Source organism: Oncorhynchus keta, chromosome 11 (assembly GCF_023373465.1).
Source record: "Oncorhynchus keta strain PuntledgeMale-10-30-2019 chromosome 11, Oket_V2, whole genome shotgun sequence".
Lineage (NCBI taxonomy): Eukaryota > Metazoa > Chordata > Actinopteri > Salmoniformes > Salmonidae > Oncorhynchus > Oncorhynchus keta.
In genome coordinates, this window is record NC_068431.1 from 44,912,985 (window position 1) to 45,057,163 (window position 144,179).

A 144,179-nucleotide genomic window follows, 5' to 3' on the forward strand; every position below is an offset into this window, starting at 1 on the left:
AGAGAACTGACTTGTTCCTGACAAAAATATTATAAATATACTCTGACAGAGGTAGTTCCTGCTTCCGAGCTGGCCTGACAGAGTAGAGACTGGACGTGGTTTAGACTCACCCAGCCTATCGTTGATTTTTGGCGCAGAGGCTGGTCCCAGCCCTCTAAGCGCTTCATCGGTCAGTCGTTGTAGCTGTGTAGAATATACAGTTATCAGGCACCTGGCTCCTGGTATCTAAGAAAAGACAGTTTGTTCTCGCGACACTACGTTCTGAATATGCCCCCCCAACTCATTGCACAGTTCCTGTCTTCATGTCATTCTGTATTTTTCCATCATGAGAAAGGCCCATGGCCCTGAAACTGTTAACAATGTTTCAAGTCAGCTATGTTGCATAACACATACATCCACACAAGCCAACAGCAGATAATATTCAATAATTCCTCATAGCTGCATGGCCTTCGTCAGGGAGTAACAATGTATTTGAGAGACAACAAGTGCTCATTGTGTAAATGTATTTATGTTTTCCCCCTAAATTTGGAGACATAACATAGTTTTTATGTTGTCAACAGTCTAAGCCAGCTCCATCTGCTTTGCCCCATAGTTGAACATGCGTTGGTAATTTGTAAGTCGCTCTGGATAAGAGCGTCTGCTAAATGACTTAAATGTAATGTAAATGTTTTGTTTCTAAACAACCACCCCCGTCTATGGATGTATCAATAATTGTAATTACACCGTTTTCATAATTGTGACCCTAAATTATTATGCTTCATACTGTATCATTGTGTGTGACTGGTTGAAACAGTAAAACATGGCACCTGGAAGTAAAATAACTAATTTATTTTAGTCAAATAAGATGTCCTTTACAGCTCAGAACTACCTTTGATGGTATCCATTTTACAGCCACTTTTGCCAAATGTGAGCCGATAACATCTCTCCGTGAATGGCTGACACACTGAACCATTGTGTCTGAATGTCACTGAGCTGTTTTATAAAGGGGCAGATCAATAAAGAATGCTACAAATACAGAGAATGGAGGAACAATTACACTACAAGGGAAGTCATTTGCAAAGCAGATCTTCGATAATGAAAGCTTTGCCAAAGCATCACAAGTACTATATAATTGTTATGTTAAAAATACATGCTTAATCATTATAATAAGCACATAATAGTAGATCTATGGAGATAGTTGTAAACCCTTGTGCACACAGAGTAGGCGTGTGTGAGCGTTGTTGAGGAGCTCTTATATGGTGCGGTGGAGATACAGAGGAAGAGGAGAGGGGGAGATGCAGTTGTCATAGGGGATCTGCAGATTCTGGTCCATGTCCATCCGGGTCTTCCGGGAAGTTCTCCAGGTTGTTCCGGCGGATCATGTTACCGGTGGTGGTCACCCCGGTGACGATGAAGGCGGTGAGGCGAACGCGTTGTTGAGGCGAACGCGGATGCGCTCCTCGTGCTCACGCCACGGCCCAATATTGAACTCCCTGATCTCTGGGACCACGTTAGTCAGGATGTAGGTGGCAGCACGGTCATATGGGTCAGACTGGTGCTGATCTGGGTTCAGGTGTCCTCGTTCATACAGGACTACGTCAGAGTAGTCGTCCAGCACTGCCTGGCTGTCCTCAAACTTCATGTGCAGGTAGGCGGTAAGGGAGGGTAGCATATTCCCATTCCCATCAACCTCTGCCAGCTGGAGTGAGCGGGGAGGAGGATCAGTGCATTGCTCACAGATTGTAGACACTACATTTACATTTTAGTCATTTAGCAAATGCTCTTCTCCAGAGCGACTTACATGAGCAATTAGAGCTAAGTGCCTTGTTCAAGGGCACAGATAGATTTTTCACCTAGTGGGCTCAGGGATTTGAACCAGCAATCTTTCGATTACTGGCCCAACGATCTTAACCACTGGGCTACCTTCCACCATACTACACAGTTATAAACATACACAACACTGGATTAAATGGAACAAATGTAAGCAATGTGTCAAAATAACTATATGGATAATACTGATGAGGCTGGACCAAAGTGTCACACCCTTATCTGTTTCACCTGTCTTTGTGCTTGTCTCCACCCCCCCTCCAGGTTTAGGCTCTTGGCTGGGCTACAGCAGTGTGGGAGCAACAATCCACCGTTTGTCTCAGTCTGGAGAAATTCGGTGCAGAGGTACGTAAAGTGTTAGATTCTCTGTAAGCTGCTCCAACTATGTCAGGATTCCCGTAGTGTGGCAGACTATGCAGTGGATTTTCGCACGTTGCCGGCTGAGAGTGCCTGGAACCCGGAAGCCCTGTTCGACACATTCCTTCGCGGATTATTGGAGGTGATTAAAGACGAGCTCGCAGTCCGGGAGCTGCCCCTGGACCTCGACTCCCTCATAGCCTTGACCATCCGGATCGATGGGCAGCTACGAGAACGTAGGAGGGAGAGGGAGTCTGTTCCCTGTTGCCGACGCTCATCCTCGATTTCCACCTCGCCTCCGAGGAATCCTGGAAATCCCCAAAGTCCACATTTCCGAGTGGATCAGATGTCACCCGAGTTCTCTCGGAAGTCAGCGAGGGCTGTCAAGTCATCTCCTCCGGAGCCCTTGCAACTGGACAGGGCTAGATTGTCTCCTGCTGAGTGCTAATGCAGACTAAACACCCAGACCTGTCTGTATTGTGGAGCTATGGGACATGTCTTATCTACCTGCCCATTTAAAGCCCAAGCTTATCAAGTAGGTACGAGTACGCTGGTGAGCCATATGGGGAGTTTCCCATCTTCCATTTCTCGTACCCCAATCCATGCTATCCTGTTGTGGGGTGACCAGCCTAAATCTCTTCGGGTGTTAATTTACTCTGGGGCTGACGAAAGCTTTATGAACGCTACCCTGGTGTCGGAGCTGGGAATCCCCACACAACCCTTCTCTATTCCTATGGACGTCAGAGCGCTGGATGGGCGCTCTATTGGCAGAGTCACCCACACAATGTTTCCCAATTAACCTGAGAGTGTCGGTTAATCACAGTGAGTCTATGCAGTTCCTGCCCATTAAATCCCCTCATGCACCCGTGGTTTTGGGATTTTCCTGGATCCAGAGGCATAATCCTCTGATCGACTGGGCATTTTGCCATGCGCATTGCCTGGACCTCTCCGCCGTTTCTGCCGAATACCAGGACCTCCGGGAGGTTTTCAGCAAAGCCCGTGCCACCGCATCGGCCCTATGACTGCACCATCGACCTTCTCCTAGCCACTACACCGCCTCGGGGGCGGCTTTATTCCCTGTCAGGTAAGAGACCAAGGCGATGGAGAGGTATATTGAGGACTCCCTGGCTGTAGGGGGTATCCGTCCTTCAGACTCTGCCACTCGTATATCGACTGCCGGGGCCTGAACGGCATCACGGTTAAAAACTGTTACCCGCTTCCAATCACTGCCTCGACTTTTGAGCCTTTCCAGGGGTGCTACTATCTTCTCCAAGTTGGACCTCCAGAAGGCCTACCATCTGGTATGGATACGGGAAGGGGACAAGTGGAAGACCGCCTTTAATGATGCCATTTGGACTGACCAATGATTCTGCTGTGTTCCAGGCTCTGGTTAACAACGTTCTCCGTGACATGTTGAACCGGTTCGTGTTCATCTACTTTAATTACATTTTCGTTTTTTCCCGCTCGTTTCAAGAACATGTCCTCCATGTCAGACAAGTCCTCCAGCATCTTCTAGAGAACCAGCTGTTCGTCAAAGTGGAGAAATGTGAATTCCATGGCTCCACCATCTCCTTCCTTGGATACATCATAGCTGCAGGCAACATACAGATGGATCCTGGAAAGGTGAGAGCGTTGGTGGATTGGCCGCAACCCACACTCCTGAGAGCAGCTGCAACGCTTCCTGGGGTTCGTCCATTTCTACCGCCGGTTAATCCGGGGCTACAGAATCCTGGATCCCCCCCTTTCAGCACTCACCTCTCCCAAGGTCCCGTTTAAGTGGTCTCCAGTTGCAGAACAGGTGTTCTTGGACCTCAAGATAAATTCACTACTGCCCCTATCCTAATCCACCCGGATCCGTCCTGGCGGTTTGTGGTGGAGGTCGACGCTTCAGATGTCGAAGTGGGGTCTGTCCTGTCCTCTCCCATTGTCTCAACATCATGGAAAGGAATTACGACGTGGGTAACCAAGAGCTACTTGCTGTGAATATGTCATTAGAGGAGTGGAGGCACTGGTTAGAGGGGGCGGAACACCCATTCATGGTGTGGACAGATCAAAAGAACCTAGAATATCTCCACACCGCCAAGCGCCTGAACTCCAGGCAAACTCGATGGGCCCTGTTATTCACCCATTTCAACTTCACCATCTCCTACCGCCCGAGTTCCAAGAATGTGAAGCCGGACGCACTGACATGCCTCTATAGCCCCGTTGCTACACCATCGGACACCGAGACCACACTCCCTATCTCTTGTCTCACGGCTGCACTCATCTGGGGTATAGAGAACCAGGTTTGTGAAGCACAGCGTTCCCGGCGGGGGGGTTCCGGTTCTGGAAGGCCAGCCTGTCCTCCGGGTCTAATGGCCAGTCGGAGCGAGCCAATCAGGACCTGGAGATGACTCTTCGCTGCCTTGTCTCTGCCAACCCCACCACCTGGAGCCAGCAGCTCATGTGGGTAGAGTACGCCCGCAACACCCTCCCCTGCTCAGCCGCTGGTCACACGCCTTTTGTGTGTTCCCTGGTATATCAGCCCCCGCTCTTCCCGGAGCAAGAGGTCAGCATGCCCTCGGCCCAGATGTTAGTTCGCCGCTGTTGCATATCTGGAAGAGAGCCCGGTCGGCTCTTCTCAAGACCATCTCCAGGTATTGACTACAGACGGACTGCCACCGGACCTCGGCTCCCCGTTATCGTCTCGGGCAGAGGGTATGGCTGTCCACTTAGGACCTGCCCCTCCGGGTGGAGTGCCGCAAACTTTCCCCCCGTTTTATCGGCCCTTTCCCCATCTCCAAGATTCTTAGCCCTTCTGATGTTTGTCTTCTGTTGCCCCGTACCCACTTTTCGTCTGCTTAGGATTAAACCTATGTCCCACAGACCTTGTTTCCAATCTGTCTGCATCTGCGTCTTATCCTGAGTTCTGATACAAAGGGAAAGAAGCTACAGTGTTCATTTAACCGGTGTAACAGCTCAACTCCGGTCTCTGCAGAATAGGGACTTGAAATTACACACATTTTCCGATAGGAAAGGTTTTTTGCTACCTGACAACTTTACGGTTTTTACTTTTTAATTACCGTTTATATATATATATATATATTTTCCCTCAACTTTTTCACTCCGGACACTTTATCTGGACACGATTCGTCAGGACCTCTAACAGCCAAAGCTAAGTAGTAACATTAACATGATGCCTTCTAATTGCAGTCGCTGTACTCGCCTTACGGCGAGGATAGCTGTGCTACTAGCCCAGCTTCAGACGCAATCGTTAGGCAAGGGTAATTTCAGTGTAGGAAAGGATGAAACAGCGTCTGTGCCACCAGTAAGTACAGATAGTCGTATAAATCCCCTGGCACAGTCCCCGCAGCCGGACAACTTTCTCGTGGTTTCTGGAAGGAAATGCTGTAGGAACGCTCAACCGGTGTCGCTCATTCAGCCGACAGAAATTTTCAACCGAGTCGGAGTCAGAGGCCGAGTCTTCTCTGGTCTCTACTCCTCTCGTTACGGGGTCTGAGACGCCAAAGCTTCCCACCATTAGCTCTGATAAATTGAAAACTCTAGTCATTGGCGACTCCATTACCTGCAGTATTAGACTTAAAACGAATCATCCAGCGATCATACACTGTTTACCAGGGGGCAGGGCTACCGACGTTAAGGCTAATCTGAAGATGGTGCTGGCTAAAGCTAAAACTGGTGATTGTAGAGAGTATAGAGATATTGTTATCCACGTCGGCACCAACGATGTTAGGATGAAACAGTCAGAGATCACCAAACGCAACATAGCTTCTGCGTGTAAATCATCTAGAAAGATGTGTCGGCATCGACTAATTGTCTCTGGCCCCCTCCCAGTTAGGGGGAGTGATGAGCTCTACAGCAGAGTCTCACAACTCAGCGGTTGAAAACTGTTTTCTGCCCCTCCCAAAAGATAGAATTTGTAGATAATTGGCCCTCTTTCTGGGACTCACCCACAAACAGGACCAAGCCTGACCTGCTGAGGAGTGACGGACTCCATCCTAGCTGGAGGGGTGCTCTCATCTTATCCACAATGAAATAGGGTGCAGGCCAGGCAGCAAGCTGTTAGCCAGCCTGCCAGCATAGTGGAGTCTGCCACTAGCACAATCAGTGTAGTCAGCATTGAGACCGTGTCTGTGCCTCGACCTAGGTTGGGCAAAACTAAACATGGCAGTGTTTGCTTTAGCAATCTCACTAGGATAAAGACCACCTCCATTACTGTCATTATTGAAAGAAATCATAATACCTCACATCTCAAAATAGGGCTACTTAATGTTAGATCCCTTACTTCAAAGGCAATTATAGTCAATGAACTAATCACTGATCATAATCTTGATGTGATTGGCCTGACTGAAACATGGCTTAAGCCTGATGAATTTACTGTGTTAAATGAGGCCTCACCTCCTGGCTACACTAGTGACCATATCCCCCGTGCATCCCGCAAAGGCAGAGATGTTGCTAACATTTACAATAGCAAATTTCAATTTACAACAAAAAAATGATGTTTTTGTCTTTTGAGCTTCTAGTCATGAAATCTACGCAGCCTACTCATTCACTTTTTCTAGCTACTGTTTACAGGCCTCCTGGGCCATATACAGTGTTCCTCACTGAGTTCCCTGAATTCCTATCGGACCTTGTAGTCATAGCAGATAATATTCTAATCTTTGGTGACTTTAATATTCACATGGAAAAGTCCACAGACCCCTCCAAAAGGCTTTCGGGGGCCATCATCAACTCAGTGGGTTTTGTCCAACATGTCTCTGGACCCACTCACTGTCACAGTCATACGCTGGACCTAGTTTTGTCCCATGGGAATAAATGTTGTGGATCTTAATGTTTTTCCTCATAATCCTGGACTATCGGACCACTATTTTATTACGTTTGCAATTGTAACAAATAATCTGCTCAGACCCCAACCAAGGAACATCAAAAGTCGTGCTATAAATTCACAGACAACACAAAGATTCCTTGATGTCCTTCCAGATTCCCTCTGTCTACCCAAGGACGCCAGAGGACAAAAATCAGTTAACCACCAAACTGAGGAACTCAATTTAACCTTGCACAATACCCTAGATGCAGTTGCACCCCTAAAAACTAAAAACATTTCTCATAAGAAACTAGCTCCCTGGTACACAGAAAATAACCGAGCTCTGAAGCAAGCTTCCAGAAAATTGGAACGGAAATGGCGCCACACCAGACTGGAAGTCTTCCGACTAGCTTGGAAAGACAGTACCGTGCAGTACCAAAGAGCCCTTACTGCTGCTCGATCATCCTATTTTTTAAACTTAATTGAGGAAAATAAGAACAATCCGAAATTCCTTTTTGATACTGTCGCAAAGCTAACTAAAAAGCAGCATTCCCCAAGAGAGGATGACTTTCACTTTAGCAGTGATAAATTCATTAACTTCTTTGAGGAAAAGATTATGATTATTAGAAAGCAAATTACGGACTCCTCTTTAAATCTGCGTATTCCTTCAAAGCTCAGTTGTCCTGAGTCTGCACAACTCTCCCAGGACCTAGGATCAAGAGAGACGCTCAAGTGTTTTAGTACTATATCTCTTGACACAATGATGAAAATAATCATGGCCTCTAAAACTTCAAGCTGCATACTGGACCCTATTCCAACTAAACTTCTGAAAGAGCTGTTTCCTGTGCTTGGCCCTCCTATGTTGAACATAATGAACGGCTCTCTATCCACCGGATGTGTACCAAACTCACTAAAAGTGGCAGTAATAAAGCCTCTCTTGAAAAAGCCAAACCTTGACCCAGAAAATATAAAAAACTATCGGCCTATATCGAATCTTCCATTCCTCTCAAATTTTTTTGAAAAGGCTGTTGCGCAGCAACTCACTGCCTTCCTGAAGACAAACAATGTATATGAAATGCTTCAGTCTGGTTTTAGGCCCCATCATAGCACTGAGACGGCACTTGTGAAGGTGGGAAATGACATTTTAATGGCATCGGACCGAGGCTCTGCATCTGTCCTCGTGCTCCTAGACCTTAGTGCTGCTTTTGATACCATCGATCACCACATTCTTTTGGAGAGATTGGAAACCCAAATTGGTCTACACGGACAAGTTCTGGCCTGGTTTAGATCTTATCTGTCGGAAAGATATCAGTTTGTCTCTGTGAATGGTTTGTCCTCTGTCAAATCAACTGTAAATTTCGGTGTTCCTCAAGGTTCCGTTTTAGGACCACTATTGTTTTCACTATATATTTTACCTCTTGGGGATGTTATTCGAAAACATAATGTTAACTTTCACTGCTATGCGGATGACACACAGCTGTACATTTCAATGAAACATGGTGAAGCCCCAAAATTGCCCTTGCTAGAAGCATGTTTCAGACATAAGGAAGTGGATGGCTGCAAACTTTCTACTTTAAAACTCGGACAAAACAGAGATGCTTGTTCTAGGTCCCAAGAAACAAAGAGATCTTCTGTTGAATCTGACAATTAATCTTAATGGTTGTACAGTCGTCTCAAATAAAACTGTGAAGGACCTCGGCGTTACTCTGGACCCTGATCTCTCTTTTGACCATTTCAAGGACAGCTTTTTTCCCATCTACGTAACATTGCAAAAATCAGAAACTTTCTGTCCAGAAATGATGCAGAAAAATTAATCCATGCTTTTGTCACTTCTAGGTTAGACTACTGCAATGCTCTACTTTCCGGCTACCCGGATAAAGCACTAAATAAACTTCAGTTGGTGCTAAATACGGCTGCTAGAATCCTGTCTAGAACCAAAAATTGGATCATATTACTCCAGTGCTAGCCTCTCTATACTGGCTTCCTGTCAAAGCAAGGGCTGATTTCAAGGTTTTACTGCTAACCTACAAAGCATTACATGGGCTTGCTCCTTACCTATCTCTCCGATTTGGTCCTGCCGTACATACCTACACGTACGCTACGGTCACAAGACGCAGGCCTCCTAATTGTCTCTAGAATTTCTAAGCAAACAGCTGGAGGCAGGGCTTTCTCCTATAGAGCTCCATTTTTATGGAACGGTCTGCCTACCCATGTCAGAGACGCAAACTCGGCCTCAACCTTTAAGTCCTTACTGAAGACTCATCTCTTCAGTGGGTCATATGATTGAGTGTAGTCTGGCCCAGGAGTGGGAAGGTGAACGGAAAGGCTCTGGAGCAACGAACCGCCCTTGCTGTCTCTGCCTGGCCGGTTCCCCTCTTTCCACTGGGATTCTCTGCCTCTAACCTTATTACAGGGGCTGAGTCACTGGCTTTACTGGGGCTCTCATGCTGTCCCTGGAAGGGGTGCGTCACCTGAGTGGGTTGATTCACTGATGTGGTCATCCTGTCTGGGTTGGCGCCCCCCCCTTGGGTTGTGCCATGGCGGAGATCTTTGTGGGCTATACTCAGCCTTGTCTCAGGATGGTAAATTGGTGGTTGAAGATATCCATCTAGTTGTGTGGGGGCTGTGGGTGGGGTTATATCCTTCCTGTTTGGCCCTGTCCGGGGGTGTCCTCGGATGGGGCCACAGTGTCTCCTGACCCCTCCTGTCTCAGCCTCCAGTATTTATGCTGCAGGAGTTTATGTGTCGGAGGGCTAGGGTCAGTTTGTTATATCTGGAGTACTTCTCCTGTCCTATTCGGTGTCCTGTGTGAATCTAAGTGTGCGTTCTCTAATTCTCTCCTTCTCTCTTTCTTTCTCTCTCTCTGAGGACCTGAGCCCTAGGACCATGCCCCAGGACTACCTGACATGATGACTCCTTGCTGTCCCCAGTCCACCTGGCCGTGCTGCTGCTCCAGTTTTAACTGACCTGAGCCCCCGGACCATGCCCCAGGACTACCTGACATGATGACTCCTTGTTGTCCTCAGTCCACCTGACTGTGCTGCTGCTCCAGTTTCAACAGTTCTGCCTTATTATTATATGACCATGCTGGTCATTTATGAACATTTGAACATCTTGGCCATGTTCTGTTATAATCTCCACCCGGCACAGCCAGAAGAGGACTGGCCACCCCACATAGCCTGGTTCCTCTCTAGGTTTCTTCCTAGGTTTTGGCCTTTCCAGGGAGTTTTTTTTAGCCACCATGCTTCTACACCTGCATTGCTTGCTGTTTGGGGTTTTAGGCTGGGTTTCTGTACAGCACTTTGAGATATCAGCTGATGTACGAAGGGCTATATAAATACATTTGATTTGATTTTGATTTGATTTGAGGAGTAAACTTACAAAAACAGCAATAAACAGTTTGACCGACCTGTGTTTCATACATCCAGGAGTGGTCCACACGCTGCTCTCCCTCTGTCTTCTTGAAGGAGTACGCTGAGTAGACAGGGATGCGTTTCTGGGGGTCGTACAAGGTCACAAAGCGTGGCTTGTCGGCATTGCGCTGACAGATCTTCTTCAGTTTGTCATTAATGATTCCCCGTGGTGGGGTTCCCATATATAAGGAGTTCTTGCATCGCTCTACATGGTTGAAGTCCTCGACCACAGTGGCTTGAGGTGCACTATGGAAAAGGGCGAACGCCAACACCAAACAGCCTGCCGATAATTGCATGGCTCTTACCAGCATGACTGCAGGAGAGTGAAATGAAAGACAAGGTAAGGTGTGCAGTTAGAATTTAAATGCCAAAGCCCAGATATGCAAAGTGAGTAAATAATGTGATAGAGGGATCCAACCATTTTTTTGTGGAGTGAATGACAAGAACACGTATTGGCTTGTTCTCTATTATCCAATCAGCATAGTCTTATGTGAACTTATGTGAATTTACTGTAACTGGTGGGGGAATAATAGAATATAACAATTGTACCCTAACTTACAAGGACTCCATTCCACACTTTACCATCTATCTAGAAGTGGCCTGCGCACAAACCCCAAAGCAGCCAGGGACACAGTAACAAATATCAGCCTGAGAGACTATCCCATTTCTACCATTAATCTAGAAATTTAGGGTGAACTTCAGGGCGAACAGCATGAGCAGGAACTTGACCAAGCATAAATGCCATGAAGACCCTGTCATCGTGGCAGAGGAGGTAGTACATTCACTAGGGAGGCTATAGACCCCTCAAAGTTAACTCCAGTTCCACAGTGTTTTTTCATTGTGCCCTTTTAATCAGGGACTGATTTAATGGGTGCAATTAATTAACAGGTAGAACAGAAAACCAGCAGGCTCCAGACCTCATAGGCTAAGAGTTGAATATCCCTGTTATAGGCTATAGGCCAGGGATTTCCAACCCTGTTCCTGGTGAGCTACCACCCTATAGGTTTTCACTCCAACCCTAATCCAACACACCTGATTCTAATAATTAGCTGGTTGATAAACTGAACCAGGTTAGTTATAACTGGGGTTAAAGCGAAAACCTACAGGAAGGTAGCTCTCCAAGAACAGGGTTGGAGACCCCTGCTATAGGCTAAAGGATTACATCAAATTCTTAGGTGGTATATCACATCTTCTGCTATTTTTGAATGCTCCCTTTCATTCAACTCCTTAAAATGTCTAATCAGAGTATGACAGGCCTTTCATTGGCTATCACCTATCATAACCCCACTTTCATGAAATGAACTTAGAGGACTCATTTTACTGAGCACCCTCTGTAGTATGGAACACTCATGTTGTCACACCCTGACCTTAGAGAGCTTTTTATGTCTCTACTTTGGTTTGGTCAGGGTGTGATTTGGGTGGGCATTCTATGTTCATTTTTCTATGTTTTGTATTTCTTTGTTTTGGCCGGGTATGGTTCTCAATCAGGGACAGCCGTCTATCGTTGTCTCTGATTGGGAACCATACTTAAGTAGCCTTTCCCACCTGTGTTTTGTGGGTAGTTATTTTCTGTTTAGTGTTTTCTGCACCTGACAGAACTGTTCGTTGTAGTTTCTAACGTTGTTATTTTGTTCTAGTGTTCAGTGTTAATAAAAATCATGAACACTTACCACCCTGCGCTTTGGTCCAATCCTTCTTCATCAGACGACCATTACACATATGCTAAGCATTCTGCCAACAAGCCTCTTTTGTCTTGTCATTTCAGTCTTTCCTCTCTCCTCCATGTAGACAGACGTGTGTCTTGACGTGGTTGGCAGACTGTAAAATGTAAAAACCTGCTCTCTAATCTATCTCTGCGGAGAACAAATGTGGCCTTCAGTGTCAGGTGAGGTTAAGTAGCAAGGCAGTGGTAATGGTAGATTAGCACAATACCACAGGCAGATAAAGCACACAGGAGATTCCATGTGGACTTTGACCAAAGACGAAGGAGAGTGAGTGATACATGAGTGAGTGCAATTAAGGGACATTCATCAGATAGTTAGTGTTACCTGCAATATGTGTGTTTTTGCTATTGAACCAAACATATTTCTAATGATTGCAAAATAAGACTTATCTTACTAGTTGAAGAAAAGAGACAAAAAAGGAAATTGAAAGTCTTTATTCATCAAGAAACAAGGGGCTTGTGCACATGATTGAACGTCATTGGAGAAAGTAGAGTTTTAAAAAGCTGAGGAAGCTTTACATACAAAAACATGTCAGAACTGGGATCTTGAAAAAAATATATATAAATCTGCCACGTAAAACCTTACTGGTTTATATGATTCACTGGTTTAGAAAGGGTTTATAAGTAGGCAAACGGATTGTCAATTACAATTTCTTGGATTGCTTTAATGTATTTGTAAAATATGTTTCTTGCAGGCTACATATTCGATATATGAGGCGGGCGATCATGTAGGTTACTGTGATATGTGCGTGCTGAGAGAAAATAATTGAAGAAGGGTGAAGCAAACCGTAAGCATTCACCTCCTTTTTGATTACATTATAGTTTAAGTAAATTACGCTACACATAATTGTTTGTATAGTGTCAAGTCATGTGCAGGCCATTATCAGGGGATACACAGTTATCATAGAAGATCTGAAAGGTCTTGTCCACAAAGGTGACACTCTTGAGGAAGTTCTCCAGCTGTTGAACAGACATCTCCAGCACCTCAGGCCTCTCTTTCTCATTGAGACCGTGGGCCGCGTAGGCTGGGAACTTGGTGCGCTCCTCAAAGGGCGTGTTGCGGTCGTAGTCGATGCAGCAGTAAGCTGACCACAGGTAGGTGGGAACGGCCACACGGTCAATGTTGTGGCGGCGGATCATGTTCCCTGAGGTGGTGACACCAGTGACCATGTAGGCGGTGCCGCGGCAGTAGTTGTTGAGGCGGCGGCGTATGGTGTGCTCGTGGGTCTTCCAGGGGCCGATGTTGAACTCCCGGGCCTGAGGGACCACGTTGGTCAGGGTGTATGTGGCTGCCTTGTCGTTGGGGTCAGACTGGTGCTCGTCAGGGTTTAGGTGGCCACGCTCAAAGTTCACTGTGTTGGAGTAGTCTTCCAGCACCGCTTGGGCATCCTCAAAACTGCGATGGAGGTCGCCTTGAGGAAAGGGCTGCATCTCCCCAAAATCAGACACTGTGGCGAGCTGACAGAGAGCAGAGGGTTAGTGCTCCTAGCAGAACTGGGTTCTTACAGCTCCTAGCATAACTGGGTTCTTAGAGCTCCTAGCATAACTGGGTTCTTAGAGCTCCTAGCAGTACTGGGTTCTTAGAGCTCCTAGCATAACTGGGTTCTTAGAGCTCCTAGCAGTACTGGGTTCTTAGAGCTCCTTGCAGAACCGGGTTCTTCGAGCTCCTAGCAGAACTGGGTTCTTAGAGCTCCTAGCAGAACTGGGTTCTTAGAGCTCCTAGTAGTACTGGGTTCTTAGAGCTCCTAGCAGAACTGGGTTCTTAGTGTTCCTAGCAGAACTGGGTTCTTAGTGTTCCTAGCAGAACTGGGTTCTTAGTGCTCCGAGCAGAACTGGGTTCTTAGTGTTCCTAGCAGAACTGGGTTCTTAGTGCTCCTAGCAGAACTGGGTTCTTAGAGCTCCTAGCAGAACTGGGTTCTTAGTGCTCCGAGCAGAACTGGGTTCTTAGAGCTCCTAGCAGAACTGGGTTCTTAGCGCTCCTAGCAGTTCTGGGTTCTTAGAGCTCCTAGCTGACCTGGGTTCTTAGTGTTCCTAGCAGACCTGGGTTCTTAGTGTTCCTAGCAGAACTGGGTTCTTAGAGCTCCGAGCAGACCTGGGTTCTTAGTGTTCCTAGCAGAACTGGGTTCTTAGAGCTCCTAGCAGACCTGGGTTCTTAGTGTTCCTAGCAGAACTCGGCTAGACGAAAGCGAATGTCTGTCCTTGCATACTTACTTCAAAGACCTTCGCTTGAAAAACAAGAAAAAATAAACAATATTACGGTTTTATACGCCGCAGCAACAACATAGCCAGAATAAATCTAAAATAAATCAATACATCTGTAATTCATTTAGAAGTTTTTGCCAAGGAGTTCTTAGTTTTTTATTTTACATCTAACTAAGATGTTTGGTGCAGTGTTTCTCAAGATTAAAAATATGCATTAAAACAAATCCTTTCTCGTTGAACGACAGCAAACACTTAATTGAAGAATAGGGTCCATAGTTCCCAATCCTACTAGGAGTAGTACTGTAGAGCAATCACCGATGAAGGGGCATAGACTTCAACTACCAAACTTAGACCTATCTCAAGAAAATAACCTGCCGAAAAAAAACCTGCCGAAGACCAAAACATCACAAAATGTTGTCATGATGAGCAATCTGTTTCTACTGGGAAGCATACGGTAAACTGTATGGTAAACTTTACCATATGCTTCCCAGTAGAAACAGTTTGCGCAGTAAAATTGCCGCTTTTTTCTCATTTTTCAAGCATAGGTCTTTGGGGAGTATGCGAGCACAGACGTTCACTTTGCCTAGCGGAGTTCTGTTAGAAGCAAACCGAACCCATGTATGCGGACACCTTTAGCTTTAATAAGATAAAGAAAAGTGGTACTAAAGAAATCTCAGTCAGTGAACCCTCATGGACTCTTTCTCCTGGACTCTTTCACAACAGTATATTGCTCACTATTCGTTATATTTGCACAGAGACCATCGACATCTTATTGTTGCCAATAACACAAAAAAAATATTCATCTGTAGACACAAGCACAAGGAAATGTTGCAGAGATAATGTAAGATACAGGAGTCTGTCAAAATACCTGTGGCTCGTACATCCAGGGCACATCAACCTTTTTGGTGCCGTCAGAGCGCTTGAATGTGTAGGCAGAGTAGACGGGGATGTGATCAAAGGTGTCATACAGGGTGACAAAACGTGGCTTGCCGTTGTAGCGCTGGCAAATCTTCTTTAGTGCTTTGTTCTCAAGTCCCAGTGGTGGTGTGCCCATGTACATGAACTCGCGGCACGCAGGTGAGTAGTTCTCCTGTACCTCTGCCTCCACCATCACCAGAACTAACACCCAGGCCAACGCCTGAGCTCGCGCTATGATGCAAGAAACCATGGAGAAGAGTGCTCACGAAGTGGTGCAGTAGAAGCTGTCAGTATACTTGTCTCTGAAATTGAAAGTCTCTCTATCTCTGTTCATAGGTAGGCTTGGCTATGCAAATCCCCTGTATTGGAGTGCATATAGGCCCCACATAATAGTGATTATACTGTGTGTGTGTGTGTGAGAGAGAGAGAGAGAGAGAGAGAGAGAGAGAGAGAGAGAGAGAGAGAGAGAGAGAGAGAGAGAATACAGGCTATGTGCATACTGCCCACAAAATGAGGTGGAAACTGAGATGCACTTCCTAAACTTCTGCCAAATGTATAACCCTATTAGAGACACATATTTCCCTCAGGTTACACGACTCCACAAAGAATTCAAAAAAACAAACCCGATTTTGATAAACTCCCATATCTATTGGGTGAAATAATACAGTGTGCCATCACAGCAGCCATATTTGTGACCTGTTGACACAAGAAAAGGGCAAAACCAGTGAAGAACAAACACCGCTGTAAATACATCCCATATTTATGATGATTTATTTTCCCTTTTGTGCTTTAACTACTTGCACATGGTTACATGTATATAGACATAATATGACATTTGAAATGTCCATATTCCTTTGGAACCTTTGTGAGTGTAATATTTATTTTTTACTTAATATTTATTTTACTTTTGACTATAATTTATTTCACTTGCTCTGGCACTGTAAACATATGTTTCCCATGCCAATAAAGCCATTTGAACTGAATTGATAGAGGCATGTTCATCCCGCTCCAGCCCGAGATGTGGCGGTAATCCACCAATAACTAGTTTGTCCATCGCGCGAATTCTTGACAAAAGAAAAAACACAGCTGTCAAATGAAGCAAAGAGTGCGGCCATTTTTCTAAAACACAAACAAGAAGAGAAAGCGAGTTGTGAAAATATTCGCAGCGAATGTTGGTCAGAGGAAAGTATAGCTAATTAATCAAACGTTCAACAAATAGTTGAAAGGAAGTAACATTAAGATATATAGATCGTTGCGAAATACACGTATATGTTAACTGGATTTAACTAGCTACATTTCAATTTCGTAAAATTTGCAGCTACCAGCTAGCTAGGTTGTAGCTGGCTAGCTGGCTACTTGGCTGGCTAGCTAGTGCGACCAGCTTCCAACGAAAGGTGAGTGTCGAATTTGAAACAATTATGTACGAAACGTGTTCTTCTGCTGTGGAATATATTGCAATGTTTACTGCTTGGAATAATCTAACGTTCTCATTTGTTCATGCTGGATTGTGTCAAGATAGTTGACATTGTCCGCACACTGTGCAGCAATGTTAGCTAGTGAGGCATTCGTTAGCTTGTTTACTAACGTTAGCTAGGAAAAGGTACAGGCCAAAGCCGCGGGCTAAAGTTGAGATGTAGCCTGGGCGAGACGAGTGGGCGGAGTGGGAGAAGTGCTTAAAATAGGCCAATAAACGTATAAAAAGGGGTTCAAGAACCCCCACGTGCAGGAACGCCCTGACTTGCGGGCCGCAATCACTATACTCAGTGGAGTTGAGTGGTGAGACGACTACATCGACTCGGTATCAGTCCATACTTGCAAAAATGTCAATTCTACCTATGTTCGTCCTGTTTTCTTTCGGTTATGCAATCCGTCGTTTTTGATAACTTAATTATGTGATCTGTGTCAAATTGCACCGTGCAATGACGGGGCTGATCCTTTGGCGTTAACAATGGCTCCCTTGCCGGAGTTTGTCTAAAATGCTAATTTAAAAAAATCTAACTACAGATTGCAGCATCCGAAGAAAAGTTACAAAACAAATATAGGTACACATGAAAGAATGGGTTTTTGTATTTACACGTATCAACTGATAGGAGGTAGGCTTCACTCCGCCAAAACTCATCGCCTCTCCACTCAACTCCATTGAGCATCGCGTAGTATGGGATGCGCATTTGAAGTAATTTCCCTATTCAAATAATATCAGGAAATTGCTTAGTCGAAAAACACGATAAAAAAAATAAAATCAACTCTATTTAAACTTGTTTGCTGCATAGCAGCGGAGAGGTGGGTATAATTTGTGGAACGTTTCAACAGGAGTCTGTTCCAAAATCTTTGTAAATAACACTGTTGCCAACAGACGCATACAAAGTTGTATAGCGGCAGAATATGATGCCAGGTAGGGAGTGGGCAATTTTGTTTAGTTTTTCACTCACCACATCTATTCCGAAAATGTCTGTCATCACTTAAGAATAAGCTACGTGGTGAGTTGATGCCTATTCGACAGATAGTTAGCTAGGTTAATTGATCATGCTACTTTGTATGCATTGTTTGTTGGCATCCTTGTTATTTACAATGTTTTTGGAACAGATTCCTATTGGAACGTACCACAAATTATACCTACCCAGCAGCGGGAATTGGCAGGGACCTGCCTGTGGTGTGTGCATGGGAGAGAGGAAAAGTAGCCACTGACTCGAGCTAGTTAGACAAACTTGAAAATGTCATAGGTTGTCTATCATCCCACCTGGCAGTGCCTGTCTTTAATGTATCAAATCTAAATAAAAAAATTCTTTAAAATAGCCAGGTGTTAGCTAGTTGAGGATTCTTTGCTGAACACCCCTGTCCTTATTGACAACAACTCCATTCAGATTAAACGCATGTTGGTTACTGGTTGTAGCCTACTTGTTCTTATTTAGCTGACTTAATTCCATAATTTACAGTACATTTAAAATTGATTAGTTATCTCACACTTTACATTGCTACACGTGGAGCCGCTGGCTGTGGTGTCAACATCACGCTACATGGGTGAAACCTGTGTAGGCTCTACGGTATGTCTTTTTATGGGGCGCAGGTCACAACTAACTGCGTTGTTGCTAGTCTTTATATAAGCAAGGAGAAATGTACTGCACATTTGTGGTCACATTGTACGAACGGTCAATGAAATGTATGTGACGGACGTGAAAACCCTTCTCAGTTAGAATAATCCTCTCTACCTTTCTGCAGATTTGGGCAGTATTCTTTGGATGCTGAATGCTCCATTTGCCATTTGTGAACACTGAATTGAATATCTTGTTCTCTCTGTCGCTCGCTCTCTGTTTCCCCAGGTGTTTGGAGGAAAGGGAGGGTTAATAGACCCTGAGGAAATAATCAAGCAGTAGGACAGTGAGAAGTGGAAGGAATAATACATGCCGGTGAAGATGACACTTGTCTCTCCCTGTGCAGCTGCTATTCTTCACAATATTGCTTCATAGTCATTATTATTATCAACTTCAATGTTGATGTTAATTACTGGTGCTGTTTGTCCATGAATTTAGTTTTTGTTTATTTTTCATAGCTGTCACGTTTGGCCTCCTCCGTCACCTCACCCAACTCCTTTCCCTGAGCCTGGCAGCTATTTGCTCAGCATATCAGATTTGTGTGGTCTGAACAATCCCACTCTAAACCACTGCACACTGAAGAACCAAGTAGCCTTTAGCTCCCTCATCGAATCTGGACGAAACTGGTCCAGTCCTCGGGACAAGGTTGGAGCGCTACTCACTCTGTAAAATTGCCCAGACACATTGTGAGAACATTGTCATTGATGTGGATGTTGGTGATGTGTGTTATTTGGGACAAATCTTTGAACTTTGTAGTACAAGATATATAGTATTTTATTACTCCTGAAGTGGACAGTTGATTGTATGATTATGATGTGGCTCAGTGTCATGATATGGTCTGACTGACACCCATGTTGTGCCAACAGAAGCCTTGAGCTCCGATTGAAGAGAGGAGTATGACTGCTGAAACACTTAACTTCGGCCCAGAATGGTGACGCATCTCTTCCTTCTCTAACGTAGTCATTCTTTTTTCCTCCCTGCTTACCTTCCTAGCCCATAAATAACTCTTGTTTTTCATTGACTTGATCTTATGTCAGTAAATTAAAGCGCATCTTCACTATTTTAGGCCCCCCCTTACTCCCTGTCTTTCACATCTCTCCTCCCTGCTACTCCCCGTCCTTCACGTCTGTCCTCCCTGCTACTCCCCGTCTTTCACGTCTGTCCTCCCTGCTACTCCCCGTCTTTCACGTCTGTCCTCGCCGTTACTCCCCGTCCTTCACGTCTGTCCTCCCCGTTACTCCCCGTCTTTCACGTCTGTCCTCCCCGTTACTCCCCGTCTTTCACGTCTGTCCTCCCCCGTTACTCCCCGTCCTTCACGTCTGTCCTCCCCGTTACTCCCCGTCTTTCACGTCTGTCCTCCCCGTTACTCCCCGTCTTTCACGTCTGTCCTCCCCGTTACTCCCCGTCCTTCACGTCTGTACTCCCCGTCCTTCACGTCTGTACTCCCCGTCTTTCACGTCTGTCCTCCCTGCTACTCCCCGTCTTTCACGTCTGCCCTCCCCATCTTTCACGTCTGCCCTCCCCGTCTTTCACGTCTGCCCTCCCCGTCTTTCACGTCTGCCCTCCCGTCTTTCACGTCTGCCCTCCCGTCTTTCACGTCTGCCCTCCCCGTCTTTCACGTCTGCCCTCCCCGTCTTTCACGTCTGCCCTCCCCGTCTTTCACGTCTGCCCTCCCCGTCTTTCACGTCTGCCCTCCCCGTCTTTCACGTCTGCCCTCCCGTCTTTCACGTCTGCCCTCCCCCGTCTTTCACGTCTGCCCTCCCGTCTTTCACGTCTGCCCTCCCCGTCTTTCACGTCTGCCCTCCCGTCTTTCACGTCTGCCCTCCCGTCTTTCACGTCTGCCCTTCACGTCTGCCCTCCCCGTCTTTCACGTCTGCCCTCCCCGTCTTTCACGTCTGCCCTCCCCGTCTTTCACGTCTGCCCTCCCGTCTTTCACGTCTGCCCTCCCGTCTTTCACGTCTGCCCTCCCCGTCTTTCACGTCTGCCCTCCCCGTCTTTCACGTCTGCCCTCCCCGTCTTTCACGTCTGCCCTCCCCGTCTTTCACGTCTGCCCTCCCCGTCTTTCACGTCTGCCCTCCCCGTCTTTCACGTCTGCCCTCCCCGTCTTTCACGTCTGCCCTCCCCGTCTTTCACGTCTGCCCTCCCCGTCTTTCACGTCTGCCCTCCCTTTCTTCCTCATTTACTCCTTCTCAACACCAGTGAACACACTGCATTTTTTCCTTCCACATTTTCTCCTTCCCCATTGTCTTGTTTTCAGAGTGAGTGCATGACCTGTCATTTTAAATTTTAGAATGTAAAGAAAAGAGATCCATTTTGTTTTCAACTTGTATATATTGAACTAAAATAATAGGATGCCTCCAGTTCTCCTTGAGAAATGCCTCACTCGGGATGTTTTTGCAACTTGGACTTCTCATCCCTCCAATCTTTCAATAGAACACCACAAACATACATTCTTGCTATGTTGCCAACAACTCGACATATCCAGATTGTACTAAAAGCTAATCCTCACCCGTGGTGTATTGTGTACTGTATTTTCATTTTGCTCCTGCTTGTTGCCCTTAGTTGTCTAGGGGAAGATAATGGGCGATGCATATCCAACCTAAACTTGAGGTGAAGATAAATAAATGGATATGCTCATACACATGGCCCAGTACTATTATGTCAGTAATAATGATTGCATTTGAAGTGTTATTGATGCATGGATTGTACTTATGGTGATTTCTTGTCCCCAGGCTCCGTGCACTATCCAGAGGGGGGAGTGTGACGTCCCCCCCTCCTTCTCCAGCCATGCCAAAGTCCAAGCTGGCTGATTACCGCTATGGCCGCGAGGAGATGCTAGCACTTTATATAAAAGATAACAAGGTGAGCTTATGTACAGTAATGTGTGATTCACTCTTTTTATAATGAAGATTCCAATACAGGTGTTTATATTAAAGTTTGCTGGCTGGCTATGACTAATGGACATGAAGTAGTGCTGCGACGATGCCAGTATTCCAATATTTTTTTCCATGGCAAAAAGGACAACACGAAGCAGACAACTTTTTGGTCTTTTAAAAACCTGCTCTATGCAAAATATTGTGCTTGAACTTGGAAAATATGCCTCTGGATGACCACGTCTGTTTCCCACAATAGGGCTGTTTTCTTGAAGTTAAGTCCGCTTCGTGTTTTGTTTCCTTGCCACGATGCTAACGAGTGACTAACGTGACTAACGAGTCACAAATCTGGTATCGTCCCAGCCCTATTATGAAGTAAAGCATACTGTGTTGTCAGCCCCCAGAGGACATGCAGGATAAGGAGTTTGCTGCTATCATGCAGGATGAGCCTGTGCAGCCTTTGGCCCTGGAGCCTCTAACTGAGGAGGAGCAGGTGAGACTGCAGGAGATATAGGAGCTGTTAGTGAGTCAGAGGTTCACTGCTTTGATGCACTGAATCATTTGGCCAGGATCAACTCTCTCAAATCTCAGCTCTTAGATGCTACTTTTACCCACAATATGCTGATCAGATCCTGCTTCACTGTAGGTTGACAAAACGTCATTCAGCGTTAACGTCATCGACCCTCCTGCCTTTTGTCCTGCAGAGAAACTTCTCCATGTCTGTGAACAGTGTGGCTGTGCTGAGGCTGATGGGAAAGGGAGGCGGGGCTGCCCCTGTAGGTGTGTCTAGGGGCCGTGGAGGATGCATCAGAGGAGGTAGAGGTCAGTCACCACCTGGAATGATCAGGACGGTGCAACTCTACATATAGAAATGTATTCACTAACCAGCAGATCAGACCCGCTTACTTACAGCTGCACTAGGGTTGGACAGGCTTCTTGTGTAGAATTAAACACTGTGGCGCCGGTGTGAGATATGGCTCGGAAAACGCACCTCGATCCAGGGATGAGAAATGCATTGTATTGTGAATTGTCCCGTTAACCTCTACGGGATCAAGGCGACTTGTTAGACCCATTCACCTCAGAAGGTAAATGATGTACTTCAATAATCTTGCTCTGATTTGTCATCCAGAGGGTCCCGGAGATAAATTGTATGCTAAAATTGTGTTTTATCAAACAAAACTATGTTCAAATGTAGGAACTGGGGTCTCCAGTTTGACCCCACGGCCGTCTTTGGCTCCACATCCACCCTCCCGGCCATCTAGATGTGTATAAACTAATGATCCATCATGTATGACATTCCTGGGAGTGTGTAAACTTAAATGTTTTATTACCATAGCGTTTTTGTATGTTCTCTATACTTATGTACTTACAAATGTATCAATTGACCAATTCGGCACATTTGGGGAAAACTCCTGGCAGACTTGGTACAAAGTATCGTCTAGTAATGTAATCTGGATCAGTCTGACACTTTGCACACACACTGCTGTCTGCAGGCCAACATCTAAATGACACCTCTTGCATTTCAATGATTAAAAAAACAAATATGCATGTTTTTTGTTTTGTAATATATTTGACCAGATCTGTTATATTCTCCTACATTAATTTCACATTGCCACAAGCTTCTGTGTTTCCTTTCAAATGGTATCAAGAAATCAAATAAAATTGTATTTGTCACATACACATGGTTAGCAATGTTAATGCGAGTGCAGCGAAATGCTTGTGCTTCTAGTTCCGACAATGCAGTAATAACAAACGAGTAATCTAACCTAACAATTCCACAACTACTACCTTATACACACAAGTGTAAAGGGATAAAGAATATGTACATAAAGATATATGAATGAGTGATGGTACAGAACAGCATAGGCGAGATGCTGTTGATGGTATAGAGTACAGTATATACATATGAGATGAGTAATGTAGGGTATGTAAACATAAGTTGCATAGTTTAGTGGCTAGTGATACATCTATTACATAAAGATGGCAAGATACAGTAGGTTATTCAGAGTACAGTATATACATATGAGATGAGTAATGTAGGGTCTGTAAACATATTAAGTGGCATTGTTTAAAGTGGCTAGTGATACAGTTTTTCCATCCATTTCCATTATTAAAGTGAGCTGGAGTTGAGTCAGTATGTTGGCAGCAGCCACTCAATGTTAGTGGTGGCTGTTTAAACAGTCTGATGGCCTTGAACATGCATGTCCTTGCTACAGGCAGTTAGATTTGGGTATGTAATTTTAGGCAAAAATTGAAAAAAGGGGTACGAATCTCTTGCACCGAGATTGAACGACTGCTTGTTTATTTGGAAAATTGCCCTTTTCGTTCTAATGCTTGGAAGCAGAAGCCACAGCAGTCATTTTGGAAAAGACAGTGTCAGCCAATCATCTCCTTTGTTGTTCAATGCGACATGGCATTCCATAATGGCTGCTGTGGCTATTGCTAACTAGCATGAGTATGAAAAGGGCAGTTCGATCTCCTCAGTGTAACAGTTGGGATAATAGGCAACTTGGAGTACAGCGCATTTCTCATTCTTGGATTGAGATATGTTTTCTGCGCCATATCTCACGCCAGCTCTGCGGTTTCTTTATCTATACAGGAACCCCGTCTGACCCTAGTGGAGCTGTAAGCAAGCAGGTCAGATCTGCTGGCTATGTATTCTCCTGCTGAATGTGCCCTAGAATGTATTTATGTGTTTGGGTAGGGAGAGGGAGAGGTGAAGGTGCGTTCTACCAAAGAGTTCCTGGAGGTCCTGATGAAGGCGAGGTGGGCTTCGGTCGTGGCCGGGAAATGCTCCGCAGTCAAAGCTGGGATGACCGGTAGGCTCACTGTCCATGTTGCTCTCATTGTCCTAAACTACACTGCCCTCACCCCCAGATGGGTAGCATTCAATCATATTGATGGCTATTGTGTATGTTTAGTTTTCCATATTCTACACTCAAGGTGTTAAACTATCCCGTAAACTAGTCTTTCCTTCTGTCAGAGCTGAGAGGCCAAGGTTTGAGAAGCCAATCAGGTGTGCTGAAGTAGTGCGTCCAGGGTTCGAAGAGGCGGGGCCTCCAGGCAGGAAGGACTCCTGGCGTGCTGACAGCGACAACTGGCGTACCCTCCGAGAGGAGGAGGAAGAGGCAGCAGCAGCAGGAGAGCAGCCAGCTTGGAGAGTTGCAGGATCCCGCCGGGATGGTATAACCACTCATACACCCTCTACCCAGAATGCATTTGTACATGTTTCCCTATGTCTGATGGAGACTCCCTCAACAACACAGATGGAGGTCCTCGTTCTGCAGGCTGGCGTGATCGTGGTGGCCGGAGGAAGTTTGAGTTTGAATTCCGTGACGGCGAGGGCCCCCGCAAGGAATCCGACAGGGACGGCCTTCCTGAGTGGTGCACCGACGAGGAGGATGGAGAGATGGGAACCTTTGACTCCTCTGGGGCCTTCATGTGCATCAAGGTGCGTGTCTGTTGGCCTGCTGTCATATCTGTCAGTGTTTGTCCGTGTGTGTATTTGCATGTTATTTGTACGTCTATTCTGAGCCTCGTGCTTGTCTTAGCAGAAAGACTGTAAGGACACCATCACTGAAGAGGATCTAGAGTTTGAAGCTCTGGAGGAAGAGGAGGAGAATGATCAGGGAGGCAAGGACAACGCTGACAGAGGTTAGACTGGATGCTTTCCCTGGCTTTAGTATAACAATTAACAGAAGATATTTTATGCATTTATAGAAGACCTCTTGTCCTTCTACTCCTTTCATCTAGATGAATGTGAAGCAGCAGGTGAGGGAGAAGATGAGTACAAGACTCCTTCTCCTCCTGCCATCTCTGGCTCTCCACCCTCAGACCCTCTTCCTGCCCCCTGCGCCACACAGGCACCCATCTCCCATCCCACCAAAACGAACTATGTGCTGCCCGCTGAAGGTAAATATTGAATTACTGATGTTGTGAAGCATCTTCACTGTTGTGTGTGCATCAGTTGGTATCTGCTCCAGAAGATGTTTCACCTGTATGATCAGTCGTGGCCCTATTACAGTAGTACATGTCTCATCCTCTCTACCCCTGTTCTCTCTGGTCTCATAGGCTGCCTACTTCCAGGGAGTGGTGCCCAGCTCAGTCCAGACCCCCCCTCCACCACCACTTCCAGCCCGATGCCTCCTCCCTCCGGATCTCTTCTCCCCTCGTCAGGGGGAGAAGCAGAGGAGGACGAGGGCATGAAGCACCTTCAACAGGTACGAGGCGGGCTGCAGTACCCTATACATTTAATTGGACGTTCAATACCGGATCTATTGTCAGGCGTATGATTACGCTTGTATACTGAGGGAATGTGTGACATAAATGTTAATATTTATTTACTCCCTTGTAGGAGGCTGAAAAGATGGTGGCCTCACTGCAGGACACATCCCTTGAGGAGGAGTGTTTCACTCAAGCACTACAGGAGAGCCACACAATCACTTCTCACTCTCACACACACCCAGCCCCACACTCTCACACGCACACCGCTGGACACACACACTCGACCCATAGGGACTGTGCCCTGCCCCTCTCCCACGAGGCAGCCATGAAGTGGTTCTACAAGGATCCCCAGGGAGAGATCCAAGGTAGACACATACATTTGTAGATATACAGTGGGGCAAAAAAATATTTAGTCAGCCATCAATTGAGTAAGTTTTCCCACTTAAAAAGATGAGAGGCCTGTAATTTTCATCATAGGTACACTTCAACTATGACAGACAAAATTAGAAAAAAAATCCAGAAAATCATATTGTAGATTGTTAATGAATTTATTTGCAAATTATGGTGGAAAATAAGTATTTGGTCAATAACAAAAGTTTATCTCAATACTTTGTTATATATCCTTTGTTGGCAATGAGAGGACTTTCAACTCCCTCCAAAGATTTTCTATGGGGTTGAGATCTGGAGACTGGCTAGGCCACTACAGGACCTTGAAATGCTTCTTACGAAGCCACTCCTTCGTTGCCCGGGCGGTATGTTTGGGATCATTGTCATGCTGGAAGACCAAGCCACGTTTCATCTTCAATGCCCTTGCTGATGGAAGGAGGTTTTCACTCAATCTCACAATACATGGCCCCATTCATTCTTTCCTTTACACGGATCAGTTGTCCTGGTCCCTTTGCAGAAAAACAGCCCCAAAGCATGATGTTTCCACCCCCATGCTTCACAGTAGGTATGGTGTTTTTTGGATGCAACTCTGCATTCTTTGTCCTCCAAACACGACGAGTTGAGTTTTTACCAAAAAGTTATATTTTGGTTTCATCTGACCATATGACATTCTCCCAATCTTCTTCTGGAACATCCAAATGCTTTCTATCAAACTTCAGATGGACATGTACTGGCTTAAGCAGGGGGACACGTCTGGCACTGCAGGATTTGAGTCCCTGGCGGCGTAGTGTGTTACTGATGGTAGGCTTTGTTACTTTGGTCCCAGCTCTCTGCAGGTCATTCACTAGGCCCCCCTGTGTGGTTCTAGGATTTTTGCTCACCATTCTTGTGATCATTTTGACCCCACGGGGTGAGATCTTGCGTGGAGCCCCAGATCGAGGGAGATTATCAGTGGTCTTGTATGTCTTCCATTTCCTAATAATTGCTCCCACAGTTGATTTCTTCAAACCAAGCTGCTTACCTATTGCAGATTCAGTCTTCCCAGCCTGGTGCAGGTCTACAATTTTGTTTCTGGTGTCCTTTGACAGCTCTTTGGTCTTGGCCATAGTGGAGTTTGGAGTGTGACTGTTTGAGGTTGTGGACAGGTGTCTTTTATACTGATAACAAGTTCAAACAGGTGCCATTAATGCAGGTAACGAGTGGAGGACTTCTTGAAGAAGTTGTTACAGGTCTGTGAGAGCCAGAAATCTTGCTTGTTTGTAGGTGACCAAATACTTATTTTCCACCATAATTTGCAAATAAATTCATATAAAATCCAGATTTTCTGGATTCTTTTCCTAATTTTGTCTGTCATAGTTGAAGTGTACCTATGATGAAAATTACAGGCCTCATCTTTTTATGTGGGAGAACTTGCACACCTGGTGGCTGACTGAATACTTTTATGCCCTACTGTATATGTGCGCGCGTACACATTCAGTGATTTAAATGAAAAAATATTTTAAAAATCACTACTTGTTGCTTATAATATCTTAGTGTCTTTATCACATTGTGATCTTGTTTTGTCATAACCATGTCTTCCCTCCCCCGGTCCAGGTCCCTTCTCCACGGTGGAGATGTGTGAGTGGTTCCAGGCCGGCTACTTCACCATGACCCTGCTGGTAAAGAGGGGTTGTGATGAGGGCTTCCAACCCCTGGGTGACGTCATCAAAATGTGGGGCCGCGTGCCCTTCTCCCCCGGCCCCTCCCCCCCGCCCCTCCTGGTGAGACAGCCCCCACCATCTCGGGGGTCCTCTGTGAGTCAACGAGCACATGTCTGTCTGGGTGTTTCTTGTTTCTGTTCACTGGTTGGTTGGCTAATCCAAGTACTGCAAAGGCACAGATACTTGACTGTGGTAAACTTATTTTCTGTGAGGAATTTATAGCAGGGTACGTCAGTGGCCGAGGCAAAATCTACTGAAGAGCTCCTGTAGCTCTAACATGTCTATCAGAGCAGATAATCAGTAGCATAGTGGTGTGCTTGGGTGTTGTCTGGATCTGTGGTATGGTAACCCTGGTCATGTTATTCTCTAGGGCAATATGGACCAGGAGCTGCTTAAGAAACATTTGGAGCAGGCAGCCACTGCAGCTTTATACCAGCAACTACAGATGAGGTTCCAGCACATGAACAGGTACACACACACACACACACACACACACACACACACACACACACACACACACACACACACACACACACACACAATGTATGTGAGTGTACTAATGTGTGTATTTGCAGGAGTGGAGATTCTAGCATGATGCCCTCTATGAACAGGTCCATGTCAGTACCTGATAATGGGTCCATGTGGGACATGCATACCTCGGCCTCCCAGCAGTCAGGTACTGAAGAGGAACACTATGCATCTTCCCTGCTTCACATACACCTTTATATAAGCACACTTTATGCAGATGCGGTCAAGTATATATTGGAACCCACACATGATTAGCTTTTTCCTCTAGAATAAGTTTGAATTAAACTTTTTTGTGTTCAAGCATATTTGATTTACAAATGCACAGGACAAAAACAAAAATCGAGTCTCACGTGACGATTTTGAACTTAATTAAAGTGGCCTGGGTAAAATGCTAACTTGTAATTAATTTTGTTGGAGGCAAGTGATTCTCAGCAGGTGTAGTTTATCCTACTTGTAGTAATTGGCAGGTGCCTACATGGTAAAAAATATAGCCATTCAACCAGTTTTGAAGAGAATATTCTGCTCAACGCACTCAATATTTCATATCCCCCCACACTGATGCACCTCAGCTATAAATATATTTATTCACACAGATGTCCTTCTACATATTGTCATTGTATGGCAGTAATGTGTTTGTGGCACTTTCTAGGTGGTGAGGCCAACCTATGGGACTTAACCATGAGTCATTCCACTCAGGGGCCATCTCTGGAGCAGCTGCAGAAGGTACCATCTTCGTTTCATTTTCTCTCAGTCTCCCTGTCTCTCCCTGTCTCTCCCTGTCTCTCCCTGTCTCTCCCTGTCTCTCCCTGTCTCTCTGTCTCTCTGTCTCTCTCTGTCTCCCTCTGTCTCCCCCTGTCTCCCCCTGTCTCCCCCTGTCTCCCCCTGTCTCCCCCTGTCTCTCTCTGTCTCCCCCTGTCTCCCCCTGTCTCCCCCTGTCTCCCCCTGTCTCCCCCTGTCCCCCTGTCTCCCCCTGTCTCTCTCTGTCTCTCTCTGTCTCCCCCTTTCTCACTCGCTCTCTCTGTCTCTGTCTGACTCTCTTTCTCACTCGCTCTCTCTCTGTCTCTGTCTGACTCTCTTTCTCACTCGCTCTCTCTCTCTCTGTGTGTGTGTGTGTTCATCTGCTGTACTGCAGCTCCAGGACCGGCGTGAGGCTGAACTCAGGGCCAAGCGAGAGGAGGAGGAGCGCAAGCGGCAGGTCGAGAAGAGGAGGCAGCAGGAGGAACAGAAGAGGCGTGATGAGGAGGAGCTGTACAGGCGTAAGCAGCAGTGTCGGCAGCAGCAGGAACTGATCATGAAGCTGCTGCAGCAGGCCCAGCCCGGGGCACCAGGGTGTGTCTCTGGGTCAGGGTGGAGCGGCTCCCAGGCCTCAGCCCTCTCCAAACAAGGCAAGAGCCTCGGCCTGCTGGAGCTGGAGACCGAAAGGCTGCTCAAACAGCAGGCCCAGCACCAGAGGGCCCAGCATCAGAGAGACAGGGTGAGGAGACTCACACAACCCCAAAACCTTTACACGGGCTGTCCTGTCAAGTCTATTCCATTTCAAAGTAGGGATTAATTGACACACTAGTAGTTTCCTGAGAAGAAATGTGTAATCTGAGGATTAATCCCATAATCCCATCCCTTATGGGATTAATTGACACAAACAAACGTAACAATAATTCACTGATCTTTCAGTCATAATTCTTGTGGTGCTCTCTGCAGTGTGAACACAGATGTTCCTCTGTTCTCTCTACCCCAGCATGGAGGCATGTCTATGGGCCAGTGGGGTGAGGGGTCTGTGGGCATGTGGTCTGGTGGGGGCATGGAGCCCAAAGGCAGCTCTGGAGGGATGGGTGTCTGGGAGGAGGCTGTGAAGAACCAAAACAGCCTCCGCAATATGGGCATGAAGAACAGCCGCAGCAGCCCATCTCTCAGGTACTCCTCCCTGTGTGCATGCGTCTGTTCAAAGCCTCGCGTTAGCATTTTGTGTGCATGTAAACTGTTCGAAGGCCTGCGTTTCTGTATGTGTGTAATGGTTGCTTCCGTGTCCCCCTGCAGTGAGCAGTACATGCTGAGGAAGAAGCGTACAGAGGAGGAGGACAAGCTGCTGAAACTGCTGCAGGGCATGAAGCCCCAGGATGGCTTCACCACCTGGTGTGAACAGATGCTGCACGCACTCAACACCTCCGCTAACAACTCCTCCTCCTCACTGGATGGTAACGAACGCACTCCTTTCCTACATCACTGGATCTGTCAAATGTCTTCACTGACCTTCACCTACACAAACATCTCCTTAGTTGCCTGACTCCAGCACTTGGCCTTTCTCTTTCCCCCTGGGGTTAAGTGTAAATGTCTGTCGTCCTCTGAGCAGTGGCAACCATCGTGGCCTACCTGAAGGAGGTGGAGTCTCCCTACGAGGTCCATGACTTTATCCGCTCCTACCTGGGCGACACCATGGAAGCCAAAGAGTTCGCCAAGCAGTTCCTGGAGCGCCGAGCCAAACAGAAAGCCAACCACCAGAGACAACAGCAGCAACAACAGGTGTGTGTTGTATGTATTCTGAACAACAATATAAAGTGTTGGTTTCACAAATAAACTTTGATTTGAAAGTCCAACATTGGTTCTCAAGTAACACGAGGCTGAAAAGACCTGGCATGGACTCTCAGATCCTCAAAATGTTCTGCAGCTGCACCATTGAGAGCATTTTGACTGGCTGCATCTGCACTTGGTATGACAACTTGGCAAGGTGCTACCCAGTACATCACTGTAGCTGAGCTCCATGCTGAGCTCCATGCCATCCAGACCCACTGGTATAGAGGTCATCATAGGCTGTTCTCTTTGCGATCACACGACAAGCGGTAGAGATGCACCAAGTCTGGAACCAACAGGACCCTAAACAGCATCTACCCCCAAGCCATACGACTGCATTGACCCCTTTTCGAACAACCTTTTTTGACTCATCACATATACTGCTGCTACTGTTTACTATCTGTCACTTTATTCCTAGTTATACTGAACACAAATATAAAACGCAACATGTAAAGTGTTGGCCCCATGTTTTATGTGATGAAATAAAAGATCCCAAAAATGTTCCATATACACAATAAGCTTGTTTCTCTCAAATGTTGTGAACAAATGTTTACATCCCTGTTAGTAAGCATTTTGCCTTTGCCACGATAATCCACCTACAAGACAGGTGTGGCATATCAAGAAGTTGATTAAACAGCATGATCAGTACACAGAGCTGTGGCCAGATAATGTAATGTTCATTTTTCTACCATAAGCCACCTTTGGCAGTATGTCCAACTGGCCTCACAACCACAGACCGTGTGTAACCATGCCAGCCCAGGACCGCCACATCCGGATTCATCACCTGCAGGATCATCTGAGACCAGCCACACAGCTGATGAAACTGTGGGTTTGCGCATGCAAAGAATTTCTGCACAAACTGTCAGAAACCATCTCAAGGAATGTCATCTGTGTGCTTGTCGTCCTCACCAGTGTCTTGACCTGACTGCAGTTCTGTGTTGCAACTGGCTTCAGAGGACAAATACTCACCTACAATGACCACTGGCATGCTGGAGAAGTGTGTTCTTCACAGATGAATCCCGGTTTCAACTGTACCGGGCAGATGGCGTTGTGTGGGCGACCGGGTTTGCTGATGTCAACATTGTAAACGCAGTGCCCCATGTTGGGGTTATGGTATGTGCCGGCATAAGCTATGGACAACGAAAACGATTGCATTTTATAAATGGACATTTTAATGCAGAGATACCGTGACGAGATCCCTTAGGCCCATTCATCCACCGCCATCACCTCATGTTTGGGACAACGGTCCACAGGCCACAATCAACAGCCTGATCAACTATGCGAAGGAGATGTTGTGCTGCATGAGGCAAATGGTGGTCACACCAGACACCTTAAAAATATATATCTATCTGTTGGTCAGATGCATATGTTTATTCCCATTCATGTGAAATCCATAGATTATGGCCTAATTTCAATTGACTGATTTCCTTATATGAACTGTAAATTGTTGCATTTCTATTTTGTTCTGTGGTTGTGTATGCGTAGAAGAGCTTATCAGTAACCACCATCCCTTTCCCTCACCAGCTATCAAAGGAAGTTTCAGGGCTGTCCATGAACAACTTTCCTATCCAGGTAGGCTCTGTCCAGGTAGGCTCTGTCCAGGTAGGCTCTGTCCTCAGTTCAGGACCATTTGGTCATCACCATGCATTTGTTTTCTTGATGTAATCACATCTATACTCTTCTCATGCTCTACACCACTTATTTGATTGAGCAAAACCCCTGTTATCTCCTCTCCCTATGTAGTCCATGTTCCAGGCAGCCCAGATGGGAAAGGGAGGAATGTATGACAGTCAGGCTGCAAAGATTAAGAAGAAACAGACCATGATGCTTCACTCTGACCCTAGCATCTTAGGTATTCAGACACTCAGTCTAATAATAATAATAATAATACCCACAGTACATTTATTAAATGTCTCAGCACAGTAAAAAGTAAACTCTGCATGGAGTTGAAGTATTGTGTATTTGTGTGTGTGTGTGTATACCGGTAACCTGGGAGAGGGTAACTTTCCAACTGAAAAGTAGTAGATTCCATATTAGTTGTGGATATAGAGATGAACTGTTGTGTTTTGTCCTGCAGGATATTCATTCCTGAGCGCTGGGGACAGGATGAACCTGGGTGAGATGGAAACAGTGGAGGATTATTGATCCACAGCATCTACCTGAATCCACCTGAGGCCTTACACCTGGATTAAAACACACACTGACACACACAAACACTCACCTACACCCACACAGACCATGACGAATGTGCACTGCTGAGCTACTTTGCCCCCTCATAGATGAGGACCTGGTAAAGTAGTGTTTTCTCTCTCATCTCTGTGTGAGGGGGGGGTGCAGAGGAGTACCCTCCTGCACTTCTTACAGTTAAGCACCTTAAACTAAACTAATGCACTTTATCACGGGGTTTCAATATTTGAAATGAAGTTTTGCCAGTTTGTTTTCTTGTTTTTAGGATGCAAAATGTGCATATTGTGTTTACAATATGAATACACACATGTGGATGTGTGTGTGCAAACATACCTAAGTAAGGAACTGGAGGTTACATCTCCAATAATAATGTCGGCTGATAAGGATTTCTTTTGGAAAGTATATACTTTTTTTTCTTTAAGTTTTTATATAAAATGTAAAGCTATAACAAATTGCATTTTATTAAGAAAAAAACTTGAAGGTTTGCACTTGGATAAACAAAACTAGTTGTGGATAAGTAGTGGAAGGAAACGTTTCTTTGAATGCTGGTGGGTTTGTGTGGTAGACTTACAGCCTGCACAATTTTTATTGCTTACAGAGATGCATAAAAAGGCCATGTTTTTACTTTGTTCCATGAAACCGTTTTACTTTGAAGAATGTATGCAATGTGTGCCCATGTCAGATGTATATGAGTGATTGGTAGCCAATGAATGTGTATATTTTGTACATGGAATCTCTAAGCGAGAGTGGAGAGGGCTCTTTTCAACCAATCTTTCACCAGCTCCTCATCCCCTAAATGACTTCATGAAGGTCTTTTGCTTTGGTGTCCAGTTACCCGACTGGCCGTCTGTGTTTTGTCATTGGTGCATTGCTGCCCTCATTCTCCATGGTGAGTCACGACGGTCCATGGGCTCTGATTCGCTGATACAACTGTGAAAACAGATCTTATGATTCAAGGCAGATTTCCGAGGTGTATTTTACTGCAGTTAAGTCACTCTCTCTCGTTTAAAGAACCATAAAGTTCTGTTTAATCATTCTCTTCCTTGTGGTTATGAGAGTTGGTAAGACCAGAGAAGTCCCTTGCATTTCCAAGGGGATCTATTGCCTTTAACGACATGTCAGTGTTGAGGTCTTGCTTTCCTGCTTCCAGGCAGTTTTGCAGACGATTGCCACTGCGTATGTTAACCCTAGTATTGATAGCTAGAGTCCTGTCTTTTTGTTGCTTTTTGAATAGAATGTCAGTTTTTAAACAAAGTGAAAGTATTTGGACTTGATATGGAGCACTTTTGAAGCTGCTACACTATTGTATTTTTATATTGTTGTTTTAGTTATTTGTTTTGCCTCTATGGTAATTATTTTTACTTAAAAAAAAAAAATCTGGGTGTGGAAATGAATGTATTCCAAAAAACTGAAATGTACAACAGTGCATTGAGATGAAGCCAGACTTTAAACAAATCTTTTTGAGCTAATGAGTAGAGTTGTGCTGAAGAAGTATTAGAATCCCAGAAGATGAGCTACTGTAAATGAAACCAAGGTGGACACGGCTGAACACTGCCTTCTCTTACTGCTCTCTGAGAAACACATCCTAATAAGATGAAGACATCTGTCCACCGCCATGTTGTCGTCCTCGATACAACACACACGAGGAACTAGCATGGGAAATGTAGCAGTTTTTAAAAAAAGAAATTGGTCTCCTTTTTATCTTTGCATTTTCTGGGTTGTTACTATTCATGAATGATCTCTTGCTTTTCCTCATTGCCTAAATCTTGTGACAATTGGGTTTCTGAAGATGTGGGCAGAGGAATGATCGGTACGTCATCAGCAAAATGAAACGGTCTTCGCTTTAACCGGTCTGGATTATATTTTTAATGGAAAAGTATCAAGGAGAATGGATATTATTTTTGGGGGGCTGTGATAATGTAATATGTGGCTATCATTTGATGCCATGGGTTGGAGTGAGATGGAGAGAACCTGAGATGGGCAGAGGAGTCAAAAATCAGACTCCTTTCGCTCTCTCTCCTTGTACCTCCAACAGAGACTTGTTCATCAGGCCGGCCTCCTGCGTCCTTGCCCTAGCTGATTTTTCCCCCCCCTTTTACAAAATGCTGTGCTACGTGTCTCATGGGGTTTGGCATGCTGGGACCATGTGACTGGAGGCCTCCTGATGTTAAATGGACATCTAACGAGAATTATTGAATGTTCTAGAAAATAAACTACTAAAATGGGGAGAACATTTTTTTTTTTTTTTTACACAGGCCTACAATTGGATCCATTGAAATCCAAAACTACTGGACAATGGACTCATTGGTACGGGTGGGGTCAGTCGTGAAGCTTGTTCATCTTGTGCTTTTGTCGGGTCTAGTTGAACATTTATCAAATCACAGAGCCGAGTGTTGGGAGATGGACAGGTTTGTTGACTGAGTATGCCCCGTCTCGTATTTACTCTCTTACTGGACAGTATTCCTCAAGGATTGCCTTTCCCTGGGCATTCGCCACAAGAAAAGACAACATTGATGATGACCTTGACACAGAAGACCAGATTCTTCAGTGTTGCAGAATGATACTGCGCTGACCACCAGAGATTCACAGAAGGAAGGCAAGTTAATGATGTGACCATCTGTTTTTAGAAAGGGGCTCACTGGGGAAAATGTATGTTCTTTGTTACAGGTGTACTTTTTCTCGACTTTCTAGGTTACTATCTACCTGAAGTCCCACGTAGGACAGATTGCGACACGGGGGAACTACATAAATTATTTGACTAGAGATCCTATTTAATAGGTTTGCTGTACCAATTGTCGTGATAAGTATTCAGTGGAGAGTTGGGTAATTAATAGGTTCTTCAGGATATGTGTCCGTTTTTAATGAGTTTGGACATCTAGGTATGTCTGGACAGCCCCTCGGTTCCTCATGCTGTACCCAGGGGTTCTGGGATGTAATAGTTTATGAATCTATTATGATCAGGGTTATAGTGTTTAATCATCCTCGTCTTAATAGTGTTGTTTCTGCAGGATACCTCATGGACACCACCACCTCATTGCTCTGTCCATGTAGCGGCCTCTCTGCTGGACGACTGTCTGCGGTGTATTGGCGGCCGAGGCCTGTTGGACTGGATCACAGCTGGACATGGGATGGTCTCAGAGGGGAGCAGACGGTAGAGGAGAGCCTCCCAGAAACCAGCTTTGTCCCTGGGCTGAGGGTGAGATGTAACCCAGCTGACTAAGGTCTCAACCAGGAGTTAAAACACACCTTGTGAACATGGACTCTCAAAATGACTGAACATATACAACTATGCTCATGGACTGTTACATTCACACACACACACACACACACACACACATCTGGTTGGCAAGTTTCAACTCCTGGATATAAATAGTCAACGATTAATTCCTCTTTACTCATTTTTGTTTGGTTATTTGAACCTTTTTGGTTTTACTTGCCTTAAATGTACAGATTTAAATTGCCCATGTGTGATGTCCCCTTCCCCACCATCCCTAAGTAAATGCTTGACCTGGTGAAGTGTATCCAATGATGTCTGGCGTTGGGTTGGTTTGGGACAACATTTGCCCTTCTAACAGAGCAGTAAAATTGCAGTAATGGGGATTAAACTGAGTGCTGTAAAAATTAAAATATAATGTTAAAGCTATTAGAGGAATGTCTGTCATGCAGAATTGGTTAATTCGTTTTGGGGGAAATGTTATGGGATTTGACTCTTTTGCTACTCCACCACAGCAGCATTTGAGATGGGGAGGGGGGGCATTGTGTATATAGTTTTCCTTTTGAATAGACGTGTTACAGAATAAATAAACTGTGGAATGCAATATGAATGTGTTGTCATAACTTCGCTATTACATATTGTTTAAAATGGAAGACCGACTAACAGGACGTCCTTTACCGACGATTCCTCAAGTTGAATTGCCACTTCGTCGACGCTCAGCTGTGATCTACTGCGCACGTCCGACGTTCTTGGTGGTCGGTCTTACCTCTTTTACGTATTACCAAAGACGGTACAATATGTGATATTACACTGCCTGCGGTTTTACATGTTGCCCACGTGGGGGCATGGTAGGTTCAGTTTTGTTGTCCTATACTCTGCAATTTACTCCGCTCTCTTTTCTGATTTTACAATCATGAAACTACTGGAAATGAGTTGCTGAATTGTTATATTATAAATGAATAGCATCTGTTACCGAATAACGGCTGGGGGAGCTACAAGCTTGTTACTGCACATCTGGCATTTCTTAACCAACATTTGACACGGCATCTGCGGGGCAAAATATGTTTGTTATAGGCTACATGCCCTTTCACTATGTTCCTTGGCCACTGTCGGCATTAGACAATCCGAAGTCGACCCGTCGCTGCCATAATGGCGAAAGGACGATATACATGTGTGAAGTTGTTCCGATTCGTGTGTTATACTGATTAGAGGGCATGTTTCATTTGGGTATGTCATCAGTTTGGGTGGTGATAATAGTAAGGGGGTCTCCCAGAGCTACACTCTGGGACACAAGTAGTCTTGCATAGCATGGGCTACTGCACTCCATCTCTATACCTAGCTACTCTATCAGTGTGCAGCATAGTACGAGGTTGAGAGAGGATGCAACGAACATAAAGCAGTATAGTGAACATTAAAGCCCTCTCAGGAAACTGGCTTTGATCAAAACGAGTTAATCGAGGTGCATTATGTTTAATATGGCAATATTCAGTGACTGCCTGTCCTTTTTGAAGTTTGACCTAAGTTTCACTTGATATTTTGCCAAGGTTGTGCCATAATAGCGGAAAGGATAAATGACGGATAGAATGGGCATTTTTTTTGTGTGCGCTAAGACGCAGAAGGCATAACAATGGAGAAAGCGGGAAAATCCTTAATGCGTTAAGCATTCAAGTGCTGCAACAAGAGCACAGCGTATAGGCGATCAACTTGGGTCAGCGAATGTTTTCTTATACACATTGGACTAGGCTGTATGAGTCAGGGACATTTGAGCAAGCAAACCAGTGCATCTGCGTGGCAAGGTAGGCAATGCACTTTGCCAATGAAGATAAACGCCCGCTATCCAAAATTACGCTTCCAAAGTGGTAGAATGCGGTTACTCCGATATTCGCGACCTTCAACGCATTTGCATTTGTCTGGAGAGATGATAGATATAAGCTTTGTCATGCAATAATGTCCATAATTGCTGGACACATTTTAAACCAGAAAGCTGAATATTGCCACTAATGCACTTTAACCTCAAGAGGTTGACACATTATCTCTCACCACATTCCAACTACTCTGAATGTTGTTGTCTGATTGATTTTTGGGACGTTTTTTTCTTATGCGGTTTCCGAAGTCGCACAATAGCTGTGCGCTTCCAGGGATTTCGTGAACTTCGTTCGCAGTCTCCAAACGATTCTTTGTCTGAATCGATTCCCCGTCACTTTTTGGGGTAAAATGGCAGGAGAGAGCCGAGGAGCAGGGATGGCTTTGGCGTTTTGGGACGGCTGTAATGGCTTGGGATTTATTTTAATCTTTCTTGTGGATCTACTGGGAATAGCTGCAGGTAACATGGAACCTATTTACTGGAATACGTTGAACAAGAGGTACGTGGTTAAACACTGTCATATAGACTAGTTTAGATGTATTTATTACATTTACATTTAAGTCATTTAGCAGAAGTAGTCGTCGTCTATCCCCCCCAAAAAAACTGTCTGATTATGACTGACTGAATACATGTCACTGGTGTAAACCGTGTCTTTACAGGCTGTCAACGCGAATAACTGTGCGTTATTTAGGTGACATTGCAGTCCGGCCTTTGGAGAAACATACTGAACGCAACAATACAACTACCAACTCATGGGGATCATGCGCACCTTGGGGACACCGATTATTTTGTAAGCTTCGATATCAGGTCTAATGACATGAGTTCACTCAATATCCAACTCTACACTGGGCTAAGATACTTGTTGCTGGTGGAGGTGAATAGTGGTGGTGGGGATACTGACTTCATTGGAGAGGAAGACTGGAGTCTCCTGGCACATAATGTCCAGCGAAGTCGGACACGGGTTCTATTCAACAGATGTGTGTCCTGCAGGGTTGGGCTTAATTTAGAATATATGAAATTTCAATTCTTGAATTTTCATTGAAATAGTAAACGGGATACAGAATTCAAATTTGAACAAAGGAAATATAATTTAATTCAAATGTCACTTCAAGGCCTAGTCTTTACAAATATAAATATTGTACATAAAACATGCATATCAAATATTAAATGTGAATTTTCTAAGATATTATATTTCATTAATCACTTACATTTGAATTATTATATATATATATTATTTACCAGAATGCATTAGTTCAACCCTCAAGTTTACCCCGTGGCTTTCAAAAAGAAGCCAAACAAATTCAATTGTGCTGGAAATATAATGGTCTATTCTAAGCAATTAGTTAAAAGATTATATGAACATTTGTTTCCAGAGAAAAGTGATACTTTTGGTCATGTAGTGTATGTGGACACCTGCCTGTTGAACATCTCTTCCCAAAATCATGGGCATTAATATGGTGTTGCCCCCCTTGCTGCTATACCAGCCTCCACTCTTCTGGGGGAGGCTTTTCTCTAGATGTTGGAACATTGCTGCAGGGACTTGCTTCCATTCAGACAAGAGCATTAGTGAGGTCCGGCAAGGATGTTGGGTGATTAGGCCTGGCTCGCAGTCGGCGTTCCAATTCATCCCAAAGGTTTTTGATGGGGTTGAAGTCAGGGCTCTGTGCAGGCCAGTTAAGTTCTTCCACACCAATCTTGACAATTTCTTTATGGACCTCGCTTTTTCCATGGGGGCATTGTCATGCTGAAACAGGAAAGGGCCTTCCCTAAATTGTTATCACAAAGTTGGAAGCACAGAATCGTCTAGAATGCAACTGCAACTAATTGGCTTAGTCCAAACCATGAAAAACAGCCCCAAACCATTGTTCCTCCTTCACCAAACTTTACAGTTGACACTGCATTTGGGCAGGTAGCGTTCTCCTGGCATCCCCCAAAGCCACATTCATATATCAGACTGCCAGACGGTGAAGTGTGATTCATCACTCCAAAGAATGCGTTTCCACTGCTCCAGAGTCCAATTGCAGTGAGCTTTACACCACCCCAGCAGACTCTTGGATTTGCGCATGATGATCTTCGGCTTGTGTGTGGCTGCTCGGCCATGGAAACCCATTTCATGAAGCTTCCGACAAAGTTATTGTACTGATGTTGCTTCCAGAGGCAGTTTGGAACTCCGTAGTGAGTGTTGCAACCGATGACAGACGACTTTTACGTGCTTCAGCAATCATCTGTCCTGTTCTGTGAGGTTGTGTGGCCAACCACTTCACGGCTGAGCCGTTGTTGCGCCGAGATTTTTCCACTTCACAATAACAGCACTTACAGTTGACCAGGGAAGCTCTAGCAAGGCAGAAATTTGACAAACTGACTTGTTGGAAAGGTGGCATCCTATGACAGTGCCACATTGAAAGTCACTGAGCTATTCAGTAAGGACATTCCACTGTCAATGTTAGTCTATTGAGATTGCATGGCTGTGTGCTTGAATTTATACACCTGTCAGCAACGGGTGTGGCTGAAATAGCCAAATCCACTCATTTGAAGGTGTCCACATACTTCTGTAAATATATACTGTATATTCTTGGGTATCTGGAAGTGTGACCTGTCAGATTGAATTAAACTCATGTTCTATTAGCGCATTCATGTGCTGGTCGGAACCAGGAAACTCTGAAATGTCCGCCGTGTTTACTTGTCAAACAAGGCACCTGTATTACTACACGAAGTTGGACATTTCAGAGTTTCCTAGTTCTGACTAGCACGTGAAAACTATATGACTCAGTGGAATTTATTTAAATTGTATTGAATTAAATTCTACTTCCTGTGGGATGTGGCCAATTCTAATTTCAACTCATGAGTTGAATGGGGGTCAATTCCAAGATTCTGAAATGAGCCCCCAACCCTGGTGTCCTGTGCCTATAGTTCCATATAGACTAGTGTAAAACTATAGTCTACCTTTCTGGCTGTAGAGAGAGCAAGCAGACTGCACTTGGGTTTGTAAGCATGGGAATGCCTGTTTATGGCAGATGCTTGTGTGAGAGAAGGGGTGGTCTTCATGCATGATTGCACCCTCATAAAGGGTCGCGTGCGTGCCCTCCGTGATTTCGACCCTCCCCTCCCGCCTGCGTGGATTCATGCTGAGTTTGCGAATGGGGAATTATGAAAGCCAGTGAGAACTTGGCCTGGATTTGTCCAACGCTGTTCAAGCAAGCTCCTCTTTTGTCAAAGCCCAGACTCACCTATTGGCAAGCATGCAGTAATTGTGCATCAATTCATAAGCTAGGCCTTAATTTCTCTCTCGTGTGAGGACAGACACAGATACACAGTTGAACAATCAAAGAAGGTTTGATTAAATAGGCCTACACGACTTTCGCTACCCAAATCACCTTGTAGGTGTTAGGTTACGTTTCCATAGACAGAATAGATACATGAACAAACTGCCCAAATGTCACTAATTAATTATTAATGTATTCATGAGAGGGTTTTGTTTAGTGAGTTGCAATAAGGGGGTACAATTATCGAGAAGAGTCGATGTTGAGAGTGGCCGGTGAAAGGAGGGGAATATGAAGAGATGGAAAGATGCAACCACGAGATGGAGAGACGAAAAATAACCTAGAGTTGGGTCTGATGAGTCTTTTTAAGTGGGCCCAGATAGAGGGACACACTGAGTGTGAGCTCTGTGCTACTGCTGAGAATCTCTCATCCGTATGGAATCTAATGTTCCTCCGATATATGAAAAGGTCAATGGGTTTACTCATGGCCTGTTAGACAGCTCTTCCTCAGACTCCTGATGGCCAAGACGACCAACACACACAACAGACAGACACAGGCAATGAATACAGAAACCTGTTCAGTACAGATATAGAAAATCACACACTCTAAACATGGATATAAGATGAGTGAGTGGAGTTAGGGAGTGCAGGGGCCCCCCCAGGTGGTGAGGGTAGGTAGCAACACATCTGCCACACTGATCCTTAACACTGGAGTCCCTCAGGGGTGCGTGCTCAGTCCCTTCCTGTACTCCCTGTCCACCCAAGACTGCATGGCCAGGCATGACTCCAACACCAACACCAAGTTTGCAGACGACACAACAGCCTGATCACCGACAACGACGAGACCGCCTATATTGAGGAGGTCAGACACCTGGCCGGGTGGTGCCAGAATAACAACCTATCCCTGATTGTAACCAAGACTAAGGAGATGATTGTGGACTACAGGAAAAGGAGGACCGAGCACGCCCCCATTCTCATCGATGGGGCTGTAGTGGAGCAGGTTGAGAGCTTCAAGTTCCTTAGTGTCCACATCACCAACAAACTAGTATGACCCAAACACACCAAGACAGTCGCGAAGAGGGCACGACAAAGCCTATTAACCCTCAGGAAACTAAAAAGTTTTGGTATGGGACCTGAGATCCTCAAAAGGTTCTACAGCTGCAATATCGAGAGCATCCTGACTGGTTGCATCACTGCCTGGTCATTGCTCTGCCTCTGACCACAAGGCACTACAGAGGGTAGTGCGTACAGCCCAGTACATCACTTGGGCTAAGCTTCCTGCATTCCAGGACCTCTACACCAGGCGGTGTCAGAGGAAGGCTCTAAAAATGGTCAAAGACCCCAGCCACCCCAGTTCTTTCTACTACCGCATGGCAAGGCTTCTCAACAGTTTTTACCCCCAAGCCATAAGACTCCTGAACAGGTGATCAAATGGCTACCTGGACGAGTAAGCATTTAACTGTAATACAACACCTGTTGTATTCGGAGCACGTGACAAACTTTGATTTGATTTGGATTTGACATCTGAGGCAGAGTCGTACAGCCACTTCGCCTTACACATCTCTTCCCCCTTAAGTGGGCATTCAAAATGAATACTTCACAGGCTGCTCAATATTTAATGAATCACGTGCTAATTGGATGAGGATAAAAAGCCTGGTTAGCTGGGCTAAGCGTTTCAGATTAAAACCTTTCGAAAGATTGGGAAAAGAAAGGAACCCGAAACAGTGTCAGGAGACTGAGGAGCGGGTAGCCTGAGTTTAAGGATGAGGTCCCTGCGTCTTCACATGTGTTCAGCCTCATTACCCCCCTTACACTGCCACATACAGCCAGAGTGTTACACCCTCATAGTTGGAGTGAGTGTGATGTCTGTGTCAGAAAGGAGTGTGTGTGTGTGTTTACTTGCCTGAGTGTGTTTGTGTTTGTGCATGTTGTTCCTAGGGGTGTGGGTATCATTGTTGTTGGGTGTGTGGGGGTGTATTCCCAGTCAGTCACTCAGCGGCTGTCTCAGTCAGAGTGTTTAGACTCGCCTTGTTTACTCATCCAGTGAGGAACAAAATCCACCCCTGTCCTCCTGTGACACCTCCTGCTCAGACAGCCGTGTGCAATGGATGGAGGAGGAGGAGGGGGGGGGGTTTACTATGAATGCCTAGGCGTGTCTGTGTTAAACCTGTGTATTTTCCAGTCTAAATATTTAACAGTCTAGATTGAACTGTGGAGAATAAACAGTGTCAAATGAAGAAGGGCAAAGGAAAGTGCTCTGGGATGTGTATGAATAGGCGAGCTGTCTGTATATGAGCAAGCTTGTGTGAAATGTATGCATGCTTGCAGTGAAGTACTGAATGTGCGACCAAACAAAAGTTTTCCATAGACTTGTGAAGGTGACTTTGGTAACAGCACCAAATTAGCTGTACCACTTGACCTCTGATTAGGGGTGTGAGAGTAAGGGAGGGTAATCCTCCTACTCAACACACACCCAGCCGTCCCCTCTTGTGGAGTGCACCACTGTCAGTCAGACAACAAAGCAGTATGTGAGGGGGGTTTTTTTTCTCTCTAGCTCACTCGCTTTCTCTGCTGGTAGTCTAGTGGTAAGAGCGTTGGGCCAGTAACCGAAGGGTCACTGGTTCGAATACCTGAGCTGGCAAGGTGGAAAATCTGTCGACGTGTCCTTGAGCAAGGCACTTAAAGGAGCAGTTCACTATTTACAGCTAGCAATCAATGGAAGTGCTGGGGGCATGTAAACAAAGCAACAAAAAAAATGTTGCATGACTTCCATTGGTAGTTTATGGTGGCTGAAGTTTGTAAAGGCTGCTTTAAGGAAAACTGAACCAGGGATTACAGTTTCTCCTGGCCCATAGACTACTTTCGTGTTGAGGAACCATCTAACATCAAGTATTTTTTTAGATTTTTTTATCACTTACTCAGTAGCTCCATCTCTCCATGTGCCCTCTTTTACCTGAGATTGTTACCATAATGAATAGCCACAGAGCTATCTGGAGCTAATTTATTAAATAAAACATAACCAGTGAGAATGTTACCAGTCATAAACTACTGGATGTCAGAATACAGGCTAGTGGTGGAAGCTGCATTTGCGGCATTGCTTGGGATTCTTGGCAGAAGACTAATCTGATGGAATCTCTTCAGTAATCCAATGGTTTCATCAACTCTTGCCCAGGGATATGGGCAGGATTCAAGAGTGATGAGTAAATCAGTTAAAGGGTGCATGACAAAGAACTTTCCTCCCTTTCACATGTTTTGTAGTAGGTGTATGGCTTAAGGCGTCAGCATGCTTCAGTTCGGCTGGCGGCTAGACGAACCGAACGAGTGTGCTCCCTTTAGACTTTCGCTTGAAAAGAACGATAAAAAAGCGGCAATAGGACTGTTTCTCCTATTGAAGATGCCGTAGGCAGTATACACTTCCTCAAAATAGCCAGAATTAATCTAAGATAACTCAAGAAATCTGTCATTAATTTTTATGTTTTTGCCAAGGAGCTCTTAGTCGCGCAAAATACATTTTGGTGCAGTATTTCTGAAAGAAAAAATGTGCAACAAGTCGTCTCTTGTTGAATGACAACAGACTTTTTCGAAGAATCCCTACTGTTTCCTCAATCACGGACGAAGGGGCGTAGCATTCGGCTCCCGAAATTCGGCTGGCCTCGAGAAAAAGTGACGTGTGCCTAAACAACTGAAAAACCCCTTACCCGAAGTCTAAAATTAACACAAATTTTGTCATAATATATGCACGGACTCTTGCGAACTGTTTCGGCTGGGAATCACGTGGACGCCTTTCCACTCCATCGATCTCTCACAGCCTCACGTCAGAATTAGACGGTCATCCATGTTTCTCAACCTTCATTTTAGGCAGTAACTCCAAATGGTTAAGGTACAAGGGTTAAGGTTTGGGATAATAAAAAGTCATTTTTGTTTTATCTTCAAACCTTTGGAATCGAGGCAGATGCTTAAATCCATCCGCATCCCCATCCACAATGCCCTAGCAAAACCAAAACCTACCTGAAGGTAACAGCGCTCACTGTTGCCCCTAGTGGCTGGTTTCCACTTCATCTCTCTGATGTCCTCAGACATGGATGGATGTCGAAGACAGACCTGTATCACGGACCTGGGTGTTCACCCACACACTAACATTTTACCCACCCTAGTAGCTACCTGCCAGTATCATTTGCAGATTCCCTTTCACCGCCTTCCTTGTTTTTAATGTTCTGTTTCAAAGGTGCTTCCCTGGCATACCTTCAAAGTCTTGGCAGAGCATGAGAGCATGTGGCGAATAATGGAGTAATTGCAGTCTTAAGATTGCGCTGATGAGGGTTTCACTGTGAGGTGGGGGGGTGATGATGTATGTTCCCTCCAATATGAAATGGATTCTCAGAACAGTGCATCACTATAATAAAAAACGCTTGCTTTAACCTTGTTTTTGTGCTTGTTTGATCTATATCCCCTTTCGATTTTTTAAAAATCTCATTTCCCTCCCTTCTCTCCATGTGCCTCTCCCTCATATCTCCTTGTTTCTCTCTATTCCTGCATCCTGTTTCTTTCTCCATCTACTCCTCAGTCTCTCTTCCGTAAAGGTTAAGTGGCGTGAATAATATTTTCTGTATGCCTTGTTTTGTGTAATTGGGGGACCATCGAATGGAGAACAGGGTCCAAGAGCCATGTCAGTAAGAAGAAGGACATGTAGTTGTTTTAACAAACCAGACTAATGTTTCCCCTTCAACATTCTCCTAATTGAACCCCACTCGCTCTTTACCCAGCCTCGCTTTGTTTTGCTCTCTCTCTCTCTCGTTCTTTGTCTCTGAAGTTGCATATTCAGTATGTCTTTCTGCTTCAAATGCACACACTTCTCTCGTATAAAACGCTTTATTCAAAAATATTATTACAAAGAATGGGAAACCTAGACATTCCCTGGTGTGCTAGTACACAAGGAAGACAGGAATGAAGAAGACAAAGGGAAAAGGAGGGAGAGAAGGGACCAGGGAGTTGTTCTCTCTGACTGACTTTCTGCTTCACTCATCCTCCAAACAAAAGGAAGTGCTATTTTAAGTCTTCTCATCTTTAATCAGCCCTGTGATTTGGGTTTTATGAGCCTTTTCACGTGTGGTTAAGAGTCCTGGGCATTTGGGTGCATGTATCCCTCTCATAGCCTGATACATACTGAGTCAGACAAACACGGTTCCACTTGGTGACACTTTACTTGATACCTACCGTCATAACACGGTCATAACCATGTCATGTCAACAGCTGACATAACTGTTCATGATATCGTCATAACATAGGACATGTTACGTCAGCTGTTGTGACATGTTCGGACCTTGTCATAAAGTGTTATGACGCTAGGTGTAAAGTGAAGTGTCACACGAAAACTTCATTCAACGTTCCGAACTACTTGATCCCACTTGTAACGAACCTACCTTAAGGGCTCCACACAGTCCGCAAACGGATCCGATGGAGCTTTTTTGCGTACCTCTCTACTTTCGTGAGGCTGAATCTTCTTTTGGAACGCCTCGCAAACTGAGCTCCCGTTTGCGTAAACTGTGAAAACACCGGAGAGCCCTTTAGAGGGGAGTGCCTGCGTCTGAGCTCCGCTTGTGTCAAGGTTGGCCTATGTTAAAGCCGGAGTCTGATGGGGACTGAGTCATGGCGTAGGAATGTGGCTTTTATCTCTTAGTACTTAACTAATTAAATAAAGGCTCTAAACAACACTCTGAAAGCACTTCAGATAAAGCAGGACCCACTTAGCAGTTCTGGGGGAAGGGTCCTAGAAGGGCATGGTATCAGCAATTCACCAAACAGTGCTGTGTTATGGGACAAAATTGATATTTACACATTTCTAGACACTAAATTACAGTGTTGTACAGTTTATTGGCATGTAATGATCTATGGTATGAAACCCTGAGAGCTCTGTGTAAAATTGAGAAAGCAGCTTTGTTTTCTTCTGGCTGGCTTGTAAACAATTCAAGTCGATGGAAAACCACGTTCCACCTCATGCCAATGAAAGCTCTGGTCTAATGAACCAGGCCATCTCCCAATGTGTTCACCCTGGGTGGGCGACTGGGCTGAGGTGGTGCTGGACTGCCCTGGTCCCTGGCTGGCTTATTGGACTGCGGGCTCTGGTGCATCCTGGTACAGTCCTCCCCTATACAGGACCTCCAGACTGGGGCAGCAGCAGGCGGGATTACGGGGGAAGTTTGCCTGAAATCATCTTCAACAGAGCAGTGAGGCAGAATGGTGTGAGCAAACATGAAGCTGGAAGTGTATTCACAAGAGGTGGGGTTACAGCTAGAACCACAGCCAGTGCAAGTCAAATAGGATGAGAGGGCACAGGGCAGGCAATGAAGCAAATACCCACATTCCCATAAACACTGGGCCATGAAGGTGGCCAAGGGCCATTCCAATCTGTCCACTGCAGTGATAAGGCCATGGGATTCAGCAACACACTGAACCCCGGGTAGCCTCACACAGACCACAAGTAGAGACTGTCAAGACATGATCAAAAGTCAAGTAAGCTTTGGTTTCCCTTCCTTTGACCTGTGTGTCATCTGGTATAAGCAGTTCATATTATGTATGCAATCCTGATCCATCATTTAAGGCACGGTTTTAAAACTCGACCATTGAATAATGCATCAGAATCCGTTTCATCTGCAGCTCTGACGAAGGCACTATTTTAGCATTGTTTTAAAAAGAGTTGGAGAAAATGCAATATTCATGTAGTTCGCTTCAGCGTCAATGTGAGATCAGATTAAAGTTTCTCCAGATGAGCATCAATCAGCTGCTTGAGCTAACTGTTCTCGATAAGGCCCACAACTATGTTGAATATGGCCATGGTCCATGCTTCATAGCTACGTCCAATCATTTACATTTACATTTAAGTCATTTAGCAGACGCTCTTCTCCAGAGCGACTTACAAATGGGTGCATTCACCTTATGACATCCAGTGGAACAGTCACTTTACAATAGAATGTAGTAGGGGAGGCAGGTAGTCTAGTGGTTAGAGTGTAGAATCATGCTTTCTCTCTCAATACTAATATCTGTAGGACCTTCAACAGTCACCGTGATATTAGTATTAAGAGAGAAAGCATGATTGGACATAGAGTTGAAATCGGAAGTATACATACACCTTAGCCAAAAACATTTAAACTCGTTTTTTTTTTTTTTTACAATTCCTGACATTTAATCCTAGTAAAAAGGCAGCGTCTTAGGTCAGTTAGGATCACCACTTTATTTTAAGAATGTGAAATGTCAGAATAATAGTGGAGAGAATGATTAATTTCAACTTTTTTTTCTTTCATCACATTCCCAGTGGGTCAGAAGTTTACATACACTCAATTAGTATTTGGTAGCATTGCCTTTCAATTGTTTAACTTGGGTCAAACGTTTCAGGTAGCCTTCCACAAGCTTCCCACAATAAGTTGGGTGAATTTTGGACCATTTCTCCAGTTTGCAGTTGCAAACCGTAGTCTGGCTTTTTTTATGGCTGTTTTGGAGCAGTGGCTTCTTCCTTGCTGAGCGGCCTTTCAGGTTATGTCGATATAAGACTTGTTTTACTGTGAATATAGATACTTTTGTACCTGTTTCCTCCAGCATCTTCACAAGGCCCTTTGCTGTTGTTCTGGGATTGATTTGCACTTTTCACACCAAAGTATATTCATCTCTAGGAGACAGAACGTGTCTCCTTCCTGGGCGGTATGATGGCTGCGTGGTCCCATGGTGTTTATACTTGCGTATTATTGTTTGTACAGATGAACGCGGTACCTTCAGGGGTTTGGAAATTGCTCCCAAGGATGAACCAGACTTGTGGAGGTTTACACATTTTTATTTCTGAGATCTTGGCTGATTGATTTTCCCATGATGTCAAGCAAACAAGCACTGAGTTTGAAGGTAGGCCTTGAAACACATCCACAGGTACACTTCCAATTGACTCAAATTATGTTAATTAGCGTATCAGAAGCTTCTAAAGCCATGACATAATTTTCTGGAATTTTCCAAGCTGTTTAAAGGCACAGTCAACTTAGTGTATGTAAACCTCTGATCCACTGGAATTGTGATACAGTGAATTATAAGTGAAGTAATCGGTCTGTAAACAATTGTTGGAAAAATGACATGTGTCATGCACAAAGTAGATGTCCTAACCGACTTGCCAAAACTATAGTTTGTTAACAAGAAATTTGTGGAGTGGTTGAAAAACAAATTTGAATGACTACATATGCATCATTTTACAATTAAGTCATTTAGCAGACGCTCTTATCCAGAGCGACTTACAAATTGGTGCATTCACCTTATGACATCCAGTGGAACAGCCACTTTACAATAGTGCATCTAAATCTTTTAAGGGGGGGGGGTTTGTGATGCAAACTAAGTGTATGCAAACTTCCGACTTCAACTGTAGCTATGAAGCATGGACCATAGCTATACTCACCATAGTTGTGGGCTTCGTTCCCAGCATTAAACTTTGAACCCACTTATCAGCAAGGTCAACGGCGTGTAGCCTTGAATTGCGTCAGGCCTGTAGTGTACAGGATGTGACCTCAGCCTACGGGTTATGACAGCAGAGTAATCACTGATGTCACATACGCACTTGACTGGCAACTTGAATATAGCCGAGTATGATGGGGATGTTGAGTCATGGGAGGATAGACAGAAATGGTACACTTAGAAATGTCCCAATAAGGAGACTTAAATAGCACACATATGCTCTGTATCAAAGCATTACCATATGCCTAAACAGCACATGTGGCTCTGCAGAAGTGAAAAGGTACACTGTGACAGACATGATTTGATTTCTTAACTCGGGGTCATAGAGAGGAGACCGCTCACACACCTGGCTCAAAGGCCTGCACAGTAATTCTCTACTTACATTGCTAACTGTGTGTGTAGAATAACGAGTGCACGAGAGCATATATGTGATGCGTGTGCTGAGCAGAAGGTGCACGATGTCTCCGGACAAATGAAAAGGTCACTGTCTCTCACTATCTGTTCCATCTGTGCAGATCACCGTGAACCTCAAGCCTCTCTAAATGTGGTCATAGCAGGAACAGGACCTCGTTGTAATAGAGCCCAGGTTAAAGCCACTACATGGTACATACTGCATCATTCGTACTGTAGCCTATGTCACAGCAGAAACCTCAAGGGGAAAGTAACAGCCAATGATTTATTATCATGCTCTGTCAAACGCCCCAAAACCTTGTTTCCCTCTCTTCCAAAACACCTTGATCTGAGAGAAGGAAGGAGAGGGATGAAGGAGCCTGGAGCTCCCTGGTTGATTTGTCTGCTTGTCCCTCTCTGTGTTGAAATGTCACCAGGCTCTCAGGGCAGTAAGCGCTTAATGGAGAGCCAGGGAGCTGATGCTCTCTGTACCTTCATCTGCTCAAGGGTTATTCTAAGCAGAGCTATAGTCATCTGGTGGTGTAATCTACTCTCTGTTACGTTGAGCTTGTGACTGGAGGTCTGTGAGAGACTCAAGGTGGGGAGTTTAGCATGGTTGCACCGTGAAATGACAGCGAAATCACATGGAATTAAATGTGTCCTCAGACTGTTAACTGCTGTTGGATTTAGCAAGAATCATGGGAAGTTCACATTGGAATGCCAGACGACAAAAACCACTGCGAAATCCCACAATTCTAAGAAGTTGTATTAAAAGCGGAAACCATGGCAGCATAATTTACTCTAGGATTATTAGGGAGGAACCATTTGTGGATTAGAGTAACAATTAGAGAGCTTAGTTGTCAATGATTATTATTTTAAAAATTACATTTTACTCCAGCTTGCTGGCTAACATTGTGAAAGCACGCAGAATAACACAGACAGAGGACTATAAAAACCCAGACAGAGGACTCATCCAAGCGTGTAGCCTCCATTCCCTCACTGAAGCTGCTCTGTACTGCAGTGTTCACTCTGTTTGACTATGGTCGGTGGCAAATTGCAGTCCTGTCGAAAGTCTTGGTAGTGTTAATGACAGGGTAATGTGTGTTGTGCCTGAGATCGGCCACGCAACACAGTCACACACACGGCACTCCCTCTCTCTCTCTCTCCCTCTCTCTGATGGAGCACCGCTGTTTTCTCTTCCTCTTTGCCTGTCTGACAATGTGTCTGCATGTGTTTCCTCATCCTGTGTGTTATCTCCACCAGCGCCTTATCTCTCCCTATCCCCACTGGAGCTGACAGGACCATGACCCAGAAAACCCTTTCAGATTTCAGCCTCTGATACACTCTCTCTGTCCCTGTTTCTCTCTTCATTAGTTGAGTTCGCCCTTTTCTTTTTAAGGGTGGCAAGTAGCCTAGCGTTTAGAGCACTGGGCCTCTAACAGAAAGGTCACTGGTTTGAATGTCCAAGGTGAAAAATCTGTAGTTCACTATTTACAACTTAATCTTAGATGGTTCCTTAACCTGAAAGTACACTCTTAGAAAAGTGTTCTGCGGCTGTCCCTATAGGAGAAAGGGTGAAACCCAAAAGGGTTCTACAAGGAACCAAATGGGGTTCTTCAAAGGGTTCTCCTACGGGGACAGCCGAAGAACCCTCTTTGGTGCTAGATAGCACCTTTTTTTGAATCCATGGATCAGTTTTCTTTAAACAGTCACTAGAAACATCAGCTAACCTTAGACACCACAGCTAACAGTCACTAGAAACATCAGCTAACCTTAGACACCACAGCTAACAGTCACTAGAAACATCAGCTAACCTTAGACACCACAGCTAACAGTCACTAGAAACATCAGCTAACCTTAGACACCACAGCTAACAGTCACTAGAAACATCAGCTAACCTTAGACACCACAGCTAACAGTCACTAGAAACATCAGCTAACCTTAGACACCACAGCTAACAGTCACTAGAAACATCAGCTAACCTTAGACACCACAGCTAACAGTCACTAGAAACATCAGCTAACCTTAGACACCACAGCTAACAGTCACTAGAAACATCATCTAACCTTAGACACCACAGCTAACAGTCACTAGAAACATCAGCTAACCTTAGACACCACAGCTAACAGTCACTAGAAACATCATCTAACCTTAGACACCACAGCTAACAGTCACTAGAAACATCATCTAACCTTAGACACCACAGCTAACAGTCACTAGAAACATCAGCTAACCTTAGACACCACAGCTAACAGTCACTAGAAACATCAGCTAACCTTAGACACCACAGCTAACAGTCACTAGAAACATCAGCTAACCTTAGACACCACAGCTAACAGTCACTAGAAACATCAGCTAACCTTAGACACCACAGCTAACAAACAATGGACGTGATGGGGGCATGTACATTCAGAAGAAAATCTAAATCTGTTCAAATCAATGTAGTTTGATGTTACTTAAAGGTGATTTGGCAATAGGAAATAAAAACTTTCATCAGTTATTAGCTTATTTTGGCTGGCTAATAGCTTATTTTGGTTCCTCCTGGTCGATAGCCTACTTTCAGGGTGAGGAACCATCTAACATCAAGTTGTAAAATAGCAAACTACTCTATTTAACCCTAATATGCTCCAGGGGGCCTACTACTATGACTGACCGTGTAAAACAACACATTTCACTGCACCTATCATACTACTATGACTGACCGTGTAAAACAACACATTTCACTGCACCTATCATACTACTATGACTGACCGTGTAAAACAACACATTTCACTGCTCCTATCATACTACTATGGCTGACCGTGTGTAACGGATGTGAAACGGCTAGCTTAGTTAGCGGTGTGCGCTAAATAGCGTTTCAATCGGTTACGTCACTTGCTCTGAGACCTTGAAGTACTAGTTCCCCTTGCTCTGCAAGGGCCGCGGCTTTTGTGGAGCGATGGGTAACGATGCTTCGAGGGTGACTGTTGTCGTTGTGTGCAGAAGGTCCCTGGTTTGCGCCCGGGTATGGGCGAGGGGACGGTTTAAAATTATACTGTTACACGTGTAAAACAACACATTTCACTGCTCCTATCATACTACTATGGCTGACCGTGTAAAACAACACATTTCACTGCACCTATTATACTACTATGGCTGACCGTTAAAACAACACATTTCACTGCTCTGAGATTATACTACTATGGCTTGCTCTGTAAAACAACACATTTGGAGCTGCACCTATCATACTACTATGGCTGACCTTATAAAAACAACACATTTCACTGCACCTATCATACGGTTTACTATACTGACCGTGTAAAACAACACATTTCACTGCTCCTATCATACTACTATGGCTGACCGTGTAAAACAACACATTTCACTGCACCTATCATACTACTATGGCTGACCTTATAAAAACAACACATTTCACTGCACCTATCATACTACTATGGCTGACCGTGTAAAACAACACATTTCACTGCACCTATCAAGTGTATGTGACAATACAACTCTGTCTCTCCTCTTGTTTTGTCCTTTCGACCACTTTCTCATCTCATTTATAAATGAAACATAACCAGTGAGAATGTTACTAGTCATGAGCTACTGGTTACCAGAATACAGGCTAGTGGTTGATTGGGATTCTTGGCAGAAGACTAATCTGATTCTCTCTCTCTCGCTCTCTCTCTCTCTCTCCGTTCTCTCTCTCTCTCTCTCCTTTCTCTCTCTCTCCTTTTTCTCTCTCTCTTTCTCTCTCTCTTTCTCTCTCTCTCCTTTCTCTCTCTCTCTCCTTTCTCTCTCTCTCTCTCTCTCTCCTTTCTCTCTCTCTCTCTCTCCTTTCTCTCTCTCTCTCTCTCTATCTCTCTCTCTCCTTTCTCTCTCTCTCTCTCTCTCTCTCTCTCTCTCTCTCTCTCTCTCTCTCTCTCTCTCTCTCTCTCTCTCTCTCTCTCTCTCTCTCTCTCTCTCTCTCTCTCTCTCTCTCCTCTCTCTCTCTCTCTCACACACACACATTCATCCACAGAAAGAAACACACATACCACAGCCATGCATGTACCCGCACACCCAGTGCTCCCACAGGCACTCGTCTGTGCCTCCAAACTGTGCCATGAATAGATGAGAGGCCTCCTCTCCAAACACAAGCTGTCAGACACAGAGATGGGTAAATATCACACTGTCAATCATTTGTTGCCATGGATACCATTCTCACCTCTCTCTGTCTCCCTCTGCAGGTTCCAGGATGACAGGGGGTATGTGTTGTACCCCCAGATAGGAGATCGTCTGGACCTGATCTGCCCAGCCTCCAACCCCCCAGGCCCCCGCTCCCCCAGTGAGTATGAGTACTACAAGCTGTACCTGGTGTCCATGCGCGAGCAGGCCGACCGCTGTGAGGTGATGGGCGCGCCCAACCTGCTGCTCACCTGTGACAAGCCCAACAGTGACATGCGCTTCACCATCAAGTTCCAGGAGTTCTCCCCCAACCTGTGGGGACACGAGTTCAAGACCCTGACGGACTACTACATCATAGGTGAGGGGACCTGTGTGTGCGTGTGTGTAAGAGAGAGAGAGATATGTGAGGGGGGGGGAAGGGAAACATTTTAGAAATGTGTGGTATGCACTATGGAAGCACTATCATTCCAGAACTTTCCAGTTTGTGATGTATTTCTGTGTCTCCATGAGAAAGTATTTCCATATGTCTCTCACAATGAGTGACACAGATAGAGCAGTGTTGAGCAGTGCCACTTTACCTCTGTTTTCTAGCCTCTCTCCTAGCTCTGTAGTAGACAGTGTGTGTTTGTGTGTATGAGAGGCCTGGGGCTCAGCAGTGTGTGTACTCCCCTGCATGACAGGGGCAGATCAGCAGACTGAGCTCTACATGCTCTGATCCAGTCATGACAGTCAGACTGAGCTCTACATGCTCTGATCCAGCCATGACAGTCAGACTGAGCTCTACATGCTCTGATCCAGCCATGACAGTCAGACTGAGCTCTACATGCTCTGATCCAGCCATGACAGTCAGACTGAGCTCTACATGCTCTGATCCAGCCATGACAGTCAGACTGAGCTCTACATGCTCTGATCCCGCCATGACAGTCAGACTGAGCTCTACATGCTCTGATCCAGCCATGACAGTCAGACTGAGTGCCACTCATCACACTCACTCCCCACACTGAGGAGATATGGAAAGGAATGATGACACACTCTTGTATTGCAAATCCTAACAAGAGTACTTGGAAAATATGTCTCACCTCACTGCATATAGACAATATATATTTTTTAAATTAAGTTTTTAAATTGTCAAATGTTTGTGTTTTTTGATGAGAGCGTTCTGGCTTTGTTTTTACATCTGTGTGTGTGTGTGTGTGTGGGGGGTAATCTAACCATGGGGAAATTACATCTAGTTAACCTATATTGATTGGCATTTGTTAATTTTTCCAATATGGCAGTAATGAGTTGGAGTACTGAGAGACAAAGAAAGCTGGGTGAGGAGAGGGAGTTCATTCACCGGCCTGCTGTTTTACATATTTGCATCAACATGTTGATGTCGTTTGAGCACTGGTGTTTAATTGGCAGTGATGCATGGTGGAGAGCTCAAGGGCACAGTGGGCAATGGGGGAATGGCCCAGTTGACTGGGTCTCCAGCCCACAGCTCAGTCAAGCAGCCAGACATAGGCCACCACTGCCCACACCAAACCAGCCTAGCCAGCCAGACATAGGCCACCACTGCCCACACCAAACCAGCCTAGCCAGCCAGACATAGACCACCACTGCCCACACCAAACCAGCCTAGCCAGCCAGCCAGACCACTGCCCACACCAAACCAGAGCCACCAGACTTGCCCACACCAAACCAGCCTAGCCAGCCAGACATAGACCACCACTGCCCACACCAAACCAGCCTAGCCAGCCAGACATAGACCACCACTGCCCACACCAAACCAGCCTAGCCAGCCAGACATAGACCACCACTGCCCACACCAAACCAGCCTAGCCAGCCAGACATAGACCACCACTGCCCACACCAAACCAGCCTAGCCAGCCAGACATAGACCACCACTGCCCACACCAAACCAGCCTAGCCAGCCAGACATAGACCACCACTACCCACACCAAACCAGCCTAGCCAGCCAGACATAGACCACCACTTCCCACACCAAACCAGCCTAGCCAGCCAGACATGGACTATACAAAAAAACAAGTTGTTTCAACTTATTATTATTAAGTAACTGGTTCCACAGCCTTTTGTTTTTCCGTTTACTAAACTTTTCGTTCCAAGCGTTACCTGAACGAAAAATGTTGGCCAAAACTTAGCTCCAACTTGAGAAAACCTAGTCAATTTAAAATTGTGTATTTTCTCAACTCTAAATGATAATTTGGGGAATCTTAACTAAAGAAAGCTGGTTACACACACAAACAGTGCTTTTAACTTACATGATTACATTGTGCGTGTTAATTTATACAGTAGTTATTATTCAACATGTCCTCACCTGGGATTTGAACTCACAACCTCTTGGTTTATGGCATTCTGATCTTCCTGCTACTCCACCATGTCGGTGCCAATTATCAGATAATCTGACTGTTCTCTCATCATTGATTTGATTGACTTATTTCAGCAATTTGAGGTTTTTCTGTATAGTTGTCTAATAAAGTTAGTGGGGAATATTATTCTGCTTTCATGTTACTCCTAAATCACTATGATTAATACAATTAGTTTTTCTTGAGTGTACTTTTAACAAGAGTTTAGATTTACTTTGAAGTGGAAAGTGTAGCAATACAGGTGAAATCGGTCATTGACCTGGACATGGTGGTGTAGCAGGAAGCTCAGCATGCTGTGAACCAATAGGTTGAGTGTTCAAATCCCAGGTGGAAACATGGTGAATATATTTTTTTACAGTGTGGAACTTAGGGCCAAAGCTGCAGGTGTGTGTGGGTATGGTAACTTTTCTCACTTCTGGGTTTTAACTGGTGTGTGTAGGTACAGTTGTGTGTCTATCTTTGTGAAGCATTGTGCTCACAAGTTATTTTCATTAGACGTAGTCAGACAAGTGGATGCAGGTATGTTGTAAAAATATTAGATTGCATAGAGGTGTTTTACTGTCCGAGCATTTAGTGAGCGTTCTCCTGCTCTGTTGTCTTCGTGTACGGCTGTTATAGGAGCTCCGTCGACTAGGTTTGATCCCTCAGCAGTCATACGGCTCCCGTGGGAGCACTTCAGCCACAGCCATCCCAAAAAACAACATGAGAGAGGCAGTCAAACAATGCTGCACCATGATCACATCAAGCCAAACGCTCACTCTAAATGACTTGCCTCACAGTGGAGGGCGTCTGTCTGTGTGTGGCATTTTATCAAGCTGATGCTCCAAGTGTGACTGTCTGTGCTTGTGTGCATGTCTGTACATGCCTGCATGGGTGGGTGTGTTTTGACTGACTGCCTGACACACACTGGGTACGAGTGTGTTGGCTGCTGGCAGGTTGGCTATTGACCGTGTGTTTTATGGTGTCATAATGCATCAGTGTGTGCTGTGTAGAGAGGTTAATAATTGAGGAGCGAGTTGGATTATTTATCAGTGTTAAGCTGAAATAGCGAAAAGGAGCAGACCGTTTGCTCGCTCTGTGTGTGTCTCCGCATGTGTGTATGCCTGCATGTAAAATATATATACATTGGGGCAAAAAAAGTAAATCCAGAAAATCACATTGTAGGATTTTTAATGAATTTATTTGCAAATTATGGTGGAAAATAAGTATTTGGTCCATAACAAAAGTTTATCTCAATACTTTTTTATATACCCTTTGTTGGCAATGACAGAGGTCAAACGTTTTCTGTAAGTCTTCACAAGGTTTTCACACACTGTTGCTGGTATTTTGGCCGATTCCTCCATGCAGATCTCCTCTAGAGCAGTGATGTTTTGGGGCTGTTGCTGGGCAACACGGACTTTCAACTCCCTCCAAAGATTTTCTATGGGGTTGAGATCTGGAGACTGGCTAGGCCACTCCAGGACCTTGAACTGCTTCTTACGAAGCCACTCCTTCGTTGGCCAGGCGGTGTGTTTGGGATCATTGTCATGCTGAAAGACCCAGCCACGTTTCATCTTCAATGCCCTTGCTGATGGATGGAGGTTTTCACTCAAAATCTCACGATACATGGCCCCATTCATTCTTTCCTTTATACAGATCAGCCGTCCTGGTCCCTTTGCAGAAAAACAGCCCCAAAGCATGATGTTTCCACCCCCATGCTTCACAGTAGGTATGGTGTTCTTTGGATGCAACTCAGCATTCTTTGTCCTCCAAACACGTCGAGTTGAGTTTTTACCAAAAAGTTATATTTTGGTTTCATCTGACCATATGACATTCTCCCAATCTTCTTCTGGATCATCCAAATGATCTCTAGCAAACTTCAGACGGGCCTGGACATGTACTGGCTAAAGCAGGGGGACACGTCTGGCACTGCAGGATTTGAGTCCCTGGCGGCGTAGTGTGTTACTGATGGTAGGCTTTGTTACTTTGGTCCCAGCTCTCTGCAGGTCATTCACTAGGTCCCCCCGTGTGGTTCTGGGATTTTTGCTCACCACTCTTGTAATCATTTTGACCCCACGGGGTGAGATCTTGCGTGGAGCCCCAGATCGAGGGAGATTATCAGTGGTCTTGTATGTCTTCCATTTCCTATTAATTGCTCCCACAGCTGATTTCTTCAAACCAAGCTGCTTACCTATTGCAGATTCAGTCTTCCCAGCCTGGTGCAGGTCTACAATTGTGTTTCTGGTGTCCTTTGACAGCTCTTTGGTCTTGGCCATAGTGGAGTTTGGGGTGTGACTGTTTGAGGTTGTGGACAGGTGTCTTTTATACTGATAACAAGTTCAAACAGGTGCTATTAATACAGGTAACGAGTGGAGGACAGAGGAGCCTCTTAAAAAAGAAGTTGCAGGTCTGTGAGAGCCAGAAATCTTGCATGTTTGTAGGTGACCAAATACTTATTTTCCACCATAATTTGCAAATAAAATCATAAAAAATCCTACAATGTGATTTTCTGGATTTTTTCTTCTCATTTTCTGTCATAGTCGAAGTGTACCTATCATGAAAATTACAGGCCTCTCATCTTTTTCAGTGGGAGAACTTGCACAATTGGTGGCAGACTAAATACTTTTTTGCCCCACTGTATATAAATATATATATATATATGTATATGTGTGAGAGGAGAGAAGAGACTGTGAGAGGAGAGGAGAGAAGAGACTGGGAGAGGAGAGGAGAGAAGAGACTGGGAGAGGAGAGGAGAGAAGAGACTGGGAGAGGAGAGGAGAGAAGAGACTGGGAGAGGAGAGGAGAGAAGAGACTGAGAGGAGAGGAGAGACTGTGAGAGGAGAGGAGAGAAGAGACTGTGAGAGGAGAGGAGATAAGAGACTGTGAGAGGAGAGAAGAGACTGTGAGAGGAGAGGAGAGGAGAGAAGAGACTGTGAGAGGAGAGAAGAGACTGTGAGAGGAGAGAAGAGACTGTGAGAGGAGAGAAGAGACTGTGAGAGGAGAGGAGAGAAGAGACTGTGAGAGGAGAGGAGAGAAGAGACTGAGATGAGAGGAGAGAAGAGACTGTGAGAGGAGAGGAGAGAAGAGACTGAGATGAGAGGAGAGAAGAGACTGTGAGAGGAGAGGAGAGACTGGGAGAGGAGAGGAGAGAAGAGACTGGGAGAGGAGAGGAGAGAAGAGACTGTGAGAGGAGAGAAGAGACTGGGAGAGGAGAGGAGAGAAGAGACTGTGAGAGGAGAGAAGAGACTGGGAGAGGAGAGGAGAGAAGAGACTGTGAGAGGAGAGGAGAGAAGAGACTGTGAGAGGAGAGGAGAGAAGAGACTGTGAGAAGAGAGGAGAGACTGGGAGAGGAGAGGAGAGAAAAGACTGTGAGAGGAGAGGAGAGAAGAGACTGTGAGAGAACATGGAACACTCGCTAGTAACAGTCCAGTGACTGTTCCGTGTGTGATCCTGTTTGTGTGTAAGGGAGGGGCTGGGTGATGACTGTGAATAACACAAAGTGACACCTCGCTTCCCCGATCTAGGTCAACAATCAGAACCGTACCACGCTGTAGTTGTGAGTGTTTGTATGTAGAGATAGAGTGCAACAGAAATGAGAGATGGCCTTTGTATCTGCTTGTTCATGCTTGTCTATTCAAGCATCCATCTCTGTTTTTCTGCATGTGCTTTACCGAACATCATGTGTGTACTGTGTGTGTGTTTTCTTCGCTGATGAATGTCCTTCTGTACAATTCTCCAAAAAAAATGGATTGAAAAGGTTTAACACAGTGATTCAATAACCTTCTGGTTGTGCCAGCAACTCACATTAACACAGACGTTCACACACTTTTTAAACACGGCGGCAGGAAATCTGCAGGGACTCTCTCTCTGTCACACACACACACACACACACACACACAGGGACATTGTTTTTACAGACATTCGTGTGAGCAGAGAGAGAGATTACAGTGGTCAGGGGATTGGGGGAATTCACTCCACCAGCTGTTCACTAGGGACAAGGACAGACAGACAGACAGACAGACAGACAGACAGACAGACAGACAGACAGACAGACAGACGATACCAGGGTAATATAGAGTTGATCTCTGTAACTGCGGTATTAACTATAACATGGTGGAGCTCATGCTTGAACAGGCACTTGTAGATCTGCGTAACACACACACACACACACACACACACACACACACACACACACACACACACACACACACACACACACACACACACACACACACACACACACACACACACACACACACACACATTCTGCTACCACCCCTAAGGCTATGGGATTTGCTGTCATGCCAGAGGCTTAATTCTCGGTATGGTGTACAGTCCCCCAGGCAAGTCTTTAATAGACGTAGAAAAGGCCAAATAATCTGCCTATGTGGAGCGTGAGGGTGATGATGTAATGGCTCCAGGAAGAGGATCTCTTCAGCATCCTTAATCTGACTGTGCCTCTTCTCTTCAGGTACTAGAGACAGACTGAGACCTCTCAGGTGCCAGTCAGTCCACCTCGTGTGCCTCTGAGGCCTGACAGAGAGAGAGGTACTTAGTTGACATGGTCTGTGAGAAAGCACGTGTTATAACATGCCTACAACCAGGAAATACCATTTCAACATTAGCGTGTCTGGGGGGGAAAAATGTATTTTTTTTATTACTTAGATGTTGACCTTGATACTCATATCTGACATGAGGAACATATGGAAGATATAGAACAGATGTGTTTTCCTACACACGCTGTAGATGTATATCTATTCCTTTCTTTTCTCCCATCTGTCCTGCTACCCTCCTCCAACCAGTGACATACTTTTAATGTATGCCATTAAGAAACTAATTAGGATAATGAACAGAGAGAGGGGGGAGGCCCATCTCCTTTTCCCAGGCTCTAACGTAACAGACTGTATCCTCTCGCCTCACACACACACACACACACACACACACACACACACACACACACACACACACACACACACACACACACACACACACACACACACACACACACACACACACACACACACACACACACACACAGCTAACACATGGGCCTAGCATTGGCATAAGTAACACAGCTAACGTGACTACACTGAGACAGTCGGCGGAGACGCCGATTTAAAAAGAGATTTGATCCTATCTCTATCCCTCTCTCCCCCTCTCTCCCCCTCTATCCCTCTCTCCCCCTCTCTCCCCCTCTATCCCTCTCTCACTTTCTCTCTTTCTCTGCTCCTCTACCCCCTTGGCTGTGATCTGACTCAGTTGTCAGACTGGGTTAGTTCGGCTGGATGGCTCTCTATAATGTCTCTTTTTATTGTGTATTTGTTCTCCTCTTTGTGAGGTTGCAGTGTGGGGGCGGGCAGGCTTTTTTGATTGTACTCGAGGGGAAAGAGCCTTAAATGATATAGCGCAATCTCAGATCTCCAATCCCCTTTACATGTTCAACATTTCACCCTGCCCCTCTGTCAATAATACAACTCTGCCGGGCAGGAACAACGATTCGCCTCGCATAATGAACAAACATGATTAACGTCACCATATACTCAATTGGATGAAACATGAATGAAAAGAGACCCTTATTAAGGACATGGCAGTGTCGGCATTGGAGAAGGTCTTTGTGTACTGTGCGTAGGTGTATGTATGGTTATGTTTTGTCTTTGTCTTACAGGTTTTGGAGGGTGTGTGTATGTGTGTGTGACAGTTGGGTAAGGATGTATGTGTTTGGTAATGCGTCCTGGGCAGTATGGGCCTGTCCGAGGGGTCCAGGCAGAGCATAATCAGCCATTACACAGCTGATGGAGCACCTCTGTTTTCTCTTCCTCTTTGCCTGTCTGACAATGTGTCTGCATGTGTTTCCTCATCCTGTGTGTTATCTCCACCAGCGCCTTATCTCTCCCTATCCCCACTGGAGCTGACAGGACCATGACCCAGAAAACCCTTTCAGATTTCAGCCTCCGATAGAGCCTCTACGTCTCCTCATCTCTGTCTCTCTCTAACTCTCTCTCTCTCACTCAATCTCTCTCTCTCCACATTCCCTGTTTCTTCATTTAGTCATCCCTTCCCATCTCTCTCTCCCTCCCACTCCCCTCTCTCCCTCCCACTCCCCCTGTTTGTGCTCTCAGCCTCTCTCCCTTCCTCCCTCCTTCTCTTCTTCCATCTCCCCTGCTCTCTCTCACCTCTGTCTTATTTCTGCCATCGATTCACCTTTTCCAACCCTATTTTGGTCCGTCTTTCTTTTACTCTATTGGAAATCAGCTCGCTGTGTTTTGGGCTTTGCTCTGCAATGTAATGATGTAAATGTTGTACCTGAGGTACAATGCTGATGAGGGAGAGGTTTCTGTGATGAAGATGTAGACGGAGACACAGATGGCCTGCAGAGACAGAAAGCGTTGATAGCCAGTGTGGAACAGCGAAAGAGAGAAGACAAGGAAGGACAGGTGATGCTGAGTCACAGGTGTGAATCTGTCTATTTAGCTAAGCTGAACCCTGACCCTAAATCTGAGTACCTGCTTCAACTGCCAAGCCTTCTATTGCCTAATAACCACAGTTAGTATTCAGTGAACGGCCTCATCCAATCAAAGAGAGGTGAAGCGTCATCTGTTTCAATTTGTGTCCAATCAGGCGGTGTCCTCAGTGACTCCACGAATTCCAGATTAGTGCACTGAGGCAGGGCTACTGCTATTTGGCTCCGGAGACACTGCTGCCCACACAGATTGGGGAAAATGGTTTCGGCCCAAGTTACAACCTACAAAAAAAAACACAAATTCAATTTGAAAGAGGGTGTGTTAACCTATAAACCAATTATTTGAAGCTTGCATGGACAGGGATGTAAGGGAGAATAGAGAGGGAAGAATCTGAGTGTTTAAAGCGGCAATCAGCAATTCAAACGATAAGAGTGTTCTCTGCCCCTGTTTGGGTAAAAAGCTGAGCGATGGGACTGGAGAAATGTAACCACTCTTAAAATCATAGACAGAGCTATGGATGCAAGGACTGACCATCAATAATATCATTCCAAAAAATGTGACCATGTTTTGAGTCTTTATGGTGTTTTACATTTACTTTGTTTACAAACATTTGGTTCTGATGGCATGGTTGAACTAAGCTCATGAGGCATTTAGAAGTTATATTCTTCAACAATCAATGAGTACATTTCAGTCATAAGTTTTAAAAAATATATACATTAAAACAAAAATGGATGTAGCAAATGCAGAAGGGCCCTTTATCAATACAAGGAACCCTATTCAATCAAACCCAGTCACCAGATTCCTAAGATAAGTATATTTGTGCCTTGTTGGAAGCAGGTTTAAATCAATACGCCGGGGAATTTCTTGCAGTGCACATGGTTTGGGTGAGTGCATGTGAATGTAAACGTGCGCTCATGCAGCACAATACAAAACGTGTTTTAGACCATACAGTATATCTGTTTACTATGATAAGATGGAATAGGAGCCAATGTCTTGCACACAGTAAAAAGTATGTTACGATCAATACATCACCGCAAATGGTTTATTGTCAATCCTAAATTCATACCTTTTAGCATCCTTCCACCTACTGTAACAGCCAGCCGAGTGTAAAGCTTCATCTCTGTGAGCTGAGCAGAGTTTGTTTTAATGGATGTTAAAGCCTGCCACTTTTTATGTGCCCCTCAGCCACAACATAACCTTATCTGAGTCAGACATCAGAGTCCAACCTCACTATACCAACCAGGGATAGAGCAGCACTGCACTGCACTGTACTGCATGCAGCTTGGCTGAGTCATGTTTAGAACATAGCCTACACACAGACCACACCTCATTTAGAACACCAGATAACTGTACTGCATGGAGCTTGGCTGAGTCATGTTTAGAACATAGCCTACACACAGACCACACCTCATTTAGAACACCAGATAACTGTACTGCATGGAGCTTGGCTGAGTCATGTTTAGAACATAGCCTACACACAGACCACACCTCATTTAGAACACCAGATAACTGTACTGCATGGAGCTTGGCTGAGTCATGTTTAGAACATAGCCTACACACAGACCACACCTCATTTAGAACACCAGATAACAGGCTTGTTAACAATGGGCTGATATTAGGCTACTGTACTTTACAACATACAGATTGCAGTCTAGATTTCCAACCATGTCTAGCCAAAGCTATCCATTTCCCTGTAAGGGAAGGTTGACTGCACGTTTACTGCTATGTCATTACGTTGACTGTTATGGCATTACGTTGACTGCACGTTGACTGCTATGGTGTTACATTGAACGAACGTTGACTGCTATGGCGTTACATTGACTGCACGTTGACTGCTATGGCGTTACATTGAATGCACGTTGACTGCTATGTCATTACGTTGACTGCACGCTGACTGCTATGGCGTTACGTTGAATGCACGTTGACTGCTATGTCATTACGTTGACTGCACGCTGACTGCTATGGCGTTACGTTGAATGCACGTTGACTGCTATGTCATTACGTTGACTGCGCGCTGACTGCTATGGCGTTACATTGAATGCACGTTGACTGCTATGTCATTACGTTGACTGCGCGCTGACTGCTATGGCGTTACGTTGAATGCACGTTGACTGCTATGTCATTACGTTGACTGCGCGCTGACTGCTATGGCGTTACATTGAATGCACGTTGACTGCTATGTCATTACGTTGACTGCACGCTGACTGCTATGGCGTTACATTGAATGCACGTTGACTGCTATGTCATTACGTTGACTGCACGCTGACTGCTATGGCTTTACATTGAATGCACGTTGACTGCTATGTCATTACGTTGACTGCGCGCTGACTGCTATGGCGTTACATTGAATGCACGTTGACTGCTATGTCATTACGTTGACTGCGCGCTGACTGCTATGGCGTTACGTTGAATGCACGTTGACTGCTATGTCATTACGTTGACTGCGCGCTGACTGCTATGGCGTTACATTGAATGCACGTTGACTGCTATGTCATTACGTTGACTGCGCGCTGACTGCTATGGCTTTACATTGAATGCACGTTGACTGCTATGGCTTTACATTGAATGCACGTTGACTGCTATGTCATTACGTTGACTGCGCGCTGACTGCTATGGCTTTACATTGAATGCACGTTGACTGCTATGTCATTACGTTGACTGCACGCTGACTGCTATGGCTTTACATTGAATGCACGTTGACTGCTATGTCATTACGTTGACTGCGCGCTGACTGCTATGGCGTTACATTGAATGCACGTTGACTGCTATGTCATTACGTTGACTGCGCGCTGACTGCTATGGCGTTACGTTGAATGCACGTTGACTGCTATGTCATTACGTTGACTGCGCGCTGACTGCTATGACGTTACATTGAATGCACGTTGACTGCTATGTCATTACGTTGACTGCGCGCTGACTGCTATGGCGTTACATTGAATGCACGTTGACTGCTATGTCATTACGTTGACTGCGCGCTGACTGCTATGGCGTTACATTGAATGCACGTTGACTGCTATGTCATTACGTTGACTGCGCGCTGACTGCTATGGCGTTACATTGAATGCACGTTGACTGCTATGTCATTACGTTGACTGCGCGCTGACTGCTATGTCATTACGTTGACTGCACGCTGACTGCTATGTCATTACGTTGACTGCGCGCTGACTGCTATGTCATTACGTTGACTGGATGTTGCAAGGCGCATGCCGGCAAAAAAATGCAGCAGGATATTTGAGTTCAGTGACCTCCCGTAGGACAGTGTCCCTGTTTTAACACCCTGGTGGACAGAGTGGGCGAGAGAGAGACTGCCTGCCCTGTTTACCAACTTGGCCCTAATGTAGCTTCCCAATGTGTCTGTATGTGCTTCTACTGCTGATGGAGACTGGCCAATTGTGCAGAGTGACAGCTGACGTGAGCATAACTAAAGCCTGAATCTGCTGAATTGAATTAAAATGATGTTTTCAGATTCAGAGTGTGTAATAAGAATGTCCATAGGGGGAGCATCAGGTAAGGTAAGTGTACTGCCCGCGTCTGAGTGGTTGAAGCGGGGAAAACAGGTAGTGGCTTGGGTGGCTGGGGTCCCTGATGATCTACTTGGCCTTCCTGCGACACCTGGTGTAGGGCACTATGGTATTGAAGGCCGAGCTGTAGTCAATGAACAGCATCCTAACATATGCATTCCTTCTGTCCAGGTGGGTTGTTGTGTGGGGAAAAGGGTTTATACAAGGCACAGAGATTTCTTTAATTTCACATGGGATGGGTTAAACGGGTCACGATTTAGCCCGGTTAAATGCGGGGTAAACCCATCTTTTGGAGTTACACTCCTTGGTCAACACAGGTCAATCCCTTAGCTGCTCTCTCACTTAGAAGAGAGGGAGAGGTTTGGCAAGGGGAGGAGGGGGGGTGGGGTTGGGCTAAGTTGGTTACTCGCTGGGTCAATTTAGGATATGCCAGAGGCGAAAATACCCCCCCCCCCTCCTCCTGTCGCTTGTCTGTGTATAAATCCTCCTCTGTTACAGAGTGGGTGTGCTCGTGTGTTAATGGGTCAGTCTTGTTTTATTTAAATGTATTAACAACTTTCCCTTTTGTCTTGTGTTGGGGGGTTTTCCGATCAACTTCCGCCTGTTTAGGTCCGTGGCTGTACATCACGCCCTCTCTCTCTCTTTCTCTCCTTCACCACAGGTCATCATCTCCATTACGAGCTCCTCTTTTTCTCCTTTGCTCTTTCTCTCTGCTCTTCTTCTATGTCTCGCCCCAAACTTGGTCATCATCTCCATTACTCACTCCTCCTTGGTCATCATCTCCATTACTCACTCCTCCTTGGTCATCATCTCTATTACTCACTCCTCCTTGGTCATCATCTCCATTACTCACTCCTCCTTGGTCATCATCTCCATTACTCACTCCTCCTTGGTCATCTCACTCCTCCTTGGTCATCATCTCCATTACTCACTCCTCCTTGGTCATCATCTCCATTACTCACTCCTCCTTGGTCATCATCTCCATTACTCACTCCTCCTTGGTCATCATCTCAATTACTCACTCCTCCTTGGTCATCATCTCCATTACTCACTCCTCCTTGGTCATCATCTCCATTACTCACTCCTCCTTGGTCATCATCTCCATTACTCACTCCTCCATGGTCATCATCTCCATTACTCACTCCTCCTTGGTCATCATCTCCATTACTCACTCCTCCTTGGTCATCATCTCCATTACTCACTCCTCCTTGGTCATCATCTCCATGACTCACTCCTCCTTGCGTCTCTCTTCTTTCTGCTTCTCATTTAATTAACCTAACATGCTTTCTGTTCTCTATCATTCCATGATTTATTGCTCTTCTGTTCTATCACTCTTTCATTTATGGTTTTTACACCTAATTGGAAGAGAAGGAGGGAGGGAGACAGGGGAGAGAGAGAGATACCTTTCCTTACAGCTATACTTTACCTACTGTTGTAATCTAAAGCCTCAAGTGGTAAATAGGAGGTAGAGGCTGTAGGGGGGTGTCATGTGGTGTGATTATGGCTGATGAGGGTTTAAATGGCCACTGTTCTTGGTTTGGATTAATATGACTGGGTTTGGGTTTAAAAGGTCAGGGGATGTGGCTGGGATGTGGTGGTCAGTGTGTCTGGGGTATTGTGTGCGTGTTATGGCTGTGGCTTTGGGTTCACAGTGTGTCTGATAGAACATGGCTGTGGCTTTGGGTTCACAGTGTGTCTGATAGAACATGGCTGTGTCTTTGGGTTCACAGTGTGTCTGATAGAACATGGCTGTGGCTTTGGGTTCACAGTGTGTCTGATAGAACATGGCTGTGTCTTTGGGTTCACAGTGTGTCTGATAGAACATGGCTTTGGGTTCACAGTGTGTCTCTTAGAACATGGCTTCTGGCTTCCTGCTTAGACGTTGTCCCCCTGACCAGAAGGCCCAGCTGTGACATGGTTTTGTGTGTGTGTGTGTGTGTGTGTGTGTGTGTGTGTGTGTGTGTGTGTGTGTGTGTGTGTGTGTGTGTGTGTGTGTGTGTGTGTGTGTGTGTGTGTGTGTGTGTGTGTGTGTGTGTGTGTGTGTGTGTGTGTGTGTGAGCTTGCCTGATGTTACTTGTTGAAATGTGTCACGTTACAGAGTGTGTGAGTGTGGTTTCAGAATATATGTATGAATGTATGTATTACCATGTGTGAAAAAAGATGGGAATAATTTGAGGGCTTTTGACTCCATGTAGTTTGCTGCTGAGGTAATCCAACCTGACAATATTTACTTCAACTGCATAGTTTGACATGTGTGTGGGATAGTGTTAGGTATCTCTCTAACGGTAGTCTTCCACTCCTCCTCTTCCTCTCTTAGCTACCTCTGATGGGACGAGGCAGGGGCTGGACAGCACGAGAGGAGGAGTGTGTGTGACACGAGGGATGAAGGTGATTCTCAAAGTGGGACAGAGTGAGTATCATCACCATCCTTACTGTTAAATATATATATTCTCTTTGATTTGCTGTAATTAGTCTTTCAATAGTAATCATCCTCATATAAATTCATCTGCATGGGGTCTGGCATATACTTGTACATATTTTGTAACAATATTCATGAAACTGTGCTATGTAATGTTGTTCACAACCCTAAAGAAACTGTGTGATTTCCCATAGATGCATATGGCCTCCCACCCAAACCCAAACCAGACTCAAACCGCTTCCACCCCATAGGTACAGTACTCTCCTCATTGGTTTAATGATACAGTATCTACAGTATTAGTCATTGATCCTAACCCCTCTTCCCTAACAGGGAACGGTACCACGCCCAAGGCTGGTGGAGAGGGCGAGGGGAACAACCCTTTACCTTCCTCTAACGTGGCGGTGATCACTGGAGCGGCAGGGGGCGGAGCCTTCCTCCTCATCGTGACGTCTGTCGTCTGTGTGGTGTGTTACCGCTGGCGACAGAACAAGCACTCTGAGACCCATCACCCCACCCTGACCCTGGCCACCCTGACCCCCAAGAGGGGCAGCAACAACGGGGCCGGCTCCTCCGCCGGAGGAAACAACGGCTCGGAGCCCAGTGACATCATCATCCCGCTGCGGACTTCAGACCAGGCTTACTGCCCGCATTACGAGAAGGTGAGCGGAGACTACGGTCACCCCGTCTACATCGTCCAGGAGATGCCCCCACAGAGCCCAGCCAACATCTACTACAAAGTATGAGGGAGACATCTAGACGGCCCAGCTGGCATAGACGCAGTATCCACAAATAGACTGCTGTTTTCAACGTAGAAATCCAACTGTCCCTCTAGCTCCCTCCACACCCTTATCCTTCCACCTCCCTCTCTATGACTGACTGTCGGGATGGCTGCCCTCACCCTCCTGCCCTATGGACTGTACTGTACAGTGGCCTGCCACTGTGGATGGATGGATGGGGGGTGGTTGTGTATTGGTTGGGGTAGAACCTCTTCCCTGCTTTGCACCCTATGATTGGGTCCATGAGGCCTGGACATGAGGGCCGTTAAACTGATGGACTCACAGTGGCAGCGGCTCAGTGTCGCCTCTCACTCAAAGTGAGAGCTGACACTAGATATGAAATGTCAAAACTTTTCAAATGGTTAGTCTGTGTGTGTGTGTGTGTATATTTGCGTGAGTGAACGTGTTTTTGTGTGTGCGCGCATGTACGCACAAGCAGTACATCTGCTCGTGTGTGGTGCGTGATAACTTTTGTTTTCGGGGTATGTCAGTCTTAAAACCAAAACCACACGAGCAAGATTTCTACCCACGGTCATCCTTTACAGATGACATAATATAATGATTTCTTAACTCGTTTGTAGATATTTCAGTTCAGATTTCTGTTAGGCACTGTTTTCTTGTCAGTGTTGTATGTTCTCTGTTTTGGAGTCTAGATGAGATCTAGGTACTGGTATTTAGGATTGTGTTTTGTGTTTGTCTTCGAAATGAAGGATCTACTCTTCCTTTATCCCATCCTCTCACTCTACAATGCCTTAGCATTGAAATAGTTCACTTTTCTGTATATAAAGTTTCACAGAGGAAGGAGGAGAACAGCACAAAGAGGTGTACTCAAGAAGAGGAAGAGTATTGGCAACGTGTTTGAACAGACGAACCCACAAACACTGTGATTCTCCCATACTGTACACACAGCTACACACACACACACATCCACACACAGCTACACACACACACACACACATCCACACACAGCTACAGAAACCTTTAACCCCACTGTATTGTTTATGTTGCTCCTCTGTGACTGGTGAAAGTGTCTTTTTTCGAGACAAATGATCTGTTTGGTTTTGTGGCAGCTGCAGTCTCTTTTCATTCCCCACAATGCATTGGTAGCTGATGACCAACGGTTGGCTGGCTGAGGAGAGGAATGCAGCAAAGTAAAGAAAGTGAAAAGGTCAGAGGTCATCGTTGAAATGCCACAGACGATAGTCAACATGTATAGCACCATGGTGGACCATCTACGGGACCGTTTCAACACAATGTGCACGTAACAAAGTGCTACGGAGGAAATGTCTTACACGCTGGCTTTAAAAACGCAGTCCTCGAGTCTCAGGACCACACCTCATACACAGAAATAGATGTATTGTTTCATGTTTTCATACAAACTAATGGATTCCTATTGTCGTTTTTATGGAGTGTGATGACTTCTAGGATGTTGAGGTCTGTAGTCAGAGTGTTGGAGGAAGTGACGGAGTGATCGGGAAACATCACAGATCAGTCCAGCTCCGGCTGAGTCTGACACCTCTCTGGGTCTGACACCTCTCTGGGTCTGACACCTCTCTGGGTCTGACACCTCTCTGGGTCATTTCATCACTCTGGGACATTCTGGACCTCATACTTACATCACAACTCTTGGACAACATTGGACTCTGATTGGACAGCAAAGCAACAGCACACTACCTGAGACACGGCGGCAGACGCCTCTGATAAGAAAGTGATTTTCTGGGTGCTAGAATAAACATGTCCTGTCCTTGTTTACCTTTCAAGACATTCTGCTTTTAGTTCTCTACCAGGGACCAGCTGGACTTAAGGCCAGTGTAATTCTGTGTCCCATTCTACCGTATTCTGTGTACCATTTGCCATAGTGTTTCATTTGTCTTTCTCAACTACTATTTTCCACTCAGTCATTTTGTGCCAATAACCCCGTCCAGAGGAGGGGGCCCTGCTTTTCAGAACTGAGGAGAGATGGATCAGGTGTTGGTGAGACAAGGGATGAGACAATGGTTTGATGTGGTAGGCAGATGGTTAAGGAGACCTTTTTGAGATCGATGAGACTGAATGTTGAGACTTTGCAGATGATGGTTTAGGTTGCCTCCCCAGGGTCTCTGCTCTCCTGTTCCTTCCCAATCACCTCTTTCCAGACGTACATTCCAGTTTTGGGGGCGGGGGGATTACATAAAAACCTAAGTATGTTATAAAATCATTGTGTCTCAAGTGTGTTTCTTTGAGTGTTCATGTTGACACAGGTGTGTTCTTCTGAGGCTCCTGTTCCCTCCTCTCACACTGCATCTGTTTCAGGATAACACGCGCACACAGTTCTAACCGCTCGTTTGATCCGCAGTCTCATTTGGTTGGATGCTGCTAGGCAATAAGGGAATCTGAATTGTCCAATGCCTTGTTTTTTCCCTTGCCCTTTGTGTACGTGTATGCATCCTTCTCTTCGTCTCTCCTTGTACCCACTTGAAAAAAATGATATGGTCTAAACTACTGTATTACTCTCCTTAACGTACTATGGTATTCACTAGTATTACTATATTTACGTACTATGGAATTGACTGTAGTGTTTTTGCGGACATGACTAGTGTTTTTGCGGACATGACTAGTGTTTTTGCGGACATGACTAGTGTTTTTGCGGACATGACTAGTGTTTTTGCGGACATGACTAGTGTTTTTGCGGACATGACTAGTGTTTTTGCGGACATGACTAGTGTTTTTGCGGACATGACTAGTGTTTTTGCGGACATGACTAGTGTTTTTGCGGACATGACTAGTGTTTTTGCGGACATGACTAGTGATAGGGTTTAAAATAGGACATGACTAGTGTTACTTTTGAGGGGACGGAGACGCCATGACTAGTGTTTCAGTGAGCGGACATGACTAGTGTTTTTTGAGGGGCGGACATGACTAGTGTATTTGCGGACATGACTAGTTACTGTTTGACGGAGACAACGCCAGTTACTGTTCAGTGACATGAACTAGCCAGTTTTTCAGTGACATGACTAGTGTATTTGAGGGGGACATGACTACTGTTTTGAGGGGACGGACATTACTGTTCAGTGTTTTTCAGTGACATGACTAGCCAGTTACTTTTGAGGGGACGGACATGACTAGTTACTGTTCAGTGAGGGACATGACTAGTGTTTTTTCAGTGACATGACGGAGACAAGCCAGTTACTTTTCAGTGAGGGGACGGGACATGACAACTAGTTACTGTTCAGTGAGGGGCGGAGACACGACTACTGTTTTTGAGGGGACATGACTAGTGTTTTTGAGGGGACGGAGACTTCACTATAGTACTGTTTGAGTGGACGGATGACTACGTATACTGTAGTATTTTTGCAGACATGACTGTTCAGTGAAAACACAGTTACTGTTCCGGATAGGGTTAGCGGAAAATAGCAGTTACCAGTGAGGGGACAGACAACGCCAGTTACTGTTCAGTGAGGGGACGGAGACAACGCCAGTTACTGTTCAGTGAGGGGACGGAGACAACGCCAGTTACTGTTCAGTGAGGGGACGGAGACAACGCCAGTTACTGTTCAGTGAGGGGACGGAGACGACGCCAGTTACTGTTCAGTGAGGGGACGGAGACAACGCCAGTTACTGTTCAGTGAGGGGACGGAGACAACGCCAGTTACTGTTCAGTGAGGAGACGGAGACAACGCCAGTTACTGTTCAGTGAGGGGACGGAGACGACGCCAGTTACTGTTCAGTGAGGGGACGGAGACAACGCCAGTTACTGTTCAGTGAGGGGACGGAGACAACGCCAGTTACTGTTCAGTGAGGGGACGGAGACAACGCCAGTTACTGTTCAGTGAGGGGACGGAGACAACGCCAGTTACTGTTCAGTGAGGGGACGGAGACAACGCCAGTTACTGTTCAGTGAGGGGACGGAGACAACGCCAGTTACTGTTCAGTGAGGGGACGGAGACAACGCCAGTTACTGTTCAGTGAGGGGACGGAGACAAAGCCAGTTACTGTTCAGTGAGGGGACGGAGACAACGCCAGTTACTGTTCAGTGAGGGGACGGAGACAACGCCAGTTACTGTTCAGTGAGGGGACGGAGACAAAGCCAGTTACTGTTCAGTGAGGGGACGGAGACAACGCCAGTTACTGTTCAGTGAGGGGACGGAGACAACGCCAGTTACTGTTCAGTGAGGGGACGGAGACAACGCCAGTTACTGTTCAGTGAGGGGACGGAGACAACGCCAGTTACTGTTCAGTGAGGGGACGGAGACAACGCCAGTTACTGTTCAGTGAGGGGACGGAGACAACGCCAGTTACTGTTCAGTGAGGGGACGGAGACAACGCCAGTTACTGTTCAGTGAGGGGACGGAGACAACGCCAGTTACTGTTCAGTGAGGGACGGAGACAACGCCAGTTACTGTTCAGTGAGGGGACGGAGACAACGCCAGTTACTGTTCAGTGAGGGGACGGAGACAACGCCAGTTACTGTTCAGTGAGGGACGGAGACAACGCCAGTTACTGTTCAGTGAGGGACGGAGACAACGCCAGTTACTGTTCAGTGAGGGGACGGAGACAACGCCAGTTACTGTTCAGTGAGGGGACGGAGACAACGCCAGTTACTGTTCAGTGAGGGGACGGAGACAACGCCAGTTACTGTTCAGTGAGGGGACGGAGACAACGCCAGTTACTGTTCAGTGAGGGGACGGAGACAACGCCAGTTACTGTTCAGTGAGGGGAAGACCTCAACCAGAACATATGACAGGTTCGTGACAGGCCACCCATTGAGTTGGGTGAGTTTTGAACAATGCAACGGACCAGACAACACCCGAGCAAAAATATAGCATTTCTATCACAATTGTAACAAACGTTAGAAAAGGTTCTAGGCCCATTGAAGGGAAATAGTACAGAGGCCAATACAAAGAACATGCAATGTTTATTAAAGCCTAGAAGACTAGGTTTGCTTGTTTGACAGATAAATAACACACACAAAATAACTTAAATTGTTACTTTCACTAGATAGCTTTCTGAAATAGTGTTTTCGCAGAGATTCAGCTGACCATGTTCACAAAATGACAAGCAATACTGTACTATTGATGGGAGGAAATAACAGTAACCTCTGCATTTACGTAAATAGATATTTTAGAAATACAAATGACTTTACCTAAAGTGCCCTTATTGTAGGGTGATGCCAATAAAGTGCCTGGACCTCGAACAAGCAAAGCCTCTCCAAACAAACTGAAACCCAAAGGACATTATTGCAGTGGCGAACATCTTGAACATTTTTACACATGAATAATCTCACTGATAGTCAAACTCAATGCATACCATTCAGAACAAAATCGACCACACCCCCAAACATTTCTTCAAGTCAGTCTGGTCACAAAATGGTTGCTCACAGAATTAAAAAAAAAATACTCATGCGTGCGCAGACACTCACACACACACACCACACAACCAAGGCTTTGCTTTTATACATTTCCTGCATGTTCTCCCTTGCCCAGGGAAACACTGACCAAAACGTTGGTTCCTAGACTGTCACAATATTTTATTCAGTTACAATATTGATTACAATATGATTATTATACATTATCATCTACTGTGGGACTCCAGTTAAAGAGCAGGTGGAGGTAGAGATGATTATTATACATTATCTACTGTGGGACTTCAGTTAGAGCAGGTGGAGGTAGAGATGATTATTATACATTATCATCTACTGTGGGACTCCAGTTAAAGAGCAGGTGGAAGTAGAGATGATTATTATACATTATCATCTACTGTGGTACTCCAGTTAAAGAGCAGGTGGAGGTAGAGATGATTATTATACATTATCATCTACTGTGGGACTCCAGATAAAGAGCAGGTGGAGGTAGAGATGATTATTATACATTATCATCTACTGTGGGACTCCAGTTAACCTCTTCAACCTATGGGGGCGCTATGTCATTATTGGATAAAAAAAAACGTGCCCGTTTTAATCTCAATAGTTTGTCACGAAAAGATGCTCGACTATGCATATAATTGGCAGCTTTGGAAAGAAAACACTCTGACGTTTTCAAAACTGCAAAGATATTATCTGTGAGTGCCCCAGAACTGATGCTTCAGGCGAAACCAAGATGAAACCTCAAACAGGAAATGAGCAGAATTTTTGAGGCTCTGTTTTACTATCGTCTCCTTATATGGCTGTGAATGTGCCGTGAACGAGCTTATGCTCTCTGCCGTTCGTCCAAGATGTCTGCAGCATTGTGACGTAGTTGTAGGCATATCATTGGAAGATTGGCCATAAGAGACTACATTTGCCAGGGGTTCGCCCGGTGTCCTTTGTCTAAGTTGGTGCGTAATTCTCAGCTGCAATCATTTTACCATGCGATTCAGAGGGAGAAGCACACTTCCAGGAACGATACATCATTGAAGAGATATGCAGAAAAACACCTTGAGGATTGATGTTTCAGTCGATATTATGGAGTTATTTTGGAAAAAGTTTGGCGTTTTTATAACTGAATTTTTTTTTTTTTTGGTAGCCAAACATGACGCAGAAAACGGACCGATTTCTCCTGCACAAATAATCTTTCAGGAAAACTGAACATTTGCTATCTAACTGAGAGTCTCCTCATTGAAAACATCCAAAGTTCTTCAAAGGTAAATTATTTATTTGAATGTTTTTCTGTTTTTTGTGAAAATGTTGCCTGCTAATGCTAACGCTAAATGCTAATGCTAAACGCTAAATGCTAAATGCTAGTTTGCTATGGTTGAGAAGCATATTTTTAAAAATCTGAGATGACAGTGTTGTTAACAAAAGGCTAAGCTTGAGAGCTAGCATATTGATTTCATTTCATTTGCGATTTTCATGAATAGTTAACGTTGCGTTATGGTAATGAGCTTGAGGCTGTATTCACGATCCCGGATCCGGGATGGCTCGCCGCAAGAAGTTAAAGAGCAGGTGGAGGTAGAGATGATTATTATACATTATCATCTACTGTGGGACTCCAGTTAAAGATCAGGTGGAGGTAGAGATGCAGTTCAGTTTAAAGAGTTTATAGATTCAGGACATGGAGAGGATTCAGTGCCTTAGGAAAGTATTCCTACCCCTTGACCTATTCCACGTTTTGTTGTGTTACAGCCTGAATTCAAAATGGATTAAATAGATTTTAAATAGCCTTGCTGAAGCACCCCCAGATCATCACCGATCCTCCACCAAATGCCACAGTGGTTGTGAGACCTGGAGAGGCCTACAAGCCACAGTGTCTCGCACCTACTGTGAAATTTGGTGGAGGATCTGTGATGACACCCCCCACGGTGCTTCAGCGAGGCTGGAATCAGGCAGATTTGTCTTTGTGAAGGACGCATGAATCAAGCCACGTACAAGGTTGTCCTGGAAGAAAACTTGCTTCCTTCTGTTCTGACAATGTTCCCCGACTCTGAGGATAGTTTTTTCCAGCAGGACAATCAAGGTGTGGACGGAGGACCACCAGATCAAGACCCTGTCATGGCCAGCCCAATCTCCAGACCTGAAACCCATTGAAAACTTCTGGAATGTGATCAAGAGGAAGATTGATGGTCACAAGCCATCAAACAAAGCCGAGCTGCTTGAACTTTTGCGCCAGGAGTGCCATAAAGTCTCCCAACATCAATGTGAAAGACTGGTGGAGAGCATGCCAAGACGCATGAAAGCTGTCATTGAAAATCAGGGTTATTCCACCAAATATTGATTTCTGAACTCTTCCTAAGTTAAAACATTAGTATTGTGTTGTTTAAAAATGAATATATAGAGTGGGGAGAACAAGTATTTGATACACTGCCGATTTTGCAGGTTTTCCTACTTACAAAGCATGTAGAGGTCTGTCATTTTGATCATAGGTACACTTCAACTGTGAGAGACGGAATCTAAAACAAAAATCCAGAAAATCACATAGTATGATTTTAAAGTAATTCATTTGCATTTCATTGCATGACATATTACTCCAGTGCTAGCCTCCCTACACTGGCTTCCTGTTAAGGCAAGGGCTGATTTCAAGGTTTTACTGCTAACCTACAAAGCATTACATGGGCTTGCTCCGACCTATCTCTCTGATTTGGTCCTGCCGTACATACCTACATGTACGCTACGGTCACAAAATGCAGGCCTCCTAATTGTCCCTAGAATTTCTAAGCAAACAGCTGGAGGCAGGGCTTTCTCCTATAGAGCTCCTTTTTATGGAATGGTCTGTCTACCCATGTGAGAGACGCAGACTCAGTCTCAACCTTTAAGTCTTTACTGAAGACTCATCTCTTCAGTGGGTCATATGATTGAGTGTAGTCTGGCCCAGGAGTGTGAAGGTGAACGGAAAGGCTCTGGAGCAACGAACCGCCCTTGCTGTCTCTGCCTGGCCGGTTCCCCTCTTTCCACTGGGATTCTCTGCCTCTAACCCTATTACAGGGGCTGAGTCACTGGCTTACTGGTGCTCTTTCATGCCGTCCCTAGGAGGGATGCATCACTTGAGTGGGTTGAGTCACTGATGTGATCTTCCTGTCTGGGTTGGCGTCCCCCCTTCGGTTGTGCCGTGGCGGAGATCTTTATAGGCTATACTCGGCCTTGTCTCAGGATGGTAAGTTGGTGGTTGAAGATATCCCTCTAGTGGTGTGGGGGCTGTGCTTTGGATGGGGTTATATCCTTCCTATTTGGCCCTGTCCGGGGAAATCATCGGTTGGGGCCACAGTGTCTCCTGACCCCTCCTGTCTCAGCCTCCAGTATTTATGCTGCAGTAGTTTGTGTCTCGAGAGGCTAGGGTCAGTTTGTTATATCTGGAGTACTTCTTCTGTCTTATCCGGTGTCCTGTGTGAATTTAAGTATGCTCTCTTTCTTTCTCTCGGAGGAGGACCTGAGCCCTAGCACCATGCCTCAGGACTACCTGGCATGATGACTCCTTGCTGTCCCCAGTCCACCTGGCCGTTGCTCCAGTTTCCTGGCCGCTGCTCCAGTTTCAACTGTTCTGCCTGCGGCTATGGAACCTGTTCACCGGACGTGCTACCTGTCCCAGACCTGCTGTTTTCAAATCTCTAGAGACAGCAGGAGTGGTAGAGATACTCTTCATGATCGGCTATGAAAAGCCAACTGACATTTACTCCTGAGGTGCTGACTTGCTGCACCCTCCACAACTACTGTGATTATTATTATTTGACCATGCTGGTCATTTATGAACATTTGAACACCTTGGCCATGTTCTGTTATAATCTCCACCCGGCACAGCCAGAAGAGGACTGGCCACCCCTCATAGCCTGGTTCCTCTCTAGCTTTCTTCCTAGGTTTTAGCCATTCTCGGGAGTTTTTCCTACCCACCGTGCTTCTACACCTGCATTGCTTGCTGTTTGGGGTTTTAGGCTGGGTTTCGGTTCAGCAATTTGAGATATCAGCAGATGTACGAAGGGCTATATAAATACATTTGATTTGATTTTGAACTATTAAAGACTACCAGGACCAAATGGAACCAACTGGATTCTCCAATTACAATGAAATGAAATAAATGAAATGATAAAATATACAAACCACAAATTCCAATTGGTTATACTTAAACTCTTTAACATCATCCTCAGCTCTGGCATATTCCCCAATATTTGTAACCTAGGACTGATTACCTCAATCCACAAAAGTGGAGACAAATTTGACCCAATAACTACTGTGGGATATGCGTCAACAGCAACCTTGGGGAAATCCTCTGCATTATCATTAACAGCCGACTCGTACATTTCCTCAACGAAAACAATGTACTGAGCAAATGTCAAATTGGCTTTTTACCAAATTTCCGTGTGACAGATCACATATTCACCCTACACACCCTGATTGACAAACAAAACAAAACAAAGGCAAAGTATTCTCATGCTCTGTTGATTTGCGAGGGCACTAGAACAGTCTGCAGCACCCGGCCTCACTTTACTAGAATCTAAAGTTAAATGTGAACTGTTTGCTGATGATCTGGTGCTTCTGTCCCCAACCAATGAGGGCCTGCAGCAGCAACTAGATCTTCTGCATAGATTCTGTCAGACCTGGGCCCTGACAGTAAATCTCAGTAAGACAAAAAATAATGTGTCCTAAAAAAAGGTCCAGTTCCCAGGACCACGAAAAACAAATTCTGTGCGGTAGCAGAGAAAACAGTCTATGACTGATGCCGAGCAGTTACCATACCAGGAAGTGATGCAACCGGTCAGTATGCTCTCGATGGTGCAGCTGTATAACTTTTTGCGGATCTGGGGACCCATGCCAAATCTTTTTAGTCTCCTGAGGGGGAAAAGGTTTTGTCGTGCTTCATAATTGTCTTGGTGTGTTTGGACCATGATAGTTTATTGGTGATGTGGACACCAAAGAACTTGAAACTCTCAACCCGCTCCACTACAGCCCCTTTGATGATAATTGGGGCCTGTTCGGCCCGCCTTTTCCTGTAGTCCACAAACAGCTCCTTTGTCTTGATCACATTGAGGGAGAGGTTGTTGTCCTGGCACCACACTGCCAGTTCTCTGACCACCTCCCTACAGGCTGTCTCATCGTTGTCGTTGATCAGGCCTGCCACTGGGTGTAACAGTATAGCTTCCGCCCCTCTCCTCGCCCCAACCTGGACTCGAACCAGGGACCCTCTGCACACATCAACAGTCACCCTCGAAGCATCGTTACCCATCGTTACAAATGCCGCGCCCCTTGCAGAGCAAGGGGAACCACTACTTCAAGGTCTCAAAGCGAGTGACGTCACCGATTGAAAGCTATTAGCGCGCACCACCGCTAACTAGCTAGCCATTTCACATCGGTTACATGAGCATTATCACACAGTCATCCAGAACAGCTGGTGCTCGCATGCATGAGTCAGTGTTGCTTGCCTCGTCTGGTAGGCTCGTGTCACTGGGCAGCTCGCGTCTGGGTTTCCCTTTGTAGACCGTAATAGTTTCAAGCCCTGCCACATACATGGAGTGTCAGAGCCGGTGTCGTAGGATTCAACCTTAATCCTGTATTAACACTTTGCTTGTTTGATGGTTTGTCTGAGGGCATAGCAGGATTTCTTATAAGCATCCGGATTAGTGTCCCGCTCCTTGAAAGCGGCAGCTCTAGCATTTATCTCATTGCGGATGTTGCCTGTAATCCATGGCTTCTAGTTGGGATACAGTATGTACGTACGGTCACTGTGGGGACGACGTCATTGATGAACTTATTGATGAAGCCGATGACTGAGGTGGTGTACTCCTCAATGCCTCAATCCCCACTCGGGGACTCAGGAAAATCACGAGAGGAAAGTTACTATGGATATTGCAGGAGTTTCCCCTTGAAATCAGACCGTGGTAAGGACAATTTGGTTGCTGATTGTCTTACGTTTTTTTGCATTTAGCAATTGTTGCCGTTGCTCAATTTGTTTTGACTGCATGTTTTGCCATGTTGGAGATTAGTATTGTTTTGGTTGCACTAGTTCCAGGAGGAGGAGAGTTTCTCAAAACTGAGTTTTAGGTAACTATAAAAATTCAAAAGGCACTCGCACATCTGAGCTATCTTTTATGCAGGTGCATCGTCAGAGCTGATGAAGGCATTGAGGCCAATACGTAATTCTTATTAAAGAGCAGTTATACTATCAAGAACAGTGTGCTGGTCTCTTCTTTTTTTCTCATTTTAGGCAACTATATATATTTTTTAAAGTAAAGTGTGTTTTGTCTTATATTTAATTGTTGACAGCCATTGGAGAACACAATGCCTTTAAGTTGGTTATGTTGTGCAACGGAAGTTGTTTTCTGTTGGTGGTGAGCAAAAAATATAGGATATATTTGTTGTCTTAGGGGGAAGGTGTTACATGTTTTGGTTTTTCCATTTATGTTTTGAGGTTGGACTTTAGCATGTATGGCTCGTTAGCCCGGATGACCCACCGATTGGTGTCACCTCGTTGTTCAGTATGTGTTACACCTCTGCTGGTTGCCATCTCGTTAGTGTGATGGTGTTTCACCTGTGCTGGCCCAGGTGCTATTTAAGAGTGACTGGCCCTGTGCTCCAGTTGTCTTAAGAGATGTGGAGGGTTAACACCTTTAGTTGGTGAGGCTTAACTTCATTTCAAGACAAACAAGCCTTTAGCTTTTCTTCCCTGTTTTTATTTTGCTCCACCTTTTTCCATTTGATTCCTGTCTAAGTTTGGTGTGTGTTTTTCATTTGTTTGCTTCGTTTTGGGCAAATTTATTGGGTGCTCATGGTGGATGTCTTTCTGTTTCCAGTTTTTGTTGCTAGTCAACTTTCAGTTAACACCCCCATGAGTCTTTTAGAACCCCTCTTAAAACCCCACCTGTTTAGTGTTGGTTGCCAGTGGCTCTTTGTTGCTCTGTTTAAGCAACATTTTTGGTTTTCTTGCTGGGAAATGTAACAAACCTGCCAAGAATGCCCTCCCCTGCATCCACATTGAATTTTGGGCTAAGATTGAAAACCAACTGGCAGTTCCTTTTGACTTCACCAGTATGAATCATCAATCAGACAACCAATACATACCCAGATAGTGGCTTGCTCTACTCAGTCATCAATATGTTAGGTATTTGAAATGAGCCTTTGTGATATGTAACTTGAAGTATTTATAGATGTCTGAGTTGAGCAAGCCACTATCTTGGTACGTATTATTGGTTTCTGGTAATGCATGAAAGGAACTGCCAGTTGGACATTAGTCTTTGTACAGAATTCCATGCTTAGTGACATAGATATGTGGGAGGGCACTTGCGGCAGTTGTGCCCTCTATATAACTCTATGGAAATGTTTTTAGATGGACAGGTTTGAAGGTGTCTCCTTTCTATCCGGGTCTTCAAACCGACAGAGCTGAGGAGTTGTGCACGTCAAACACACAGCATGACTCCCAAACCATTGTTTTCTATAGTTGATATCAGCTGCTAATGGCTGTGACATGCTAATGTCTAAACATTTTGAGTGTATTGCACTGTTCCCTTCGGTGCTTGTACTGTAAATGGGCACATGTCAATTTTGCACTTGTGCATTGCCTTTGTTACGCTAAGTAGGCCTGCTGTAGGCAATCACTATATAGCAGTGGATAAATGAGCGTACTATAGCTTTGCCTGCACCTTTCTGGCCATTCATTGTTAACTGCTGTTTATGCCTATGTTTACCCAGTTATATGCTTATTGAAAATGTGTTGACGTAGATCTTTTGCCATAACAGCCTCTGTATTATGCATGTCACTTATTGTTTGCAGCTCTCTACTTTTAGACAAACCATACAAAGCCAATGAAGTCTCGATTTCAAGATGAGTCGTGTCAGTCAATCCCTGCCATGTATCTTCTCCATTACCTGACTCTTAAACTGAACTGCATCTCTGCCTGCTCTTTAGCTGGGGTCCTACAGTAGATGGACATCACCTAGACTTCAAACAGTTAGAATCTTGTAACTGAAGAAAATTGACAGGCTACGAACTGAAGTTTTGGTTGGCGTTTCCCTGGGGATCCTTATCATGGGGGGACATGCAGGAAACTTAAAGGTCCTGTGTGTGAATAGGTTGCATGGCATCCTTGCTTTTGGTTTATTTCTGTGTGTAACCATTGGTCGATTGCTCTGAATGTGTTGCGTTTAGCCATCAGTTTATTCATGTGATAATATTCCAGATGTTCTTCATGTAAAGCCACTGCATTGTCCTTTTGTTTGGGGAAGCTTTGCTGGTTTGATATCCAGGCATTTATTTTGGCATCACCCTCCAATAAGAGGATTCTTTAAGAAAAGTACACTGTGTTTCTAAAATAACCAATGTATTCAAATGGGTGACTGTCTTTACTACCGTCAGAAGTACAGTATTTGTTTTGGTCATCTTGAGAACTTCAGCTGAATCCATGAAACATTGTATTGCGGAAAGCTGTCTAGTGGATGCTACATATTGAAGTCATGTTGGTATACTCTTAATGTGGGATAATCTGTCAAACAAGCTAATCGAAAGTTTAAATGTTGCGTGTTCATCTGTCTCTGTACTGTTTCCTGTTAATGGTCCTCGAACCTGTGTAACGTTTAGCTATTACAATTGTAAAGTTATTTCGGCAAGGTAGCCTAGTGGTTAGAGTGTTGGACTAGTAACCGGAAGGTTGCAAGTTCAAACCCCCGAGCTGACAGGGTACAAATCTGTCGTTCTGCCCCTGAACAGGCAGTTAACCCACTGTTCCTAGGCCGTCATTGAAAATAAGAATTTGTTCTTAACTGACTTGCTTGGTTAAATAAAGGTAAAATATTTTTTTGGGGGGTTAAGGTGTTGACTGTTTGTTGATTAGAGTCAACTGTTCTGAGCGACGCAAAGTTTATTTGTCACGTGCGCAGAATACAGGATACAGTTGACTCTAACCTTACAGTGAAATGCCTACTGGCTCTAACCAACAGTGCAATTTTTAAGTAAAGAAAAAGGTATTAGGTGAGCAATTAGCATAGAAATAACAACAGTAAAAAAAGACAGTGACGAATAACAGCGAGGCTATATACAAGCACCAGTTATGTACTTGGCCATACACACTACCCTCTAGTGCCTTACGGTCAGAGGCCGAGCAATTGACGTACCAGGCAATGATGCAACCAGTCAGGCAGGATGCTCTCGGTGTTGCAGCTGTAGAACCTTTTGAGGATCTGAGGACCAATACCAAATATTTTTAGTTTCCTGAGGGGGAATAGGCTTCTTCGTGCCCTCTTCACGGCTGTCTTGCTGTATTTGGACCATTCTAGTTTGTTGGTGATGTGGACACCAAGGAACTTGAAACTCTCAACCTGCTCCACTACAGCCTATCGATGAGAATGGGGGCGTGCTCAGTCCTTTTCCTGTAGTCCACAATCATCTTCTTTGTCTTGGTTACGTTGAGGAATAGGTTGTTATTCTGCACCACCCGGCCAGGTCTCTGACCTCCCTATAGGCTGTCTTGTCGGTGATCAGGCCTGCCACTGTTGTCATCTGCAAACTTAATGATGGTGTTGGAGTCGTGCCTGGCCACGCAGTCGTGGGTGAACAGGGAGTCCAGGAGGGGACTGAGCATGCACCCCTGAGGGGCTTCAATGTTGAGGATCAGTGTAGCAGATGTGTTGCTACCTATCCTCACCACCTGGGGGCGGCCCGTCAGGAGGTCCAGGATCCAGTTGCAGAGGGAGGTGTTTAGTTCCAGTATCCTTAGATGAGTGATGAGCTCTGAGGGTACTATGGTGTTGAACGCTGAACTGTAGTCAATGAATAGCATTCTCACGTAGGTGTTCCTATTGTCCAGGTGGGAAAGGGCAGTGTGGAGTGCAATAGAGATTGCATCATCTGTGGATCTGTTTGGGTGGTATGCAAATTGGGGTGGGTCTAGGGTATCTGGCATAATGGTGTTGATGTGAGCTATGAACAGCCTTTCAAAGCACTTCATGGCTATGGACGTCAGTGCTACGAGTCTGTAGTCATTTAGGCACGTTATCTTAGTGTTCTTGGGCCCAGGGACTATGGTGGTCTGCTTGAAACATGTTGGTATTACAGACTCAATCAGGGACATGTTGAAAATGTTGGTGAAGACACCGGCCAGTTGGTCAGCACATGCTTTGAGCACACGTCCTGGTAATCCGTCTGGCCCCACGGCCTTGTGAATGTTGACCTGTTTAAAGGTCTTACTCATGTCGGCTACGGAGAGCGTGATCACACATGCGTCCAGAACAGCTGATGCTCTCATGCATGCCTCAGTGTTGCTTGCCTCGAAGTGAGCATATGTGATTTAGCTCATCTGGTAGGCTGGTGTCACTGTGTAGCTCGCGGCTGTGCTTCCCTTTGTAGTCTGTAACAGTTTGCAAGCCCTGCCACATAAGACGAGCATCGGAGCCGGTGTAGTACGATTCAATCTTAGCCCTGTATTGACGCTTTGCCTGTTTGATGGTTCGTCGGAGGACATAGCAGGATTTCTTAAAAGTGGCAGCTCTACCCTTTAGCTCAGTGCGCATGTTGACTTTAATCCATGGCTTCTGGTTGGGGTATGTACAGTGCCTTGCGAAAGTATTCGGCCCCCTTGAACTTTGCGACCTTTTGCCACATTTCAGGCTTCAAACATAAAGATATAAAACTGTATTTTTTTGTGAAGAATCAACAACAAGTGGGACACAATCATGAAGTGGAATGACATTTATTGGATATTTCAAACTTTTTTAACAAATCAAAAACTGAAAAATTGGGCGTGCAAAATTATTCAGCCCCCTTTACATTCAGTGCAGCAAACTCTCTCCAGAAGTTCAGTGAGGATCTCTGAATGATCCAATGTTGACCTAAATGACTAATGATGATAAATACAATCCACCTGTGTGTAATCAAGTCTCCGTATAAATGCACCTGCACTGTGTTCCACTTCATGATTGTGTCCCACTTGTTGATTCTTCACAAAAAAATACAGTTTTATATCTTTATGTTTGAAGCCTGAAATGTGGCAAAAGGTCGCAAAGTTCAAGGGGGCCGAATACTTTCGCAAGGCACTGTATGTACGGTCACTGTGGGGACGACGTCCTCGATGCACTTATTGATAAAGCCAGTGACTGATGTGGTGTATTCCTCAATGCCATCGGAAGAATCCCGGAACATGTTCCAGTCTGTGATAGCAAAACAATCCTGTAGTTTAGCATCTGCTTCATCTGACCACTTTTTAGTCACTGGTGCTTCCAGCTTTAATTTTTGCTTGTAAGCAGGAATCAGGAGGATAGAAGTGTGGTCAGATTTCCCAAATGGAGGGAGAGGGAGAGCTTTGTACGCCTCTCTGTGTGTGGTGTACAGGTGATCTAGAATTTATTTCCCTCTGGTTGCACATTCAACATGTTGATAGAAATGAGGTAAAACTCATTTGTTTCCATGCATTAAAGTCTCCGGCCACTAGGAGCGCCGCCTCTGGGTGAGTGGTTTCCTGTTTGCTTATTTCCTTATACAGCTGACTGAGTCTGGTCTTAGTGCCAGCATCCGTCTGTGGTGGTAAATAAACAGCCACCAAATGTAGAAGATGAAAACTCTCTTGGCAAATAGTGTGGTCTGCAGTTTATCATTAGACACTCTTCTTCACCAAAACTTAGACTTCCTTACATTTCATGCACCAGCTGTTGTTTACAAATATGCACAGACCTCCCCCTCGTCTTACCTATGTGTGCTGTTCTATCTAGCCGGTGCAGCGGTTATCCCGCTAGCTGAATATCCATGTCATCATTCAGCCACGATTCCATGAAACATAAGCTGTTACAATTTTTGATGTCCCGTTGGTAGGATATTCGTGATTGTACCTCGTCTAATTTATTGTCCAATGATTGCACGTTGGCGAGTAATATTGACAGTAACGGCAGCTTTCCCACTCGCCTTCTGCAGATCCTTACGAGGCACCCCGCTCTGTGTCCTCTGTACCTGCGTCTCTTCCTCTTGCCAATAACTGGGATGTTGGCCTTGTCGGGTGTTCGGAGTATGTCCTGTGCGTCCTGCTTGTTGAAGAAAAACTACTTGTCTAATCCGAGGTGAGTGATCGCTGTCCTGATATCCAGAAGCTCTTTTTTGCCATAATGTTTCTGCCACCGTATCGTATGTACAAAATAAGTTACAAATAACGTGAAAAAAAAAACAAAATGGCCCAATTGGTTTGGTGCCTGTAAAACTGCTGCCATCGTGAACCTGTGTGTTATGTTCTGGTTGAGGTGTTCCCCTCATTCAACAGTAACTGGCATAGTCTGGTAGTTGTGCCAGTCTTATCTAACCTAGTCAGCAGGTGTTACTAGTCATGTCTTAAACGCTATAGTAAATACTGCAGTATACTAGTCATTAACAAAGCACTATTGATCACTATAGTATATTCATGTCTGCAGAATGACAGTATACTAGTCATGGATGTAAAGAGTGTATTATTCTACAGAATGGAGGGGAACCTCAGAGGAAATCCCTGGCATGAGGACCCCCAAGTTCAAATCAAAATGACAAAGCTGGCAGCAAATCAAGTGAGCATGTTGATGGGTAACTGCCAGTGCTAACCAAAACTAGGATGTCCTGAAACAATGTAGCTGCACCACTCCCGAGTGGCACATCGGTCTAAGGCACTGCATCTCAGTGCTCGAGGTGTCACTACAGACCCTGGTTCGGTTCCAGGCTGTATCACAACCGGCCGTGATTGGGAGTCCCGTAGGGCGGCGCACAATTGGCAATGGGTCATTGTAAATAAGAGTTTAACCCTTAACTGACTTGCCTAGTTATATCAAATAAATCAAACTCCCAGTCCCTGCTGTCTGTCTTCCACAAGCAGCAGCACAGAGGCTTGCGGATGGGCATCTGGCAGAATTAACCAGAGAACACAGCATCTCAACAACAGCACACCAGTCTGAGACATAACTCCTAACACCAAACGTGTCATGCATCTTCAGTCAGGAAGCTGCTGATAAGAACAGATGTTTGTTTACTCAGCAGGAGTTAATTATTCTATTTTGGTTCTCATTAGATTTGGTTCTCTTATCACAGAGAACGTTTTCAAGTATGCAGAGAAAGTAAGATTGATGCAGCCACGTCATTGTTATCTCTGTTACAATGTGAGAAGTAGAGCTGGTCTAAACTGCCAGGCTCTAATGACCAGCTAATGACATGACCATGTGGAGGAGTTTGTCTGGCTGGCATAGATAGTGGCTGTGGGGGAGGTAGTGTCAGTACGCTGAGGTGGGAGGAGGGGCACGGTTAGTACCGGTGCCAGACACAGGATAGGTCAATGAGATTTAGCAGACACAGGATAGGTCAGTGAGGTTTAGCAGACACAGGATAGGTCAGTGAGGTTTAGCAGACACAGGATAGGTCAGTGAGGTTTAGCAGACACAGGATAGGTCAGTGAGGTTTAGCAGACACAGGATAGGTCAGTGAGGTTTAGCAGACACAGGATAGGTCAGTGAGGTTTAGCAGACACAGGATAGGTCAGTGAGGTTTAGCAGACACAGGATAGGTCAGTGAGGTTTAGCAGACACAGGGTAGGTTAGTGAGGTTTAGCAGACACAGGATAGGTCAGTGAGGTTTAGCAGACACAGGATAGGTCAGTGAGGTTTAGGACGAACGGAAATACCGAAGGGAATTGTCGAGGTAATTACACAGATTTAGGTTGGTTGACCATATCCTCCATCTGCTGCTCTGCCTGGGTAGTCCACTGACACACATTACATACACTCCTGCTAAGAGGACAATATGAGAGGCTACACCCGGATATAAAACAATGCGTGTAGCTGTTGGCGGATGATACCTGCAAGTCATCCCTGTACGTACAAGTATAGAACACATGGTGATTAGATACTTGGTAAAGGGCCCTGGTCTTCAGCTTGTTTGGTGAATTGCATGCATTGGTGGTGGGACTCGGGACCCGTTGACGTGCATGGAAGCAGTGGGGGTCATGCCCTGATGGAGGAAGCCACCTACGTTAAATTGGTGCCGTGACCTGTATTACTAAAGGTTGCCGTGGATTGGTCGAGTGAATGTCAGAGGTCAGTGTCGTATGCAAAACACTGACAGGCGGTAGGTTCCACAGCAACCCACATATGCACCCCCTCCCCTTCCTTTCTATCCACAGACACACAGTCAAAGGACGGTCAGTGCACTACTGACTCACACAAACAGAAGGAGAATGATAGAAGGAGATTTGTGATCTTGTCGAGGTTATTCCTACTCTGGTTTCTAGGTCAACATTCCCCCAGAGACACATAGGTCACACACAGATCAACAGCCCCCCGAAGAGACATGACACACAGACGTGCGTGCGCACACACTCACGTGTTCGCTTAATTAAATACACACATTGAGATTAACATCCTCTATGACAGACGGGGTCTTTCATTTAGGCCACGAGTCAAACTCATTCCACGGAGCGCCAAGTGTCTGGGGGTTTACGCTCCTCCCTTGTACTTGATTTATTAATTAGTGTCACTAATTAGCAAGGAACTCCCCTCACCTGGTTGTCTAGGGCTTAATTGACAGACACTAGGGCCTCCGTGGAATGAGTTTGACACCCCTGGTTTAGGCCCACACTCAGTAACAGCTTGGATTCATGACATCAAAGAAGAACAATAATGGAATGTTCTAAATTAAATACCATAATAGTCTAGTCTCATCCTCTTTTAAATACCACATGAGTTCTATGATTCAATATAATATATCTAACCCCTTGTGTGATCAGTATTATTTAAACCAACTTAGTTCAACCAGATTACACTTTCATAGGCAAAACGTTTTATAAACATATCATGTAGCATAGCCTTGTAATTAACCATCTCTTTTCGCTCTCTCTCCCTCCATAACTCTCTCCCTCTCCATCCTTCAAGACAAAAGGCCAATGTTTTGCGATATGAATAGACTTCCAATCCCATCCGCCCTGTTTTGATAGCCGTGGCCTTCGACCCTGTCGTTGGAATGGGTGTGTGTGAGGGAGGATGGAGACAGATGGGGGGCGGGTTGTTTTTTCTCCACACAGCAAAACCTGTCAACTGAAGAGCAAAAACACAGTGGAATCTGACCAAAGGGGCACTGAGCTGTATCAAGTGTGTGTGTGTGTGTTTCTGTGTGTGTACCACATGGTGGATGTAAATAGAATGCTGTGACCAGTGACAAGCTATGTTGTGGGGCCCCAGACCTCTCTCCGCTCCCGGCCCCTCTGGTACCCTCTGTTCAACCCCAGCACCCCTCCTATGGACCATGGTGGCAATGCACCAGATCCCAGAGAATATGTTGGTAATGACTGCATTATTACATTGATGAAGAGCAGTGTGTCTCACACAGCTAAAAAGTAATGTCACCCTGACAGAGCTGTGTGTAAACCAGGACCCCCCCACCCCCACACACACACCTATACAGGTCAGTGGTGTCCCGTCTGTATGTCTGTCTCTGATGTGCCCCTTTGGCATGTCTGTCCCTGGTGTGTCTGTTTGGCCCACTCTATGCCAAGCACATCCAGCCTCCAATCAAATCTGCTCTCAAAGGTCAGCAGCTCCCCACAGCACAGACACACAGAGCCTCACAACGCCTGGCCCAATACTCGACAGGTTCTCTCATATCAGCCTGGATGTCTCACTACATCTCACTCCTCCCTATCCCTCCCTTTCTCTCTTTCGCTCTTCCTCTCTCCTGTCTGCAGCCTTCTCTCTCTCTCTCTTTCTCTCTCCCCCTCCTCCAGCCTAAGAGGTAATAAGTAAATGAGGCAATCTCAGCTCATCTATTTACTCTGCTTTTAATACAACTGATTTATTAAGGCTGACCTGTGATCTCATTAGCCCTCATCTGCTCTGTCTCTGCTGTGTGAGACGCAGCTTCAGACTGAGCAGCAATTACACTCATCAGATTGACACGTGTTCCTCCTTTCCTCTAATCTCTTCAAAGTTGTATGTCATGTATATTCAATTTGCACAGATATTTTTTCCTCCCCAACACATGCTCAAGCTGTGCGCGTGTGTGTGTGTGTGTGTGTGTGTGTGTGTGTGTGTGTGTGTGTGTGTGTGTGTGTGTGTGTGTGTGTGTGTGTGTGTGTGTGTGTGTGTGTGTGTGTGTGTGTGTGTGTGTGTGTGTGTGTGTGTGCGCGCATATGTAAGTGTTTTCGCATATGTGTGTGATTGGCTCTGAGTGTCTGGCTGTGTGTTGATGTGTCACTTTCAATGACAGAGCCCTGTCTCTCTGTGCATCTTTCTCTGAGTCACTGGTTCTATTAAAAGATGTCTGTTCTTTCCTCCCTATATGACTCTTAAACAAAAACAGCTCTTAGTATGTGTTTTCTTTGTGGGAAAATATGTATGCAAATGACATATCTGTCCGTGTAGTTATGCATCTGTTTCATGTTTGTTTGGGATTGTGTCTGTGCTTGTGTGTTTGTGTGTCTGCGTGTGTGTGTGTGTGTGCGTGTGACAGAAATGGTTTGGGAGTTTGTCCTACATTCTGTCCTAACCCAGTTCAGTCAGCTGGAATGTGGTGCTCACTCTCTCCCCACGGCACATCAGCAGAATTTGCCAAATTTACGCAACTGAGCTCAACGCACCACTAAACTGTGTCAACTGAAGGGCGGCCATCCCTCCATATTTGCACTCGTACTCAGGGCAGCTACCCAGAGCCTGCGTTAATGCGCCTGTGTCTGTTTGTGTGTGCCTCTGAGTGCCTTCGAGTGTGTATGTGTGAGCATGCATGTGACTACTGTGTGTTGTGTTTAGGGAGTGGATTTGTGCGTCTGTGACCGTGTGTGTGCTTTTGGTGTGTGTGTGTGTGCATGAGTGTGGTTTTGTTGCGATGGCCCTTCTTTGCAGTTCTTTACATCCCCCTGCTGTCTGTTCTTGGTACTGCTACTGTCACTTGTTGCCCTACAAAAGCCCACGCAATGTAACCCTGGATTCACACAACTATTGCCATATAAGATGATACTAGTCTAAATCATTGACAGACAATTGTGTGTACGAGCATCCAGCTTTTACCCAGAGCTTTAAACATAGGCTTCTTCTGGTATAAGTCACAAAAACAGATTGAGATTGGCAGGCACAGTGAGGGAGGTAAGTAGTCAATGACGGACAGAGCACAGGAGGTTAGTGGCACCTAAATTTGGGAAGAAGGGCTTGTGGTAATGGCTAGAGCGGAATAGGTGGAATGGTATCAAACACAAACGCCTGGTTTCCATAGGTTTGCTGCCATTCCATTCGCTCCGTTCCAGCCATTACTGTGAGCCGTCCTCCCCTCAGCAGCCCCATGTGAGACAGAGAGAGAGACAGGCGGAGAAAGCAACGGCGAGATTTATAGCGTGCAGCCACCTGGATTCTATGACAACCGGTCACCTCACCCGGCAACGGTATAGTAAAAAAGCGCCGTAACCATGGCAACCGGCCGTGTCTGTCAATTCAAATCAAATTTGATTTGTCACATGCACCGAGTACAACGGGTGTCAACTTAACCAAGAAATGCTTGCTTACGGCCCTTTCCAATGATGCAGAGTTAAAAATGTGTAATAAAATGAAAAATAGATGTTTTGTTCCCCACTTAGTTATCAGTTTTGCCTTATGGCAAGGTGCTCCATCGTGCTGGAAAAGGCATTGTTCGTCACCAAACTGTTCCTGGATGGTTGGGAGAAGTTGCTCTCGGAGGATGAATTGGTACCATTCTTTATTCATGGCTGTGTTCTTAGGCAAAATTGTGAGTGATCCCACTCCCTTGTCTGAGAAGCAACCCCACACATGAATGGTCTCAGGATGCTTTACTGTTGGCATGACACAGGACTGATGGTAGCACTCACCTTGTCTTTTCCGGATGCCCTAAAGAATCAGAAATGGGATTCATCAGAGAGAATGACTTTACCCCAGTCCTCAGCAGTCCATTCCCTGTACCTTTTGCAGAATATCAGTCTGTCCCTGATGTTTTTCCTGGAGAGAAGTGGCTTCTTTGCTGCCCTTCTTGACACCAGGCCATCCTTCAAAAGTCCTCGCCTCACTCTGTGTGCAGATGCGCTCACACCTGCCTGCTGCCATTCCTGAGCAAGCTCTGTACTGGTGGTGCCCCAATCCCGCAGCTGAATCAACTTTAGGAGACAGTCCTGGCACTTACTGGACTTTCTTGGGCGCCCTGAAGCCTTCTTCACAACAATTGAACCGCTCTCCTTGAAGTTTTTGATAATCCGATAAATAGTTGATTTAGGTGCAATCTTACTGGCAGCAATATATGTGAAGTCCTTTTTGATGATGATGATGACGGCACGTGTTTCCTTGCAGGTTACCATGGTTGACAGAGGAAGAACAATGATTCCAAGCACCACCCTCCTTTTGAAGCTTCCAGTCTGTTATTCAAACTCAATCAGCATGACAGAGTGATCTCCAACCTTGTCCTCGTCAGCATTCACACCTGTGTTAACAAGAGAATCACTGACATGATGTCAGCTTGTACTTTTGTGGCAGGGAAGAAATGCACTGGAAATGTTTTGGGGGGATTCAGTACATTTGCATGGCAAAGAGGAACTTTGCAATTAATTGCAATTCATCTGATCACTCTTCATAACATTCTGGAGTATATGCAAATTGCCATCATACAAACTGAGGCAGCAGACTTTGTGAAAATTAATATTTGTGTCATTCTCAAACCTTTTGGCCACGACTGTACATAAAATCAGAGTAAAGTGACTAGGCATCAGGATAGATAATAATAAGAATAAAATAAGGAACAGATTAGCAGCAGCGTATGATGTGTGTATGTGTGTATGTGTGTGTTCGTGTTGTGTCAGTATGCTTGTGTGTGTTATGTGTGTGTGTGTGTGTGCGTATGTAGTACATGTGAATGTGTGAGAGTGTCAATGCAGTGTTTGTGTGAGTGTTTATATAGTGTGTATACACTGAGTGTATAAAACATTAAGAACACATTTGTAATATCGAGTTGCCCTCAGAACAACCTCAATTCGTTAGGGAATGGCCTCTACAATGTGTTGAACGCGTTCCACATGAATACTGGCTCATGTGACTTCATTGCTTCCAAAAGTTGTGTTAAGTTGTCTGCATGTTCTTTGGGTGGTTCTTGATACACGGGAAACTGTTCAGCGTGAAAAACCCAGCAGCGTTGCAGTTCTTGACACACTCAAACCGGTGCTCCTGGCACCTACTACCATACCCCGTTCAAAGGCATTTAAATATTTCAATATTGTCTTGCCCATTCACCCTCTGAATGCCACCCATATACAATCCATGTCTCAATTGTCTCAAGGCTTAACAACTATTCTTTAACCCGTCTCCTCCCCTTCATCTACACTGATTGAAGCGGATTTAACAAGTCACAACAACAAGGGATCGTAGCTTTCACCTGGATTCACCTGGTCAGTCTATATCATGTCAAGAGCAAGTGTTCTTAATGTTTTGTACACTCTGTGTACATAGTCTTGTTAGTGTGCATAGAGTCAGTGCAGATAGTCCGGGTAAACATGAATGAACTATTTAGCAGTCTCTCGGTTATTTAGCAGTCTTATGGCTTGGGGGTAGAAGATGTCTCTGAGCCTTTTGATCCAAGAGTCGATGCTCCAGTACCGTTTGTTGGACGGTAGCAGAGTGAACAGTCTATGGGTTGGGTGGCTGGAGTCTTTGGCAATTCACCGCCTGATATAGAGGTCCTGGATGGCAAGGAGCTCAGCCCCAGTGATGTACTGGGCTGTCTGCACCACTATCTACGTTGCTTTGTGGTTGAAGGTGGTGCTTGCTATATCAAGCGGTGATGCAGCCGGTCAAGTTCCTCTCGATGGTGCAGCTGAAGAACCTTTTGAGGATCCGAGGGACGTTGACAAATCTTTTCAGCCTCCTGAGGTGGAAGAGTCGTTGTCATGCCCTCTTCATGATTGTGCGGGTGTTTGTGGACCACGTTAAGTCCTTAGTGATGTGGACTCCAAGGAACTTGAAGCTCTCGGCCCACTCCACTACAGCCCCGTGGATGGGGCATGTTCTCCCCTCTTTCTCCTGTAGTCCACGATCAGTCCCTTGGTCTTATTGATGTTGAGGGAGAGCTTGTTTTCATGGCACCACACTGCCAAGCCTCGTTGCCGGTGATCAGGCCTACCACTGCCGTGTAGTCAGTTAACTTGATGATGGTGTTGGAGTCATGCGAGACCACTCAGTCATGGGGGAACAGATTTTACAAGAGAAGACGAAGCACACACCCCCGAGGGTCCCCTGCGTTGAGGGTCAGCGTGGCAGAGGTGTTGTCCGCTACCCTCACCCCCTGGGGCTGGGCCATCAGGTGGTCCAGGATCCAGTTACAGAGGGAGCTGTTCAGTCCCAGAGTACCCAGCTTGTTGATGAGCTTGGAGGGGACTATGGTGTTGAAAGGCTGAGCTATAGTCTATGAACAGCATTCTTACACAGTTACTTATTCTCTTGTCCAGGTGGGAGAGGGCAGTGTGAAGTGCAATAGAGATTGCGTCACCCGTGGATCTATTGGGGAAGTATGCGACTTGGAGTGGGTCCAAGGTGTCTGGGATGATGGTGTTGATGTAAGTTATGACAAGCCTTTCAAAGCACTTCATAATTACAGATGTGAGATAGTTACCTTGGAGTTCTGTCTATCCCGTCTGAAAATAAAATTGGTAGGGGGTGATGAAGAGTGTGAGACCGAGGGATCGAAAGGCACTCACAATTAGAAAACACTTTGGTTAAATGTGCACAAACAACAACAAAAAAGCTGCATCTTCAGCAGCTCTCTCTCCCTTTACATTCTCACTCTATGTTCTGATCGTTTGTCTAGTTTCAAGTCTTAATGACGTGCACAAGTACAGTGAAATGGCTTTCTTGCAAGCTCTTTCCCAACAATAAATACCCATAGTACTATAAAACAAAGTAAAGTAGAACAAAAACATACCGGAAATAGAGATAAAAGAGCACGAGAAAGTAGGTATACAGGGTCATTTCTAGTGGCAGTGCCAATAACATATTTACAATGTGCAGGGATACTGGCGTAGTAGGGGTAGATACAGTGCATTCGGAAAGTATTCAGACCCTTTTACTTTTTCAAAATGTTGTTATGTTACATTGTAAAATTGATTAAATAAATGTTTTCATCAATCTACACACAATTTTGTTTTTTGCAAATGTTTAAAAAAAATAACAAGCAGAAATACCTTATACCTTATAAATAAGTATTCAGACCCTTTGCTATGAGTCTCGAAATGTAGCTCAGGTGCATCCTGTTTCCATTGATCATCCTTGAGATGTACCTGTGGTAAATTTCGAGTCTCATAGTAAAGGGTCTGAATACTTATGTAAATAAGGTATTTCTGCTTGTTATTTTTTTTATACATTTGCAAAAAACAAAATTGTGTGTTCAATCAATTTAATTTACCACAAGTACAGCCAAGACAACGCAGGAGTGGGACAAGTCTCTGAATGTCCTTGAGTGGCCCAACCAGAGCCCAGACTTGAACCTGATCGAACATCTCTGGAGAGACCTGAAAATAGCTGTGCAGCGACACTCTCCATCCAACCAGACAGAGCTTGAGAGGATCTGCAGAGAAGAATGGGAGAAATTCCCCAAATACAAGTGTGCCAAGCTTGTAGCGTCATACCCAAGAAGACTTGAGGCTGTAATCTCTGCCAAATGTGCTTCAACAAAGTACTGAGTAAAGGGTCTGAATACTAAAGTGAATACTAATTTCAGTTCGTTTTTTTTTAGAAATTTGCAACAATTTCTAAAAACCTGTTTTTGCTTTGTCATTATGGGGTATTGTGATGTCATTATGGGGTATTGTGATGTCATTATGGGGTATTGCGTGTAGATTGATGAGGGGGAAAAAACGACTTAATCAATTTTAGAATAAGGCTGTAATGTAACAAAATGTGGATGAAGTCAAGGGGTCTGAATACTTTCCAAATGCACAGTATGTATATGGGTAAAGTGATTAGGCATCAGGATATATGATAAACAGTAGTAGCAGTGTAACAGCAGTGTATATTAGTGTATACATGTATATGAGGATTGTATGTGAGTGTGTGTTTAGAGTCAGTATGACTATGTATGTGTGTTATGTGATTGTAAGCAAATGAAGTGTGTGAGTGTGTGTTGGAGTGTCAATGTGAGTGATGATCATAGGCAAGATACAGTAGATGGTATTGAGTGCAGTCCTGTCAGTGTGCATAGGGTCAGTGCAAAAGTAAAAGAGTCAATGCAGATAGTCCATGTAGCCATTTTGTTAGCTATTTAGCAGTCTTATGGCTTGGGACTTTATCTGCCTTGTAAATGTAAATGTACATTTAAAAACCCTTGAGTAATTGAATGTTTGGTGAGATAAACCATCAACATGAATATATGCACAGGATAGGATAGTGACCATGGGGATGATTGGAATGAAGTCCAACCATGGGGATGATTGGCATGAAGTCCGTTGACCTCCAAAGCAGCCCAAGGCAGAGAGACAGGAACAGACACACGTTGAGTTCTGCCCTGTGTCTTAATGTCTGAATGTGTTTTTGTCTATAATAGTACATGCGTCTGTCTATTTGCCTGTCTTGGTAGATCTGTCTGTTCCTGTGTCTGTCTGTCTTTATCTGTTTCTCTGTCCGTCTCCCTCAGCCCCTTGGAACAACCGTATTCCCACTGCTCTGCTCAACCTGCTTTGCTTAAACCTACGATCATTTTCTGTATATATTGATCATTCATGGTCTCTAAATCATTGTACCTACTTCCATGGAATGTTGGTGCCTTGGCCTTCCAGTATAATGTACCACACCCCCAGAGGATTTAGCACCTTGGCCTTCCAGTATAATGTACCACACCCCCAGAGGATTTAGCACCTTGGCCTTCCAGTATAATGTACCACACCCCCAGAGGATTTAGCACCTTGGCCTTCCAGTATAATGTACCACACCCCCAGAGGATTTAGCACCTTGGCCTTCCAGTGTAATGTACCACACCCCCAGAGGATTTAGCACCGTGGCCTTCCAGTATAATGTACCACACCCCCAGAGGATTTAGCACCGTGGCCTTCCAGTATAATGTACCACACCCCCAGAGGATTTAGCACCGTGGCTGCTGGTCAGGAGAAGCAGTGAGAAAACTGTGACCTAAAATCCTTCAATAAGTTTCTACTACAGCCAGAGTTGTTTTGCCGTTACACAGATAGTTAAACAAGTCAGGAAAAGGAAACAAAGAGAGAGACAATATTGGAAAAGAAAGAAATGACATTTTCTCTCTGCTTCACTTCTTTGCTCTCCTTATCTCACACTAGAGTATTTACCGTTGGGCAGAGAAAATGCCTCTGATGTCTCACAGTGCTGAGTGAGAGAGCAGGAATGAACTTAAAGCAGAGACGGATATAAAAAAAAGAAGAGTTAATACATTGCATGAAGTGAAAGTGTTCATTTCTTTGCAGTGCTTCTCCACACAACAATAGACAGGTGAGAGAAGGAGGAGAGAGCAAGCGAGGGAGGTGGATGGCAATACTCGTCCTCTAGTTCTACTGGTGGTGACAGACGCATTACACAGTGCCTGATGCCAACTCAATAACCCAGTAACACACACACACACACATAAATTGCTTGCAGTCGGACATGCGCCCACCTGCCCACACACACATTTTAAATACTTTATTTGAATCCACGAATCACATTACATCATAAATTATTCTAATTTTTTAAAGGTTTAAAGGACTTTCCCCTCCAGACAGCTAGGCTTCCAATAACAGCTGAAACTGAGCAGCACCCCCCCCCCTCCACACAGCTAGGCTGCCCATGATGGCTGAAACAGAGCAGTACCTTCTCCTCCACACAGCTAGGCTTCCCATAACAGCTGAAACAGAGCAGTACCTTCTCCTCCACACAGCCAGGCTGCCCATAACGGCTGAAACAGAGCAGTACCTTCTCTTCCACACAGCTAAGCTTCCCATAACAGCTGAAACAGAGCAGCACCTTCTCCTCCACACAGCTAGGTTGCCCATAACAGCAGAAACAGAGCAGTACCTTCTCCTCCACACAGCTAGGCTTCCCATAACAGCTGAAACAGAGCAGTACCTTCTCCTCCACACAGCTAGGCTGCCCATAACGGCTGAAACAGAGCAGTGCCTTGTCATCCACACAGCTATGCAGCCCATAATTTCTGAAACAGAGCAGCACCCCCTCCTCCACACAGCTAGGCTGCCCATAAAGGCTGAAACAGAGCAGTACCTTGTCATCCACACAGCTAGGCTTCCAATAACAGCTGAAACTGAGCAGCACCCCTCCTCCACACAGCCAGGCTGCCCATAACGGCTGAGACAGAGCAGTACCTTCTCTTCCACACAGCTAGGTTGCCCATAACAGCTGAAACAGAGCAGTACCTTCTCCTCCACACAGCTAGGCTTCCCATAACAGCTGAAACAGAGCAGCACCTTCTCCTCCACACAGCTAGGTTGCCCATAACAGCTGAAACAGAGCAGTACCTTCTCCTCCACACAGCTAGGCTGCCCATGATGGCTGAAACAGAGCAGTACCTTCTCCTCCACACAGCTAGGCTTCCCATAACAGCTGAAACAGAGCAGTACCTTCTCCTCCACACAGCCAGGCTGCCCATAACGGCTGAAACAGAGCAGTACCTTCTCTTCCACACAGCTAAGCTTCCCATAACAGCTGAAACAGAGCAGCACCTTCTCCTCCACACAGCTAGGTTGCCCATAACAGCAGAAACAGAGCAGTACCTTCTCCTCCACACAGCTAGGTTGCCCATAACAGCTGAAACAGAGCAGTACCTTCTCCTCCACACAGCTAGGTTGCCCATGATGGCTGAAACAGAGCAGTACATTATCCTCCACACAGCTAGGCTTCCCATAACAGCTGAAACAGAGCAGTACCTTCTCCTCCACACAGCTAGGCTTCCCATAACAGCTGAAACAGAGCAGTACCTTCTCCTCCACACAGCCAGGCTGCCCATAACAGTTGAAACAGACCAGCACCTAGACACTTGTTTTGCTCTTCTCTTAGACAGGCCTGCAATCTGAATGTTTATGTAAGTCTATGTACGTGGCAGAGACGGCCAAATATCAACGCCACCAACCTGCATCTGTATTCCAGGCTGTCCAAGTGTGATATGAGGGGCTGCTACTTAAGGAGCTTGTCAGATAAGGCTGCTCCATGTAACAATGGAATGAGCAGCCCAACTCCAGTACCAGCCCCTCCCTCTGGTCTCACACAACAACAATATCTGTCTTATTCAGCAGACAAGAAAACACATGATCATCAATATCAAACCAGGCTCCTTTTACAACAGAATGTTTATGTATGTGTGCTGTTGGTGAGACCACCTGTACACACACACACACACACACACACACACACACACACACACACACACACACACACACAGAGTTGCCATCATTGCCATGCCCTCGGTCTGCTTGTCCAGTGAGTAACAGTGGAGTCTCTTCAGAGGAGGAAGGGGTGACATTTTCAGGTAAAAAATGTAATAGTAAAACACTTAAAAAGTTAGCATTTTTATATGAAACTATACTAAATACATTCACGTCACCAAGTTATAGATGAAAATACACTGATGGTCAACAGCACTCTCTGGTGTAGCACCATGGGACAGCTAGTTTCCATCCTCCTCTGGATACATGGACTTCAATACAAACCTAGGAGGCTCATGTTTCTCACTCCCTTCCATAGGCTTACACAGTAATTATGACAACTTCCGGAGGACGTCCCCCAACCTATCACAGCTCTTGCAGCATGAACTGACATGTTGTCCACCCAATCAAAGGATCAGATAATTAATGTAGTACTGAAAGCATAAGCTTCAGCTAGCTCGCACTGCAGTGTGTACAATGTGGTGAGTAGTTGACTCAAAGAGAGAGAAAGGCAATAGTGAACAGTTTTGAACAAATTAATTTCTTAAGAAATGGAGGAGAGAGAGATTTAGTTGTATTTTCTTTCACTTTCAGTACTTAGCTAGTGAATGCAGCTAGCTAGTTTAGCCTACTCAAACACCTGGCTATGTTGGATGCTATGTTAGCTAGCTGGCCATAGCTATCCAACACTGGAACTCTTCTGAGTCAAGGTAAGCTTTTGGATTAATTAATTTATTGCCCCTGGTGTAACTGCTAAACTGCTTGCTTTTGCACTGTACTGCATGATTGGAGCAAGTTTTTGAACACTAATAGCTAGTTACCTAATGTAGTAACAATGATGTAGGCTGTGTGTAGCGGTTAGCGGTTATGGTATGATCATTTGGGTTGGAAAAGTGTTTTCTCCTGGTCACAGACAGCTGTGCACTGAAGTCCACAAGTGAAGCGAAAAGGTGAGAGAAGGAGAGTGTGTCAATGCCAGAAGGAATTATACAACGAGCAAAGTGATCATACTGTTTGTTTGTGGCTGCTATGAAAGTGAACTGTGTTTACGGGTGATCAGGGCTGTATTCATTTCGCAGATTCTGTTGAAAAACGTTTCTTAAACAGATGAAGACGGAACGAAATTGGGATTCACATAGCTGAATTTGTCCAAGAGAAACTCTCGTTTGCAACTGTTGGACTAATGATTATACCCTAGATCAGCAAGATGCAGGCAAGAATGTGTCACCGTCTGTCACCTTGATTACTAACATTTTTATCTCGACCTGTGTGCCTACGTTGTAAACTTCATAAGCTAGGTTGTAGCAACCTCATGATGGGTATAGAGAAAATGATCATGTAGTAGCTCAAACCTATCCATGTTACATTGAACTGGGTGAAAGGAATATGAAGGAAAAATCGTCCTCCCGGCCTCCTGAGTGGTGCAGCGGTCTAAGGCACTGCATCCATCGCAGCACTTGAGGCATCACTACAGACCCGGGTTTGATCCCAGGCTGTGTCACAACCGGCCGTGACCGGGAGTCCCATAGGGCCGTGCACAATTGGCCAAGCCTCATCTGGGTTAGGGGAGGGTTTGACTGAGGGGGCTTTACTTGGCTCATCGAGCTCTAGAGACTCATTGTGGCGTGTTGGGGCCTGCGGTGTTTCTGGCTGTCTTCCAGGTTAAGCGGGCGGGTGTAAAGAAGCGCAGTTTGGTGGGTCAGGCTCCCTCCTCTTTATCATAGAGGCACTCACATCCACTACACTACATACTGAGAAAAATACATACTGAACACATACTGTATGTAAACATACTTACTCATACCGTGTAATCATCTTTCTCACTCTCCTTCTCGCTCGGTCACACAGTCAGTTAATTCAATAGCAACTATTTTCTTGGCATCAACAAAGCAGTGTTCGCCTGCTCAGTGCTCCATAATGGATGTAGCTTTATTTAAAGCCTCGTAAACAACTAACACAGACAGACAGAAGGAGATTCACATGCAGATCAGAGTGCACATCCTACAACCATGCCCACAGTTCATTTGGCATCATTACGGAGGGCCTGCGGCCATATTGTTCTGGAGGAAGAGTTGGTTGTCTGATGTATTTCAAAGGCTCTGTTTGTGTTTAGAGGGGATGGGTGGAGGCTGTGGGTGAGCAGCAGTAGGCTGTTTTGTGTGGGGGGTTAAAAGACAGAGGAAGAGGGGCATGGAGAACGACGAGAGCTTTTAGAAAGTCAGTGATTATTAATATCTCTTCTGGCATCTTGCTTCACTGAGAACACATTTGTAGAGACATGCTCCTCCACATAATACAGCATTTGTGTTTATGGAATTACATTGCTATGAAGCCCATTAGTGGAACCAGCATGCACACTAAAACGATGTGTGTGTGCGTGTGTGTGTGCGTGCATGCGCACATTATTGGGTGGTACAACATGACGGATTCGTAGGGTGATCAGTAGAACGAGTGTGACCACCGGTATGAGTGGATGGGGTCATACTGGCAAAGGAAGTAGAAGAAGGCACCAGACCCAACCAGACGTCACAATGCCCGCCCCCGGTTTATTACAACCAATTATAGACTCCTCTGCTACATGAAGAGCTCTGATTTAGCCTCTGGATTAATCTGACCAATTGGAGGTCGGCCCCCGGTACTAATGGGGCCAATTAAAACACCCCCTGCTTTATGGTGGCTAATCAGCCTGTTAGGAGTCTTCGGGGGATTTTCTTTCAACCATTTACAGATTTCTACAGAAAGGTCAACTTTACTTGTCAAATGTAGTGTGTCAGTGCTTGAAAGCCTCCCACAACACCAAAGGCCATGCCTTGTTAAATATCAATATGCAACTAACGTCAGGAATTGGTGCTGCTCTACAACCCTGCAAAGGGTAAGGGTGATGATCATGAAAAGCAGAGGAAGGAATGTTAGAAACAACATTAAGGTGCAATAATATTCACCAGGCTCTATTTTAAGCAAAGTGACAGCTGAGAATGTCAGATTTGTGCTGTGTGCTACATGTGCTGGAGTGGATGTTGTAGAGTGGATGTTGTAGAGTGGATGTTGTAGAGTGGATGTTCTAGAGTGGATGTTCTAGAGTGGATGTGCTGGAGTGTATGTGCTGGAGTGTATGTGCTGGAGTGTATGTGCTGGAGAGTATGTGCTAGAGTGGATGTTCTAGAGTGGATGTGCTGGAGTGTATGTGCTGGAGTGTATGTGCTGGAGTGTATGTGCTAGAGTGGATGTTCTAGAGTGGATGTGCTGGAGTGGATGTGCTGGAGTGGATGTTCTAGAGTGGATGTTCTAGAGAGGATGTTCTAGAGTGGATGTTCTAGAGTGGATGTGCTGGAGTGAATGTTCTAGAGTGGATGTTCTAGAGTGGATGTTCTAGAGTGGATGTGCTGGAGTGGATGTGCTGGAGTGGATGTGCTGGAGTGGATGTTCTAGAGTGGATGTTCTAGAGTGGATGTGCTGGAGTGGATGTGCTGGAGTGGATGTTCTAGAGTGGATGTGCTGGAGTGGATGTTCTAGAGTGGATGTTCTATGTTCTAGTGGATGTTCTAGATGTGCTGGATGTTCTAGAGTGGATGTTCTAGAGTGGATGTGCTGGAGTGGATGTGCTGGAGTGGATGTGCTGGAGTGGATGTTCTAGAGTGGATGTTCTAGAGTGGATGTGCTGGAGTGTATGTGCTGGAGTGTATGTGCTGGAGAGTATGTGCTAGAGTGGATGTTCTAGAGTGGATGTGCTGGAGTGGATGTGCTGGAGTGGATGTGCTGGAGTGGATGTTCTAGAGTGGATGTGCTGGAGTGTATGTGCTAGAGTGGATGTTCTAGAGTGGATGTGCTGGAGTGGATGTGCTGGAGTGGATGTTCTAGAGTGGATGTTCTAGAGAGGATGTTCTAGAGTGGATGTTCTAGAGTGGATGTGCTGGAGTGAATGTTCTAGAGTGGATGTTCTAGAGTGGATGTTCTAGAGTGGATGTTCTAGAGTGGATGTGCTGGAGTGGATGTGCTGGAGTGGATGTGCTGGAGTGGATGTTCTAGAGTGGATGTTCTAGAGTGGATGTGCTGGAGTGGATGTGCTGGAGTGGATGTGCTGGAGTGGATGTTCTAGAGTGGTTGTTCTAGAGTGGATGTTCTAGAGTGGATGTTCGAGAGTGGATGTTCTAGAGTGGATGTGCTGGAGTGGATGTTCTGGAGTGGATGTTCTAGAGTGGTTGTTCTAGAGTGGATGTGCTGGAGTGAATGTTCTAGAGTGGATGTTCTAGAGTGGATGTGCTGGAGTGGATGTTCTAGAGTGGATGTTCTAGAGTGGATGTTCTAGAGTGGATGTTCTAGAGTGGATGTTCTAGAGTGGATGTGCTGGAGTGGATGTGATGGAGTGGATGTGCTGGAGTGGATGTGCTGGAGTGGATGTTCTAGAGTGGATGTTCTAGAGTGGATGTTCTAGAGTGGATGTGCTGGAGTGGATGTGCTGGAGTGGATGTTCTAGAGTGGATGTTCTGGAGTGGATGTTCTAGAGTGGATGTTCTAGAGTGGATGTGCTGGAGTGGATGTTCTAGAGTAGATGTTCTAGAGTGGATGTTCTAGAGTGGATGTGCTGGAGTGGATGTGCTGGAGTGGATGTGCTGGAGTAGATGTGCTGGAGTGAATGTGCTGGAGTGGATGTTCTAGAGTGGATGTGCTGGAGTGGATGTGCTGGAGTGGATGTTCTAGAGTGGATGTTCTAGAGTGGACGTTCTAGAGTGGATGTTCTAGAGTGGATGTGCTGGAGTGGAGGTTCTGGGTGTGTTGAGTCAATCCCCGCAGACACAGATCTGGTCTGGCTGACTGGATTCATTACATCAAACATGAATGCTGAATGTGAATGCTGAGGTCAAATGTGTTTACTCGAAAGTCAGGAGTTTGGTCCGAGTGACTCGAAGGAGAGGAAAACATTGTTGAGATTGCAGCTCATCACTAAGAGAATGTTAGTGTTGTTTCAGGATGTTTGTTCCATGTGAGGAGTGCGCGTGTGTGTGCACCTAACCTGACATCGGTATGTGTAACACGAGGACAGGCTTTTCCTCTCCATCCTCCAGTTCAGGTATGCATAATTCATTAGAAGTAGCCTGTGATTTCCAAGGTGTCACATGAGTATGAATTATGGATTATTAGCAGAAGTAGATTAAAATAACACAATAGACATGGAACAAATGTTCCAGGCTGGTCTTGAATGTCTAAGCAAACATGCATATCACCTCATTTAGATATTACCTCCAGTACCATATGAGCTCAGATGTCTATTTGCTTTTTATAGTATTAAAATCATTATCCCTTTCCCTCTCTGTGTCTCTGTGTATCTGTCTTTCCCATTGACTCTCTTCCCAGTGTGCATTAATCATTTAGACAGGCCAGTCACTCTGTCATTTGGATAAAAAATAAGACGTGTCCCTAGGCATGACATTTAAAAAAATAAAAAAAAGTTTTAGTATTTTTCATCGGATGCTTCAAAAACGCACACGCACACACACACACACAAACTGTCTCACTCTCACACACAATCTCTCTCAGGTGAAACCACTAACACACACACACACACACACACACACACACACACACACACATGCATGCACACACAGGCCATGAGGCGCACATCGTAGGGTTCATGGCTGCAAGAGGATATTGTAGTATTATGTTTGTTCGGAGTGCCAGGGGTATAGAGCCAGAGAAGTATAAAGCTATGAGAGACATAAGGTTACACGTGAGATGATGCGTGATGCACGGGGAAGGAGGCGCATGGTGGCTGAGTGTTTGTATGTGTGTTTCCTGTTCAAAGAGTGATGATATCAGGCTGTAGGGTTCACTGTCTCTCCTGCCTGCCTCTGAATTAATCATCACCCGGCCCAGCCTAACCCGTCTCTCGCTCTCTCACACACACACACACACACACACACACACACGTTTAGGGATGAATCACAGCTGAGTAGAGGGATATGGGACCTGAGTGAGTGCAGCTCTGATGTTGGGTCTGGTCCCATGCTAAGAGAGGGAATGTTTAAGCATGCAGGTCCACACAGGGGTCCAGTGGGTCTGAGGCTCTATGTGTGTCTGCTGTGGTCCTAGCAGCTCCCCCTTCCTCAGCCCTCCTCAGCCCTCCTCACCCCTCACCAGCCCATCTCTCCGTCACCTCAGGATAGAGCTGCAGGGATGAAACGCAGCCGAAGCGTTTGAAAAAAAGGGATTTTGAAATACAAAGGTCTCGGCAGACGTGTTTGAAAAATGTAGTTTGAAATGGAAAATGGAAAGAGGGATGTGGTGGATGAGAAGGATGGGTAATTCCTGCTCACAGACACAGAGTATCCTGGTCTTCCACAAGGGACTCCTATAAGCCCTGGACAATCAATCATTTAGATATTTATCAACTGCTAAACCAGATCTGATGGTTTGTTTGAAAGCAGGAAGGGGCTCTGTGAATCTCAATCAGCCACAATGGTCATCAAAGAACCACCATAAAGAGAGTTAGATATGAGTTCAACAGTCCTATAGCAGACTGTGTTTCTGCTGCAGGACAGAGCAGTCTTGATGAAATCCCACAGAAGGAACAGTGAGTACCTTTCTGATGGGTGCCGCCTCAAGGTTTCTGTTTTTCGGAAATATCCTCAGCCTCAAGAGATTTCCTTTGCTTTACGTCCTGAACCATGAAACAGTTCCCTTTAGCCTGGGGAAGGGTTGCACTGCGAAAAATCAACAGGTGTGACGGGTGTCACAGGTCTCAGATTGGTACATTAGGCTGATATTAGATATTCAGACTGCAGTGGAGGCTGCTGAGGGGAGGACGGGTCAAAAAATATTTGCTGAAACGAGCGAATGGATTGACATGAAACACTTGGAAACCATGTGTTTGATACACTATACAGGTAAATAGAAAAGTACGTGGACACCCCTTCAAATTAGTGGACTCGGCTCTTTCAGCCACACCCGTTGCTAACAGGTGTATTAAAATCAAGCACACCGCCATGCAATCTCCATAGACAAACATTGACAATAGAATGGCTTTTACTTGTCACGCGGAATGACGCTGGGGAGGCGAAGCAGGTACGGGGAGTAAAACATTTAATTATAACGGACAGAGACTAGACAGGAACAGCGTCAGAAACAAATTCAAAAGACAAAAACAAGACAATGCAGCAGTGGGGAACAGAGCTGGGAACTGACAAATATAGAGGAGGAAATAACAAGTGATAAGTGAGTCCAGGTGAGTCCAATAACGCTGAAGCGATTGACGAGGGAGGGCAGGTGTGAGTGATGATGGCAGGAGCGTGTGATGCAGGGTAATCTGGCGCCCTCAAGCGCCAGGGGAAGGGTGGAGCGGGAGCAGACGTGACATTACTGAAGAGCTCAGTGACTTTCAACGTGGCACAGTCACAGTCAGTCTGTCAAATTTCATCCCTGCTAGAGGTGCGCCGGTCAACTGTAAGTGATGTTATTGTAAAGTGGAAACGTCTAGGAGCAACAACAGCTCAGCTGCAAAGTGTTAGGCCACACAAGTTCACAGAACAGGACTATTGAGTGCTGTAGTGCTGAAAAATGGTTTGTCCTCAGTTGCAACACTCACTACCGAGTTCCAAACTGCCTTTGGAAGCAACATCAGCACAATAACTGTTGGACCAGAGCTTCATGAAATGGGTTTCCATAGCCGAGCAGCCGCACATACGCAATGCCAAACATCGGCTGGAGTGGTGTAAAGCTTGCCGCCATTGGACTCAGGAGCAGCAGAAAAAGCGTTCTCTGGAGTGATGAATCACGCTTCACCTTCTGGTAGTCCGATGAATAAATATGGGTTTGGCGGATGCTAGAAGAACGCTACCTGCCCCAATACATAGTGCCAACTGTAAAGTTTTGTGGAGCTCTTTTTCATGGTTCGGGCTAGCTCCCTTAGTTCCAGTGAAGGGAAATCTTAATGCGACAGCATACAATAACATTCTTGACGATTCTGTGCTTCCAACTTTGTGGCAACAGTTTGAGGGAATACCCTTTCCTGTTTCAGCATGACATTACATAGCCCATTTAAATCTCATCCAATGTCTTCAGTCTTTCTAGTGAGGGTGATCAGGCCTCACCAGGAAGTCAGAACAGAGGTCATAGGTCAGTCAGCCCTATTAAGTATTTTCTTTCCCTGTTCTTCCAAAACCATTAAAACCATTTTTATCATTCTGCTTATCTGGTTTAGAAAACAAATTTTAAAAAGACTACACAATAATTAAAAACACCCCCACAATAAAGTAAACATGGTATTAACACATCTATTAGTTTACGTCTTCTATGATGGTTACTTCTTGCGCCTCTCTCAATGGTATCCAGAGTTTAGATATCCTCACACATGGTTTTAATATATGCCGATTTGATCAATTTTACAAGGTATTGATACCCACTTCCCTGGAGAGTAGTTATGGTGTTTGTGCCTTTTAATTGGTCATGGCAAGCAATACTTTCAACGTGTCAACCCATGAAAATCATATGGTCCATACGGCGTCAGCAGCAAGGCACTTCAGGCATACGCAGACCAACTCAGATTACCGTTCCAGAAGCTGTTCCAGCTGTCGCTGGACAGTGAGATGATTCCAGATGTATGGAAAAAGTCACTGATTGTCCAAGTACCAAATAACGATTTACACCCTGTAGCCCTGATACTTGTACCTATGAAATGCTTTGAAAAAATGATTCAAAAACAAATTCTCTCTGGTCTCTCATCGCAGCTAGATCCAAACCAATGTGCCTACCATGCCTCCATGGGGTATTGATGATGTGTTACTGGTCATGCTGAACAATACCTATGAACCTAGTGAAAATTGTATTCAGTTCAACACTATCCAACCCCACCTACTGATGGATAAGATGGTGAATTTGGGTGTCAACTCTCTACTGATCAAGTGGATTAATAATTTCCTTGTGAACTGTACTCAACAAGTGAAGTTTAACTCTACCATCTCTACATCTAGAATGGTGAGTATATGAAGCCACGCAAGGTTGCATACTTTCAACAATACTGTACACACTGTACACAAACAATTATCAAATCTCTGACTCAACCCACAAATTCTTTAACTAGAAACTAGAAAACGTCACAATCAAATGCCGACCGTAATATCTCCCAATAGAATTATCTTCAGTTATTGCCACAGCCGTATATCTCCCTCCTCAAGCCAATACTACAACAGTCCTCAAGGAACTTCACTGGACTTTATGCAAACTGGAAACCATATATCCTGAGGCTGCATTTATTGTAGCAGGGATTTTAACAAAGCAAATTTGAGTAAGAGGCTTCTTAAATTCTATCAGCATATCGACTGTAGCACTCACGCTGGAAAAACACTCGACCATTGCTATTCCAACTTCCGGGATGCATACAAGGCCCTCCCTCCCCTGCCCTCCTTTTGGGCAAATCTGACCACGACTCCCTTTTGCTCCTCCCTTCCTATAGGCAGAAACTAAAACAGGAAGTACCAGTGCTAAGGACTATTCAAAGCTGGTCTTACCAATCGGAATCCACGCTTCAAGATTGTTTTGATGACGCGGACTGGGATATGTTCCAGGTAGCTTCGGAGAATAATATTAGCGTGAACACCGAGACAGTTACTGAGTTTATCAAGAAGTGTATAGGAGATGTTGTACCCACTGTGACTATTAAAACCTACCCCAACCAGAAACTATAGATGGCAGCATTCTCGCTAAACTGAAAGCGCGAAACACCCCATTTAACCATGACAAGGTGACTGGGAATATGGCAGAATACAAAACAGAGTGATTATTCCCTCAGTAAGGCAATCAAACAGGCGAAACGTCAGTATAGAGACAAAGTGGAGTTGCAATTCAACAGGTCAGACACGAGACGTATGTGGCAGGGTCTACAGACAATCACGGACTACAAAAGGAAAACCAGTCCGCTTTGAGGATAACAGTGCCACCGTCGTGGCCAGCTGCCAAGGACTGTGGGTTTACCGGTCCCCCTAGACCCACTTCAATTTTCTTACCACCCCAATAGGTCCACAGACGACGCAATCGCCATCACACTGCCCTATCCCATCTGGACAAGAGGAATACCTATGTAAGATTGCTGTTCATTGACAATAACTCAGCATTCAACACCATAGTACCCTCCAAGCTCATCATTAAGCTTGAGGCCCTAGGTCTTAACCACACCCTGTGCATTTGGGTCCTGGACTTCCTGACTGGCCACCCCCAGGTGGTGAACGTAGGTAACAACATCTCCACTTTGCTGATCCTCAACACTGGGGCCCCACAAGGGTGCGTGCTCAGCCCTCTCCTGTACTCCTTGTTCACCGATGACTGAGTGGCCATGCTCACCTCCAACTCAAGCATCAAGTTTGCAGACGACACAACAGTAGTAGACTTGATTACCAACAACGACGAGACAGCCTAAAGGGAGGAGGTGAGGGCACTCAGAGTGTGGTGTCAGGAAAACAACCTCTCACTCAATGTCAACAAAACAAAGGAGATGATTGCGGACTTAAGGAAACCCCCCTATCCACATCGATGGGACCGCAGTGGAGAAGGTGGAAAGTTTTAAGTTCCTACGCATACACATCATGGACAAAATGAAATGGTCCACCCACACAAAGAAATTTGGCTTGTCACCTAAAGCCCTCACAAACTTCTACAGATGCACAATCGAGAGCATCCTTTCGGGCTGTATCACCACCTGGTACGGCAACTGCACCGCCCACTACCGCAGGGCTCTCCAGAGGTGGTCTGCACAACGCATCACTGAGGGAAAACTACCTGCCCTCCAGGACACCTATAGCACCCGATGTCACAGGAAGGCCAAAAAGATCCTCAAGGACAACACCCGCCCACGCCACTGCCTGTTCACCCCGTTATCATCAGGAAGGCGAGGTCAGTACAGGTGCATCAAAGCTGGGACCGAGAGACTGAAAAACAGCTTCTATCTCAAGGCCATCAGAATGTTAAATAGCCATCACTAGCACTGAGAGACTGCAGCCTACATACACAGCCACTTTAATAAATGGAACACTAGTCAATTTAATAATGCCACTTTAATAATGTTTACATATCTTGCATTACTCATTTCATATGTATATACTGTATTCTATACTATCTACTGTATCTCAGTCTATGCCGCTCTGACATTGCTCGTCTATATATTTATATATTCTAAATTCCGTTCCTTTACTTACATTTGTGTGTATTGGGTAGTTGTTGTGAAATTTTTAGATATTACTTGTTAGATATTGCTGCACATCAGCTAAACACGTGTATGTGACCAATTTGATTTGATTTGAATTAATGAGGTAGTATACAGTGCCTTTGGAAAGTATTCAGACCCCTTGACTTTTTCCACATTTTCACATGTTACAGCATTTGTGTGTATTGGGTAGTTGTTGTGAAATTTTTAGATATTACTTGTTAGATATTGCTGCACATCAGCTAAACACGTGTATGTGACCAATTTGATTTGATTTGAATTAATGAGGTAGTATACAGTGCCTTTGGAAAGTATTCAGACCCCTTGACTTTTTCCACATTTTCACATGTTACAGCATTTGTGTGTATTGGGTAGTTGTTGTGAAATTTTTAGATATTACTTGTTAGATATTGCTGCACATCAGCTAAACACGTGTATGTGACCAATTTGATTTGATTTGAATTAATGAGGTAGTATACAGTGCCTTTGGAAAGTATTCAGACCCCTTGACTTTTTCCACATTTTCACATGTTACAGCCTTATTCTAAAATGGATGACAGTCTGCTTGGAGTTTGCCAAAAGGAACCTAAAGACTCTCAAACCATGAGAAACCAAGCGTCACGTCTGGAGGAAACCTGGCACCATCCCTACGGTGAAGCATGACGGTGGCAGCATCATGCTCTGGGTATGTTTTCAGCAGCAGGGATTGGGAGACTAGTCAGGATTGAGGCAAAGATGAACGGAGTAAAGTACATAGAGACCCTTGATGAAAACACGCTCCAGAAGGCTCAGAACCTCAGACTGGGGCAAAGGTTCACCTTCCAACAGGACAAAAACCCTAAGATCACAGCCAAGACAACTCAGGAGTGGCTTCAGGACAAGTCTCTGAATTTCCTTGAGTGGCCCAGCCAGAGCCCGGACTTGAACCCCATCAAACATCTCTGGAGAGACCTGAAAATAGCTGTGCAGTGACGATCCCCATCCAACCTGGCAGAGCTTGAGAGGATCTGCAGAGAAGAATGGGAGAAACTCCCCAAATACAGGTGTACCAAGCTTGTAGCGTCATACCCAAGAAGACTTGAGGCTGTAATCACTGCCAAAGGTGCTTCAACAAAGTAAAGGGTCTGAATACTGAATATATAAATGTGATATTTCTGTATAAAAAATGTATACATTTCTAAAAAAAAAACTGTTTTTGCTTTGTCATTATGGGGTAGATTGATAAGGGAAAAAAATGGAATAAGACAAAATGTGGAAAAAGTCAAGGGGTCTGAATCATTTCCGAATGCACTGCAGGTGAGAGGCAGGTAGGGTAGACAGAGAAAGTGTTTGGTGGTTGCAGTCCTGTTCCACCCCTTTATGTTAATTTATTCAAATGTAATGCACCCAGTATGTTTATGCAAATGAGGCACATACAGTACTAGTCAAAAGTTTGTACACACCTACTCATTCCTGGGTATTTCTTTATTTTTATTATTTTCTGTGTGTCAACTTTTGACTGGTACTGTATAATTGTCTTTGTTCTAACATAATTGAAATGTTAATAACCTGCTACAATAAGAAAATGTTTATATGAGTGCATTTTAAGAGTGACATTTGACAGTAGATTAAATACCTGAATTCCCACCAAAATCTCTGAACTCAATATTTGTCAGTGCCATTAAAATGTTTTATGTGCTATAATTCAGTCAATATCTGATGGATTATAAACATTTAAAAAGTTTGCAGTATCTTCATCCATTGTCCAGCTGAGGAATTTATTAGAATTGTTTTTAAAACCTTTTAAAATCAATGACCGTTGCTAACCACATTAGTGCCATGGTAACAGGAAGAGCATTATAACACTTTAAAGGTCATTATAACTGTAATGACCTACTGTCCTGTTACACTGGAGATCTCTGAGGGGAGCAGGTTCATACTGCTTCTTGTTTACTTTTCATTTGTAATACTTACTCAGAGTATCCCTAATATGGCCTGTAGTCAGGTTACGCTCCATTTGTTTTATACATCATACACAAAAGGGAGAGGGGTTTGTGGGTAAGCAGAGAGCTTTTTGTCCCATTTTTGTTTGGATTTGGAAAATAACTTCAAAATGAGTTTATGTGAGTTCATACAAAGCCCAAATGAAACCAAAAAGCATTTAGAACTGTTTGGATCAGCATCAGAAACACACTCACCACTTCCCCTCTAGAGATGTCTGCATATTACAGAAACACTAATGGGCTGGGGTCACAAGGTCAAGTATTGACCATATTTCAGAGGTGGTCGCCTGCTCCCTGCACTATCCATCTGCTACACTTTGACCCTCTCCTTCGTCTGCTACTCTTCGACCCTCTCCTCTCCTCTTCTCTACTCTCCCCTAATTTTCTCTCTTCTCCCACCCCCCTCCTCCTCTCCTCTCTTCTCCTTCTCTAGATTAGGAGTCGGTCAGAGGAAGTCTCTAAACCTTGGCTGTGTGGGCTTCATTCCATCTGATGAGGAAGGAGGTGCAGTATGCAGGTCAGGAAAAGGTCACACAGTGTGGCAGAACACGCGTTAAGAGACATCTGTCGTGATTCCTGAGTCCAATGACTCTCAGACTGCACCTCCTCTCTGTCTCTAAGCCTCTTCAGACACCTCAGCCTCTTCAGGTTTTCTCATTTTAATTTCTCCCCAATTAAAAAACTTCAGCTTGTTTTTTTCCGTAATTAGAAAGTTGAGCACCATCTTCTCTCTGGCTATCCAATTACCCCAGCCAAGCCAGCATAAGCCACTTGCACTGGTTACGAGAAATCATCTTCCTAAGGCTGTCTGCTGATTAGTTTACTCTTAAACTGATAAACAGCTGTTTCCATAACCACACCTCAAAGGCTAAGGACTTAAAGACACAATAGTTATGGTATCGTATTGCTGTGTTACCGTATATAGGCTGACATGGCTCAAAACATGAATATCTAACACAATATCCATCATTGCGTAACACATCAAAACACAAGAACTACCTATTGTTCACCTAATACCTTTTTTTGCACTGTTGGTTAGAGCCTGTAAGTAAGCATTTCACTGTAAGGTCTACTACACCTGTTGTATTCGGCGCACGTGACAAATAAACGTTGATTTGATTTGAACTAATCACTAGAACTAGATCCATTGGATCAAGTTGTCAGTATTTGTCAGGCCACTGATCCCCATGTTTTTCTTGAAGATAGATTTTCACAGTGCATCATAGTGACTGGCTTTACTCTCCCCTCTACAGACATACAGGAACATGTATGAAGTGGAATTGATTTTGTGTGATTGCTGGGGACCCCCACAACAGCTACGCTCCTAAGACCACTCTCACCGTGTCAACATGAACAACTCCAGGGAAATACAATACATGCCTGCAGACCCTTACACAGGCATGGTCTACTACCCACTGCACCAACTACCAACCCTCCTTCTACACACAAAGACACCACTCACATGATCCTGTGCTATGCGTGTAAAACAAGGGTTAGTAGGCGGTCAGGTGGGGGGAATATTGTCGAGGGGGATGGCCAGGTTGATTACGGAAGCATATTATTCCTAGAGTGAGACTGTGACGCTTCCACAAGTGTGAGATGTTAGGCACATACATATATATGTCTGGTGTAAAGTTAAACACTTGGCACAGTTAAACTTTTATGTGTCTTTTCATTTCCATGCTGTTATATTATGTATGGGTGTTATTTGCACTGGCAAATAAATCTAAGATGTCCGCCATTGCTATTTTGGTGGCTCAACCCTTTAAAGAGTGCATGTCCCTTTAAGAAAGGAAGCGTTCTGGGAAACATGGTGGTGTATACCTGGCTAAGGTTTTATTGCTGTTCAAAAGCCTTTTGCAGTCTAGAACAAACCGTTAAATTAATATACCTTGCAAATGTGTATTATTTCTCACCCAACAAAGGAATATTATTTTTGTTGGTTTTTAAGGATTCCATGAACATTGAGCCATTCTGAGGAAATCTCTACAAGGTCGGATTCTAATTGGGTTTTGGACTTTGTCAACTTTATTTTGGAACTATTTGAAAGAAAGATTTTTATTTTTTATTTAAATCTAATTGGTAACTATGCGTTTCTTCTGCTCACTTGATATAATGCTGTCTGCCTTGAACTTTAATATTGCAACTTAGTTTGAGATCCAAGCTGATTGTTACAAGACCTACATACCCAGTGTTAAATAGTGTACCAAGTTCATATACACCTAACTAACAGAGAGAATGTCTGAGAGAACCATTAGGAGTAGAGGATGAATGCAGGTCAAACGAGTTTTAACCCTTTAACTGTCTCTTAAAAACAGTGTAGAACAATTATTTCACCTTAAATTCCTAGTTCTAACAAATCAAATAAGAACTCCCAATAGCATTTACAAATGTATGTTTATTTAGGAAATTACAGAGCTCTATCAGGCGGTTGAGTTGCCAAAAGAGGGTCATACCAGCAATGGCATATTAGAATGGCTATTTGCATAGCATTTTTACTAATCTCAAGAATATTACATAAATTACTTTGAATCTGCTTGAATGGCTTTTATAGGTAGGTTAGCATTGTTAAATGAGGACAGATGTCAAATTTAACCAAATGATTGTAACTTTGTGTCCAAATAATATTCAGATGCATTGAAAATAATGCATTTTCAGTTGGTCTATAGTGCAATGTCCCCAACAATGGTTTTCTTACATTTGAAATGTTCCAGGTTTTTCCACCATATTTCCCACATGTTCAGACTACCTTTTAAGATAATATATGACTAAGTGCAATTTTTTTATTACTATTAAGGGCATTATTTTATAGTCAGAATATTAATTTATTGGCCCTATGGGGCATGAAATGTGGTTGAAGAAATGTGTTGCATAATTGTGTGTTGTCAACAATTCAATCAAATGTTTCACCAAAATAAATAAGATTTTATATATATATATATACACACACATCATTCTTTTTACTGATGATTTTGACCTACAGCCCTCTGAACGGGCAAAGTTAGTGCCACAACACTGCAGCAAACCGAAAGGATGAGCATTATGTAAATGAGTGTAGTTCATGTGAAGATCTTTTTTTAATATCCACTTTTAAATCCACTGTCAATTGAGAAAACAGTAAGAGTTCAACTGTCATAGCCATTATTAAGTCTCTTCTCTGAGAACTGTACTGCAGAAACTTAATAAGCAGATCTGTCACTTGATCCTAATCAGAGCATCAGCAGTGACTTCAAGCCTTTTTGATGTGCTCTGAGAGTCAAAACAGACATTGAGCCCTAAGTTGTACAGGATGTAATTGTGCATTTGGAAAGTATTCAGACCCCATCGATTTTTCCACATTTTGTTTCGTTACAGCCTTATCCTAAAAGGGTTTACATAGTTTTTCCCGCTCATCACTCTACACACATTACCCCATAATGACAAAGCAAAAACAGTTTTTTAGAAATTTAAGGTAATAATATAAAAATGAATAACACATATCACATTTACATTACTATTCAGGCCCTTTGCTCAGTACTTCGTTGAAGCACCTTTGGCAGCGTTTACAGCCTTGAGTATTCTTGTGTATGACGCTACGAGGTTGGTACACCTGTATTTGGGGAGTTTCTCCCATTCTCCCATCTCTCCAGAAATGTTCAATCCGGTTCAAGTCCAGGCTCTGGCTGGGCCACTGAAGGACATTCAGATACTTGTCTCGAAGCCACTCCTGAGTTCTCTCGGCTGTATGCTTAGGGTCGTTGTCCTGTTGGAAAGTGAACCTTCGCCCCAGTCTGATGAGGTCCTGAGCGCTCTGGAGCAGGTTTTCATCAATCTTTCCCTCGATTCAGACTAGACTCCCATTTCCTGCCGCTGAAAGAAATCCCCCAGCATGATGCTTACACCACTACACTTCACTGTAGGGATGGTATTGGCCAGTTGATGAGTGGAGCCTGGTTTCCTCCAGACGTGACACTTGGCATTCAGGCCAAAGATTTCAATCTTGGCTTCATCAGAGAGTCTTGATCTGAGAGTCCTTTAAGTGCCTTTTGGCAAACTCTGTGCAGGCTGTCATGTGCCTTTTACTGAGGAGTGGCTTCTGTCTGGCCACTCTTCCATAAAGGCCTGAGTGCTGCAGAGATGGTAAGAGTGACCATCTTGGTCACCTCCCTGACCAAAGCCCTTCTCCCCTGATTGCTCAGTTTGGCCGGGACACCAGCTCTAGGAAGAGCCTAGGTGGCTCTAAACATCTTCTGTTTAAGAATGAACGAGGTCACTATGTTCTTGGGGACATTCATTTTTTGATACCCTTTCCTCGACACAATCCTGTCTCGGAGCTCTATGGACAATTCCTTCAATCTCATGGCTTGATTTTTGCTCTGACATGCACTGTCAACTGTGGGACCAGATATAGACAGGTGTGTGCCTTTCCAAATCATGTCCAATCAATTGAATTTACCACAGGTGGACTCCAATCAAGTTGTAGAAACATCTGAAGGATGATCAATGGAAACAGGATGCACCTGAGCTCAATTTCGAGACTCTTAGCAAGGGGTCTGAATACTTATGTAAATAAGGTATCTGTTTTATAAATTTGCAAACATTGTCAAAAACCTGTTTTTGCTTTGCCGTTAAGAAATAAATAATATATATATATATATATATATATATATATATATATATATATATATATATATACAGTTGAAGTCAGAAGTTTACATACATTTAGGTTGGAATCATTAAAACTAGTTTTTCAACCACTCCACAAATTTCACGTTAACAAACTATAGTTTTGGCAAGTAGGTTAGGACATCTATTTTGTGCATGACACAAGTCATTTTTCAACAATTGTTTACAGACAGATTATTTCACTTATAATTCACTGTATCGCAATTCCAGGGGGGTCAAAAGTTTACATACACTAAGTTGACTGTGACTTTAAACAGCTTGGAAAATTCCAGAAAATTATGTCATGTCGTTCAAATATCCTGAGATGCTAATTGACATAATTTGAGTCAATTGGAGATGTACCTGTGGATGTATTTCAAGGCCTACCTTCAAACTCAGTGGCTTTTTGCTTGACATCATGGCAAAATCAAAAGAAATCAGCTAAGACTTCAGAAAAACAATTGTAGACTGGTCTAGTCTGGGTCATCCTTGAGAGCAATTTCCAAAGGCCGGAAGGTACCACGTTCATCTGTATAAACAATTGTACGCAAGTATAAACACCATGGGACCACGCAGCCGTCATACCGCTCAGGTTGGAGACGTGTTCTGTGAACGCAGTATGAACGTACTTTGGCGCGAAAAGTACAAATCAATCCGAGAACAACAGCAAAGGACATTGTGAAGATGCTGGAGGAAACAGGTACAAGAATATTTATATTCACAGTAAAACGAGTCCTATATTGACATAACCTGAAAGGCCATAATGACCATCGTTATGTTTTCAGGAAAAAGGAGGAGGCTTGCAACCGAAGAACATCATCCCAACCGTGAAGCACGGAGGTGGCAGCATCATGTTGTGGGGGTGTTTTGCTGCAGGGGGGACTGGTGCACTTCACAAAATTGATGGCATCATGAGGGCAGGAAAATTATGTGGATATATTGAAGCAACATCTCAAGACATCAGTCAGGAAGTTAAAACTTGGTTGCAAATGGGTCTTCCAAATGGACAATGACCCCAAGCATTCTTCCAAAGATGTGGCAAAATGGCTTAAGGACAACAAAGTCAAGGTATTGGAGTGGCCATCACAAAGCCCTGACCTCAATCCTATAGAAAATCGGTGGCCAGAACTGAAAAGCCTGTGTGAGCAAGGAGGCCTACAAACCTGACTCAGTTACACCAGTTCTGTCAGGATGAATGGGCCAAAATTCACCCAACTTATTGTGGGAAGCTTGTGGAAGGCTACCTGAAATGTTTAACCCAAGTTGAACAATTTAAAGGCAATGCTACCAAACTTCTCACTCACTGGGAATGTGATGAAAGAAATAAAAGCTGAAATAAATCATTATCTCTTCTAGTATTCTGACATTTCACATTCTTTAAAATAAAGTGGTGATCCTAACTGACCTAAGACAGGGAATAAGGATGTTGTTGGTTCCACTTTTCTAGTAACACGGCGCCAACAGAGAGGGCTGCCTCGCTTATAGTCCTTAGGAAACTTTGCAGTGTTTTTTTTATGTGTTATTTCTTACATTGTTAGCACAAAAAATCTTAAATGTTATTAGATACAGCTGGGAGGAGCTATTGGATATCAGAACGACGTCAATTTACCAGCACTACAACCAGGAAAATGACTTTCCCGAAGCGGATCCTTTGTCCGAACCATCCAGGGCAAGAGGTAGACAGAGCAGTCTTCTGGTCAAACTTCAGAGGCACGCACACCACCCACCGCTTCAGAGTATATTTCTCGCTAATGTCCAGTCTCTAGATAACAAGATAGACGAAATTAGGACAAGGGCTGCTTTCCAGAGAGACATCAGGGATTGTAGCATACTGTGTTTCACAGAAACATGGCTCTCATGTCATGCTGTCGGAGTCGGTACAGCCACCTGGCTTCTTTGTGCGTCGCGCTGACAGGAATAAACATCTCTCCGGGAAGAAGAAGGGCGGGGTGTATGTTTCATGATTAATGACTCATGACGCAATTGTAACAACATACAGGAACTCAAGTCCTTTTGTTCATCTGACCTAGAATTCCTCACAATCCAATGCCGACCGCATTATCTCCAAAGGGAATTCTCCTTGGTTATTGTCACAGCCGTGTATATCCCCCCTCAAGCCGATACTACAACTGGAACTTCACTGGACTTTATGCAACCTGGAAACCATATATCCTGAGGCTGCATTTATTGTAGCTGTAGAATTTAACAAAGCAAATTTGAGAACAAGGCTACCCAAATTCTATCAGCATATTGACTGTAGCTGCTACTCTAACTACCGCAATGTCTACAAGGCCTTCCACTGCCCTCCTTTCAGCAAATCTGACCACGACTCCATTTTGCTCCTCCCTTCCTATAGGCAGAAACTCAAACAGGATGTACCCGAGCTAAGCACTATTCAATGCTGGCTGACCAATCGAAAACCACGCTTCAAGATTGTTTTGATCACGTGGACAGGGACATATTCCGGGTAGCCTCAGAGAATAGTGTGATTCGGTTGAGTGAGTTTATATGGAAGTGCATAGGAGATGTTGTACCTACTGTGACTGTTAAAACCTACCCTAATCAGAAACCGTGGATAGATGTCAGCATCTGCGAAAAACTGAAAGTGCGAACCACCGCATTTAACAATGGAAAGGTGACTGGGAATATGCCCGAATACAAACAGTGTAGTTTATCCTTCGCAAGGAAATCAAACAAAAGAAATGTCAGTATAGAGACAAAGTGGAGTCGCAATTCAACGGCTCAGGCACGAGACATATGTGGCAGAGTCTACAGACAATCACGAACTACAAAAGGAAAACCAGCTACGTCACGGACACTGACGTCTTGCTTCCAGACAAATTAAACCCCTTCTTTATAGACTTTGAGGATAATATAGTGCCACCGACGCGGCCCGCTACCAAGGACATCTCCTTCTCCGTGGCCAACGTGAGTAAGACATTTAAACGTGTTAACCCTCGCCAGCCTAGACGCCATCCCTAGCGGCGTCCTCCAAAGATGCGCAGACCAGCTAGCTGGTGTGTTTACGAACATATTCCACCTCTCCCTATCTCAGTCTGCTGTCCCTACACGCTTCAAGATGGCCACCATTGTTCCTGTACCCAAATCAAATCAAATGTATTTATATAGCCCTTCGTACATCAGCTGATATCTCAAAGTGCTGTACAGAAACCCAGCCTAAAACCCCAAACAGCAAGCAATGCAGGTGTAGAAGCACAGATGGCCCAAGATGGCAAAGGTAACTGAACTAAATGAATGCCACATAGCCAGTCAAGGATCATATCAAAACCACCTTACCAGTCACCCTAGACCCACTTCAATTTGCTTACCGCCCCAATAGGTCCATAGACGATGCCATCGCTATCACACTGCACACTGCCCTATCCCATCTGGACAAGAGGAATACCTATGCAAGAATGCTGTTCATTGACTATAGCTCAGAATTCAACACCATAGTACCCTCCAAGCTCATCATCAGCTTGAGGCCCTGGGTCTGAACCCCACCCTGTGCATTTGGGTCCTGGACTTCCTGACTGGCCACCCCCAGGTGGTGAATGTAGGATACAACATCTCCACTTTGCTGATCCTCACACTTCGCTGATCCTCAACACTGGGGCCCCACAAGGGTGCGTGTTCAGCGCAGGGAGGAGGTGAGGGCACTCGGAGTGTGGTGTCGGGAAAACAACCTCTCACTCAACGTCAACAAAACAAAGGAGATGACTGTGGACTTCAGGAATTGTCAGAGGGAGCACCTCCCTATCCACATCGACAGGACAGCAGTGGAGAAGGTGGAAAGTTTTAAGTTCCTCGGCGCAACAGCACCTCTTCAACCTCAGGAGACTGATGCACAATTAAGAGCATCCTGTCAGTCTGTATCAACGCCTGGCACGGCAACTACACCGTCCACAACCGCAAGGCTCTCCAGAGGGTGGTACGGTCTACACAATGCATCACTGGAGGCAAACTACCTGCCCTCCAGGACACCTACAGCACCCGATATCACAGGAAGGCCAAAAAGATCATCAAGGAAAACAACCACCCGAGCCACTGCCTGTTCACCCCGCTACCATCCAGAAGGCAAGGTGAGTACAGGTGCATCAAAGCTGGGATAGAGAGACTGAAAAACAGCTTCTATCTCGAGGCCATCAGACTGTTAAACAGCCATCACTAACACAGAGAGACTGCTGCCTACTTACACTCTTGAAATCTTTGACCACTTTAATAAATGGATCACTAGTCACTTTAATGCCACTTAATAATATAATGTTAATAATGTTTACATATCTTGCATTACTCATCTCATATGTATATGCTGTATTTTATAACATCTATGTCACTCTGTCATTGCACATCCATATATTTCTATGTATATTTTAGATTTGTGTGTATTAGGTAGTATTAGGTAGTTGTGGAATTGTTATATGTTAGATATTACTGCACTGTCGGAACTAGAAGCACAAGCATTTTGCTACACTCACAATAACATCTGCTAACCATGTGTATGTGACCAATAAAATATGATTTGATTTAACTAAATGTGGAAAAAGTGAAGGGGTCTGAATACTTAACGAATGCACTGTAGGTGTGTGTGCGTGTGTGCATACAGTACGTGCATGCGTGTATGTGGTGGAGGTTGTGTTCCTCCTCAGTGCCCCATCCATGACCTCCCTCCCTTTATTCGCTCTATTCCACTCCTCCCAGGCAGTTAACTAATTGCAGATCTACTGTGAAGTTATCACGTAGCTCACCCAGTTGATGACCTGAAAAAAAGCAATTACCGTAGATGCAGAACTATAGACTGACTGTGTGGCATCCTTCCTCTATCCATCCTTCACTCACCCTCTCTCTGATTCCTCCTCTTTGTGTTCTCAGAGCGGTTGGGATTTTGCCACTCACTCAGAAGGATCACGTTTTAAAAGCAGACCCAAACCATGTGCTTAGGGCCCAGTGGAGGCCGCTGAGGGAGGACGGCTCATAATAATATGGATCATATTAATAATAATGGAGTCAATGGAGTGGTATCAACCACATGGAAACCAGGTGTTTGATGTGTCTGATACCATTCCATTTCAGCCATTATTGTGGTTGGAATTCCAGCCAATATATATATATACACTGGGTGTTTAAAAAACATTATGAACATGCTCTTTCCATAGTATAGACTGACCATGTGAATCCATGTGAAAGCCATGATCCCTTAGAGGTCACCTGTTAAATCCACTTCAATCAGTGTAGTTGAAGGGGAGGATACAGATTCAAGAAGGATTTTTAAGTCTTGAGGCAATTCAAATCAAGTCAATCAAATGAAATGTTATTTGTCACATGCGTCGAATACAACAGGTGTAGTAGACCTTACAGTGAAATGATTACTGACAAGCCCCTAACCAACAATGCAGTTTTAAGAAAAATAAGTGTTGAGTAAAAAAATTTAAATAATAATAATAAAAGTAACAAGTAATTAAAGAGCAGCTGTAAAATAACAATAGCCAGGCTATCTATATACAGGTGGTACAGGTACGGAGTCAATGTGCTGGGGCACCGGTTAGTCAAGGTAATTAATGCAATATGTACATGTAGATAGAGTTAAAGGGACTATGGATAGATAATAAACAGAGAGCAGCAGCAGCGTAAAAGGGGGGGGCAATGCAAATAGTCTTCTTATGGCTTGGGGGTAGAAGCTGTTAAGAAGACTTTTGGACCTAGACTTGGCGCTCTGGTATCGCTTGCTGTGGAGTCTTTGACAATTTTTAGGGCTTTCCTCTGACATAGTCTGGTATAGAGGTCCTGGATGGCAGGAAGCTTGACCACAGTGATATACTGGGCCGTACGCACTACCCTCTGCAGTGCCTGTTGAACTCTGAGCTTTAGGCAGGTTACCTTAGTGTTCTTGGGCACAGGGGCTATGGTGGTCTACTTGAAACATGTTGGTATTACAGACTCAGTCAGGGACAGGTTGAAAATGTCAGTGAAGACACTTGCCAGTTGGTCAGCGCATGCTCAGAGTACATGTCCTGGTAATCTGTCTGGCCCTGCGTCCTTGTGAATGTTGACCTGTTTAAAGGTCTTACTTACATCAGCTACAGAGAACGTGATCACACACTCAGTCCGGAACAGCTGATGCTCTCATGCATGTTTCAGTGTTACTTGCCTCGAAGCGAGCACAGAAGTAATTTAGCTCGTCTGGTAGGCTGGTGTCACTGGGCAGCTCGGGGCTGTGCTTCCCTTTGTAGTTTGTAATAGTTTGCAAGCCCTGCCACATTCGAGGAGCGTCGGAGCCAGTGTAGTACAATTCAATCTTTGTCCTGTATTGATGCTTTGCCTGTTTGATGATTTGTCTGGGGACATAGCAGAATTTCTTAAGCTTCCTGGTTAGAGTTCCTCTCCTTGAAAGCGGCAGCTCTGCCCTTTAGCTCAGTGCGGCTGTTGCCTGTAATTCATGGCTTCTGGTATGTACATACAGTGACTGTAGGGACGATGTCATCGCTGCACTTATTGATGAAGCCAGTGACTGATGTGGTATACTCAATGCCATCAGAAGAATCCCGGAACATATTCTGTGTTAGCAAAACAGTCCTGTAGCTTAGCATCTGCTCCATCTGACCACTTTTTTATTGACTGAGGCACTGGTGCTTCCTGATTTAGTTTTTGCTTGTTAGCAGGAATCAGGTGGATAGAATTATGGTCAGATTTGCCAAGTGAAGGGTGAATGAAAGCTTTGTACGCATCTCTGTGTGTGGAGTAAAGGTGGTCTAGAGTTTAGTTATTTTTCCTCTGGTTGCACATTTAACATGCTGGTAGAAATGAGGTATGACGGATTTAAGTTTCCCTGCGTTAATGTCCCCGGCCACTAGGAGCACCGCCTCTGGATGAGTGTTTTCCTATTTGCTTACGGCCGTATACAGCTCATTGAGTGAGGTCTTAGTGCCAGCATCGGCTTGTGGTGGTAAATAGACAGATACGAAGAATATAGATGAAAACTCTCTTGGTAAATAGTGTGGTCTACAGCTTATCATGAGACATGGATTGTGTATATGTGCCATTCAGAGGGTGAATGGGCAAGACAAAATATTTAAGTGCCTTTGAACGGGGTATGGTAGTAGGTACCAGGCACACTGGTTTGGGTGTTTCAAGAACTGCAACGCTGCTGGGTTTTTCCGCGCTCAACAGTTTCCCTGTGTGTATCAAGAATGGCCCACCACCCAAAGGACATCCAACCAACTTAACACAACTGTAGGAAACATTGGAGTCAACATGGGCCAGCATTCCTATGGAACACTTTCGACACCTTGTAGATGTTTTGTACAGGGATGCTGGCCCAAAAAAATGTTTTGCAGATGGATACACTGCTGCCATGAAGGAATGCACCTGATTGGCAATAATGTCCAGATATCCTGTGGCATTCAAACATTGCTCCACTTTTATCAAGGGGCCCAATGTGTGCATGAAAACACACCACACACCACCACCAGTTTGCAGTATCGACACGCGGCACAATGGATGCACATACTTGTGGTTTTCTCCATACTCTTTCGTTCCTTACCCCACTGCAATCACAGTTTATTGTTTTTTTGCTGAAAGAAGTGGAACTCTTTAGGGTCATCATCCCTATTTGTGCCAAGGTACGACGAGTTCTTTCTTTTGGGCACCAATGTTGTACTGGACTGTCAGTTGACTAACTGTAGCCCGCCTGTTGCTCCGCACAATTCGTGTCAGCCTCCTTTCTCCTCTTTCATCAATGACCCGTATTCCGACCACTGGCCTGCCGTTGGCTGGATGTCCTTTGGGTGGTGGAACATTCTTGATACACACGGGAAACTGTTGAGTGTGAAGAACCCAGCAGCGTTGCAGGGCTTGACACACTCAAACGGGTGCGCCTTAAACCCTTTTCTTTCCCATTCACCCTCTGAATGGCACTCATAGACAAGCCATGTCTCAATAGTCTCAAGGCATAAAAATACTTCTATAACCCGTCTCCTCCCCTTCATTTACACTGACTGAAGTGGATTTAACAGATCAATGACATCAATAAGGGATCGTAGCTTTCACCCGGATTCACCTGGTCAGTCTGTCATGGAAAGCGCAGGTGTTCCTCTGAATAGGCCTGTTGACAGTCCTCTCACGTCAGAGTTCTTAGAGATCACATTATGGTGTCCAGATGTTTTCAATCTCATTCCAAGAAATGAATCATCGTGCTGTTCGTGAAGTGCCAGCCAACTAATTGTGTTCATCTCTCTTCGTATGTCACACAAAACAGACAGTGTGACAGCTTCATAGATTTTCTCAACGAATCCGTTTACTGGATCTCTTGTTCTCTGCATAATTGAGCCTTTGTAACTTCGTGTTGCACTGAAGGGTTAAACGTAGATCCATCCTACAGTCATTCAGCTCTCAAAGGGTGTTCAGTCACCGTGAAGCCTCTGTCAGAGCCCTGAGGAGTTGACAGACTAGCAGGATGAATACTCTCCGAAAGATGCATTGTTTAGTTGCATCTTTGATTCAATCTGACAGTTGGATGAGATGACCGAGGCAATGTCATGTGTCCACACCGTTAGCGGGACCTGAACAGGAGTGCAGTGTCCTGCCGCTGTGCGCGTCCATCTGTCTCCGAGCATCCGTCCTCAAACACGCACCCAAACGACACTCACCCAACCATCAAGGCTTTGTCCTCTACTGTTTATTCATGGGCCAAAACCAGTCAGCGACACGGCAACTGTCCCTCTTCCAACAATGACAGAACAGGTCACTGTTTTTTTTTCCTGTGTGCGTGCGCTGCGTGTGAATGTGTTTGTGTGTGTGATCGATTCATAGTTTGAAGTCGGGTGTTATTGTTTCATTTGGTTTCTGCAGTTACACAGGGTTTTCATGATTACCTCTGTAGCATCTAAAAGTAGACTGTGTAGACATTCCTTGGTCCATACCACTGCAGTAGCCTATACATATTGTAAAATTGTAAACATTTTCAAGTTTTTTTCAAGGTTTTTTCAAGGATTTTCTTTTTAAAATGAAAAGTTTGTGAGGATGTTGTGATTTTGGAATGTGACATTTACATTACATTTACATTTAAGTCATTTAGCAGACGCTCTTATCCAGAGCGACTTACAAATTGGTGCATTCACCTTATGACATCCAGTGGAACAGCCACTTTACAATAGTGCATCTAAATCTTTTAAGGGGGGTGAGAAGGATTACTTTATCCTATCCTAGGTATTCCTTAAAGAGGTGACCTCTCCTCTGTCATAGTCTGGCTTATTTCCACTATAATCATCTGTCTATTACTATAACATGAAGATACAGTGCATTCAGACAGAAAGTATTCAGACCCCTTGACGTTTTCCACATTATGTTACGTTACAGCCTTATTCTAAAATGTATTAAATTGTTTCCTTGCCTCATCAATCTACACACAATACCCCATTATGACATCACAATACCCCATAATGACATCACAATACCCCATAATGACAAAGCAAAAACAGGTTTTTAGATTTTCTTTCACACATTTCTCAAAATAAAAACTGAAATATCACATTTTACATAAGAATTCAGACCCTTTACTTAGGACTTTGTTGAAGCACCTTTGGCAGTGATTACAGCCTCGAGTCTTCTTGGGTATGACGCTACAAGCTTGGCATACCTGTATTTGGGGAGTTTCTCCCATTCTTCTCTGCAGATCCTCTCAAGCTCTGTCAGGTTGGATGGGGAGTGTCGTTGCACAGCTATTTTCAGCTCTCTCCAGAGATGTTTGATCGGGTTCAAGTCCGGGCTCTGGCTGGGCCCTTCAAGGACATTCAGAGACTTGTCCCGAAGCCATTCCTGCATTGTCTTGGCTGTGTGCTTAGGGTGGTTGTCCTGTTGCAAGGTGAACCTTTGCCCCAGTCTGAGGTCTTGAGCACTCTGGATCAGGTTTTCATCAAGGATCTCTCTGTACTTTGCTCTGTTCATCTTTCCCTCGATCCTGACTAGCCTCCCAGTCCCTGCCATTGAAAAACATCCACACAGCATGATACAACCACCACTATGCTTCACCGTAGGCATGGTGCCATGTCTCCTCCCGACGTGCCGCTTGGCATTCTGGAAAAACGTTCAATCTTGATTTCATCAGACCAGAGAATCTTGTTTCTCATGGTCTGAAACCTTTAGGTGCTTTTTTGGCAAACTCCAAGCAGGCTGTCATGTGCCTTTTAAGGCCTGATTGGTGGTGTGGCAGAGATGGTTGGCCTTCTGGAAGGTTCTGTCACGCCCTGACCTTAGAGAGCCATTTTATTTCTCTATTTGGTTAGGTCAGGGTGTGATGTGGGGTGGGCATTCTATGTTTTGTTTTTCTATGATTTTGTATTTCTATGTTTTGGCCGGGCATGGTCCTCAATCAGGGACAGCTGTCTATCGTTGTCTCTGATTGGGAAACATACTTAGGTAGCCATTTTCCCTCCTTTCTTTGTGGGAAGTTAACTTTGTTTGTTGCACATAGCCCTTAAGCTTCCCAGTCATTTTGTATTGTTTATTGTTTTTGTCGGCATCATCCTAAATAAAAGGAATATGTACGCTGACCACACTGTGCATTGGTCTTCTTCATTCGACGTCCGTGACAGGTTCTCCCATCTCCACAGAAGAACTCTGGAGCTCTGTCAGAGTGACCATCGGGTTCTTGGTTACCTCCCTGACCAAGGTACTTCTCACCAGATTGCTCAATATGACCGGGCGGCCAGCTCTAGGAAGAGTCTTGACGGTTCTAATGCAACTGAGCTCAATTTTAAGTCTCATAGCAAAGGGTCTGAATACCTATGTAAATCAGGTATTTCTGTTGTTGTTTTTTTTATACATTTGCCAAAATGTCTAAAAACCTATTTTTGTTTGTCATTATGGGGTACTGTGTGTAGATTGAGATTATTCTTTTTTATTTAATCCATTTTAGAATAAGGCTGTAACGTAACAAAATGTGGAAAAAGTCACAGGGTCTGAATACTTTCTGAATGCACTGTATGATATCAGCATTATCCCATTCTATGAAGCCATTTGTCAAGAATCACGTGAATGGATACCCTGTGTCCTAAAACATCAGACCTAAAGTTTCCCTGTGATTCACAGTACTAGCATTGTGCTGTACTTTGGAGCACTATTTGGTGCTTAAATAATAGATCCTGTTGTTCATTGAAGCAGTAACTCTAAGATAAGGGATTGAGACAACAACGACCGTTGAGAGCTCCCCCAAGTTAGAAGTTGCTACCAGCTACATTCCAGGGATGTTTCAAGGGGTGTGTTATCTCACTAATTGGCAGATAAAGCTACCAGACATGTTGTTTTCTCTAGACCCAACTCTCTCTCTCTATCGCTCTGTATCTCTCAATCCCTATTCCCATTTCTCTTTTCCTGCACAACCCTTATCCATCATTCTCCTTCATCCATCTCTCATTCTCCTAGTTAAATAAAGCTTCAATAAAAAAAATTAAAAAATCTACCTTTCTCTCTGTCGCCGTATTCCTCGTTTTGGGCATGGTTGTCTTTGCACGGATTTATTTAATAACGTGACAACATCCTCTAATACTAAAAGCCTATAGGATTCTGTTCTACACACACAAATGCAGTCATACATTCACACGAATGAATCACGCACCAACACACGTACACACACTACCAGGTGCAGGCCATCAAATGTTGACTACAGTGGCAGCCATGTGTCACATACTTGCAGACCTCCTTGTTAGGTTCATTCAGGTGGGTGGCAGTCTGTGGTGATGTCATAGAGAAAGAGAAAGAGAAAGAGAAAGAGAGAGAGAGAGAGAGAGAGAGAGAGAGAGAGAGAGAGAGAGAGAGAGAGAGAGAGAGAGAGAGAGAGAGAGAGAAAAAAAAAGGCATTCTGTAAAGTAGTAATCCCAGAGTTGGATGAGCGACAGTGCAAGATAATCTACCCTGGACTGGGCGTGATACCAACCCGAAATAGATCTGAACCCAAATCCAAATTCCATTAATTACACTTGGATTGAGTCACATTGGATCATTAAATGTGGGGAACCGCAAGTCTCTCTGATTCATAATAACTCACAAGGGCATTTGACACTTTTATAAAAAAAAGAGGGATGGACAACTGGACAGCTATTCATTGAGTGGGCCTCTCTTTCTCACAAAATACACAGTATGCAAATCACCTGGCCGATGTCTTGCATACTAAACATCGCTCCTTTTCATTAAAAGGGGTTACACACCTGGACAAATAATATCTTTGTGTGTTTGTTTCTGAGAGGGGAGTACAGCTGTGGGAGTTGAACATCTGTGTGTGGAGCTAAAAGAGTGTGTATCAGAGTGTCCTGTGCAGTGGGTATGATGCACAGAGTTAAGCGTTTGGATCAGGGCCGGCTCCAAGCATACCGACATAAGCAGTTGCTTAGGGCCCCCAACACTCTTTTTTTTGCAAGTTCGAAATTGAGTTGTGCATCAGCTTTTTTTTATCTTGTTATGTCAGCCACTCAGTTAGCCATGTTAGCTAACAATTTTTTTTATTGTTAAATTATTCTAGCCAGCTATCTAAACTTATAGTAATCATGGCCGAATACCTTCACGCAGGACCCGTGCCCAGGGGCCCTGATTCCCAGGAGGCCCCCATTTGATTTTGTTAGTCACTCTCACTCGGATATCATTAACATGGCATAAGTCGTGGCAAAATGTGTAGAATTGCAGGAATTTAAAACTGAAACAATTTCTCTCCACCCCATTTGTCTCTCCGCCGTCAAGAGGGGGAGCCACTAAAATGTTTTACCTGCGAGGTGGGATAGCCCCAACCAAATCTCGCTTAGGGCCCCCAAAAGGCTATAGCGGCCCAGGTTTGGATGTGGAGAGCACGCTAAAGCCCTGGCCTCTGACTGTTTCCAATCCACTGCAGTTTCCCCTGTACGCCATTGCAGGTAGGCCTGGGCCAGACAGGCAAATCAATACCAAACGTCAGCTCCAAATAAGCCTGGCACTAGACATAATCCATTGTCACACTGGCTCACCACCACTCTCTCACCATGCTTTCATTTTAATATTTCTCACAGTATTTGTCTTTCCCTCATATCTGCCAATTTCTTTTTCTGCCTGCCTCGGGGTGTATTTTCTGCGTCTCTGTTTGTGCCCATCTGCTTTTCTGACTTCCTCCAATTGATTCCTGTCTTTTCATTTCCAGTCTAAGAGAGTTTATATTTGCTGAGGTTTCAATAATGGGGATTTGTTGGATTATCTCCCCTGAAGGCCGAGTTAGAGGCTGTGGCCTCCCATATTAATATATCTGATGCAATCCTGGCCACTCACAAATGGGATGCAGCCTCTCCGTCGTAGATATTCAAAGGAACATTTAAGACGGTTTAGACAATCTTCCAAATTCCAGGGCGTCGGCTATTCAATGCCATTCACTTCCAAGGCGTATGCTATTCAATTCCATTCACTTCCAAGGCGTATGCTATTCAATTCCATTCACTTCCAAGGCGTATGCTATTCAATTCCATTCAATTCCAGGGCGTCTGCTATTCAATCCCATTCAATTCCAGGGCGTCTGCTATTCAATTCCATTCAATTCCTGGGCGTCTGCTATTCAATTCCAGGGCGTCTGCTATTCAATTCCAGGGTGTCTGCTATTCAATTCCATTCAATTCCAGGGCGTCTGCTATTCAATCCCATTCAATTCCAGGGCGTCTGCTATTCAATTCCATTCAATTCCTGGGCGTCTGCTATTCAATTCCAGGGCGTCTGCTATTCAATTCCAGGGCGTCTGCTATTCAATTCCAGGGTGTCTGCTATTCAATTCCATTCAATTCCAGGGTGTCTGCTATTCAATTCCAGGGCGTCTGCTATTCAATTCCAGGGCGTCTGCTATTCAATTCCAGGGCGTCTGCTATTCAATTCCAGGGCGTCTGCTATTCAATTCCAGGGTGTCTGCTATTCAATTCCATTCAATTCCAGGGTGTCTGCTATTCAATTCCAGGGCGTCTGCTATTCAATTCCAGGGCGTCTGCTATTCAATTCCAGGGCATCTGCTATTCAATTCCAGGGCGTCTTCCATTCAATTCCAGGACGTCTGCTATTCAATTCCATTCAATTCCAGGGCGTCTGCTATTCAATTCCATTCAATTCCAGGGTGTCTGCTATTCAATTCCACTCAATTCCAGGGTGTCTGCTATTCAATTCCACTCAATTCCAGGGTGTCTGCTATTCAATTCCAGGACGTCTGCTATTCAATTCCAGGGCGTCGGCTATTCAATTCCATTCAATTCTAGGGCATCTGCTATTAAATTCCATTCAATTCCAGGGCGTCTTTCATTCAATTCCAGGGCGTCTGCTATTCAATTCCATTCAATTCCAGGGTGTCTGCTATTCAATTCCAGGGCGTCTACTATTCAATTCCAGGGCGTCTACTATTCAATTCCAGAGCATCTGCTATTCAATTCCAGAGCATCTGCTATTCAATTCCAGGACGTCTGCTATTCAATTCCAGGGCGTCGGCTATTCAATTCCATTCAATTCCAGGGCATCTGCTATTAAATCCCATTCAATTCCTGGGCATCTGCTATTCAATTCCAGGGCGTCTTTCATTCAATTCCGGGGCGTCTGCTATTCAATTCCATTCAATTCCAGGGCGTCTGCTATTCAAATCCATTCAATTCCAGGGAATCTGGTATTCAATTCCATTCAATTCCAGGGCGTCCGCTATTCAATTCCAGGGCGTCTGCTATTCAATTCCAGGCTGAATAGAAGGAGCTGCTGTTGGAGAGCAGGGGAGGAGTCTTCCCTCAGCCTGCAATGAAACTGTCAGTATTTGGCTTGGAAAAATTGTTTAAGGGGAGCGGGAGCCTGAGTGTGTCTCTGGGTGAATGGCAGTCAGCAGCATTCATATGGCAACTGGTCCAATGAGTCTGACCCAGGGAGACAGTTGTGCACATCAAGCATTCCCTTTCCTATATATTCAGGCCAAATGTTGGTTTATGGTTTTACAGCAGGCTCATTCAAGGTCAGGCCCTCGTCTCGTCTCCCAAACCCACAGGAGCTCTGTTAGGAGCCTTGGATCCAGCTGAGTTCCAGCATGAGTTTCAAACCACCGCCTTGGAGATGATGACCACACAGAGCACCAGGGAGCATGAGCTTGACCTTCTAAAATGCTAATACGAACACATGAGCGTCTACAGGAAAGCATTGACACGTGGAAGTGCACGTTCATATGCTTCTCCTTATTCTATGAGAGAATGATCTCAACCATGTGTTTTGACAATTGAGCATAATCCATGCCACAAGATATCACGTTCTGTTAGAAAAATACATATCCTGTCAAAATGTTGCACGAGCCAACAGCTTGGAAACAACATGAACATGATCATCTCCTTCGCAAGGGTCAGAGAGCTGTGAGCATGAGAGAAAGGCTGAGGGATGAGTAAGAATATGAAATATTGCCAGTTGTATCATACGTTGCTCTTCAAAGCACTGGAGCTCTCAAATAGAACACAGTGAAAGCATATGTATTTGCTTCAGTGTTTAACATGGCGCATAAGGGTTTCCAGGAAATGTCCCAACCAATCAGCAGCAAGGACTTTCACAAGAGCAACACAAAGACTGTGACCTCGACATCTACAGTCAGAGAAAAGGCCAATACGAAACAGCCACAGCAGACAGACACAGCCATAGTGTTCTGTCCAGGAGCCAAGCCCAGTTCAAATTCCTGTCATCACTAACAGCCCAAACTGACTGTCGCTGTAATTGATGTATTCAAGGATTGGATCCACTGTCTAATTCAGACATAACTTTCACATGTTCTCTTTGTGCTACTGGGGTAAGAGAAGATTCAAGGTGAGCTGTCAAAGCATTCTAAGAACACTGAGGCAACACTGGTGGAAGAATCCCTGCATAAATACCGAGACACACTCGCTAATAATAATGGATGATCATCATGTTGATGGTGATTGAGGAGGAGGATGAAGGTGCAACAGTAATGGGTTTCTACGGGTTTTTGCATTCCTTGATCTTTCTATGATGGTCGCTTTCTACGAGGCATAAACTTCCAAACTGAGGATGCCACAAATGATACACTTTCCCTGACAGGCCAACTGCCGTCTCCTCAAAGTGTAATATCGCCCCCCGGTGTTTAGAATGAGCACTGCATGGCAGGCCTAGACTTGGACAACGGCATTTTATTTCACATTATCAACCACATTTTGACCGTCCATAATATATCTGCTGTATAAGAGTGTGTGTTTGACCAACGTACACTGTTAGTATAGTGAGACCTTGGGACGAGAAGGTTCTATTTGACGTTTTTTGTTGTTGTCAAAAAATGAGTTATTTACATATAATTGATCTTAAGATGGTTCTTCATATGTCGGTGAAGTTTTTTGCAAAATAGCAAGTCATGTTTGCATCAACCCATTTGAGCTATAAGGTTCAATATGCAATCCAATCTGAACAAATACATCTCCCTTTAAGTATGTTTTAGGCTAGTCAAGCCAGCAGTAATGGCACACACCGTCAGAAATCTTAAAGGAAGCTATGTTGCCACATCGTTGTTCCGTGATGACAGCATTTCATCTGATGATCATAATGCATTTCTTAATATAGTTGAAGATGTGGTCTGACTCTATCTTGATAAAATAGTTTCAGTCTATCATTGATGCATTCAAATAGCTACAGTTTTCTTAACTGAACACGTCTAGTTCAGAAGTGTCAGACAGAACCTTATGGTTGAACCCAGATTGACATTTCAGAGCCATAAGATTCTATCTGTGATTGCACGCCCCTAAAAAAATGGATTTACAAATGTCTCAGCATTTTGATACTCTGCACTTCAGGTATCCTTAAGGTGAGAACCTTAATGGGATATGAAAGAACAATTCAAAACAGTTCTGAGATCTGCGATGTGAAAAGTCTTATGCTCAATATCTCAGAACTATGCTTTGTGCAGATAGAAACTTATAGTCCCAAGGTCACGATACCAGTGTGAATGTGACTATATGCAGTGTGCTGTCAATCTCTGTGTGTGTGTGTGTGTGTGTGTGTGTGTGTGTGTGTGTGTGTGTGTGTGTGTGTGTGTGTGTGTGTGTGTGTGTGTGTGTGTGTGTGTGTGTGTGTGTGTGTGTGTGTGTGTGTGTGTGTGTGTGTGTGTGTGTGTGTGGGTGTGTGTGTGTGAGGTTTACATGTGGCATTCTCAGGTTAGATAACATGTAACACGTGAAGCTCTGCATGTTGTCTTCATCAAGGTCTCTTCTCCCTATGTATGAGTTGTTTGCCTGTGTGAATGTGTGATTAATAACCCCTCGTCTGTGCTGGAGGTCAAGAGTGTGTCTCTATGCTGAAGAGGCTGTTTCTCTCATTTCCTGAAGCATTTGGTATTCTCCCTCCACACACTGCCATGACAACGGCAGCCCTCCAGGCAACCAGATAATAATGCTTCAGTATCTCACTATATGAACCCACTGCTAGCGTCTTGACCTCCGCTACTCAAACAGAACACTCTCAACATGTTACATGCAAATGAGGCCATTATTAGGCTAAACTAATTTCCTGTAAAGTGCTCCACTTATCCCTGAGCACAGTCCTCCTTGGACAATCAAATGTGCTCTCAGACTGTCGTGTCAGACAGTTGATCATTTGGAAAGTTACGTCAAAGATACTGGCAACTAACCCAAGATACACCACCGGTGTTGTTTCCAATAGAGAGCAAATGGAGCATAGTGGGCAGAACAAGCAAGGATGTGGGCACAGCCAAGAATGAGCAGGCGAGATCCCATTGGTGCGTCCTAGCATACATTTGCATTTTTCCATTAGGGAAGGCCTACTCTGTGAAGTGTGCATGTGCAATAACTAAATTCACCCTTGCACTCTTAAACAATGACATTTTTAAAAGCATTTAGAAAAGTAAAAGTCAATTCTGTAACAGAATGTAGTTTTGGGAACAGAAAACTGTATTGAGATCGAATGTTTCATTGATTAGAAAATGAGTAGAATGTCGGCCAAATTTAATCTAGCTCCATCTCCTCCTACCTCCCGCAATGGACTTCCTCTCATCACCATATTAGGTGGTGACAAGAAATTCTAAACGTGGTTATGTACTGCTGTCTGGGCTGCAACAGAATGAATGTGCAGTATGTACAAGTCTTGACTGAGCATTTACTGTTGTCATGTCAAGATTTTGGTATGATGTGGTATCCTGGATACAAACTTCCCTTGTATGATGGAACCTTGAATACTAATAACGGAGCGAGTCATGTCATGATGGCTTTTTCAGGTTATTTCAAACCTGCTTTGCATCTACAGTATATGTACTCCTTTATGGACTATGACATATTGAATTTGAATAAGTTTCAATTGGAAGGACAATTGAGAAGGGAATAAAGCAATGTGCTGTGACAGGATTTGTGTGTAATCCTTCTCTAGAGGGAAAAATACATCTTAGAATGTCGATTGAAATTGAGGAATCTTATGAATAAGGGGAAATGACTTCAAAGTGAAGTGACCTGAATCCCATTTGAATGAATTGACCTTGAGATAGAAATGGAATTTGAATGACTGGTATAATGAGCCAGCACATTATTATTTTGGCAAATCAAGTCAATCAGGAAATTAATAGGCAACATTTTGTAACATTATACTCTTGCAATCAGACATTTGATTGATTTTCCCTTCTAATTCAAACACCAAAATACTAGATAACAGATAGGCCTAGAGCTGTACTCAATCCTGGTCCTGGGGACCCACAGGCTGCGTTTACACATGCAGCCCAATTTTCTTTTTAAACTAATTTGTCTTTTGCCCTATCTGATCAGAATTGGACTGTCTGTGTAAACGCAGTCAAATGGGTGCATATTCTTTATTTTGCACTAGCACTCACAAACTTTGTTCAAATAATCAACTCTAGGACAAAAACTAAAATGTTCACCCCTTTGGGCCTCTAGGACCAGGGTTGAGAAACAAAGAGTACTGTAACAGGGTGGAGGTACCATTATTAGAGTAAATTAATTTGAGGTTGGTCAAAGTCCAGTTCTCGAAGTCTACGACTCTTAGTCAGGGATTGGTCAACAGTAGAGATTCTTCAATTAAGTGTTTGTTGTCAATCAAAGACAGACGACTAGTTTTCATACACATTTTAGTTCATGTAAAATTGCACGACTAAGACAACAGCTACATTTTCAAAATTAATTACAGATTTCTTGATTTATCTTAGGTAAATTCAGACTATTTTAAGGAACTGTACTTGTTAGTACAGCGTCTCAAGAGGGACAAACAATAATATGGCCACTTTTTTCAAGCAAAGGTATTTTAAGGGAGTTTGCAAGCACAGATGTTCACTTTGCCGAGCCGAGTTCGGAGTAGTTCGAACCTGTGTATGCGGACCGCTCAACCCTAACCTTAGCCATAACCCTTACCTTAACCGTTTTAAATGTCAACTTCAATGGGTTGACTTCAGAGTTGAAACTTCCCAAGCATACTGTTTTCCATTTTAATGTAGTCAATTGTATTCTTCTTTTGTGTTTGAAAAAAGTGTGAAGCTAATTTGAGTGATTTTCAACCACATGCAGCGCTGGAATCCTGAACCAAATTTTGTCATTCATTTATTATGGCCACTAGATGGCGGCAGTAATATTTTAAAGCAGATTACAAACCACAAAACACAATTTGAAGAAGATAATGTTCTTCGAAGAAGGAGACAGCCAGCAAATGTATTTGTGTTTTGTTGTGTATTTGTACAAAGGTCTGCATAAGCACTTTAGTCTTTGATATTTATCCCTACTTAAAGTATTGTGTGAGGTTTGCCGTGCCTACCATTAAAGAGCACCCGCCGTTTAAAATCAACTTCTCACTTTGAAAATAGCTATGTGGCATCGATATGAGTCATAAACATTTATTCTAGTGTCAAAATGTACTACAATGTAAATAGGATAATTTTGTTAATAAGTCAGTCTCTTCCAAAACTGAAATTCGCGAGATGATAAGGGAAATTATATCACGGAATTACAGTTTTCCTTGGATTGGGATTATTTCAAACCTGCCTACAAACCCACAATTGGCAGCACCCAAGTAAACAGTTCAGCTGCATGTGACCCGATTGCAAATGCACGTAGGAAATTTGGTTTGATTTTGGATATCCCCATGGGGCTAGTTGGGGACCATAAGTAAATTACACAATGTACATGGGACAATCTTAAAATTCCAATAGCTCCAATTTTAGTGACTTAAAACCCTCAAACCAACTACAAATTGTATAAATTAATATACAAATATTGAAAGAATTTTATGAGAAATCTAAAAGGTGTGCAACATGAAAATATATTCTAATTTACATTGTGTAATTTATTGACGGTCCCTAACTAGCTGGCTGAAGCGAATTGGCAAAGAAATTTGGCTAGCTCTTCGCACCTGTGAACACACACAAGACACGCATATCATACCTCATCCAGAAACCAATTAGCGTTTAAATTCAGTCATGGCGCTAGCATTTCTAAATGACCCAAATCTAAAATGAGGCCAAATCAGGGACATCAGCCGCTCTTTAAGATTTGCTTGGCCTTTTGAGATACAATGTTTACTTGAGATTTGAATATTGCACGTGAACACAGAATTGCTGCCTTTGTACTGAAGACTTGATACCCACTATTAATCACCTTTTCATGGTCATCTACATATTCCAAGCACACGCGCTACGGCCCTAATTTAATCTTAATTCTTTGTAATAAAATCTATACTTTGTGACGATAACCATGTGTTGTGAGTGCCTTTAGTACTCAGTTCAAGTCTTAATTTACTCAACCCTATCAAGTCTGTGTGTACACAGGCAGCCCAATTCAGACAGAGAATCTGATATTTTGACTTCGAATTTATACCACCTCCATATGAATTTGTTTACACAGACAGCCCAATCCTGATCTTTTACCCAATTATTGGCAAAATATCTGATCTGGTTGGTCAAAAAAACAACAGTTGGGCAAAAGATCAGAATTGGGCTGCCTGGGTAAACGCATCCTTTGTGGATTTAAATCATGATACAAACCCAATCCTCCATATGTCACCTCTGTCTGGATGCTCAGATCAGATTTTTTTTACACTAAAGTGTTTTTTTGTTTTTGCACATGACCTTTCCAGTGGTGGAAAAAGTATCAAATTGTCATACTTGATACCTTAATAGAAAATGACTCAAGTAAAAGTAAAAGTCACCCAGTAAAATCATACTTAAGTATAAAAAAGTATTTGGTTTTGAATATACTTAATTATCAAAAGTCAATCTAATTGCTAAAATATACTTAAGTATTAAAAGTCTAATTAAAAGTATAAATAATTTCAACTTCCTTATATTAAGCAAACCAGATGGCATGATTTTTTTATTTTTTTTTATTTACGTATACCTAGGGGCACACTCCAACACTCAGACATCATTTAAAAACAAAGCATTTGTGTTAAGTGAGTCCACCAGATCGGATGCAGTAGTAGTGGTGGAAAAAGTACTCAATTGTCATACTTGAGTAAAAAAAAAAGTACAGATACCTTAATAGAAAATTACTCAAGTAAAAGTGAAATATTACTTGAATAAAAGTCAAAGAACTTGGTTTTAAATATAATCAAGTTTCAAAAGTAAATGGAATTGCTTAAATGTACTTAAGTATCAAAAGTAAAAGTATAAATAATTTACACTTCCTTATATTAAGCGAACCAGACAGCACAATGTTCTTATTTATTTATTTTTTTACATTTATGGAGTAAAAAAAGTAGATTATTTTCTTTAGGAATGTAGTGAAGTAAAAGGAAAAGTTACTAAAAATATAAATAGTAAAGTACAGACACCCCCAAAAATGAAGTTCCTTACACCACTGTGCAGTTGGGATGACCAGGGATTTTCAAAATGTAACAAGTACTTTTGGGTGTCAGGGAAAATGTATGGAGTAGAAAGTACATTATTTTCTTCATGAATGTAGTGGAGTAAAAGTTGTCAAATATAAATAGTTAAGTAAAGTACAGATACCCCAAAAAACGACTTAAGTAATACTTTAAAGTAGTTTTACTACTTTACACCACTGGCCATAATCATGACAACCACCCCAAAATGTAAAGGAACAGAGACAGGAAATGAGCATTTGTGTCTGTCTACTACTTCAGTGTGAATACCCAAATCGGGTAGAGAAAGAAAATCAAATTTGGGTTCTTAGGGTGGCTGCATAAACACAGCCGTAGAACCTTTGGGTGTTACAGTTATGTGTATTGAGTATCTCTAAGTATCTGGATACATGGGCCTCCCCTCAGTCTGGTTCCTCTAGAGCAGGGATCATCAACTAGATTCAGCCTGATTTTCTTCTTGAGTGGATGGTCGGGGAGCCGGAACATAATTACATATAATTTGTAGACTGCAAATTGACAGCAAGAAGCCAAAACATGCAGTACCGTTCAAAAGTTTGGGGTCACTTAGAAATGTCCTTGTTTTTTAAAGAAAAGCAAAAAAAAATTGTCTATTACAATAACATCAAACTGATCATAAACACAGTGTAGAAATTGTTAATGTTGTAAATAACTATTGTAGCTGGAAGCTGGACATTTTTTATGGAATATCTATATAGGCATAAATAATACATACATACATAAAATACATACAGTTGAAGTCGAAGTTTACATACACCTTAGCCAAATGCATTTAAACTCAGTTCTTCACCATTCCTGACATTTAATCCTAGTAAAAATGCCCTGTTTTATGTCAGTTAGGATCACCACTTTATTTTAAGAATGTGAAATACCAGAATAATAGTAGACATAATGATTTATTTCAGCTTTTATTTCTTTCATCACATTCCCAGTGGGTCAGAAGATTACATACACGCAATAAGCATTTGGTATCCTTGCCTTTATATTGTATAACTTGGGTCAAACGTTTTGGGTAGCCTTCCACAAGCTTCTCACAATAAGTTGGGTGAATTTTGGCCCATTCCTCCTGACAGAGCTGGTGTAACTGAGTCAGGTTCGTAGGCCTCCCCGCTCATACATGCTTTTTCAGATCTGCCCACACATTTTCTATAGGATTGAGGTCAGGGCTCTGTGATGGCCACTCCAATACCTTGACTTTGTTGTCCTTATGCCATTTTTCCACAACTTTGGAAGTATGCTTGGGGTCATTGTCCATTTGGAAGACCCATTTGTGACAAAGATTTAACTTCATGACTGATGTCTTGAGATGTTGCTTCAATATATCCACATATTTTTCCTACCTAATGATGCCATCTATTTTGTGAAGCGCACCAGTCCCCCTGCAGCAAAGCACCCCCACAACATGACGCTGCCACCTCCGTGCTTCACGGTTGGGATGGTGTTCTTTGGCTTGCAAGCATTCTCCTTTTTCCTCCAAACATAACAATGGTCATTATGCCCAGACAGTTATATTTTTGTTTCATCAGACCAGAGGTCATTTCTCCAAAATGTACGATCTTTGTCCCGATGTGCAGGTGCAAACCGTAGTCTGGCTTTTTCATGGCGGTTTTGGAGCAGTGGTTTCTTGCTTGCTGAAGTCGATATAGGACTTGTTTTACTGTGGATATAGATACTGTACTTTTGTACCTGTTTCCTGCAGCATCTTCACAAGGTCCTTTGCTGTTGTTTTGGGATTGATTTGCACTCTTCGCACCAAAGTACGTTCATCTCTATCTAGGAGACAGAACGCGTCTCCTTCCTGAGCGGTATGATGGCTGCGTGGTTCCATGGTGTTTATACTTGCGTACTATTGTTTGTACAGATGAACGTGGTACCTTCAGGCATTTGACAATTGCTCCCAAGAATGAACCAGACTTGTGGAGGTCTACAGTTTGTTTTCTGAGGTCTTGGCTGATTTTGTTTTATTTTGCCATGATGTCAAGCAAAGAGGCACTGAGTTTGAAGGTAGGTCTTGAAATACATCCATAGGCACACCTCCAATTCACTCAAATGATGTCAATTGTAGTTTTGCTCCCAGACAAACTAAACAACTTCTTTGCTCGCTTTGAGGACAACACAGTGCCACTGACACGGCCCGCTACCAAAACCTGTGGGCTCTCCTTCACTGCAGCCAACGTGAGTAAAACATTTAAACGTGTTAACTCTCGCAAGGTTGCCGGCCCAGACGGCATCCCCAGCTGCATCCTCAGAGCATGCGCAGACCAGCTGGCTGGTGTGTTTACGGACATATTCAATCAATCCTTATCCCAGTCTGCTGTTCCCACATGCTTCAAGAGGGCCACCAGTGTTCCTGTTCCCAAGAAAGTGAAGGTAACTGAGCTAAATGACTATCACCCCGTTGCACTCACTTCCGTCATCATGTAGTGCTTTGAGAGACTAGTCAAGGACCGTATCACCTCCACCCTACCTGACACCCTAGACCCACTCCAATTTGCTTACCACCCCATTAAGTCCACAGACGACGCAATCGCAATCACACTGCACACTGCCATAACCCATCTGGACAAGAGGAATACCTATGTAAGAATGCTGTTCATCGACTACAGCTCAACATTTAACACCATAGTTTCCTCCAAGCTCGTCATTAAGCTCGAGACCCTGGGCGTCGACCCCACCCTGTGTAACTGGGTCCTGGACTTCCTGACGGGCCGCCCCCAGGTGGTGAGGGTAGGTAACAACATCTCCACCCCGCTGATCCTCAACACTGGGGCCCCACAAGGGTGCGTTCTCAGCCCTCTCCTGTACTCCCTGTTCACCCATGACTGCGTGGCCATGCACGCCTCCAACTTAATCATCAAGTTTGCAGACGACACTAAAGTGGTAGGCTTGATTACCAACAACGACGAGACGGACTACAGGGAGGAGGTGAGGGCCCTCGGAGTGTGGCGTCAAGAAAATAATCTCACACTCAATGTCAACAAAACAAGGGAGATGATCGTGGACTTCAGGAAACAGCAGAGGGAGCAGCCCCCTATTCACATCGACGGGACAGTAGTGGAGAAGGTGGAACGTTTTAAGTTCCTCTGCGTACACATCACGGATAAATTGAAATGGTCCACCTACACAGACAGCGTGGTGAAGAAGGCACAGCAGCGCCTCTTCAACCTCAGGAGGCTGAAGAAATTCAGCTTGTCACCAAAAACACTCACAAACTTTTACAGATGCACAATCGAGAGCATCCTGTTGAGCTGCATCACCGCCTGGTACGGCAACTGCTCTGCCCACAACTGTAAGGCTCTCCAGAGGGTAGTGCACAACGCATCACCGGAGGCAAACTACCTTCCTTCCAGGACACCTACACCAACCGATGTCACAGGAAGGCCAAAAAGATCATCAAGGACAACAACCACCCGAGCCACTGCCTGTTCACAAAGTAGATGTTCCAACTGACTTGCCAAAACTATAGTATGTTAACAAGAAATTTGTGGAGTGGTTGAAAACGAGTTTTAATGATTCCAACCTAAGTGTATGTAAACTTCCGACTTCAACTGTAGGCGTACAGAGGCCCATTATCAGCAACCATCACTCCTATGTTCCAATGGCACGTTGTGTTAGCTAATCCAAGTTTATAATTTTAAAAGGCTAATTGATCATTAGAAAACCCTATTGCAATTATGTTAGCATAGCTGAAAACTTTTGTCACTTATTAAAGAAGGAATCAAACTGGCCTTTAAACTAGTTGAGTATCTGGAGCATCAGCATTTGTGGGTTCGATTACAGGCTCAGATGGCCAGAAACAAAGACCTTTCTTCTGAAACTCGTCAGTCTATTTTTGTTCTGAGAAATGAAGGCTATTCCATCCGAGAAATTGCAAAGAAACTGAAGATCTCGTACAACGCTGTGTACTACTCCCTTCACATCAACAGTGAAGAGGCGACTCCGGGATGCTGGCCTTCTAGGCAGAGTTCCTCTGTCCAGTGTCTGTGTTCTTTTGCCCATCTTGATCTTTTATTTTTATTGGCCAGTCTGAGATATGGCTTTATCTTTGCAACTCTGCCTGGAAGGCCAGCATCCCGGAGTCGCCTCTTCACTGTTGACGTTGAGACTGGTGTTTTGTGGGTACTATTTCATGAAGCTGTCAGTTGA

The 144,179-nt window shown here is 44.5% G+C and overlaps 2 protein-coding genes and 2 pseudogenes across 2 annotated transcripts; 2 read left to right on the plus strand and 2 right to left on the minus strand.

The window, feature by feature from the left end:
* Positions 1-696: 696 nt before the first annotated feature.
* LOC118390313 (endonuclease domain-containing 1 protein-like) lies at positions 697-10,687 on the minus strand (annotated as a pseudogene).
* A 1,835-nt stretch (positions 10,688-12,522) lies between these two features.
* Positions 12,523-15,516, minus strand: LOC118390745 (endonuclease domain-containing 1 protein-like). Its single transcript, XM_035781463.2, has 2 exons — positions 15,174-15,516; positions 12,523-13,561 (listed from the first exon to the last, which is right to left on the minus strand). Exons 1-2 carry the CDS (start codon positions 15,471-15,473, stop codon positions 12,965-12,967), a joined length of 897 nt encoding a protein of 298 aa, XP_035637356.1. The 5' UTR covers positions 15,474-15,516; the 3' UTR covers positions 12,523-12,964.
* An 805-nt stretch (positions 15,517-16,321) lies between these two features.
* Positions 16,322-34,156, plus strand: LOC118390315 (GRB10-interacting GYF protein 1-like; annotated as a pseudogene).
* Positions 34,157-36,963: 2,807 nt separating this feature from the next.
* On the plus strand, positions 36,964-71,840 carry LOC118390316 (ephrin-B3-like). The gene is made up of 5 exons (XM_035780757.2): positions 36,964-38,353; positions 54,197-54,492; positions 68,779-68,871; positions 69,075-69,131; positions 69,211-71,840. Exons 1-5 carry the CDS (start codon positions 38,205-38,207, stop codon positions 69,621-69,623), a joined length of 1,008 nt encoding a protein of 335 aa, XP_035636650.1. The 5' UTR covers positions 36,964-38,204; the 3' UTR covers positions 69,624-71,840.
* The last annotated feature ends 72,339 nt before the right edge of the window (positions 71,841-144,179 follow it).

Excerpts from the sequence above, each read along its gene's own strand:
- LOC118390745 (XM_035781463.2), bottom strand. The coding sequence starts at position 15,473 with ATGGTTTCTTGCATCATAGCGCGAGCTCAGGCGTTGGCCTGGGTGTTA. Across the intron at positions 13,562-15,173 it reads CCTGGATGTACGAGCCACAG|CTCGCCACAGTGTCTGATTT; the intron begins GTATTTTGACAG and ends GCTCTCTGTCAG.
- LOC118390316 (XM_035780757.2), top strand. The coding sequence starts at position 38,205 with ATGGCAGGAGAGAGCCGAGGAGCAGGGATGGCTTTGGCGTTTTGGGAC. Across the intron at positions 38,354-54,196 it reads TGGAATACGTTGAACAAGAG|GTTCCAGGATGACAGGGGGT; the intron begins GTACGTGGTTAA and ends CTCCCTCTGCAG. Across the intron at positions 69,132-69,210 it reads AAACCGCTTCCACCCCATAG|GGAACGGTACCACGCCCAAG; the intron begins GTACAGTACTCT and ends CTTCCCTAACAG.